Consider the following 144,179-nt stretch of genomic DNA (forward strand, 5'->3'; position numbering starts at 1 on the left):
AAGATTAAGGCCCACACGTGTGCAGGGTTGCATGATGTTGTTTGTGTCATTATACATGTCACTGATCTGTATGCCATACACAGCACTAAGTAACTCAGGTCATGGTGTAATGCATAACCACATGGATAGTTACCTAAGATTAGCAGGACAGTGGTCCACAAACCAGACTTGATATACCAACTTCTAGACTACCATTATGTTGTGCTGCCCATTATGAGTCATAGTTTGTAACATTTCCTACATATGTCATCCTCACATATCTTGCCATGTATGTTTGGCCACTGTGATGTCCATACTACATTGACATAAAGCATGCATAATCCACAGCATCATCTACTCGTGGTGATCCAGATAGTGTCCATGAGGTCATGTTAAAAAAATGAACACAATGTCAGCGTTCTTCAAAGATCAATGTGCAGATGAGGTATAGGTCATGCATGCACACACATCAGGGGCTGTGTGTCCTTCTTGTGACCAGAAATGGTGTCCGGATGGCACCCAGGATCTGCTGGAGAGTGTCAGAATTGAAGCTTTGCAGCTGGTCCTCACCATCATCAGTGAAGTTCAGGGCAGGCAGCTGGTAGTGAGGTACAGCATCATCCTCCTTAAGGAGAGAGTGAGATATGTCAATGTTGAACTTTGTTAGCTGTTCCCATTGGTCATTAGGTTGTTAATCATGGTGCATCACTTACATGACACAAAGCCACTCATCAGGAACCTCATTTATGGGCTCCTACCAGCATATTGTGCCACTAGTCTGTCTTTTTTTAACACACAGTTGGCACATTATGCCAATCCACATTTCCAAGTCCAGTCTAAGCCATCTTATGTACTTTTTTTATCAATTGCATGTAGACCAATTTCCTGCATTACACTGCATTGCATTTGTGTGGCATGGCTGTTGCTTGGGGTGCTCCAATGCAACACCCATTGAAAGGTACAGATTCTGTTGCTTTGCCAGATCTATACGTTTTGGAATGTATCACATTCTTGTGCCACCCCAGGTGTATTGTAAGAGTGAAGTAATGGGGAGAACTGTCCCAAAACATTCTCCTTTTCACCTCTTATCATGTGTGCCATATCCCAAACCACCCATAGCAAGATGCACCCCCCTGTAACGATATCTGTATTTAAACACAATTCCATCTTGACCACTGACTCCATTTTGTGCTTAGCTTAGCTTTAAATGCCATTACATCGATGGCGCAGGTATTATTCCACGCAAAGCTTGTTCTCTACATTGAATGTGTTTTCACTTTTCTCACCAGGGAAGGGAACATAGCATGAGTGTAAAAGGATGAGAATATTTATAGCAGAGAGCAGTACGGCTCTGTCTTGGAATTGCACATTTGGATAGTCTATCATTTTGTGTGTTCTGAACACTGACCAAGTACAGTCAGTGCTTGAATTTCATAACTTACTCAAAGGGAGGGGCGAGGTTACCAGAACCATTCTCTTGAGTTTGTTTAAGGTATATAAGGTGGGGAAGCTTGGTGCTGAGACAAAAGGAACTCATTTCTGAGGGTGGACGCATTGCTCGGAAAATCAGAGTCCCATTAGGGAACATTTCTCTTATCTCAGCTGTCCAGGGTTCCACAGCTTGACATTTTCAAGGACAAGGATGATGTTGGATTCGATCCACATGGTGATGCATTTTTCATTCTTAACTTTCTAGCTTTGCTGTGTGCATGCATAAATATATATATATATATATTCCCCACATACATATTCATTGTTGATATACCACACTTTTTCTTATTATTATTATTATTCTACTGCTGTGATTATTTTAGTAGCGGCACTTGTTTTGCTGCATTCAAGTTAAATGCTCACGTTAATATTTTTGTATACTTGCATTTGAGACCTGGGAAGTGCTTTAATAAACTCATTCCTCAGATTAAGAGTGTTGCATTCTTTGCATTCTTTAGCCTCATCCCCTCTGAGTTTGAAGCTGAGCAGAACAATTTGGCATGGTCATTTGCAGGATACACAGTGAAAGATTTAAAAGTGAAAAATGTTTGGAAAAAAGCCAAAGTTGGTTTGCCATGGTTGGAAAAAGCACCCTATGAGCTTGCAAATGAATGGTCGTGTGGAGCAGGATTATGTGAGAATTGGGACGGATGTCTTAGTGATGCTGAGCCAAAAATAGTTTTACTCTGTTTACAGAAAGTGCCAGTAGAATGGGGATGTGATTTATCTATTTTAGGCAGGTGGGGTTGTATCCTGTTATCTGCTTATAGAAAAATGCATGAAAGGTATGTGCAGTTGGAACAAGAAAAACAGCAATTAGAGAGGCAGCTAGTTGAAACTAAAAATATCATAACCATGCTGTCTTGTCAGAATAAGTTATTGCAAGATAAGATGGATACTTATCAATCTGTCAACAAGAAGGCAGTTGTCCGCATTTCCCAATAGAGGTATTGGAAATGTAGGGGTAGAGTCAATCAAAAGAAAGTTCATTTAGCTATTGCTAAAACAGGGTTAAATTGGGACCAGAAATCTGGGGCGCTAATATCTGGGACTCAACAGATTTTTCAGATTCAAGTGAGGAGTCTGTTAAAAAAGGTGGGGATCCAGCTTGAGCCAGAATAACAGAAAGTAGTTTATTTACAGCCTGTATTTAGATGGAAAATCCAGGGCCCCCACAAAACTGGGGGGCGGGGGTGTTCAGCTGAACTCCTTAGAAGATTGTACACAACAGGAAGTCAATGATATCATAGAAAGATTCAAGCAGAGTTCTGGGAAAACACTACTTACATGGATGGTGCAATTATTTGATACCAGAACCTCTGGAGTAATGTTAGTTATAGGAGACACTCCTAAATGTTGTACTCTTAACACTGACCCCATAATACAGGAGTAATTTGGGGGTTGTCAGGGCACCTAGCAGTCATGGGGTGTAACCATAAGTATCCTACCGAATCAGACTGGCTACAAAATGACAAGCCCTTGTAAACCTTAAGCGATGAAATGCAGAGAATTAAGGAGAAGGGAATGAAAACTGCTATTTTCCTGGATGATGCTCTACTTCTGTTAGACAGACCGCTCTCTGTCAGTGCAAAATAAAATTATTCACCTTGCTCCTCCAGCTTACTAACAAGTAATAATGACTGTCCTAGTTAATCAGACAGTGCAGGCATTAAAAGATGTTCTGGAGACATTTGCAGGTTAGAAGAGCTTGGAGACTGGACAAAACCTGAGAGAGCCTTGAGGTCTGAGGGCTGCAGAGATAAAAACAGACTATCTAGGAGAGACATGTTTATGGCATTACTGAAGGATGGCGTCAACAAGGAGCAGATTGATGGGATGGATACCAAATGTTTGTGGGAGATGTACCGTAAGGGAGGACTGGATATAAAGAAGGTCAGCAGGATAGGGAACAACCAAGATAATAAATTAGTAAATCAAGGTCAGCCACAGATGCAGGCGGAAGGAAAAGAGAGGAAGAAAAATCTTTCTTCAAGAGAGAAAGAGAAGGAAGATTTGGAGAGTGATTGGTTAACTGCTGAGAACAGGGAAGGAGAGGAATCTCTTCGAAGATCTGAGAATATACATCCAGATGTGACTGGGGAAAAAGTTGACAGGTTTAAATCAGATTAGGAAATAGGCCAAGCTCCAGTACATGGATGGGGTCGTACGATATAAGACCCCATGTTGATTTAGAAATTCAGTGGAAGCACAAAAAAGTTCAAAGGGTCCAGGCCTTAGTCGACTAGGAAGCAGAGGCCTCTTTGGTTTAAGGAAATCCAAAAAAGTTTACAGGTCACTACTACACTATCACAGGGTTGGGAGGAAAACAAACCCCTGCAGTGCAGACTACTGTTCAAATGGAAATAGGTAGAACACAAAAGAGAGAATATACTGTTTAGATTGTGCCCATCCTTGAGAATATGCTGGGAATTGACATTCTGAAGGGTATGACTTTATACTTGAATGATGGTTGTTATCAGTTTGGATCAAAGAGATATATTTCAGTGGTAGCAGCGAGGGTCGATCATCTGAAGATACCCCCAGTGAAGGTGTCCCAAGTCACCAAGGTGGTTTGTTTGAAACAATACTGAATTCCAAGAGGGCATGAGGAAATAAGTGAGATTATACAGGAGTTAATGGAGGCAGGTATAGTGGCTCCAGTCACCACTGAGTGGAACAATCCTCTGTGGCCTGTGCGCCAACAGGATGGACGCTATAGAATGACTATTGATTACCGTCAATTGAACAAATATACACCCCCCTTGATTGCTGCAGTCCCTGATACCGTCACTTTGTTTGAGAGAATACAAAAACATAAAGGGACCTGGTATGCAACCCTTGATATTGCCAAGGCCCTCTTTTCTATATCATTGGCCCCGAGAGTCAGGAGCAATTGAGTTTCTCATGGAATGGCAGACAATTCCGTCTTCTAAAACTCCCCTAAGGGTATTGCTATAGCCCCACCAACTATCACCAGCTGGTGTCAGAACACCTGGATGAAGTATCTGTCATTCCAGGGGTGCAATTGTTTCATTATATTGATGATGTGATGATTCAGGGAGAGACACAAGAAAAGACTCAGTTGGACAGGGTTGTGGAACTCTTGCAGAGCAAAGGGTAGATGATTAATCCAGATAAGACACTCGAACCATCGCAAAATGTATGGTTTCTAGGAATTCAGTGGAATCAGGGACATAGAGAGGTGTTGCCGCAGGCAAAGCAAAAGATCTTAGAATTTGCCACTCCCTGTACTAAGCAGGAGACTCAGCGATTCATTGGATTTTATGTTTTTAGTCAGATTTTGGCCCATTTGTACAAAGTGCCAAGAAAGAAACATGAGTTTGAACGGGGAGAGTAGCAGCAGTGTATGTTTGAATGGCTCAGGATGCGATTCATCTGGCTTTACACTTATGGTTTCATTCTTAGTATATGGTTTATGCTCCCACTAGGCCCATTTCCAACTATTGTGATTTTCACAAATTGCACTGTTTTCTAACTGTTTTTATGCCTATTTCTGCATTCTAGTGTATATAATTTGTATATTACTTACCTCCTAAGGGAGTATAGTCTCTATGGTATTTTTGGTATTTGTGTCACCAAAATAAAGTACCTTTATTTTTGTAACACTGAGTATTTTCATTCATTTGTGTGAGTATTGTGTGACCACAGTGGTATTGCATGAGCTTTGCATGTTTCCTAGATAACCTTGGCTGATCACCCACAGCTATCTCTATAGATCCTGGCTTCTAGACACTGCCTACATTACACTAATAAGAGATAAAGGGACCTGGTATAAGGTGTAAGTACCAGAGCTACTCACCACACACCAGGCCAGCCTCCTACATTGGTGGAAGCAGTGGGATAAGTACTTGCAATTGCCCTTTCACTATCACCTGGTGCTTTCCACAGGAAAGACTACTCCATACATAGAGACAATATATAGTACCTAGATTCTAGTTTCTAAACTTCTTTCTGAGAGACTAGAAGTTAGGTACACCCTACCCCTCCCTAACACACACACCATGTCTGCAGCTGGACCTAGTTCTGAGGTCATGGACTCTCCTTACGAGGGCATGACCTTCAAGGAATTGAAGGGGCTGTGTTCAGAGAGGAAGCTAGACGTGGTGAAGAATCCTATTAAGAGTTTACTTATGAGCCTCCTTCTTCAGGATGACCAAGATCATGCTGGTAGCCAGGAGGAGGGCGACTCTAAGCCCATTGAGCTAGAGGATGAACATTTGGGTTCAGGGGAGGGTTCTCCAAAGGAGAATTGTTTCTAACAGACCAACTAGTGGAGCTAGTAGTGGGAGAGGAAGTCACTCAGGTAGGGCACCCTTTACACCCAGAGGACAGGTAGTTAGGGTCACTAAGTCTAGGGAAAGATCCACTTCTGCCTATTCTCATGTCACTCCAGTGTCTGAGGGATCACACTACACAATGCCAGGGGATGACTACTTACATGGATGGTGCAATTATTTGACACCAGAGCCTCTGGAGTAATGTTAGTTATAGGAGACACTCCTAAGATTTGTACTCTGAACACTGACCCCATAATACAGAAGCAATTTGGGGGTTATCAGGGCACCTAGCAGTCATGAGGTGTAACCATAAGTATCCTACAGAATCAGACTGGACACAAAATTACAAGCCCTGGTAAACCTCAAGCGATGAAATGCAGAGAATTAAGGAGAAGGGAATGAAAACTGCTATTTTCCTGGGTGATGCTCTCCTTCTATTAGACGGACCACTCTCTGTCAGTGCAAAATACAATTATTCACCTTGCTCCTCCAGCTTACTAACAAATAATAATGACTGTCCTAGTTAATCAGACAGTGCAGGCATTGAAAGATGTACTTGAGACAGTTTGCAGGTTAGGAGAGCTTGGACACTGGACAAAACCTGAGAGAGCCTTGTGGTCTGAGGGTTGCAGAGATAAAAACAGAGTATCTAGGAGAGACATGTTTATGGCACTACTGAAGGATGATGTCAACAAGGAGCAGATTGATGGGATGGATACCAAATGTTTGTAGGAGATGTACCATAAGGGAGGACTGGACAGGAAGGAGGGCAGCAGGATAGGGAACAAGCAAGATAATAAATGAGTGAATCAAGGTCAGCCACAGATACAGGCGGAAGGAAAAGAGAGGGAGAAAAATCTTTCTTCAAGAGAGAAAGAGAAGGAAGATTTGGACTGTGATTGGTTAACTGCTGAGAACAGGGAAGGAGAGGAATCTCTTCAAAGATCTGAGAATATACATCCAGACGTGACTTGGGAAAAAGTTGACAGGTTTAAATCAGATTAGGAAACAGGGCAAGCTCCAGTACAGGGATGGGGTCGTACGATACAAGACCCCATGTTGATTTAGAAATTCACTGGAAGCACAAAAAAGTTCAAAGGGTCTGGGCCTTAGTCGCCTAGGGAGCAGAGGCCTCTTTGGTTTAAGGAAATCCAAAAAAGTTTACAGGTCACTACTACACTATCACAGGGTTGGGAGGAAAACAAACCCCTGCAGTGCAGACTACTGTTCAAATGGAAATAGGTTGAACACAAAAGAGAGAATATACTGTTTAGATTGTGCCCATCCTTGAGAATATGCTGGGAATTGACATTCTGAAGGGTATGACTTTATACTTGAATGATGGTTGTTATCAGTTTGGATCAAAGAGATATATTTCAGTGGTAGCAGCGAGGGTCGATCATCTGAAGATACCCCCAGTGAAGGTGTCCCCAGTCACCAAGGTGGTTTGTTTGAAACAATACTGAATTCCAAGAGGGCATGAGGAAATAAGTGAGATTATACAGGAGTTAATGGAGGCAGGTGTAGTGGCTCCAGTCACCACTGAGTGGAACAATCCTCTGTGGCCTGTGCGCCAACAGGATGGACGCTATAGAATGACTATTGATTACCGTCAATTGAACAAATATACACCCCCCTTGATTGCTGCAGTCCCTGATACCGTAACTTTGTTTGAGAGAATACAAAAACATAAAGGGACCTGGTATGCAACCCTTGCTATTGCCAAGGCCCTCTTTTCTATATCATTGGCTCCGAGAGTCAGGAGCAATTCAGTTTCTCATGGAATGGCAGACAATTCCGTCTTCTAAAACTCCCCTAAGGGTATTGCTATAGCCCCACCAACTCTTACCAGCTGGTGTCAGAACACCTGGATGAAGTATCTGTCATTCCAGGGGTGCAATTGTTTCATTATATTGATGATGTGATGATTCAGGGAGAGACACAAGAAAAGACTCAGTTGGACAGGGTTGTGGAACTCTTGCAGAGCGAATGGTAGATGATTAATCCAGATAAGACACTCGAACCATCGCAAAATGTATGTTTCCAGGAATTCAGTGGAATCAGGGACATAGAGAGGTGTTGCCGCAGGCAAAACAAAAGATCTTAGAATTTGCCACTTCCTGTACTAAGCAGGAGACTCAGCGATTCATTGGATTTGATGTTTTTAGTCAGATTTTGGCCCATTTGTACAAAGTGCCAAGAAAGAAACATGAGATTGAATGGGGAGAGGAGCAACAGTGTATGTTTGAATGGCTGACGATGCGATTCAACAAGCTTTACACTTATGGTTTCATTCTTAGTATATGGTTTATGCTCCCACTAGGCCCATTTCCAACTATTGTGATTTTCACTAATTGCACTGTTTTCTAACTGTTTTTATGCCTATTTCTGCATTCTAGTGTATATAATTTGTATATTACTTACCTCCTAAGGGAGTATAGTCTCTATGGTATTTTTGGTATATGTGTCACCAAAATAAAGTACCTTTATTTTTGTAACACTGAGTATTTTCATTCATTTGTGTGAGTATTGTTTGACCACAGTGGTATTGCATGAGCTTTGCATGTTTCCTAGATAACCTTGGCTGATCACCCACAGCTATCTCTATAGATCCTGGCTTCTAGACACTGCCTACATTACACTAATAAGAGATAAAGGGACCTGGTATAAGGTGTAAGTACCAGAGCTACTCACCACACACCAGGCCAGCCTCCTACATTGGTGGAAGCAGTGGGATAAGTACTTGCAATTGCCCTTTCACTATCACCTGGTGCTTTCCACAGGAAAGACTACTCCATACATAGAGACAATATATAGTACCTAGATTCTAGTTTCTAAACTTCTTTCTGAGAGACTAGAAGATAGGTACACCCTACCCCTCCCTAACACACACACCATGTCTGCAGCTGGACCTAGTTCTGAGGTCATGGACTCTCCTTACGAGGGCATGACCTTCAAGGAATTGAAGGGGCTGTGTTCAGAGAGGAAGCTAGACGTGGTGAAGAATCCTATTAAGAGTTTACTTATGAGCCTCCTTCTTCAGGATGACCAAGATCATGCTGGTAGCCAGGAGGAGGGTGAATCTAAGCCCATTGAGCTAGAGGATGAACATCTGGGTTCAGGGGAGGGTTCTCCAAAGGATCTTGTTTCTAACAGACCAACTAGTGCAGCTAGTAGTGGGAGAGGAAGTCACTCATGTAGGGCACCCTTTACACCCAGAGGACAGGTAGTTAGGTTCACTAAGTCTAGGGAAAGATCCACTTCTGCCTATTCTCATGTCACTCCAGTGTCTGAGGGATCACACTACACAATGCCAGGGGATGACTACTTACATGGATGGTGCAATTATTTGACACCAGAGCCTCTGGAGTAATGTTAGTTATAGGAGACACTCCTAGGATTTGTACTCTGAACACGGACCCCATAAAACAGAAGCAATTTGGGGGTTATCAGGGCACCTAGCAGTCATGAGGTGTAACCATAAGTATCCTACAGAATCAGACTGGACACAAAATTACAAGCCCTGGTAAACCTCAAGCGATGAAATGCTGCGAATTAAGGAGAAGGGAATGAAAACTGCTATTTTCCTGGGTGATGCTCTCCTTCTATTAGATGGACCACTCTCTGTCAGTGCAAAATAAAATTATTCACCTTGCTCCTCCAGCTTACTAACAAATAATAATGACTGTCCTAGTTAATCAGACAGTGCAGGCATTGAAAGATGTACTGGAGACAGTTTGCAGGTTAGGAGAGCTTGGAGACTGGACAAAACCTGAGAGAGCCTTGAGGTCTGAGGGTTGCAGAGATAAAAACAGAGTATCTAGGAGAGACACATTTATGGCACTACTGAAGGATGATGTCAACAAGGAGCAGATTGAAGGGATGGATTCCAAATGTTTGTAGGAGATGTACCATAAGGGAGGACTGGACAGAAAGGAGGGCAGCAGGATAGGGAGCAAGCAAGATAATAAATGAGTGAATCAAGGCCAGCCACAGATACAGGCGGAAGGAAAAGAGAGGGAGAAAAATCTTTCTTCAAGAGAGAAAGAGAAGGAAGATTTGGACAGTGATTGGTTAACTGCTGAGAACAGGGAAGGAGAGGAATCTCTTCGAAGATCTGAGAATATACATCCAGACGTGACTTGGCAAAAAGTTGACAGGTTTAAATCAGATTAGGAAACAGGCCAAGCTCCAGTACAGGGATGGGGTCGTACGATATAAGACCCCATGTTGATTTAGAAATTCACTGGAAGCACAAAAAAGTTCAAAGGGGCCGGGCCTTAGTCGCCTAGGGAGCAGAGGCCTCTTTGGTTTAAGGAAATCCAAAAAAGTTTACAGGTCAGTACTACACTATCACAGGGTTGGGAGGAAAACAAACCCCTGCAGTGCAGACTACTGTTCAAATGGAAAAAGGTAGAACACAAAAGAGAGAATATACTGTTTAGATTGTGCCCATCCTTGAGAATATGCTGGGAATTGACATTCTGAAGGGGATGACTTTATACTTGAATGATGGTTGTTATCAGTTTGGATCAAAGAGATATATTTCTGTGGTAGCAGCGAGGGTCGGTCATCTGAAGATACCCCCAGTGAAGGTGTCCCCAGTCACCAATGTGGTTTGTTTGAAACAATACTGAATTCCAAGAGGGCATGAGGAAATAAGTGAGATTATACAGGAGTTAATGGAGGCAGGTGTAGTGGCTCCAGTCACCACTGAGTGGAACAGTCATCTGTGGCCTGTGCGACAACAGGATGGAAGCTATAGAATGACTATTGATTACCGTCAATTGAACAAATATTCACCCCCCTTGATTGCTGCAGTCCCTGATACCGTCACTTTGTTTGAGAGAATACGAAAACATAAAGGGACCTGGTATGCAACCCTTGATATTGCAAAGGCCCTCTTTTCGATATCATTGGCCCCGAGAGTCAGGAGCAATTCAGTTTCTCATGGAATGGCAGACAATTCCGTCTTCTAAAACTCCCCTAAGGGTATTGCTATAGTCCCACCAACTATCACCAGCTGGTGGCAGAACACCTGGATGAAGTATCTGTCATTCCAGGGGTGCAATTGTTTCATTATATTGATGATGTGATGATTCAGGGAGAGACACAAGAAAAGACTCAGTTGGACAGGGTTGTTGAACTCTTGCAGAGCAAAGAGTAGATGATTAATCCAGATAAGACACTCGAACCATCGCAAAATGTATGGTTTCTAGGAATTCAGTGGAATCAGGGACATAGAGAGGTGTTGCCGCAGGCAAAACAAAAGATCTTAGAATTTGCCACTCCCTGTACTAAGCAGGAGACTCAGCGATTCATTGGATTTGATGTTTTTAGTCAGATTTTGGCCCATTTGTACAAAGTGCCAAGAAAGAAACATGAGATTGAATGGGGAGAGGAGCAGCAGTGTATGTTTGAATGGCTGAGGATGCGATTCAACAAGCTTTACACTTATGGTTTCATTCTTAGTATATGGTTTATGCTCCCACTAGGCCAATTTCCAACTATTGTGATTTTCACTAATTGCACTGTTTTCTAACTGTTTTTATGCCTATTTCTGCATTCTAGTGTATATAATTTGTATATTACTTACCTCCTAAGGGAGTATAGTCTCTATGGTATTTTTGGTATTTGTGTCACCAAAATAAAGTACCTTTATTTTTGTAACACTGAGTATTTTCATTCATTTGTGTGAGTATTGTGTGACCACAGTGGTATTGCATGAGCTTTGCATGTTTCCTAGATAACCTTGGCTGATCACCCACAGCTATCTCTATAGATCCTGGCTTCTAGACACTGCCTACATTACACTAATAAGGGATAAAGGGACCTGGTACAAGGTGTAAGTACCAGAGCTACTCACCACACACCAGGCCAGCCTCCTACATTGGTGGAAGCAGTGGGATAAGTACTTGCAATTGCCCTTTCACTATCACCTGGTGCTTTCCACAGGAAAGACTACTCCATACATAGAGACAATATATAGTACTAAGATTCTAGTTTCTAAACTTCTTTCTGAGAGACTAGAAGTTAGGTACACCCTACCCCTCCCTAACACACACACCATGTCTGCAGCTGGACCTAGTTCTGAGGTCATAGACTCTCCTTATGAGGGCATGACCTTCAAGGAATTGAAGGGGCTGTGTTCAGAGAGGAAGCTAGACGTGGTGAAGAATCCTATTAAGAGTTTACTTATGAGCCTCCTTCTTCAGGATGACCAAGATCATGCTGGTAGCCAGGAGGAGGGTGACTCTAAGCCCATTGAGCTGGAGGATGAACATCTGGGTTCAGGGGAGGGTTCTCCAAAGGATCTTGTTTCTAACAGACCAACTAGTGGAGCTAGTAGTGGGAGAGGAAGTCACTCAGGTAGGGCACCCTTTACACCCAGAGGACAGGTAGTTAGGGTCACCAAGTCTAGGGAAAGATCCACTTCTGCCTATTCTCATGTCACTCCAGTGTCTGAGGGATCACACTACACAATGCCAGGGGATGACTACTTACATGGATGGTGCAATTATTTGACACCAGAGCCTCTGGAGTAATGTTAGTTATAGGAGACACTCCTAAGATTTGTACTCTGAACACTGACCCCATAATACAGAAGCAATTTGGGGGTTATCAGGGCACCTAGCAGTCATGAGGTGTAACCATAAGTATCCTAAGGAATCATACTGGACACAAAATTACAAGCCCTGGTAAACCTCAAGCAATGAAATGCAGAGAATTAAGGAGAAGGGTATGAAAACTGCTATTTTCCTGGGTGATGCTCTCCTTCTATTAGACGGACCACTCTCTGTCAGAGCAAAATAACATTATTCACCTTGCTCCTCCAGCTTACTAACAAATAATAATGACTGTCCTAGTTAATCAGACAGTGCAGGCATTGAAAGATGTACTGGAGACAGTTTGCAGGTTAGGAGAGCTTGGAGACTGGACACAACCTGAGAGAGCATTGAGGTCTGAGGGTTGCAGAGATAAAAACAGAGTATCTAGGAGAGACATGTTTATGGCACTACTGAAGGATGGTGTCAACAAGGAGCAGATTGATGGGATGGATACCAAATGTTTGTAGGAGATGTACCATAAGGGAGGACTGGACAGAAAGGAGGGCAGCAGGATAGGGAACAAGCAAGATAATAAATGAGTGAATCAAGGTCAGCCGCAGATACAGGTGGAAGGAAAAGAGAGGGAGAAAAATCTTTCTTCAAGAGAGAAAGAGAAGGAAGATTTGGACAGTGATTGGTTAACTGCTGAGAACAGGGAAGGAGAGGAATCTCTTCAAAGATCTGGGAATATACATCCAAACGTGACTTGGGAAAAAGTTGACAGGTTTAAATCAGATTAGGAAACAGGCCAAGCTCCAGTACAGGGATGGGGTCGTACGATATAAGACCCCATGTTGATTTAAAAATTCACTGGAAGCACAAAAAAGTTCAAAGGGTCCGGGCCTTAGTCGCCTAGGGAGCAGAGGCCTCTTTGGTTTAAGGAAATCCAAAAAAGTTTACAGGTCAGTACTACACTATCACAGGGTTGGGAGGAAAAAAAAACCCTGCAGTGCAGACTACTGTTCATATGGAAATAGGTAGATCACAAAAGAGAGAATATACTGTTTAGATTGTGCCCATCCTTGAGAATATGCTGGGAATTGACATTCTGAAGGGGATGACTTTATACTTGAATGATGGTTGTTATCAGTTTGGATCAAAGAGATATATTTCTGTGGTAGCAGCGAGGGTCGGTCATCTGAAGATACCCCCAGTGAAGGTGTCCCCAGTTACCAAGGTGGTTTGTTTGAAACATTACTGAATTCCAAAAGGGCATGAGGAAATAAGTGAGATTATACAGGAGTTTATGGAGGCAGGTGTAGTGGCTCCAGTCACCACCGAGTGGAACAATCCTCTGTGGCCTGTGCGCCAACGGGATGGACACTATAGAATGACTATTGATTACCGTAAATTGAACAAATATACACCCCCCTTGAATGCTGCAGTCCCTGATACCGTCACTTTGTTTGAGAGAATACAAAAACATAAAGCGACCTGGTATTCAACCCTTGATATTGCCAATGCTCTCTTTTCTATATCATCGGCCCGAGAGTCAGGAGCAATTCAGTTTCTCATGGAATGGCAGACAATTCCGTCTGCTATAGTCCCTCCAACTGTCACCAGCTGGTGGCAGAACACCTGGATGAAGTATCTGTCATTCCAGGGGTGCAATTGTTTCATTATATTGATGATGTGATGATTCAGGGAGAGACACAAGAAAAGACTCAGTTGGACAGGGTTGTTGAACTCTTGCAGAGCAAAAAGTAGATGATTAATCCAGATAAGACACTCGAACCATCGCAAAATGTATGGTTTCTAGGAATTCAGTGGAATCAGGGACATAGAGAGGTGTTGCCGCAGGCAAAACAAAAGATCTTAGAATTTGCCACTCCCTGTACTAAGCAGGAGACTCAGCGATTCATTGGATTTGATGTTTTTAGTCAGATTTTGGCCCATTTGTACAAAGTGCCAAGAAAGAAACATGAGATTGAACGGGGAGAGGAGCAGCAGTGTATGTTTGAATGGCTGAGGATGCGATTCAACAAGCTTTACACTTATGGTTTCATTCTTAGTATATGGTTTATGCTCCCACTAGGCCCATTTCCAACTATTGTGATTTTCACTAATTGCACTGTTTTCTAACTTTTTTTATGCCTATTTCTGCATTCTAGTGTATATAATTTGTATATTACTTACCTCCTAAGGGAGTATAGTCTCTATGGTATTTTTGGTATTTGTGTCACCAAAATAAAGTACCTTTATTTTTGTAACACTGAGTATTTTCATTCATTTGTGTGAGTATTGTGTGACCACAGTGGTATTGCATGAGCTTTGCATGTTTCCTAGATAACCTTGGCTGATCACCCACAGCTATCTCTATAGATCCTGGCTTCTAGACACTGCCTACATTACACTAATAAGGGATAAAGGGACCTGGTACAAGGTGTAAGTACCAGAGCTACTCACCACACACCAGGCCAGCCTCCTACATTGGTGGAAGCAGTGGGATAAGTACTTGCAATTGCCCTTTCACTATCACCTGGTGCTTTCCACAGGAAAGACTACTCCATACATAGAGACAATATATAGTACCTAGATTCTAGTTTCTAAACTTCTTTCTGAGAGACTAGAAGTTAGGTACACCCTACCCCTCCCTAACACACACACCATGTCTGCAGCTGGACCTAGTTCTGAGGTCATGGACTCTCCTTATGAGGGCATGACCTTCAAGGAATTGAAGGGGCTGTGTTCAGAGAGGAAGCTAGACGTGGTGAAGAATCCTATTAAGAGTTTACTTATGAGCCTCCTTCTTCAGGATGACCAAGATCATGCTGGTAGCCAGGAGGAGGGTGACTCTAAGCCCATTGAGCTAGAGGATGAACATCTGTGTTCAGGGGAGGGTTCTCCAAAGGATCTTGTTTCTAACAGACCAACTAGTGCAGCTAGTAGTGGGAGAGGAAGTCACTCAGGTAGGGCACCCTTTACACCCAGAGGACAGGTAGTTAGGTTCACTAAGTCTAGGGAAAGATCCACTTCTGCCTATTCTCATGTCACTCCAGTGTCTGAGGGATCACACTACACAATGCCAGGGGATGACTACTTACATGGATGGTGCAATTATTTGACACCAGAGCCTCTGGAGTAATGTTAGTTATAGGAGACACTCCTAGGATTTGTACTCTGAACACGGACCCCATAAAACAGAAGCAATTTGGGGGTTATCAGGGCACCTAGCAGTCATGAGGTGTAACCATAAGTATCCTACAGAATCAGACTGGACACAAAATTACAAGCCCTGGTAAACCTCAAGCGATGAAATGCTGCGAATTAAGGAGAAGGGAATGAAAACTGCTATTTTCCTGGGTGATGCTCTCCTTCTATTAGATGGACCACTCTCTGTCAGTGCAAAATAAAATTATTCACCTTGCTCCTCCAGCTTACTAACAAATAATAATGACTGTCCTAGTTAATCAGACAGTGCAGGCATTGAAAGATGTACTGGAGACAGTTTGCAGGTTAGGAGAGCTTGGAGACTGGACAAAACCTGAGAGAGCCTTGAGGTCTGAGGGTTGCAGAGATAAAAACAGAGTATCTAGGAGAGACACATTTATGGCACTACTGAAGGATGATGTCAACAAGGAGCAGATTGAAGGGATGGATTCCAAATGTTTGTAGGAGATGTACCATAAGGGAGGACTGGACAGAAAGGAGGGCAGCAGGATAGGGAGCAAGCAAGATAATAAATGAGTGAATCAAGGCCAGCCACAGATACAGGCGGAAGGAAAAGAGAGGGAGAAAAATCTTTCTTCAAGAGAGAAAGAGAAGGAAGATTTGGACAGTGATTGGTTAACTGCTGAGAACAGGGAAGGAGAGGAATCTCTTCGAAGATCTGAGAATATACATCCAGACGTGACTTGGGAAAAAGTTGACAGGTTTAAATCAGATTAGGAAACAGGCCAAGCTCCAGTACAGGGATGGGGTCGTACGATATAAGACCCCATGTTGATTTAGAAATTCACTGGAAGCACAAAAAAGTTCAAAGGGGCCGGGCCTTAGTCGCCTAGGGAGCAGAGGCCTCTTTGGTTTAAGGAAATCCAAAAAAGTTTACAGGTCAGTACTACACTATCACAGGGTTGGGAGGAAAACAAACCCCTGCAGTGCAGACTACTGTTCAAATGGAAAAAGGTAGAACACAAAAGAGAGAATATACTGTTTAGATTGTGCCCATCCTTGAGAATATGCTGGGAATTGACATTCTGAAGGGGATGACTTTATACTTGAATGATGGTTGTTATCAGTTTGGATCTAAGAGATATATTTCTGTGGTAGCAGCGAGGGTCGGTCATCTGAAGATACCCCCAGTGAAGGTGTCCCCAGTCACCAATGTGGTTTGTTTGAAACAATACTGAATTCCAAGAGGGCATGAGGAAATAAGTGAGATTATACAGGAGTTAATGGAGGCAGGTGTAGTGGCTCCAGTCACCACTGAGTGGAACAATCATCTGTGGCCTGTGCGCCAACAGGATGGAAGCTATAGAATGACTATTGATTACCGTCAATTGAACAAATATACACCCCCCTTGATTGCTGCAGTCCCTGATACCGTCACTTTGTTTGAGAGAATACGAAAACATAAAGGGACCTGGTATGCAACCCTTGATATTGCAAAGGCCCTCTTTTCGATATCATTGGCCCCGAGAGTCAGGAGCAATTCAGTTTCTCATGGAATGGCAGACAATTCCGTCTTCTAAAACTCCCCTAAGGGTATTGCTATAGTCCCACCAACTATCACCAGCTGGTGGCAGAACACCTGGATGAAGTATCTGTCATTCCAGGGGTGCAATTGTTTCATTATATTGATGATGTGATGATTCAGGGAGAGACACAAGAAAAGACTCAGTTGGACAGGGTTGTTGAACTCTTGCAGAGCAAAGAGTAGATGATTAATCCAGATAAGACACTCGAACCATCGCAAAATGTATGGTTTCTAGGAATTCAGTGGAATCAGGGACATAGAGAGGTGTTGCCGCAGGCAAAACAAAAGATCTTAGAATTTGCCACTCCCTGTACTAAGCAGGAGACTCAGCGATTCATTGGATTTGATGTTTTTAGTCAGATTTTGGCCCATTTGTACAAAGTGCCAAGAAAGAAACATGAGATTGAACCGGGGGGAGAGGAGCAGCAGTGTATGTTTGAATGGCTGAGGATGCGATTCAACAAGCTTTACACTTATGGTTTCATTCTTAGTATATGGTTTATGCTCCCACTAGGCCCATTTCCAACTATTGTGATTTTCACTAATTGCACTGTTTTCTAACTGTTTTTATGCCTATTTCTGCATTCTAGTGTATATAATTTGTATATTACTTACCTCCTAAGGGAGTATAGTCTCTATGGTATTTTTGGTATTTGTGTCACCAAAATAAAGTACCTTTATTTTTGTAACACTGAGTATTTTCATTCATTTGTGTGAGTATTGTGTGACCACAGTGGTATTGCATGAGCTTTGCATGTTTCCTAGATAACCTTGGCTGATCACCCACAGCTATCTCTATAGATCCTGGCTTCTAGACACTGCCTACATTACACTAATAAGGGATAAAGGGACCTGGTACAAGGTGTAAGTACCAGAGCTACTCACCACACACCAGGCCAGCCTCCTACATTGGTGGAAGCAGTGGGATAAGTACTTGCAATTGCCCTTTCACTATCACCTGGTGCTTTCCACAGGAAAGACTACTCCATACATAGAGACAATATATAGTACCTAGATTCTAGTTTCTAAACTTCTTTCTGAGAGACTAGAAGTTAGGTACACCCTACCCCTCCCTAACACACACACCATGTCTGCAGCTGGACCTAGTTCTGAGGTCATGGACTCTCCTTATGAGGGCATGACCTTCAAGGAATTGAAGGGGCTGTGTTCAGAGAGGAAGCTAGACGTGGTGAAGAATCCTATTAAGAGTTTACTTATGAGCCTCCTTCTTCAGGATGACCAAGATCATGCTGGTAGCCAGGAGGAGGGTGACTCTAAGCCCATTGAGCTAGAGGATGAACATCTGTGTTCAGGGGAGGGTTCTCCAAAGGATCTTGTTTCTAACAGACCAACTAGCGGAGCTAGTAGTGGGAGAGGAAGTCACTCAGGTAGTGCACCCTTTACACCCAGAGGACAGGTAGTTAGGGTCACTAAGTCTAGGGAAAGATCCACTTCTGCCTATTCTCATGTCACTCCAGTGTCTGAGGGATCACACTACACAATGCCAGGGGATGACTACTTACATGGATGGTGCAATTATTTGACACCAGAGCCTCTGGAGTAATGTTAGTTATAGGAGACACTCCTAAGATTTGTACTCTGAACACTGACCCCATAATACAGAAGCAATTTGGGGGTTATCAGGGCACCTAGCAGTCATGAGGTGTAACCATAAGTATCCTACGGAATCAGACTGGACACAAAATTACAAGCCCTGGTAAACCTCAAGCAATGAAATGCAGAGAATTAAGGAGAAGGGAATGAAAACTGCTATTTTCCTGGGTGATGCTCTCCTTCTATTAGACGGACCACTCTCTGTCAGTGCAAAATAACATTATTCACCTTGCTCCTCCAGCTTACTAACAAATAATAATGACTGTCCTAGTTAATCAGAGAGTGCAGGCATTGAAAGATGTACTGGAGACAGTTTGCAGGTTAGGAGAGCTTGGAGACTGGACACAACCTGAGAGAGCCTTGAGGTCTGAGGGTTGCAGAGATAAAAACAGAGTATCTAGGAGAGACATGTTTATGGCACTACTGAAGGATGGTGTCAACAAGGAGCAGATTGATGGGATGGATACCAAATGTTTGTAGGAGATGTACCATAAGGGAGGACTGGACAGAAAGGAGGGCAGCAGGATAGGGAACAAGCAAGATAATAAATGAGTGAATCAAGGTCAGCCGCAGATACAGGTGGAAGGAAAAGAGAGGGAGAAAAATCTTTCTTCAAGAGAGAAAGAGAAGGAAGATTTGGACAGTGATTGGTTAACTGCTGAGAACAGGGAAGGAGAGGAATCTCTTCAAAGATCTGGGAATATACATCCAAACGTGACTTGGGAAAAAGTTGACAGGTTTAAATCAGATTAGGAAACAGGCCAAGCTCCAGTACAGGGATGGGGTCGTACGATATAAGACCCCATGTTGATTTAAAAATTCACTGGAAGCACAAAAAAGTTCAAAGGGTCCGGGCCTTAGTCGCCTAGGGAGCAGAGGCCTCTTTGGTTTAAGGAAATCCAAAAAAGTTTACAGGTCAGTACTACACTATCACAGGGTTGGGAGGAAAACAAACCCCTGCAGTGCAGACTACTGTTCATATGGAAATACAGGGAGTGCAGAATTATTAGGCAAATGAGTATTTTGACCACATCATCCTCTTTATGCATGTTGTCTTACTCCAAGCTGTATAGGCTCGAAAGCCTACTACCAATTAAGCATATTAGGTGATGTGCATCTCTGTAATGAGAAGGGGTGTGGTCTAATGACATCAACACCCTATATCAGGTGTGCATAATTATTAGGCAACTTCCTTTCCTTTGGCAAAATGGGTCAAAAGAAGGACTTGACAGGCTCAGAAAAGTCAAAAATAGTGAGATATCTTGCAGAGGAATGCAGCACTCTTAAAATTGCAAAGCTTCTGAAGCGTGATCATCGAACAATCAAGCGTTGCATTCAAAATAGTCAACAGGGTTGCAAGAAGCGTGTGGAAAAACCAAGGCGCAAAATAACTGCCCATGAACTGAGAAAAGTCAAGCGTGCAGCTGCCACGATGCCACTTGCCACCAGTTTGGCCATATTTCAGAGCTGCAACATCACTGGAGTGCCCAAAAGCACAAGGTGTGCAATACTCAGAGACATGGCCAAGGTAAGAAAGGCTGAAAGACGACCACCACTGAACAAGACACACAAGCTGAAACATCAAGACTGGGCCAAGAAATATCTCAAGACTGATTTTTCTAAGGTTTTATGGACTGATGAAATGAGAGTGAGTCTTGATGGGCCAGATGGATGGGCCCGTGGCTGGATTGGTAAAGGGCAGAGAGCTCCAGTCCGACTCAGACGCCAGCAAGGTGGAGGTGGAGTACTGGTTGGGCTGGTATCATCAAAGATGAGCTTGTGGGGCCTTTTCAGGTTGAGGATGGAGTCAAGCTCAACTCCCAGTCCTACTGCCAGTTCCTGGAAGACACCTTCTTCAAGCAGTGGTACAGGAAGAAGTCTGCATCCTTCAAGAAAAACATGATTTTCATGCAGGGCAATGCTCCATCACACGCGTCCAAGTACTCCACAGCGTGGCTGGCAAGAAAGGGTATAAAAGAAGGAAATCTAATGACATGGCCTCCTTGTTCACCTGATCTGAACCCCATTGAGAACCTGTGGTCCATCATCAAATGTGAGATTTACAAGGAGGGAAAACAGTACACCTCTCTGAACAGTGTCTGGGAGGCTGTGGTTGCTGCTGCACGCAATGTTGATGGTGAACAGATCCAAACACTGACAGAATCCATGGATGGCAGGCTTTTGAGTGTCCTTGCAAAGAAAGGTGGCTATATTGGTCACTGATTTGTTTTTGTTTTGTTTTTGAATGTCAGAAATGTATATTTGTGAATGTTGAGATGTTATATTGGTTTCACTGGTAATAATAAATAATTGAAATGGGTATATATTTGTTTTTTGTTAAGTTGCCTAATAATTATGCACAGTAATAGTCACCTGCACACACAGATATCCCCCTAACATAGCTAAAACTAAAAACAAACTAAAAACTACTTCCAAAAATATTCAGCTTTGATATTAATGAGTTTTTTGGGTTCATTGAGAACATGGTTGTTGTTCAATAATAAAATTAATCCTCAAAAATACAACTTGCCTAATAATTCTGCACTCCCTGTAGGTAGATCACAAAAGAGAGAATATACTGTTTAGATTGTGCCCATCCTTGAGAATATGCTGGGAATTGACATTCTGAAGGGGATGACTTTATACTTGAATGATGGTTGTTATCAGTTTGGATCAAAGAGATATATTTCTGTGGTAGCAGCGAGGGTCGGTCATCTGAAGATACCCCCAGTGAAGGTGTCCCCAGTTACCAAGGTGGTTTGTTTGAAACATTACTGAATTCCAAAAGGGCATGAGGAAATAAGTGAGATTATACAGGAGTTAATGGAGGCAGGTGTAGTGGCTCCAGTCACCACCGAGTGGAACAATCCTCTGTGGCCTGTGCGCCAACAGGATGGACACTATAGAATGACTATTGATTACCGTAAATTGAACAAATATGCACCCCCCTTGAATGCTGCAGTCCCTGATACCGTCACTTTGTTTGAGAGAATACAAAAACATAAAGCGACCTGGTATTCAACCCTTGATATTGCCAATGCTCTCTTTTCTATATCATTGGCCCGAGAGTCAGGAGCAATTCAGTTTCTCATGGAATGGCAGACAATTCTGTCTGCTATAGTCCCTCCAACTGTCACCAGCTGGTGGCAGAACACCTGGATGAAGTATCTGTCATTCCAGGGGTGCAATTGTTTCATTATATTGATGATGTGATGATTCAGGGAGAGACACAAAAAAAGACTCAGTTGGACAGGGTTGTGGAACTCTTGCAGAGCAAAGGATACATGATTAATCCAGGTAAGACACAAGAACCCTCGCATAATGTAAGGTTTCTAGGAATTCAGTGGAATCAGGGACATAGAGAGGTGTTGCCGCAGGCAAAACAAAAGATATTAGAATTTGCAACTCCCTGTACTAAGCAGGAGACTCAGCGATTCATTGGACTGGATGTTTTTAGAGACAGCATATCCCTCACTTGAGTTAGATTTTGGCCCCTTTGTACAAAGTGCCAAGAAAGAAACATGAGTTTGAATGGGGAGAGCAGCAGCAGTGTATGTTTGAATTGGCAAAGGAGGCGATTCAACAGGCTTTACACTTATGGTTTCATTCTTAGTATATGGTTTATGCTCCCCCTAGGCCCATTTCTAACTATTGTGATTTTCACTAACTATACTGTTTTCTAACTGTTTTTATGGCTATTTCTGCATTATAAAGTATATAATTTCTATATTGCTTACCTCCTAAGGGAGTATAGTCTCTATGGTATTTTTGGTATTTGTGTCAACAAAATAAAGTATCTTTAATTTTGTAATACTGAGTATTTTCATTAATTTGTGTGAGTACTGTGTGACCACAGTGCTATTGCATGAGCTTTGCATGTTTCCTAGATAACCTTGGCTGATCACCCACAGCTATCTCTTGAGATCCTGGCTTCTAGACACTGCCTATACCACACTAAAAAGGGATAAAAGGGATAAAGGGACCTGGTATAAGGTGTAAGTACCATAGCTACTCACCACACACCAGGCCAGCCTCCTACATTGGTGGCAGCGGTGGGATAAGTACTTACAATTGCCCTTTCACTATCACCTGGTGCTTTCCACAGGAAAGACTACTCCATACCTAGAGACAATATATAGTACCTTCTACAGGAGTCTAGTTTCTAAACTTCTTTCTGAGAGACTAGAAGTTAGGTACACCCTACACCTCCCTAACACACACACCATGTCTGCAGCTGGACCTAGTTCTGAGGTCATGGACTCTCCTTATGAGGGCATGACCTTCAAGGGATTGAAGGGGCTGTGTTCAGAGAGGAAGCTAGACGTGGGGAAGAATCCTATTAAGAGCTTACCTATGAGACTCATTCTTCAGGATGACCAAGATCATGCTGGTAGCCAGGAGAAGGACAACTCTAAGCCCATTGAGCTAGAGGATGATCTTCTGGGTTCGGGGGAGGGTTCTCCAAAGGATCGTGTTTCTAGCAGACCAACTAGTGGAGCTGGTAGTGGGAGAGGAAGTCACTCAGGTAGGGCACCCTTTACACCCAGAGGACAGGTAGTTAGGGTCACTAAGTCTAGGGAAAGATCCACTTCTGCCTATTCTCATGTCACTCCAGTGTCTGAGGGATCACACTACACAATGCCAGGGGATGACTACTTACATGGATGGTGCAATTATTTGACACCAGAGCCTCTGGAGTAATGTTAGTTATAGGAGACACTCCTAAGATTTGTACTCTGAACACTGACCCCATAATACAGAAGCAATTTGGGGGTTATCAGGGCACCTAGCAGTCATGAGGTGTAACCATAAGTATCCTACAGAATCAGACTGGACACAAAATTACAAGCCCTGGTAAACCTCAAGCGATGAAATGCGGCGAATTAAGGAGAAGGGAATGAAAACTGCTATTTTCCTGGGTGATGCTGTCCTTCTATTAGACGGACCACTCTCTGTCAGTGCAAAATACAATTATTCACCTTGCTCCTCCAGCTTACTAACAAATAATAATGACTGTCCTAGTTAATCAGACAGTGCAGGCATTGAAAGATGTACTGGAGACAGTTTGCAGGTTAGGAGAGCTTGGAGACTGGACACAACCTGAGAGAGCCTTGAGGTCTGAGGGTTGCAGAGATAAAAACAGAGTGTCTAGGAGAGACATGTTTATGGCACTACTGAAGGATGGTATCAACAAGGAGCAGATTGATGGGATGGATACCAAATGTTTGTAGGAGATGTACCATAAGGGAGGACTGGACAGAAAGGAGGTCAGCAGGATAGGGAACAAGCAAGATAATAAATGAGTGAATCAAGGTCAGCCACAGATACAGGCGGAAGGAAAAGAGAGGGAGAAAAATCTTTCTTCAAGAGAGAAAGAGAAGGAAGATTTGGACTGTGATTGGTTAACTGCTGAGAACAGGGAAGGAGAGGAATCTCTTCGAAGATCTGGGAATATACATCCAGACGTGACTTGGGAAAAAGTTGACAGGTTTAAATCAGATTAGGAAACAGGCCAAGCTCCAGTACAGGGATGGGGTCGTACGATATAAGACCCCATGTTGATTTAGAAATTCACTGGAAGCACAAAAAAGTTCAAAGGGGCCGGGCCTTAGTCGCCTAGGGAGCAGAGGCCTCTTTGGTTTAAGGAAATCCAAAAATGTTTACAGGTCAGTACTACACTATCACAGGGTTGGGAGGAAAACAAACCCCTGCAGTGCAGACTACTGTTCAAATGGAAATAGGTAGAACACAAAAGAGAGAATATACTGTTTAGATTGTTCCCATCCTTGAGAATATGCTGGGAATTGACATTCTGAAGGGGATGACTTTATACTTGAATGATGGTTGTTATCAGTTTGGATCAAAGAGATATATTTCAGTGGTAGCAGCGAGGGTCGGTCATCTGAAGATACCCCCAATGAAGGTGTCCCTAGTCACCAAGGTGGTTTGTTTGAAACAATACTGAATTCCAAGAGGGCATGAGGAAATAAATGAGATTATACAGGAGTTAATGGAGGCAGGTGTAGTGGCTCCAGTCACCACTGAGTGGAACAATCCTCTGTGGCCTGTGCGCCAACAGGATGGACGCTATAGAATGACTATTGATTACCGTCAATTGAACAAATATACACCCCTCTTGATTGCTGCAGTCCCTGATACCGTCACTTTGTTTGAGAAAATACAAAAACATAAAGGGACCTGGTATGCAACCCTTGATATTGCCAATGCCCTCTTTTCTATATTATTGGCCCCGAGAGTCAGGAGCAATTCAGTTTCTCATGGAATGGCAGACAAGTCCGTCTTCTAAAACTCCCCTAAGGGTATTGCTATAGCCCCACCAACTATCACCAGCTGGTGGCAGAACACCTGGATGAAGTATCTGTCATTCCAGGGGTGCAATTGTTTCATTATATTGATGATGTGATGATTCAGGGAGAGACACAAGAAAAGGCTCAGTTGGACAGGGTTGAGGAACTCTTGCAGAGCAAAGGGTAGATGATTAATCCAGAAAAGACACTCGAACCATCGCAAAATGTATGGTTTCTAGGAATTCAGTGGAATCAGGGACATAGAGAGGTGTTGCCGCAGGCAAAACAAAAGATCTTAGAATTTGCCACTCCCTGTACTAAGCAGAAGACTCAGCGATTCATTGGATTTGATGTTTTTAGTCAGATTTTGGCCCATTTGTACAAAGTGCCAAGAAAGAAACATGATTTTGAACGGGGAGAGTAGCAGCAGTGTATGTTTGAATGGCTGAGGATGCGATTCAACAGGCTTTACACTTATGGTTTCATTCTTAGTATATGGTTTATGCTCCCACTAGGCCCATTTCCAACTATTGTGATTTTCACTAATTGCACTGTTTTCTAACTGTTTTTATGCCTATTTCTGCATTCTAGTGTATATCATTTGTATATTACTTACCTCCTAAGGGAGTATAGTCTCTATGGTATTTTTGGTATTTGTGTCACCAAAATAAAGTACCTTTATTTTTGTAACACTGAGTATTTTCATTAATTTGTGTGAGTATTGTGTGACCACAGTGGTATTGCATGAGCTTTGCGTGTTTCCTAGATAACCTTGGCTGATCACCCACAGCTATCTCTAGAGATCCTGGCTTCTAGACACTGCCTACATTACACTAATAAGGGATAAAGGGACCTGGTATAAGGTGTAAGTACCAGAGCTACTCACCACACACCAGGCCAGCCTCCTACATTGGTGGAAGCAGTGGGATAAGTACTTGCAATTGCCCTTTCACTACCACTTGGTGCTTTCCACAGGAAAGACTACTCCATACATAGAGACAATATATAGTACCTAGATTCTAGTTTCTAAACTTCTTTCTGAGAGACTAGAAGTTAGGTACACCCTACCCCTCCCTAACACACACACCATGTCTGCAGCTGGACCTAGTTCTGAGGTCATGGACTCTCCTTATGAGGGCATGACCTTCAAGGAATTGAAGGGGCTGTGTTCAGAGAGGAAGCTAGACGTGGTGAAGAATCCTATTAAGAGTTTACTTATGAGCCTCCTTCTTCAGGATGACCAAGATCATGCTGGTAGCCAGGAGGAGGGCGACTCTATGCCCATTGAGCTAGAGGATGAACATCTGGGTTCAGGGGAGGGTTCTCCAAAGGATCTTGTTTCTAACAGACCAACTAGTGGAGCTAGTAGTGGGAGAGGAAGTCACTCAGGTAGGGCATCCTTTACACCCAATGGACAGGTAGTTAGGGTCACTAAGTCTAGGGAAAGATCCACTTCTGCCTATTCTCATGTCACTCCAGTGTCTGATGAATCACACTACACAATGCCAGGGGATGACTACTTACATGGATGGTGCAATTATTTGACACCAGAGCCTCTGGAGTAATGTTAGTTATAGGAGACACTCCTAAGATTTGTACTCTGAACACTGACCCCATAATACAGAAGCAATTTGGGGGTTATCAGGGCACCTAGCAGTCATGAGGTGTAACCATAAGTATCCTACGGAATCAGACTAGACACAAAATTACAAGCCCTGGTAAACCTCAAGCGATGAATTGCAGAGAATTAAGGAGAAGGGAATGAAAACTGCTATTTTCCTGGGTGATGCTCTCCTTCTATTAGACGGACCACTCTCTGTCAGTGCAAAATAAAATTATTCACCTTGCTCCTCCAGCTTACTAACAAATAATAATGACTGTCCTAGTTAATCAGACAGTGCAGGCATTGAAAGATGTACTGGAGACAGTTTGCAGGTTAGGAGAGCTTGGAGACTGGACACAACCTGAGAGAGCCTTGAGGTCTGAGGGTTGCAGAGATAAAAACAGAGTATCTAGGAGAGACATGTTTATGGCACTACTGAAGGATGGTGTCAACAAGGAGCAGATTGATGGGATGGATACCAAATGTTTGTAGGAGATGTACCATAAGGGAGGACTGGACAGAAAGGAGGGCAGCAGGATAGGGAACAAGCAAGATAATAAATGAGGAATCAAGGTCAGCCGCAGATACAGGCGGAAGGAAAAGAGAGGGAGAAAAATCTTTCTTCAAGAGAGAAAGAGAAGGAAGATTTGGACAGTGATTGGTTAACTGCTGAGAACAGGGAAGGAGAGGAATCTCTTCGAAGATCTGGGAATATACATCCAAACGTGACTTGGGAAAAAGTTGACAGGTTTAAATCAGATTAGGAAACAGGCCAAGCTCCAGTACAGGGATGGGGTCGTACGATATAAGACCCCATGTTGATTTAAAAATTCACTGGAGGCACAAAAAAGTTCAAAGGGTCCGGGCCTTAGTCGCCTAGGGAGCAGAGGCCTCTTTGGTTTAAGGAAATCCAAAAAAGTTTACAGGTCAGTACTACACTATCACAGGGTTGGGAGGAAAACAAACCCCTGCAGTGCAGACTACTGTTCAAATGGAAATAGGTAGAACACAAAAGAGAGAATATACTGTTTAGATTGTGCCCATCCTTGAGAATATGCTGGGAATTGAAATTCTGAAGGGGATGACTTTATACTTGAATGATGGTTGTTATCAGTTTGGATCAAAGAGATATATTTCAGTGGTAGCAGCGAGGGTCGGTCATCTGAAGATACCCCCAGTGAAGGTGTCCCCAGTTACCAAGGTGGTTTGTTTGAAACATTACTGAATTCCAAAAGGGCATGAGGAAATAAGTGAGATTATACAGGAGTTAATGGAGGCAAGTGTAGTGGCTCCAGTCACCACTGAGTGGAACAATCCTCTGTGGCCTGTGCGCCAACAGGATGGACACTATAGAATGACTATTGATTACCGTAAATTGAACAAATATACACCCCCCTTGATTGCTGCAGTCCGTGATACCGGTACTTTGTTTGAGAGAATACAAAAACATAAAGCGACCTGGTATTCAACCCGTGATATTGCCAGTGCTCTCTTTTCTATATCATTGGCCCCGAGAGTCAGGAGCAATTCAGTTTCTCATGGAATGGCAGACAATTCCGTCTGCTATAGTCCCTCCAACTGTCACCAGCTGGTGGCAGAACACCTGGATGAAGTATCTGTCATTCCAGGGGTGCAATTGTTTCATTATATTGATGATGTGATGATTCAGGGAGAGACACAAGAAAAGACTCAGTTGGACAGGATTGTGGAATTCTTGCAGAGCAAAGGATCCATGATTAATCCAGGTAAGACACAAGAACCCTCGCATAATGTAAGGTTTCTAGGAATTCAGTGGAATCAGGGACATAGAGAGGTGTTGCCGCAGGCAAAACAAAAGATATTAGAATTTGACACTCCCTGTACTAAGCAGGAGACTCAGCGATTCATTGGATTGGATGTTTTTAGAGACAGCATATCCCTCACTTGAGTTAGATTTTGGCCCCTTGGTACAAAGTGCCAAGAAAGAAACATGAGTTTGAATGGGGAGAGCAGCAGCAGTGTATGCTTGAATTGGCAAAGGAGGCGATTCAATAGGCTTTACACTTATGGTTTCATTCTTAGTATATGGTTTATGCTCCCCCTAGGCCCATTTCTAACTATTGTGATTTTCACTAATTATACTGTTTTCTAACTGTTTTTATGGCTATTTCTGCATTATAAAGTATATAATTTCTATATTGCTTACCTCCTAAGGGAGTATAATCTCTATGGTATTTTTGGTATTTGTGTCAACAAAATAAAGTATCTTTATTTTTGTAATACTGAGTATTTTCATTAATTTGTGTGAGTACTGTGTGACCACAGTGCTATTGCATGAGCTTTGCATGTTTCCTAGATAACCTTGGCTGATCACCCACAGCTATCTCTAGAGATCCTGGCTTCTAGACACTGCCTACACCACACTAATAAGGGATAAAGGGACCTGGTATAAGGTGTAAGTACCAGAGCTACTCACCACACACCAGGCCAGCCTCCTACATTGGTGGCAGCGGTGGGATAAGTACTTGCAATTGCCCTTTCACTATCACCTGGTGCTTTCCACAGGAAAGACTACTCCATACCTAGAGACAATATATAGTACCTACTGCAGGAGTCTAGTTTCTAAACTTCTTTCTGAGAGACTAGAAGTTAGGTACACCCTACACCTCCCTAACACACACACCATGTCTGCAGCTGGACCTAGTTCTGAGGTCATGGACTCTCCTTATGAGGGCATGACCTTCAAGGTATTGAAGGGGCTGTGTTCAGAGAGGAAGCTAGACGTGGGGATAACACTACACAATTCCAGGGGATTACTACTTACATGGATGGTGCAATTATTTGACACCAGAGCCTCTGGAGTAATGTTAGTTATAGGAGACACTCCTAAGTTTTGTACTCTTAACACTGACCTCATAATACAGGAGCAATTTGGGGGTTTGCAGGGCACCTAGCAGTCATGGGGTGTAACCATAAGTATCCTACAGAATCAGACTGGTCACAAAATGACAAGCTCTGGTAAACCTCAAGCGATGAAATGCAGAGAATTAAGGAGAAGGGAATGAAAACTGCTATTTTCCTGGGTGATGCTCTCCTTCTGTTAGACGGACTGCTCCCTGTCAGTGCAAAATAAAATTTGTCACCTTGCTCCTCCAGCTTACTAACAAGTAATAATGACAGTCCTAGTTAGTCAGACAGTGCAGGCATTGAAAGATATACTGGAGACAGTTTGCAGGTTAGGAGATCTTGAGACTGGACAAAACCTGAGAGAGCCTTGAGGTCTGAGGGTTGCAGAGACATAAGACCCCATGTTGATTTAGAAATTCACTGGAAGCACAAAAAGTTCAAAGGGTCTGGGCCTTAGTCGACTTGGGAGCAGAGTCCTCTTTAGTTTATGGAAATCCAAAAAAGTTTACAGGTCATTACTACACCATCACAGGGTTGGGTGGAAAGCAAACCCCCGCAGTGCAGACTGCTGTTCAAATGGAAATAGGTAGAACACCAAAGAGAGAATATACTGTTTAGATTGTGCCCATCCTTGAAAGAGATATATTTCAGTGGCAGTAGCGAGGGTCGGTCATCTGAAGATACCCCCAGTGAAGGTGTCCTCAGTCACCAAGGTGGTTTGTTTGAAACAATACCGAATTCCAAAAGGGCATGAGGAAATAAGTGAGATTATACAGGAGATAATGGAAGCAGATGTAGTGGCTCCAGTCACCACTGAGTGGAACAATCCTCTGTGGCATGTGAGCCAACACAATGGACGCTATTGAATGACTATTGATTACCGTAAATTGAACAAAAATACACCCCCCCTTGATTGCTGCAGTCCCTGATACCGTCACTTTGTTTGAGAGAATACAAAAACATAAAGGGACCTGCTATTCAACCCTTGATATTGCCAATGCTCTCTTTTCTATATCATTGGCCCCGAGAGTCAGGAGCAATTCAGTTTCTCATGGAATGGCAGACAATTCCATCTGCTAAAACTCCCCTAAGGGTATTGCTATAGTCCCACCAACTGTCACCAGCTGGTGGCAGAACACCTGGATGAAGTATCTGTCATTCCAGGGGTGCAATTGTTTCAATATATTGATGATGTGATGATTCAGGGAGAGTCACAAGAAAAGACTAAGTTGGACAGGGTTGTGGAACTCTTGCAGAGCAAAAGGTAGATGATTAATCCAGATAAGACACAAGAACCCTCACAAAATGTAAGGTTTCGGGTAATTCAGTGGAATCAGGGACATAGAGAGGTGTTGCTGCAGGCAAAACAAAAGATATTAGAATTTGCCACTCCCTGTACTAAGCAGGAGACTCAGCGATTCATTGGATTGGATGTTTTTAGAGACAGCATATCCCTCACTTGAGTCAGATTTTGGCCCCTTTGTACAAAGTGCCAAGAAAGAAACATGAGTTTGAATGGGGAGAGCAGAAGCAGTGTAAGTTTGAATTGGCAAAGGAGGCGATTCAACAGGCTTTACACTTATGGTTTCATTCTTAGTATATGGTTTATGCTCCCCCTAGGCCCATTTCTAACTATTGTGATTTTCACTAATTGTACTGTTTTCTAACTGTTTGGCTATTTCTGCATTCTAGTGTATATAATTTGTATATTACTTATCTCCTAAGGGAGTATAGTCTCTATGGTGTTTTTGGTATTGGTGTCACCAAAATAAAGCACCTTTATTTTTGTAACACTGAGTATTTTCATTCATTTGTGTGAGTACTGTGTGACCACAGTGTTATTGCAGGAACATTGCATGTTTCCTAGATAAGCCTTGGCTGATCACCCACAGCTATCTCTAGAGATCCTGGCTTCTAGACACTGCCTACACTACACTAATAAAGGATAAAGGGACCTGGTATAAGGTTTAAGTACATAGCTACTCACCACACACCAGGCCAGCCTCCTACATTGGTGGCAGCGGTGGGATAAGTACTTGCAATTGCCCTATCACTATCACCTGGTGCTTTCCACAGGAAAGACTACTCCATACCTAGGGACAATATATAGTACCTACTGCAGGAATCTAGTTTCTAAACTTCTTTCTGAGAGACTAGAAGTTAGGTACACCCTACACCTCCCTAACACACATACCATGTATACAGTTGGACCTAGTTCTGAGGTCATGGACTCTCCTTATGAGGGCATGACCTTCAAGGAATTGAAGGGGCTGTGTTCAGAGAGGAAGCTGGACGTGGGAAAGAATCCTTTGAAGAGTTTACTTATGAGCCTCCTTCTTCAGGATGATCAAGATCATGCTGGTAGCCAGGAGGAGGGCGTCTCTAAACCCATTGAGCTAGAGTATGATCATCTGGGTTCAGGGGCGGGTCCTCCAAAGGATCTTGTTGCTAACAGACCAACTAGTGGAGCTGGTAGTGGAAGAGGACGTCACTCAGGTAGGGCTCCCTTTACACCCATAGGACAGGTAGTTAGGGTCACTAAGTCTAGGGAAAGATACACTTCTGCCTATTCTCATGTGACTCCAGTGTCTGAGGTATTACACAACACAATACCAGTGGATGACTATATAAATAGAGAGCTCAGAAAGCTGAGATTGGAGGAAGCTAGGTTGAGGCTGCAGCAGCAACAGCTATCCCTAGATAGGGATGCCTTGGCAGTGGAGAGGGAGAGGCAGGGGTTGGGGTTAGCACCCCATGGTGGCAGCAGCAACAGTTTGGGGGATTAAAGAGTCAGGGAGGACTCCATAGATTCCAAAGACCTGTACAAAATTGTTCCCTCATTCAAGGTGGAGGATGACATATACAAGTGGTTTGCTGCACTTGAGAGGGCCTGTAAAGTTCAGAGGGTCCCTCAAAGGCAGTGGGCTTCTCTGACAAGGGGAGAGATAGACTTCTCACTGTCAGAGAAGAAGATGCAGATAACTAAACTATTTTAAAAACAGCACTCTTAGAAGGTTTTGGTCTCACCACTGAACAATATAGGATCAAGTTCAGGGAAAGCAGAAAAGAGGCCTCACATGATTGGGTTGACTTTGTGGACTGTTCTGTTAGAGCTTTAGAAGGTTGATTGCATGGCAGCAAAGTGCCCAACCTTGAGGGTTTGTGTAATCTATTACTGAGAAAGCATATTTTGACTAAGTCTGTCTGACTTGTTGCACTAATACTTGGTAGACTCAGATGTGATCTCTCCCAGAGAATTGGGAAAGAAGGCAGACAAATGGGTCAAAACAAGGGTGATCATAAAGGTTCATAAAGGGGTTGACAAGAACAAGAAGAAGGATGGCAAGTCCAGTGACAAAGGAGGGGACAATGATAAAGACAAAGGGGGTCATTCTGACCTCGGCGGTAAAAGGCGCTTACCGCCGGTCAGAAGACCGCCACAACACCGCCGCGGTCGCGGTAAACCGCGACGGTCATTCAGACCCGCAACAGGCAAACCACCAAAATCCCGACATCCACAAAAGTCCGCCACATCAAAGGGCAGCGAAAAACTGGCGATGACCAAACCTCCACCGTCACGCCAACAGAGAAACGCCTATGCCATTCCGACCCACGAATCCACGCGGCGGTCTTTCAACCGCGGTATTCCATTGGCGGTACACACCGCTGCGCTCAAAATACACACACACTTACAAAACACAGCCACATTGGACAATTTGAAATACACATACCTGATACACATACACATACCACTCCCACACACCCAACACAATATAAAACACACACCCACATCACCCACAAACCCCTACGACCACAATTATTGACGAAGGCCAGAGAGACTGCACAGAATACAGAACACCATCACACAGAGGCACAATACACCCTCACCCACACAACATCCACGCACAAAACACCACACACCACCACACTCACCACACTCATCAACACATACTCCACCCCACACCTCATCCACACCACTCCATGGCACCCCAAAGACACCCCAGGTTCTCAGACGCAGAACTCAGGGTCATGGTGGAGGAAATAGTTCGGGTAGAGCCCCAGCTCTTCGGGACACAGGTGCAACACACCAGCATTGCCAGGAAGATGGCGCTATGGCAAAGAATAGTCGACAGGGTCAACGCTGTGGGACAGCATCCACGAAATCGGGACGACATCAGGAAGCGGTGGAACGACCTACGGGGGAAGGTGCGTTCCATGGTATCCAGACACAACATCGCAGTGCAGAAGACTGGCGGCGGACCCCCACCTCAACCCCCAGAATTTACAGCATGGGAGGAGCAAGTCTTGAACATCCTGCATCCTGAGGGCCTCGCAGGAGTAGCTGGAGGAATGGACTCTGGTAAGTGAAATCTTCACTACTTCATCCCCCCCACCCCATCCAGCATGCCAACTCATACCCTTACCCTCACCCCCCACCCCCATCACACATCCTCCTTGCTAATGTCTCACCATCACAACCCACCCATCCCAACACCAAACCCTGCATGCCACCACAAACCATGGACACCCATCACCTAAGCATGCCCACTGCACATACCCATCTCCCCCACAATCCACCGTCACTACAGCCCCCACAAGGAAATGCCAGCACTGGGGTACATGGGCACCCACCCATTGCACGATATGGCACACACAGAAGCAATAACCATAATATTATACCCCTGCAGGACCCGAACACCACTACACCGCCCAGGAGGGTCCAGAAATGTCCATACCACCCCCAGAAGAGGCCCCCAGTGATGACAGCAGCTCTGTCTCCCTGGTCCCAGATGACCAGCCCGGCCCATCGGGAACCTCAGGACAGTCAGTTCCCCTCACACAGCCTCAGGCCACAGCAGACCTACCCCCCTCTGGGAACACCAGCACAGCTCCCACCCAGCGGGCCCATGTCTCTGTCTACAGGACACGTCAATCAGCGGTGTGTCCACCACTACAGGGCACCCAGGCTAACCCACCACCCCAACAACAACAGGGACCTGGGGGCAGTGGTAGTGGGCACACGGTCCAGGGGACAGAGGCCCAGGGAAACAGGGGAACTGGGAGGGCTGCTGTGCGACAGAGGGGGGACAGGCCCAGGGAACCTACTCTCCACGAGGCCCTCACCTCCATCATGGGAGCCTACCACCACTCCCAGGAGACGATGGCGACGGTACTGGCCAGGTTCCAGGAGATCCAGGTCCTGCAGGAGGAACAGTTTATGGGGTTCAGGGAAGAACTGAGAAACATTACTTCCGCAATGGGCACCATCGTCGTGGCTCTCAACCAGATTGTCACCACATTGCGGGAGACTGTGGCACCACTAAGGGCTCCTGTCACTAGCATGGACCAAGAACAGGCTACCACCTCCGCCGGCGCTAGTGGACAGGAGGCCCCCACACAAGAACAACAGGCCACCAGAACCCCACCCCCTGCAAAAGGAGAACCACCCCGCAAGCGGGCCTGAGATCTAGGAAGCAGACAGAGTAGGATGCCAAGACCCCCGCCATGAAAGGATACCCCCTGATGTCATCCCACTGTCCCACATTGTCACCCTGTCCAACCTTAAACTGCCCCTGCTCCACCTTCCACAGGCATATGGACAATGCAGCTGTGAGACTGAAAAGCTGGACTCTGCCATGGACATTCCTCCACCATCACCCATCACCGATTTTTCTACCATGTCCCTAAATTCAGCACTTTAATAAAAACACTTATTGCACAAAAATAATCTGGAGTCTGCCTGTATTTTGAACAAATGTATTAGACTTAACCGTTGCAAAATGTCAAGTTACATTCTGATGACAACATACCACTGTCACACAGCTGTAGTCAATGGTCAAACAAAGCAGAGGTCACGCAGTGGGGCCCACATCTCTGAAAATGGAAGGGAAAGTCACAACTCAGTTAACATACACTGGGGTAATAGGACAGACAGTAGAGAGGCAGGAGACTGTAAGTAAATGTAAAATGCCGGTGTTGATTCTTACCTGTGTGTTATTGAAAATACTGCTCTATTACTGTGTCCCTGTTGTCTGTGTCGTCCTCTTCGTCTTCCTCCTCTTCACTCTCCACAGGCTCCACAGTTGCTACTACACCACCATCTGGAGCATCCTCCTGCAGGAAAGGCACCTGGCGTCGCAAAGCCAAGTTGTGAAGCATACAGCAGGCCACGATGATATGACACACCTTCTTCGGTGAGTACATTAGGGATCCACCTGTCATATGCAGGCACCTAAACCTGGCCTTCAGGAGGCCGAAGGTCCGCTCGATCACCCTCCTAGTCCGCCCATGGGCCTCATTGTACCGTTCCTCTGCCCTGGTCCTGGGATTCCTCACTGGGGTCAGTAGCCACGACAGGTTGGGGTAACCAGAGTCACCAATTAGCCACACACGGTGTCTCTGTAGTTGTTGCATCACATAAGGGATGCTGCTATTACGCATGATGTGCGCGTCATGCACTGACCCAGGGAACTTGGCATTTACATGGGAGATGTACTGGTCAGCCAAACAGACCACCTGGACATTCATGGAATGATAACTTTTTCTGTTCCTGTACACCTGTTCACTCCTGCTGGGGGGGACCAAAGCCACATGTGTCCCATCAATGGCACCAATGATGTTGGGAATATGTCCAGGGGCATAGAAATCACCCTTCACTGTAGCCAAATCGCCCACCTCAGGGAAAACAATGTAGCTCCGTATGTATTTCATCAGGGCAGACAACACTCTGGACAACACCTTTGAAAACATAGGCTGAGACATCCCTGATGAAATGGCCACTGTTGATTGAAATGACCCACTTGCCAAAAAATGGAGTACTGACAGAACCTGCACTAGAGGGGGAACCCCTGTGGGTTGGCGGATGGGTGACATCAGGTCTGGCTCCAGCTGGGCACACAGTTCCTGTATAGTGGCCCGGTCAAACCTGTATGTCAATATGACATGTCTTTCTTCCATTGTCGACAGGTCCACCAGCGGTCTGTACACGGGAACATTCCTCCATCTCCTCGCAAGTCCCAGCGGACGGTGCCTAGGAAGGACAACATGGAGCACAGAGTCAAGCAACCCACAGGTACGTTCCCACAGCATGCACAGTACACGATTCTCTATGCAGTGAATGGCTTGTATGAGTGTCGATGCAAGGCCTAGGCATGTGTGACGCAGTAGGAATTAAGCCATGTTGGCCCTTGAAATGGCAGCTGCCTGACCTGTGAAGTGCGACAATGGGATGTGAGGTCAATGCGCTAGCGTGGCACACCGTGGCGGTAGGCGGTCGAAGACCGCGGTGCAAAGCCGCATCGGTTAACATTGAACCCTATGGGTTTCAGGAGCCAATGACAAAGTGCGCCGGCGGTAGTGGTACGCACCGCCGCGGTACGCACCGCCGCGGGCGTGAACGCCATTTTCTATCTGCTTAATCACTCGAGACCTGATCATCCACAGGAGAGGACCTATACTGCAAGTGCTGCTGTGACCTCGGTCTGGAAGAGACAATGGCTGCTGCGACTGGGGAAAGGGCCCCTGCCTTCACTTCTGAAGAATTGGAGAAATTCGTGGATGGGGTCCTCCCCCAGTATGCGCTACTCTACGGTCCTCCAGACCAACAGGTAAGTACACTGGGACCATGCTTTGTGGCCAATGCCTGGGTTGAGTGGGGTGAATGAACGATGGTGGGGAGGGGAGCGAATGTGGCATGCATCAAACGACAGATGAGACCATGTGCCATATGGCAAGGGTGGGGAGGGGGGGCCACTCACATAGAGCATGCAGAAAATGATGATATTTTATTTTCTCTCCCTGTACATGTCACATAGGTCAGCGCCCATCAGAAAATCGACATTTGGCGTGCCATCGCCAAGGACGTCCGGACCCTGGGGGTCCACAACAGATGGGGCACCCACTGCCGCAAGAGGTGGGAGGACATCCGCCGCGGGAGCAGGAAGACCGCAGAGGCTCTGCTGGGGATGGCCTCCCAACGTAGGAGGGGTGCCACTCGTCAATTGACCCCCCTGATGTCCCGGATCCTGGCGGTGGCCTACCCAGATTTGGATGGGCGCGTGAGGACATCACAGCAGACACAAGGGGGTGAGTACCAGCACATTCTGCTATCTTAGCGCGCAGTGGAGGTGTCTGGGTGGGAGAGGAGGGCTGTGGGTGTCCCTAGGCCAGGGCGATTTCTGTAGGCTAGTCCCCTCCGTAAGGCATGGCCCTGTGCCCCCGCCCCCCACCTCTGTAGGGTGCCAAGTACAGCTATCCATGGCCCTGTGTCACCTATGTGTGCAATTGTCGTCCATAGGCTTGTAGGCCAAGTCCCAAAGATTGAGTAGTGTACCCCAAGTGCGCGCGTAGTGCAGGGGGCTTCTGTGTCTGTCCTCTCCGCCAACTGTGTTGCCAATGCATGCACTCAACCTGTCTTTATTTCCCCCCCCCTTTTTTTGCTGCTCTTCCTGTACATGTGTGCATTAGCATCATCAGGCGGAGGAGAAGTGGTATCGGAGCACGAGGGAGCTGCATCTCACATGGCCCCGGAGGGCCATGCAACCGACTCTGAGTTCACCAGTGAGACGGAGGGCGAGGGGAGCTCCACAACGGGGACACGTGGAGACATCAGCGACACAGACACGTCCTCGGAAGGGAGCTCCCTTGTGGTGGCGGCAACATCCGTGCCCACCACAACAACAGGTACAGCCGCCACCCAGCGCACCAGCTCCGCCCTCCAAGCAGCCCCTCAGCATTCGCCCCGTGCCTGCTCGCACACGAAGGCGGGCATCTCCTTCACCCCAGGCACCTCAGGCCCTGCCCCAGTTACCCCTGCTGCCCTCAGTGAGGAGGTCATTGACCTCCTCAGGACGCTCATTGTTGGGCAGTCTACCCTTTTGAATGCCATCCAGGGTGTAGAAAGGGAGGTGCACCGGAGCAATGCATACCTGGAGGGCATTCATTCGGGTCAGGCTGCCCATCAGCGATCGTTCAACGCTCTGGCCTCAGCACTGACGGCAGCCATTGTCCCTGTCTCCTACCTCCCTCCTCCAACTTCCTCAACCCAGTCCCACTCCCCTGTTCCTCTGCCTATCCCAGACACACCATCAGACCAGCCTGCACACACCTCAACACCCAAGGGCAGCTCATCCAGACATAAGCACCACACATCCCACAAGCATTCACACAAGCAGCATCCACATGCAGACATGCCAACACCCACTGCCTCCACTGTGTCCCCCTCCTCCTCGTCTCCCTCCTCCCTCCCTGTGACGTCTCCACTCACACTTGCATGCACAACATCATCAGCCACTACGTCCATCACCAGCACACCCACCAGAACACTCCGCACACGTGCAGTCACCACCCCCACTGCCATTTACACGTCCCCTGTGTCCTCTCCCACTGTGTCTGTCACCCCCTCTGCCATACCACACAAACGCAGGCAGCCACCCACCCAACAGCCATCCACCTCACGACAGCCTCCAGCACAAGCACCTGCACCCAAAGACACCACACTTGACTCTCCTACAACCACATCCTCTTCCTCCACTCCCATACCCACTGCATCTACCCTTCCCACTGCTCCTAAAAAGTTTTTCCTGTCCAAAATGAACCTCTTTCGATCACCTGAGCCACCCCCTCCATCTCGTAAGAGTCCAATCAGCACCTCAGCCACCACAACCCCTGGACCTACAAGGACCATAGTCCAGGGATATTGGAGTCCACCACCTTCAAGGGCAGCTACATCTGCCAGCAGTAAAGGGACAGCCAGCCCACCCCCTGGGAAGAAATCCAAAAAAGGCAAGGCCTGGCGTGAGAGGCCAGAGACGGCAGCCTCCAAAGGCAGTACCCTGGCACCGTCAGGAAGTGGGGTGCCACCTGGCCCATCGACAAAGGGAGGCAAGGGCCACAGAGGATCAGGGAAGGATGGCAAGGGCGGCACGGCCGACAAGTCCGGCAGCAAGCAAGCTGCCCAGGAGGGCCCCACCAGCCCCATTCCGGGTGTGAAGGAGGACACCCACGGGCCCAGGACTCCAGCACAGGAGGGCCCCGCAAGCGAGAAGTCGGATGGCGAGTGAACTCCAAACATTGGCCGGATCTGGTGCCCTGGTGACACATGTGAAGAACCGCTGAACAGGGCCCTTCAAGACAAGCCCCGCTGAACAGGGCCCTTCAAGACAAGCACCGCTGAACAGGGCCCTTCAAGACAAGCACCGCTGAACAGGGCCCTTCAAGACAAGCACCACTGAACAGGGCCCTTCAAGACAAGCACCACTGAACAGGGCCCTTCAAGACAAGCACCGCTGAACAGGGCCCTTCAAGACAAGAACCGCTGAACAGGGCCCTTCAAGACAAGCACCGCTGAACAGGGCCCTTCAAGACAAGCACCGCTGAACAGGGCCCTTCAAGACATGCACCGCTGAACAGGGCCCTTCAAGACAAGAACCGCTGAACAGGGCCCTTCAAGACAAGAACCGCTGAACAGGGCCCTTCAAGACAAGCACCGCTGAACAGGGCCCTTCAAGACAAGAACCGCTGAACAGGGTCCTTCAAGACAAGAACCGCTGAACAGGGCCCTTCAAGACAAGCACCGCTGAACAGGGCCCTTCAAGACAAGAACCGCTGAACAGGGCCCTTCAAGACAAGAACCGCTGAACAGGGCCCTTCAAGACAAGCACCGCTGAACAGGGCCCTTCAAGACAAGCACCGCTGAACAGGGCCCTTCATCTCAAGCACCGCTCCGCAGGGCCTTTCATCTCATGCACCGCTCTGCTGGGCCCTTCATCTCAAGCACCGCTCCTCTGGGCACCGCTCCGCTGGGCCCTTCCTCTCAAGCACTGCTCCGCTGGGCCCTTCATCTCAAGCACCGCTCCGCTGGGCCCTTCATCTCAAGCACCGCTCCGCTGGGCCCTTCATCTCAAGCACCGCTCCGCTGGGCCCTTCCTCTCAAGCACCGCTCCGCTGGGCCCTTCATCTCAAGCACCGCTCCGCTGGGCACCGCCATCTCAGCACTGCTCCGCTGGGCCCTTCCTCTCAAGCACCGCTCCGCTGGGCCCTTCATCTCAAGCACCGCTCCGCTGGGCACCGCCATCTCAGCACCGCTCCGCTGGGCCCTTCCTCTCAAGCACCGCTCCGCTGGGCCCTTCATCTCAAGCACCGCTCCGCTGGGCCCCGCCATCTCAGCACCGCTCCTCTGGGCCCTTCCTCTCAAGCACCGCTCCGCTGGGCCCTTCATCTCAAGCACCGCTCCGCTGGGCACCGCCATCTCAGCACCGCTCCGCTGGGCCCTTCCTCTCAAGCACCGCTCCGCTGGGCCCTTCATCTCAAGCACCGCTCCGCTGGGCACCGCCATCTCAGCACCGCTCCGCTGGGCCCTTCCTCTCAAGCACCGCTCCGCTGGGCCCTTCATCTCAAGCACCGCTCCGCTGGGCCCCACCATCTCAGCACCGCTCCGCTGGGCCCTTCCTCTCAAGCACCGCTCCGCTAGGCCCTTCATCTCAATCACCGCTCCGCTGGGCACTTCATTTCAAGCACCGCTCCGCTGGGCCCTTCCTCTCAAGCACCGTTCCGCTGGGCCCTTCATCTCAAGCACCGCTCCGCTGGGCCCTTTATCTCAAGCACCGCTCCGCTGGGCCCTTCAAGTCAGCCACCGCTGGCCCATTGGATTTGTGTCGGGTAGGGCTGCACGATGCACTCTGGGCACCATGCCTCCTCCAGTACCAGTGGAATCTGTAATCCACTTGAGAGACTGTGGCTTTGCACTCCCCAGGATGGCACAGTGGGCAAACCACCCACTGTATAGACTTGAGAGACTGTGGGTTTGCACTCCCCAGGATGGCACAGTGGGCAAACCACCCACTGTATAGACTTGAGAGACTGTGGGTTTGCACTCCCCAGGATGGCACAGTGGGCAAACCACCCACTGTATAGACTTGAGAGACTGTGGCTTTGCACTCCCCAGGATGGGACAGTGGCCATGGAGGCCCATCGTGGATCTGGCGTTGTGGACTCATGTGGCTGAGGTGCCCCCCCTTCCCTTCCCCCTGAGGTGCCTGCAGTTTTTCTATCTGATGCCCCTGCAGTGTTCTCTCCAATGGATTCGGGTCTCCTGTGTGGGCTTTGCCCATGTGTTCTGGCCCATTGGTCCACGTACATTGACTGAAAACCAATTCGGACTGGACACTTAACATATGTGTATATAGTTATGGATGTTCGTAAAAATATTTTAACTTAGCCGTATAATATATATTTCAATTTCATGATCAATTTATTTTGTCTTTGCATTCTTCCGGAGGGTGTGGGGGGTGTCACTCTGAGTTGTTGCTCTGCATTGATGTGTGTGTTGTAGTGGGTGAGGGTGAGGGTGGGTGTGTCACGTATGTGTGTCCCCGTAATTTTTTCCATCCCCCCTCCCCTGTGTCGTAGGTGCAGTACTCACCGTTGTCTTCTGCGCCGGCATTCGTGCTCCTGGTAGAGGAGCAGGAAGACAATAGCTGGTAGGATGTGCAGTTCGGGCTCCATGCTGTCCAGATTCCTTGTGGAGTGTGTAGAGGTGAGCGTTTTCCCGTTCGTAGTCTGTTTCAGCCGTATTTTTATCGGCGGGGCTCCCACCCCGGAAAAGGTGGCGGATTGGTGAGTTGTGATAGGGTGGGTGGTACATTGTCTGCCGCCTGTCTGTTGGCGGTGACCGCCGCGCTGTTTGTTTGTTCCGCCGTGGCAGTCGGAGTGTTAAGGTGGCGGTCTCTGTTGGCGGTTCCCGCCAGGGTCAGAATTCCATTTTTTTGACCGCCTGCCTGTTGGCGGGTTGGCCGCCGCTTTAACACCGACCGCCAGGGTTGGAATGACCCCCAAAGACTCTTAATCAGGCCCACAAAACTCTCCTGCGGTTGGTCCAAATTCTCTTCTCATCACAGTCAGAACAAAAAGCCTTGGTGCTATATTTATAAAAACAAAGGCCATCCATCGAACAGGAGACATCTCTTGCCCTAAGAAAAGCACCAAACTTCCCACCACCACTACCCCCGCTGCTACAACTAGTGCCCTTAGCGACAGCAGTGGTGCTGGGAAACTAATACTACTAAGCCCAAGGGTGTGGCAGGGCTCACTCTGGGAAATATAGTGGGGTTGGTTTCGTTAGGTAAACCACTGAGGATGTTTTAGTCGCTGGTGGTGGCATTGACCCTGCCACCATTGTTGCTTGTCCCCTTAATATGGATAAGTACAAGCAACAACCCCTGATAGATGGTGTTCAGGTTACGACCTAGAGGGAAACAGGTGACATTGTCACCATGGTGACTGAAAAACAGGTGGCCCCTGAGCAACACCTACTTGATCATCAGTGACTGATGCCGACAACAATACTCTAAGCCACACCATGGCAGTTGTTGATCTCAACTGGAGGGTTACTGTTCCTAAAAAAGTTGCAGTGTCCACAAACCTACCTGTAGAGTTTCTACTAGGGAATGACTTGGAGACTTCAGCTTGGACTGAAGTAGAGTTGGAGGCCAAAGCAGACATGCTGGGCATTCCTGGGCATATCTTTGCTTTAACCAGGGCTCAGGACAGTTTTTCACTTTTCTCACCAGGGAAGGGAACATAACATGGGGAATGCAATGATGATAAGATTGTACAAGGACGAGAATGTTGGAAGCTTGAAGTTGGCAAGGACATGGATGATGTTGGATATATATTTATATATTCCCTGCATACATATTCATTGTTGATATATTGTACTTTTTCTTATTATTATTGTTATTCAACTGCTGTGATTATTTTAGGAGCAACACATGTTTTGCTGCATTTAAGTTAAATGCTCATGTTAATATTTTTGTATACTTTTGTTTGAGACCTGGGAAGTGTCTTAATAAATTCATTACTCATGCTAAGTGTGCTGCATTCTTTGCATTCTTTAGCCTCATTCCCTCTTAGTTAGAAGCTAGGCAGAACACTACCACTCATGTATAGGATTGTATTGGAAGGTGTCCCTTCCTACCCAATAACACTCATCCCTGCAACATTGGCCTCCATGCAGGATGGGTGCAAAGGTTCCTGTGTTTTAGGGCTGAGTGTTGTTATGCATGAAGGAACACCTACCTGTACATTTCCATACATAGAAGATGGTTGCATTTTACTATGGGTGGTTCAGGATTCAGCACACATGATAAAAGGTGACAGGGAGAATGATTTTGGGCAGTTCGCCCCTCCACCACTCTTACCACACACTTAGGTTGGCATAAGGAGCTGGCACATTGCCAAATATGTTGATGTGTGAATGTATCAAGTTGCTACACTACCTCGGGTATGGCATTGTGGTAGTGATATGTGCAACTGTCATTTCTGTGGGCCCATTTTTTGCATCTTTCAATGTGTGTTGTAATTAGCAACAGGCATTAAAAGTGGCAGACAGTGTTCTTGCTTGTTGGTGTTGCATGATGTGTCCCTTCCTGCCAATGTGCAATCCGTCCTGAAACACAGGCACCCCTACACCATGATCAGTGCGTGCCAGTGTTGGTGTTAGACAGCAGTTAGTGCCCCATCACCAAGGGTAGTACAGAAATGCCTTGCATGTGAGTGACAACTACACATTCCGTCATTTTCAATTTGATGCAGCACAGCAGGCAGGGCTGCTGAACTGCACTGCAAAATTTCATCATACATGGTTAACAATGGGCCACATTTCCCAGACACTGACTGCACACTGCCCTACCAGAGCGTACTTTTCATGTTACATTCCAGTGGGGCAGAGTGGCAGGCCATATTTCCTAGATCAAGGAAGGCACCTTGTGTGCCTTTTAATGATCTAGTATTATTTGTCCCTTTCAGTCCTCACACTGCATATAGGTATCATTCCATGTGTGTTGCAAGGTGCATTCCCACAGGACACATATGTAACCCATCCAACTTCTGAGACCTCCTCAAATATTCCAGTCTGGGAATGCTGTAGTTTCATAAACCACCTCGGATTTGCATAGAAGTGACATGAGGGTAAGTGGCATCTTTGTTTGTCCCAGTATTTTCATGTTACTCTAGGTGGTGCATTGTGCATCACACATAAAAAGATGGAAACATCACTTGTGCCTGACGTTGTAATGGAAGATATCCCGGCATGCACAACAGCTAGCATCCCCAAAACATATGCACCCTTGCAGCATGGTGCAGGTGTACCTGGGGAAGCACATGGCATCAAATTGTGCACCAGCACAGAGGTTAATGCAAGAAATGTTCTGTATGTTATGTGCATGTTACATTTATGCCCTTTTCCAATGGTACAGGAAGGCATGTCCCTCTCCTTGCTGACCCACCCTGCACAGCAGGCCTGGTACATGGTGGCCAGTGAGAGTCATGGTCAGATGGTGCAATTGATACAGTGAAGGGAGTAGTGTGAGTGTTGTGAGTGGTCTTTACATATAGTCGTGGTGTGAGTGCACATTACATGTGTTTGGTGTTTAGCCATTATTGTGCCCCCATACAACCCTTTCACATACATAGAGTTCCTCTGATGTGCCTCTCCCTTCTGCCATTAGTTATTTACAACATTGCCCCACTGCAAATTACCCTGTTTTTATTGTTGCTCATCATATGCCACAGTGTCCAGTCCTCCAGTCACCAACTCCTCCGAGATGACTGATGACTCCACCTCCTCCAGCTCATCCACTCATCCAACTCTTCCTGGGGTGCAGGACTTCCACCACCAGTCTGCAGTGCTGCCTTTGGTTAGAAACGAGTTTCTGTTTTGTTCTGCACTTGCAATCATGCCAGTGCTTCTTACAATCCATCACAGTCCTCTTCACCTCTACCACACTGTTGACTTTATCACCTATGAACTGCCATATGGCCTCCTTCCTACTTACCGGCAGTTTAGAGGTGATGAATAGCTGGTATTGGTGCTCCATCACTTCTGTGATCAGGATCTGATTCTCGTCCTCACTGAACTAACTTTTCCTCTTCCTTTCCCGATTCTCCGGGGGGTCTGTCTGGACATCCTGGCTTGTACTGTGCTGATTGGGGTCTTCCTAGGGTCTCTACTGTCCTGATTCCTCCATTTTTCTACCCCTTGGCTTCTGTTTGGCATTTTCACAGTTTTTTTTTTATGCTTTGAAGGCCAAAAATGATGCTTGCACAATTAGTGTCAAATAGCGTGCCGCAAATTAAGCTAGTGTCACTTTTGTGGCTTTAGCATAATTGTTTTGTGACATGTCGCAAAGGTTAGTGTCTTTTTTTTATGCTAGCCTTTACTTACGGCCATGCTGTGCTGTTTTGTAAATATGGCACAAGCATGGCGGTAAGATTTGACATTTACTCCCGTTAATATGCCCCTAGGTCCTAACTATAACTACCTAGTGGCGACAGCCACTAGGTAATATATATAGAGTGAGCATAGCTAGGGATTTTTCTGATTTTTGTTTCTTTATTGCTTTGCACTCATTGACAAATGTGCCTGAAGCTTTGCTGACCTGCTGCCCCGATTTCATTTTAGAAGGATTAAAACTTTTGTGGCATTTGGTCAAGGGGGTGCAAAGAAAAAAGTGACTTCAAATCCAATGCATTTTCCATAGACTTTTGTATTTCACAAACTGCAAAATAGTGTAAGATTACATGTTACAGGGTGCAGACGATTCTGTGAGCTTACTGCAGGTAAGTAGAGTAAGCAAATGTTGTTATAAGGTTTTTCTTCTCAGTGACATATTTTGTAGCACATTACTATTACATATATCAAGGAAACCTAAAAAATAAACTAGACTGCATATGGAAAGCTTCAAAATTACTACATGAACTACTAAAAGACACTTTTATGGTCACATATTTATGTAAACCAATACACAAATACATATTAAATACAACAGATAAAAGAAAGAAATCACTTCAAATCTTATTGCCACCCTGTACCCTAGCTAGTATGTCCAAAGATAGTAATTCCTGGAATATTAATCCCTTAATTACGTTCCTCCATTTGACGAATCACTATAAAACTTTCCAGACCTACAGCATTTTCTATATTTTGATATGATGTACATTTTTGTGGTGAATCGTTAAGGAGGGGTGCAAAGATAAAAGAGGGTCCCAAAACAAATTTTTTTCCAACATTGCATTTTCCATAGACTATTTTGTTTGACGCAGCGCAAAAATGGCTGAACAAATTTACATGAAATTCATCAGGGTTGTACATTATGGTACAGTGATGATGCTTTTTGAGTACTGAAGTTAAGTAGGGTAAGTATTTTTTAAGTTACAAGGCTTTTGAATGTAGTGACATATGTCGCTGTGGTTCTTTCGCAGAATTTTGCAAAATGTTGTGAAATTACAACTATACATGGCTGTAAACCTATTTAAAAATATATAAAATATCTAAATCAATTGCCTGCGTTGATTGACAAATCTGGAGAAATGCAAGGCTGCTCAGCTGATGTTTTGCGTTACTCTGCACACCATAATCTACATTGCTGCTAAATTTCACATACATCCATATGCCATCTCACCGTAGCCACTCCAATATATGCTATTCCATTCTATGCCATTCCACCTTAGGCTTCTACATTGTACAAGACTCCACTCTATGCCAGCCTACTCTAAGCTATTACACTGTACGCAACAAAATTGTATGTCACTTCAGTCTACATCACTGCACTGTATGCCACTCCACTGGATGCTACTCCACTCCAAGCTATTCCACACTATGCCACTCTACTGTATGCTGGATATATATATATATATATATGTGTATATATATATATATATATATATATATATATATATATATATATATATATATATATGTATATTTATGCAAAAAAGGAAGAGAGGACTCTGGGTAGTTCCCAAGTTTAGGTGGAGAGCAGCTCCAGTAAGGAGCACTCTGCAACACCAGCGATACTCTAGATTTGCTCAGCTCAAATGTCTGTTTATCTAGCAAGGTTTTGAAGCATAGGATCAGCACAGTGCTATCCACGCCGATCTAGTAAAGACAAAGTTTTTGCCATTTGTACAGAAAAATCTTTAATCATAGGATAGGCAGTGCTATCCTCTCCGAGCTGCAAAATTACAAACGTCATTCACCGCCCCAGGCACAGTAATACAGCTTTGGACTGGTAAAATACCATCCAAGCCAACTTTGAATGAGAAAAAGCAACCCCTGTCATATTTCGCTATCATTATAACTCTTCAGAGGGGTTTAGATTTGTCCAGACACAAAGGAGCCCACAGCATGAGTACAAACAAAGCCCCTTAAGGGTTAAAAGTGCAGAAAGAAATGGAGCAAGGAAATCTCTCAGATTTCATTGCTCTATTTTTTGCCCCCCCAACAGGGGAGTGACCTGCTTGCATACATTATGCCTGGTGCAAGCATAATGTGGCACATGGCACAAGGGTTTACAAACTGCCACAATTCATGCATTGCACCACTTTGTAAATATAGAGTGGGAAAATGACATTTTAGCGCTGCCTTAGCGTAAAACAAAAAATGACTCAATGGCGGCGTTAAAGTGGCACTAGTAGCTCTTAAATACTTTCCTTAGTTTTATACTGGCACATTCCCAGCATTCCCCCAACAATACAATTTTGCATAAACCATGATAAACGTATGCTATGATGGTGGGTATGTGCCAAGGTGAAGTAATACTGTAGGCCTGGTTTAGATCTTGGCGGAGGGAGTACTCAGTCACAAACATGACAGATCCTGTCCACGGTATTACAACCCCCATAGGATATAATAGGATCGTAATGCGGCAGATGGGATATCAGCCCATGTTTGTGACAGAGTATTTCACTCCTCCGAGATCTTTTTTCAGTGCCTTTAGAGAACCTATGTGCCTTTAGAGAACCTGCAGATAAGTTTTTGTTTATTTACAGTTGCACACATCTCACAGATGCACACACCCACCGACTGATATAGAACAATACTTCTGCTTTTTAAGTAGGACAGAATTTTAGAAGGAAGGTTTTGCCAGTAGACAGAGATGGCGTTTCGGTGGATGACTGCTGACCAAGACATAACATGGGTTATGGAGGACAGCTCTGAGGCAGGATCAAAGACTGAGTAGGCATCTGAGGCAGAGAAAGGTTGAGTAGAATCTGCAAGTCGTTTTTCAGTTGACAGAGTTCCATGACACACCTCATCTTCCAGCGATTCAGAGGGTCATGATTATGGCAGATGTGCTGTCTCTTCAAAAGCAGAGTGACCGTAAGAGATTAGATCAACTCAGAGTGCAGGCACATGTGGTGGCAAGCACAGACTGAGTCCTCGCTAGGCAGCCCCTCAATTTAGTTCATACCTAAATTCCACCTTTCACTGAAGGCACTGGAAAAAATGTTGATGCAGCCAACTTTTTGCCAATTGACTATGTCCATCTATTTTTGGATGTTGACTTCCATGAGCAAATTGCACAGCAAATGAAATAGTGCACTGAACAATATCTGTGTAGGAAAGTACCCTCTTTTTGCCATGGTTAAACCAATTTTCTGCCTGATGTCAGTGTGCTTGACTGTGTTCACTGGGATCCTGCTAACCAGGACCCCAGTGATTATGATCTCTCTCCTTTAAATATGGTTGTTGCATACTGATAACCCAGTATTTCACCCACAAATGGCATACTGGTGCCCCCTTATAAGTCCCTAGTATAAGGGACCTAGGTACCCAGGGCACTGAGATTCCAGGGGATCCCTATGGGCTGCAGCATATCTATTGCCACCCATAGGGAGCCCATGCAAAGGCTTCTGCAGGACTGCCATTGCAGCCTGCTTGAAAGGGTGCATGCACCCTTTCACTGCCATTTATACTGCACCAGTTCACTTATAAGTCACCTCTAGAGCAGGCCCTCCAGCCCTAAGGGAAGGGTGCAAAGTACCTTTGTATGAGGGCACCGCTGCAATAGCAGAGGTACCCCCACTACCCCCAGAACAATTTTCCTGGACTCATGAGTGTGGGGATGCCATTTTAAACTTGTACTGGACATAGGTTGCTACCTATGTCCAGCTACATAATGGTAACTCCAAACATAGGCATGTTTGGTATCAAACATGAGGGAATCATACCCCCATGCTTTTGCAAGCATTGGTTGTATGATACAATACACTCTAGGGACTCCTTAGAGTACCTCCAGTACTGCCATTACAGCCTTCTTAGGTTTTTCAGACAGCCCCAGGTGCTGCCACCTCACAGACAGGTTTCTGCCCTCCTATTGCTTAAAAAGCTCAAACCAGGATTGCAGAAAAAAGGATGTTCTCTGGGAGAGGGGTGTTACACCCTTTCCCTTGGAAATAGGTGTCACAGCAGGCTTGGGAGGAGTAGCCTCCCCAAGCCACTGGAAATGTTTTGAAGGGCACATTTGGTGCCCTCCTTGCATAATCCAGTCTACACTGTTCAGGGACCAGCCAGTCCCTGCTCTGGCCTGAAACTGGACAAAGGAAAGGGGAATACCACTCCCTTGTCCATCACCACCCCAGGGGTGGTGCTCAGAGTTCCTCAAGAGGGTCCCTGGGTTTTGCCATCTTGGATTCCAAGTTGGCAGGGACCTCTGGGAGTATCTGAGTGGCCAGTGCTAGCAGGTGATCTCAGAGCCCTCCCCTGATAGGTGTTTACCTAGTTAGGTGACCAATCCTTCTTTCAGGGCCATTTAGGGTCTCTCCTTTGGGTAGTTCTTCACATTCAGATTGCAAGACTCCAGCAGGAATCCTCTGAATTCTCCACTTCAAAGAACTCTAAAAGATGCAACAAAGAAGCAAGATGCCTTCTACAACATTGTATCTTCAGCTCCTGCCAGCAACTGCAACTGTTTCCCGGTCATTCATCCTCTGAGGAAAGCCCGTCTTCAGCCTGCACCAGAAGAGTGAAGGATCTCCCTTGGGGTGAAGGAGTCACTCCCCTGCTTCAGCAGGCACCCACTGCAACGACGACCAGCTGCGTGGATCTCCTCACCTGCTGAGCTGCGTGGATCCTCAATCATGGGTGGTAGACTGATGTGGCCCTGATGGTCCTGACGTCCTACTGTCCAACTTTGGTGGAGGTAAGAGCTTGCCTCCCCAAGCAAGACAGTACCCCCGTGCACTGCATGTTTTGCAGTTGCTAAGGCTTGTTGGCATCCTTCCACAAAGTTCTTTGTGCATCGTGTAGTTCCCGCCCCCAACACTCCTTCCTGCGGTGCACAGCTTCCTGAGTGGTTCTCTGGAGGCGTGGTAGCCTTCGTCGTAATGCTACATGGGCCTCCTAATGCACCTTCTTTGTCTGTATGCTGTGGGACTCCTAGGCACACTGCCTGATCTTCTGTGGGCTTTCTGAGTTGCTGACAGCCCTCTTTGACTCCCCCTCCTGGGTAGAGTCAACCTGGTCCTTTCTGGTCCCTGGCAGTGCCATTTTCTGCTAGCCACAAGCTTTGCGTTTACCAAGGCCTGTTGGTGGACTCCAGCAACACACACCAGACTGTGCGGGACTTAGACCGGGACAGGGTTGATCAAACAATGACACTCTCTCTGCCCCTAGACCAACTGAATATATTCACCAACTAATACGTGTTCCAAACAAAGGACCTACTCTGATTATGTTCATTAGCCTTGAAAAAGCCCCAGGTAGACACACCATAGGGAGCGAAACACGCGTCTTTGCCTAATAATGGACATCAATAAATAACTTTGGGCTCGCTGGATCTCTGTCCAAATGTCTATGAACTTTATTTGAAATGAGCATCAATAAACTAACTTGGATTCACCATCCTGACCCAATGAATTAATTCTACATTACAAAGTAGTATAAATCTCGAACCCGGAATCTCATACGCAAATACAAAGTGGGTTCCCAATCTCTTACAAGTGTAATCCAGACTGCAATCCTCCATCCGGTGTGGGACATCACTTGCAGCAACCGGGAACCCGACTCTGTCTTCTTGAGTGCAGTACTTACTGTTCTTCTTAACCTGTGGTTCCTCTTTTGCACCTTCATCTGGGTTAGCAGGGGCTCCTGTTCTCCCTGGACTCTTCTGAGCTTCTTGGACTTGCCCACCTTCTTACACAGGTCTTCAGGTCCAGGAATCCACTGTTGGTGCTTTGCAGTCTCTTTTGGTTCATGCATAATCTTACTCCTGCTTTCCTGATCACTGGGGTGGGTTCTGGTACTTACCTTTGGGACTTCTAAGTACAACCAGTCCCCTTCTACACATTACACTTGCCTAGGTGGGAGACCAACTTTCTCATTACACTTTCTTAGTATATGGTTTGTGCTCCTCATAGGCGCATTTCCAACTATGGTGATTTTCACTAATTGCACTGTGTTCTAACTCTTTTTACACCTGTTTCTGCATACTAGTGTATATATTTTGTGTATTACTTACCTCCTTAGGGAGTATAGTATCTATGGTATTTTTGGTATTTGTGTCACCAAAATAAAGTACCTTTATTTTTGTAACACTGAGTATTTTCTTACATGTGTGTGTGTCAGAAGATTACCCATTAAATCAAACTTCCACAGGAGCAGATGCCTTTTACCCAACTCCCTCCAACAGATGTGTGCTCAGACTTTAACTGATTATTTGAACAATGCATCAGCTAGTGGTAAAGGGGAATAGGAATTGAAAAAGAGAGACCGCCTCCAGATACAGTCTCAGCCTGTGTTTCCCACTTGAAAAGAGGAAATTCAGTGTGTGTCACTGAAAACCTGCACCTTTCTTCTCATTGGGATTTCTTTAAAGGAAGGACCTGCAGTCGGTGATAAGAGTATAGATAAGTACATTCCTACTGTGTATTCAACCGTTCAGCCATTCACATTCACCCAATTCTATTGTTCTCCTAACCTGGATCTTTTGAGCGACTAGCCTCACTCTAAGAGAACAAGGTTAACTTAATATCTTCTTTTCTCCAGGAGTCAAAGGTTTCCAAGGTTCTCTGGAGAACAGTTCAAAAGTTCACAAATATACAAACTACTAATGTATTTTACAGGAAACGAAAACTTATTTCTCAAGGAAAGCAAAAAAGTAGCTGGTGTGCACACCGTAACATGAAAAATAATTAATTACTCAAAACTGGAAGAATTCTCTATGAAACTAAGTGCCTCAGGAACACTGCTCATTCTTCTCAGGATGACAGTTGAAGTGCAGGGCTTTCAGAAAGAAATAGCTGGAGGGAAGCTTCAGCACGAGACTAAGCTAGAAACACTAAAGCGCTGACCTCACAAGGATTTGGGGCCACTATCTTGAGTGGCAGTTAGGCCTGAAGAAGCTACTTCTAAGAACAGCCTCCGCAAGAGCCACCCGTAGTGAGGATGCTGCTGCAACCAATGTGGGTACAAGGAAAAGGGAAATCATTTTTGCTGAGGGAAGAACTTAACAACACTGGCAATAGTTTTCCTCACAGTGTGTGAGTACTGTGTGACTACAGTGGTATTGCATGAGCTTTGCATGTCTCCTAGATGAGCCTTCGCTGCTCATCCACAGCTACTTCTGGAGAGCCTGGCTTCTAGACGCTGCCTACATTTCACTAGTAAGAAATAGCTCGACCCGGTATAAGGTGTAAGTACCATAGGTACCCACTGCAAACCAGGCCAGCCTCCTACAACTATGTCCATCTATTTTTGGATGTTGACTTCCTGGAGCAAATTGTGCAGCAAAAGAAGGAGCATTGAGGAAATCTGGGACCTCATTCTAGGTAACTCCAGTGGACTCCAACTTCACTAGAGCAATTAAAGATATATTTCACCCTTTTGCTCAAAATTTGGTTAGTGCACAGACCAACCTTGTGGTCCTACTGGTCTCGCCAGGTGTTACAAACCTCCATGTTTGCACCATACATGTGCAGAGTTTGTTTTTTGCTATTGTAGCATATGCTGCATTTCACTGATGACTCTACATTGCCCTGGGACTTTCCAGACCATACCAGTTTGTTCACAATTCCGCCTGTTGTATAACATTTGCCTGCCAGGTTTCCTGAGATACATAATCTTGTAAAAAAGATAGCCATCAATGAGATATTTTCATAAACTAGAAACCAAGGTTGACTACATAAGTGTGTCTTGCATGGATCCCACAAGGTTTTCTTACAAAGAAACCCATGCAGGCCTCAAACAGGCCTCAAATATATGATAAAAGCACAGATTTCCCTTATATTTCTGAAACTCAAAGTACTGGAATCAGTGGGGAGCTGCACATTTTCTGTCACTGAGAGTTCCCACATGTCTCTTGATAAAAATGGCACTTCACCAGGGTGGGTAGACCTAGCACCCACAAAAGGACAGGTTCCAAGTCGCAATGTGGCAACGTCAGCAAAAGGGGTTGCTATGGGTTTTAGGCAGCCACTCAGGGAAACCTACAAACCCTAGGCATTTATGTAAACTAGACTCCCAGGGGTGCACAACATTTATTTAGCCACAATGCCCTACAAACCTCACAATTTGCCTAAAATTCCACTTTTTCTGTCCATTTATTTCATGTATTTTTTCAGAATGAGAGGGAATCCAGAAAATTCCTACCATCCAGCACTCCCCCAACTTGTTTCAACAAAAATGTTGCCCCATTTTTGTGGCTGGGCCTATTGCCCATGACAGGAATGTCTCAAACTAAGGTAAATAGGAGTCCTTGCAAAGAGCCACTCATTCACCTTGGTTTGATCTGTTTGTGTCACAAGAACTAGGTTCAGTCACAGAAGAGAGGTGCTATTTTGATTGAGAGCCTTGAAGGAATGGTAGGTGGTAGGAAATGTGTTGCTCCCTGCAGATGCTAGAACTTTCCATCACTGACATATGCGGGAAATGTGTTTTTTGACAAAATTTGAGGTTTGGAAGGAATCTGAGTGAAAACCCTGGTGAGAGCCACAGAAGTCACCTCACCCTGGATACCCCTACATGTCTGCTAGGTTCCCTTAGGCTCCTGCTGAGCTAAGGTCCAATATCTACAGCTACCCACATTGGAACTAAAGGTAAGTTTTCAGTGCAAAAATGTGATGCACCCATGTTGCGTTTTGTGGCTCTTCCTGTCATGGGCACTAGGTCTACCACACAAGAGAGGCATCCTCTTTATCTGGTGACCTGGAGGAATGAAGTTTGTGGCACCATGCAGTTTCCAGAACCTTCCATCACAGAAATGTGAGGAACATGTGTTTTTATTCAAAATTTGAGGTTTGCAAGAAATTCTTCGTAAAAACAACCTAGTGAGAGCCATGCAAGTCACCCCACCCTGGATACCGCAAGGTATCTAGTTTAAAAATAAATGCTCAGGATTCCCTAGATGCCGTTTGAGCAGTGGTCCAAAATCTACAGCTGCCCACTTTGGGAAAAAAGTGTCAGTTTTCAGAGGAAAAAACGTAATGCCTCCATGTTGTTTATTGACCCATTTCTTGTTGCAGGCACTGCGCCTATCCACACAAGTGAGATTACATTTTCATCAGAAGACTTGTGAGAGCATAGGATAGTTGAACATTTGTTATCACCTATTGGATTTTGCTGCATTTGTGCCTTTCCAATGTAAGCCAGTGCAAAAGAAAGAAGACATTTCAAAACATACCCTCTAAATCAAATGCTAGTACAGGTACCTGCAAATCCAGAGATGTACAAAAAACCACTGCTCCTAAACTCTATATCTTGTGCCCATTTCAGAAAAACATAGATTTCCTTGATACCCAGTTTTCACACTACAGATTTCACAATACAAATTGGTTTATACTCACTACTCAATAAGTATACCATTGTATGCTGCAGCTCAGTTGTTGGCTCTGGTTAACTTAGGTTCTTGGAAACCTACAATTCCAAAATACCACTGCAACCAGAAGGGAGTAGATGACATGATAGTATATTGCTTTTGTAAATTGACCATAGTGACAGAATGTTACAGATAAAAATGTTGTCACAAATGGCTGTTTTGTCCTACTCAGTTTCAGTATTTCTTTATAACAACAGTTTTTTTACCTTAGGAAAACCTTGGGGGAGCTACACAAATGACCTCTTGCTGTATTAAGAAATTTGTACACCTTTCAGAAAGCTATACCTTTCCTGGATCATCCGTTGGGTTCACATTGGTTTCTACCACAAACAGGAAGTAGGATGAGAATACAAAAAAATAGGAAAAATGGGCTACCTCTTTGAAAAATGCCAACACTGTAGGACAAAATTAGGTTTTTTGATCTAGCTCAGCATGTTCCTGAAAACCTGGGAAGATTGTACAGCAAACTGTACATTGATGACATGTTTAGGGACAAAAGAGACATTTTTATCTAAAGCACTTGTTTGTATTTAAAAAAAACAACTAAATTCTGCTACTTTTTGCCTATTTTCGCAGTCCCTCCAATGGATTCCACAAACCCAGGGTACCTTTAGAATCCCCAAGATATTGGAAAAACAGGTTGCCAATTTGGCATGGATACCTTATGTGGCAAAATGTTATGGAGTCCTAAGCAAACACTACCCCAAATAGCTAAAAAAGGATTTAGCACTGGGATGGACCAGCAGCTAAAGGGTTAAAAATGGGCCAGTAGATTTGTTCATAAGACAGACGAATATGAGATAGAGGGGAATAGTCATACTAAACCATCCCAGAAAAGGGTCCGGTGAGAAATTGGGTTGTTGGTTTACTGGGGTGTGTGTCATGGTCAGGCAACAGTCACAGTCCCTTGCAGAATGAACCACAAAAGGTCACTAAATGAATCTGTGCTTTACCCTGACATGAAAAGCAGTCAGTTTTAACTTAGAGGTGTCAGTCAGTAAAATCAGAATTACACATTTTCAAAGATTTTAGAAAAAAGTAGTGCCTAAAAGATCAAAGCGCCAACCGTGCATATCTAGTCGTGTGAGACCAGATCAAAGAAAAAAAAATATGGCAGAGTACAACAGAGCATGGTTTGAATAACAAAAGTGGATTGGGCCCCATGAGCTCTTACCTTTGAACTTAGAAGAAATTCTGAGAAAAAGTGCCTGAGAAGGTGAAGTTCAACAGGCCAAACTTGTAGGAGGTGACCGAGAAGAGAGCCTTGTCGTTGGAGAGCCTTGGGTTGAAGCCACAATTTTCATGTTCTGACTTAGGGCCTCATTACGAGTTTGAAAGTCTTAAGACTGCCAAACTCACAGTGGCGGTCAGACTGCTTCACTCCTGGTGGTCTGTCTTCTAGGTTACAGCCCTGGCAGTTGGACCGCCGCCAACGGCAGGATCATGAATCTCATCTGGTTGGCAGCAGTCGGAGTCATGGTCAGCCACAGTGGTGCTCATGTCTGCACCACAGTGTTGACCACAAGCCCACTTTCTGCCAGCCTTTCCATGGTGGTTCCACCAACAAGGAAAGGCAGGTGGAAAGCCAATGCTGAGGGTTGCAGGGGGGCCCCTGCTTGGTCCATGCCAATGGCATGGGCACTGCAGGGTCCCCCTACCAGCACCCTCAGAATGCACACTGTCAGCTCTGTACTGTTTCTACCAGGCTGACTAGCGACAATGTCATAATACGATGTTTCCTCATGGCAGCCCAGTGGAAACATCATAATACGATGGGTAGTGAGGGTACTGATATGACAGCAGCCTAACCTCTGCGGTTTTGTCGGTTCGGCGGTTGGACCGCCAAACTAGTAATGAGCCCCTTAGTCTCGGAAATGGAAGTCAAAAATCTTTATTAGGAGGTAGCAAAGGGCTGTAGCCAAAGTCAGTTCTACAGGGCTAGTTACCCCTTTGACAAAGGACTGCTGAAAAGAATTTGCTGCTGCAGAGAATTACGCAGTGGGAGCTGCAGTAAAGTCATTGCTGGTTGGGCATATAGACGAGCAGGTTGGTGCCCGTTTCCTCCAGGTTCTCAGAGTAATTTTTGGACAAATTTTTTCAAAGTCCCAAGTTTTGCATTCAGCCATCTGGGCACTGTTAGCACCACAGTCAAGGGTCCTGACTGATGGGACACCTCCTGGGAATTCAGGACTCACCCAGTCTGGGTCCAGGTGTGGGTTCAAAATGGTGGGAACCTTTTGGGTCGCTGTGGCTCTGAACTGGAGGTCAGGAAGCTAGCCCTCTGGTATTCATGGGTGCAGGGGAAGTTGCAGAGCTTAACAGCATGGCTGGCCTCTGATGATCCAAGGCAGGCTCCAGGCAGCAAAGCAGTCCTTCCAGGTTCAGCAGCAGTCTAGCAGAGTGCACAGCAGGTCGTAACAGTAGGCAGTCCACTTTAAAAGTTTTTTCAGGCCTAGTAGTGAACTGAAGAGTGGGTCTGAAAGTCCTATATTCATACCTTGGGATCCTTATACTGGAAGATGGGAAAGGTTTCTGGAAAGGTTCTTTGAATTGTATGGAATTTCCTGACTCCGCTGATCAGACACCTGGTGGGACTTGAAAAACCAGAACGTTATTGGTTGGCAAAGGGTCAGTTCTGTGCAGGTTTTATATAATGAAATTGTGATGGTATGGAGAATAAAGTGGCTAGGTAAATCTAAGAAAACTACACTGGTAGTCTGTATTGTTGTTTATTTCCGCTCCCCCCTGCTTTGTTAATTATTTGCATTAAATGCTGCCTTTCCTTCAATACCACAATAATTGCCTGGATGAAAAGATAGAAGCTGTTCCCTTTGATTTATTTTACAAACCTGAATACCTAGCCGATAAACAAGAGAAAGGTCCTTCCAAAGTCAAAGTAGATTACTTGATTGCTTAGGCTATAGATTATGCCTCTGTAAAACGATTTTATGTAAATACCTTAAAAGCAAATTGATTCCCACCTATTGAAACCAGTACAAGATAATATCGGAAGCTCTAAACAGTGGTTTGATAAGTTTTGAACAGTAGCTCATAGGAATCACAAAAACTGAAATCAATGTAAAACAAAGGGATGAAGATACATTTCAAAACCTAAGATCAAAATATAAGCACGAGCTATGAGATAGGAAAAACAATTACAAGAAGAAGCTTGTTCTAAATCAGTGCAAGCAGCCAAACCTAACAATAGAACCTTGTCCTGGAAAGCAGTAAATGGGCCTTTAAGAGATAAGCGCTCTCTGTATTAGATTATCTAATGTCTTCACAAAAGTGGGTTAATCACTTCACTAAGGGCCAGATGTAGCAAAGACTTTGCGGCTAGCAAACGGCGAAAATCGCCGTTTGCGAGTCGCAAATGCCACTTTGCTATGTTGAAATGCATTTTGCGAGTCGGATCCGACTCGCAAAATGCATTTCCGAATCGCAAATAGGAAGGGGTGTTCCCTTCCTATTTGCGATTCGCAATGGTATGCAATTCCATTTGTGACCGCGTATGCGGTCGCAAATGGAGTCGCCGTTACCATCCACTTGAAGTGGATGGTAACCCATTCGCAAACGGGAAGGGGTCCCCATGGGACCCCTTCCCCTTTGTGAATGGACCCCAAAACATTTTTTCAGGGCAGGGAGTGGTCCAAGGGACCACTCCCTGCCCTGAAAAAACCGAAACAAAAGGTTTCTGATTTTTTGAAATGCAGCTCGTTTTCCCTTAGGGAAAACGGGCTACATTTAAAAAAAAAAAAAAACTGCTTTATTTAAAAGCAGGTCGCTAACATGGAGGCCTGCTGACTACAGCAGGCCTCCATGTTTGCGAGTGCCTATACTCGCAATGGGGTCGCAAACTGCGACCCACCTCATGAATATTGATGAGGTGGGTCATTGCGACCCCATAGCGAGTCGCAGTCGGTGTCTGAGACACCGTACTGCATTGCAAATTGCGACTTGCAATTTGCGAGTCGGATGGACTCGCAAATTGCAAGTCGCAATTTGCAATATTGCTACATCTGGCCCTAAGTTCTTTAATTCTGTAAAAGAAATGCCCATTTTACGTAAAAATCAATTGTTATACCTAGAGACTAGGGTTACCTTCATAATAAAGGATGTCATCTCAGCCTTAAATAAAAGTAGTAAACAAAAGGCCACTGGTCCACAATGTTTCTTAGAGGACGTATATAAAAACGTCTCTGTGCTCCAATTCCTACCATGATCATAAATGCTGCAGGTACTGTTTTCTTCAACTAAGACGTTTATAGCTAGCTATTGTTCTGATCTGTAAGAAGATTAACAAAGGATACCAGTAGTGCTATCACCCAATATCCCTTCTTGATGCCGTAGCAAAATTAATGGGTAGGGTCATCCTCATGAGACTTGAGCACTGGACAGAAGAACAGTCTATTTAAAAAAAGCCCAGTTTGGATTCAAGAGGGGCTTGGAAACTGTAGAACAAGCAGTAAATCTTAGGGGCATATTTAAGAAGATCTAGTGCCTCTTTGCGCCAAATTAGTGTCATTTTGTTTACGCTAATGCGACCCTTGCACCACTTTGTAACACTTTGCACTACATCACGCCTGTGCCAGGCATATTGTATGCAAAGCGAGCATTCCCCCGTTAGGCGGACCAAAGAAATGGTGCAAAGAAATCTAAGAGATTTATTTGCATCTTTTTCTTTGGCGCTCTTAATGCAGGCGTTAAAAGGCTAAACCTGCCAAGCTCTGGACTAGCGTCTAAAATTCTGATGCTGGTCCCCTAACTGCTGCCATGGTTCACCATATATTAAATACAACACACCATGGTGGCATAAGGAGGATGCATGGGGGCGCAAGAAAAGTGTTGCTGCACTGTGTGTTGTGCCACTTTTCATAAATATGCCCCTTAATTTGTTAGTAGGGAAATACAGGAGGGCAAAAGGTGGATCTCTGCATTGGTGTTTTTAATGGATCTGAGCAATGCTTTTGACTTGGTCAATCATAATAAGCTCTGGAACACACTGAGAACATTAGGAGCCTCTGAGGACTTTGCTATTGAACTTGCTTGGATGCATGCAAACATAACTGCAAAGGTGAGATATGGCCCCAAAGGGGAGTGCATGCCACCTTTTGGAATAAAGAGTGATGTAAGGTAGGGCTGTGTATTGGCACCCTTTGTCTTTTCCTTGTATATTAATGGGGTAGATGCAGAACTCCAGGCACTTAGTACTGACTCTACGAAAGCTCTTACCACATAAAAGAAGTGCATATATCGAGAATCCTGACATTTTCAAATTTGTGCTTCCAGTTGTCAGACACATGGAGCAAATACAGAGAACATAATAATATAAATGTAGTGTTATCAATTGAAGGAATTTTTAGATTTGCAACCAAGTTGAGATCCAAACTGATTACAGGAATGCTGGCCAAATATGAAAGCAAATACCTAGCTCGTGCCCTATACAGAGCTTGTCTCTGAGGTTTAATTATGAACATGACAATTTAAAGGGAAACAAAAAATTCTTAGACGGTTATTAGCTCTTCAACATTCAGCCACTGCATCCATTATTCATAAGAAGCTGAGTATTCCTCCTATAGAAGATATCATATATATATATAAACCAGCTCATCTTTGGAGGGTGGTGTGGTCTAAACCAGAAACATTGTTTACCAGAGATATAGTAAAAGATTGTCTTACCCAGGACCATGCCTCTAAGATTCCTTGCTGCACAATATTATGGTTGTCTTAAATAAACTAGACTGTCTGGATTTTTTACAACCCCAACAGACTTAGGGGGTCATTCTGACCTCGGCGGTAAAAGGCGCTTCCCGCCGGTCAGAAGACCGCCATAACACCGCCGCTGGCGCGGGAAACCGCCACGGTCATTCTGACCCGCAACAGGCAAACCGCCAAAAACCCGACATCCACAAAAGTCCGCCACACCAACGGCCAGCGAAAAACTGGCGATGACCAAACCTCCACCGTCACGCCAACAGAAATACGCCCATTCCATTCCAACCCACGAATCCACACGGCGGTCTTTCAACCGCAGTATTCCATTGGCGGTACACACCGCCGCGCTCAAAATACACACACAGCTCCAAAACACTGCCACATTGGACAATTCGAAATACACACACCTGATACACATACAAACACCACTCCCACACACCCAACACAATATAAAACACACACCCACATCACCCACAAACCCCTATGACCACAATTAATGAGAGAAGTCCAGAGAGAGACACCACCATCAACAATACTAGCATCCACAGGCACACAACACCATCACTCACACAACATCCACGCACAAAACACCGCACACCACCACACTCACCACACTCATTACCACAAACACCACCCCACACCTCATCCACACCACCCCATGGCACCCCAAAGACACCCCAGGTTTTCAGACGCTGAACTCAGGGTCATGGTGGAGGAAATAGTTTGGGTAGAACCCCAGCTCTTCGGGACACAGGTGCAGAACACCACCATTGCCAGGAAGATGGAGCTATGGCAAAGAATAGTGGACAGGGTCAACGCTGTGGGTCAGCATCCACGAAATCGGTGACGACATCAGGAAGCGGTGGAACGACCTACGGGGGAAGGTGCGTTCCATGGTATCCAAACACAACATCGCGGTGCAGAAGACTTGTGGCGGACCCCCACCTCAACCCCCAGAATTTACAACATGGGAGGAACAGGTCTTGGCGATCCTGGATCCTGAGGGCCTCGCAGGAGTAGGCGGAGGAATGGACTCTGGTAAGTCTAATCTCAACTACTTCATCCCCCCCCACCCACCAGCATGCCAAATCATACCCCCGCCCTCCCCCCCACCCCATCACACATCCTCCTTGCTAATGTCTCACCATCACAACCCACCCATCCCAACACCAAGCCCTGCCAGCGACCACAAACCATGGACACCCATCACCTAAGCATGCCCACTGCACATACCCATCCCCCCCCAAACCACCATCACAACAGCCCCCACAAGGGAATGCCAGCACTGGGGTACACGGGCACCCACCCATTGCACGCTATGGCACACACAGAAGCAATAACCATACTCTTATACCCCTGCAGGACCCGAACGCCACGACACCGCCCAGGAGGGTACAGAAATGTCCATTCCACCCCCAGAAGAGGCCCACAGTGATGACAGCAGCTCTGTCTCCCTGGACCCAGATGACCAGCCCGGCCCATCGGGGACCTCGGGACAGTTGGTTCCCCACAGACAGCCACAGGCCACAGCAGACCTACCCCCCTCTGGGAACACCAGCACAGCACCCACCCAGCGGGCCCATGCCTCTGTCTCCAGTACACGTCAAGCAGCGGTGTGTCCACCACTACAGGGAACCCAGGTTAACCCACCACCCCGACAACAACAGGGACCAGGGGGCAGTGGTAGTGGGCACACGGTCCAGGGGACAGAGGCACAGGGAAACAGGGGAACTGGGAGGGCTACTGTGCGACAGGGGGGGGACAGGCCCAGGTAATCCACTCTCCACGAGGCTCTATCCTCCATCATGGGAGCATACCACCACTCCCAGGAGACAATGGTAACGGTACTGGCCAGGTTCCAGGAGATCCAGGTACTGCAGGAGGAACAGTTTATGGGGTTCAGGGAAGAACTCAGAAACATCAGTTCCGCAATGGGCACCATCGTTGTGGCACTCAATCAGATTGTCAGCACATTGCGGGACCATGTGGCACCACAAAGGGCCTCTGTCACTAGCATGGACCAAGAACAGGCTACCACCTCCGCCGGCGCTAGTGGACAGGAGGCCCGACACAAGAACAACAGGCCACCAGAACCCCACCCCCTGCAGAAGGAGAACCACCCCGCAAGCGGGGCCTGAAATCTAGGAAGAAGACAGAGTAAGATGCCAAGACCCCCGCCAGGAAAGGATACCCCCTGATTGTCATCCCACTGTCCCACATTGTCACCCTGTCCAACCTTAAACTGCCCCTGCTCCACCTTCCACAGGCATATGGACAATGCACCTGTGAGACTGAAAATCTGGCCTCTGCCATGGACATTCCTCCACCATCACCCATCACCGATTTGCAAACATTACCCAGAAAAGAGCACTTTAATAAACACACTTATTGCAAAAAAATAATCTGGAGTCTGCCTGTATATTTGAACAAATGTATTACACAGAACCGTGCCAAAATGTCCAGTTACATTGTGATGACAACATACCACTGTCACACAGCTGTAGTCCATGGGGAAACAAAGCAGAGGTCACGGAATGGGGCCCACATCTCTGAAATTGGAAGGGAAAGTCACAACTCAGTTAACATACACTGGGGGGAAACTCAGACAGCAGAGAGGCAGGAGACTTTAAGTAAATGTAAAATGCCGGTGTTGATTCTTACCTGTATGTCATTGAAAATACTGCTGTATTACTGTGTCCCTGTTGTCTGTGTCGTCCTCTTCATCTTCCTCCTCTTCACTCTCCGCAGGCTCCATAGCTGCCACAACACCACCATCTGGACCATCCTCCTGCAGGAAAGGCACCTGGCGTCGCAAAGCCAGGTTGTGAAGCATACAGCAGGCCACGATGATCTGGCACACCTTCTTTGGTGAGTACATTAGGGATCCACCTGTCATATGGAGGCACCTAAACCTGGCCTTCAGGAGGCCGAAGGTCCGCTCGATCACCCTCCTAGTACGCCCATGGGCCTCATTGTACAGTTCCTCTGCCCTTGTCCTGGGATTCCTCACTGGGGTCAGTAGCCAGGAAAGGTTGGGGTAACCAGAGTCACCAATTAGCCACACACGGTGTCTCTGAAGTAGTTCCATCACGTAAGGGATGCTGCTATTCCGCAGGATGTAGGCGTCATGCACTGACCCAAGGAACTTGGCATTTACATGGGAGATGTACTGGTCAGCCAAACAGACCACCTGGACATTCATGGAATGATAACGTTTTCTGTTCCTGTACACCTGTTCACTCGTGCTGGGGGGGACCAAAGCAGCATGTGTCCCATCAATTGCACCAATGATGTTGGGAATATGTCCAAGCGCATAGAAATCACCCTTCACTGTAGCCAAATCGCCCACCTCAGGGAAAACAATGTAGCTCCGCATGTATTTCAGCAGGGCAGACAAGACTCTGGACAACACTTTGGAAAACATAGGCTGTGACATCCCAGATGAAATGGCCACTGTTGTTTGGAATGACCCACTTGCCAAAAAATGGAGTATTGACAGAACCTGCACTAGAGGGGGGATCCCTGTGGGTTGGCGGATGGGTGACATCAGGTCTGGCTCCAGCTGGGCACACAGTTCCTGTATAGTGGCTCTGTCAAGCCTGTATGTCAGTATGACATGTCTTTCTTCCATTGTCGACAGGTCCACCAGCGGTCTGTACACGGGAAGATTTCTCCATCTCCTCGCAAATCCCAGCGGACGGTGCCTAGGAAGGACAACTCACAGGTACGTTCCCACAGCTTGCACAGTACACGATTCTCAATGCATTGAATGGCTTGTATGAGTGTTGATGCAAGGCCTAGGTATGTGTGACGCAGTAGAATTTTAGTCATGTGGGCCCTTGAAATGGCAGCTGCCTGACCTGTGAAGTGCGACAGTGGGATGTGAGGTCAATGCGCTGGCGTGGCACACCGTGGCGGTAGGCGGTCGAAGACCGCGGTGCAAATCCACATTGGTTAGCATTGAAACCTATGGGTTTCAGGAGCCAATGACGATGTGCGCCGGCGGTCGCGGTACGCACCGCCGCGGGCGTGACCGCCATTTTCTATCTGCTTAATCACTCGATACCTGATCATCCACAGGAGAGGACCTATACTGCAAGTGCTGCTGTGACATCGGTCTGGAAGAGACTATGGCTGCTGCGACTGGGGAAAGGGCCCCTGCCTTCACTTCTGAAGAATTGGAGAAACTCGTGGATGGGGTCCTCCCCCAGTGTGCGCTACTCTACGGTCCTCCAGACCAACAGGTGAGTACACTGGGACCATGCTTTGTGGGCAATGCCTGGGTTGAGTGGGGTGAATGAAAGATGGTGGGGAGGGGAGCGAATGAGGCATGCATCAAACGACAGATGAGAGCATGTGCCACATGGCAAGGGTGGGGAGGGGGGGCCACTCACATCGAGCATGCAGAAGGTGATGATATTTTAATTTCTCCCCCTGTACATGTCACATAGGTCAGCGCCCATCAGAAAATCGACATTTGGCGTGCCATCGCCAAGGACGTCTGGACCCAGGGGGTCCACAACAGACGGGGCACCCACTGCCGGAAGAGATGGGAGGACATCTGCCGCGGGAGCAGGAAGACCGCGGAGGCTCTGCTGGGGATGGCCTCCCAACGTAGGAGGGGTGCCAGTCGTCAATTGACCCCCCTGATGTCCCGGATCCTGGCGGTGGCCTACCCTGATTTGGATGGGCGCGTGAGGACATCACAGCAGACACAAGGGGGTGAGTGTGAGTACAAGCACATTCTGCTGGTTTTGCGCGCATTGGAGGTGTCTGGGTGGGGGAGGAGGGCTGTGGGTCTCCCTAGGCCAGGGCAATTTCTGTAGGCTAGCCCGCTCCGTTAGGCATGGCCCTGTGCCCCCGCCCCCCACCTCTGTAGGTTGCCTAGTACAGCTAATCATGGGCCTGTGTCACCTATGTGTGGAGTTGTCATCCATAGGCTTGTAGGCCATGTCCCACGGATTGAGTAGTGTACCCCAAGTGCGTGGCGTAGTGCAGGGGGCTTCTGTCCTCTCCGCCAACGGTGTCGCCAATGCATGCACTCAACATGTCTTTATTTTCTCCACCCCCCCTTTTTTGTTGGTCTTCCTGTTCATGTGTGCATTAGCATCATCAGGCAGAGGAGAAGAGGCATCGGAGCACGAGGGAGCTGCATCTCACATGGCCATGGAGGGCCATGCAACCGACTCGGAGTTCACCAGTGAGACGGAGGGCGAGGGGAGCTCCACAGCGGGGACACGTGGTGACACCAGCGACACAGGCACGTCCTCGGAAGGGAGCTCCCTTGTGGTGGCGGCAACATCCGTGCCCACCGCAACAACAGGTACAGCCGCCACCCAGCGCACCAGCCCCGCCCTCCCAGCAGCCCCTCAGCGTTTGCCCCGTGCCCGCTCACCCAGGAAGGTGGGCATCTCCTTCGCCCCAGGCACCTCAGGCCCTGCCCCAGTTACCCCTGCTGCCCTCAGTGAGGAGGTCATTGACCTCCTGAGGACGCTCATTGTTGGGCAGTCTACCCTTTTGAATGCTATCCAGGGTGTAGAAAGGGAGGTGCACCGGAGTAGTGCATACCTGGAGGGCATTCATTCAGGTCAGGCTGCCCATCAGCGATCGTTCAACGTTCTGGCCTCAGCACTGACGGCAGCCATTGTCCCTGTCTCCTGCCTCCCTCCTCCAACTTCCTCAACCCAGTCCCACTCCCCTGTACCTCTGCCTATCCCAGACACACCTACAGACCAGCCTGCACACACCTCAACACCCAAGGGAAGCTCATCCAGACATAAGCACCACACATCACACAAGCATTCACACAAACAACATCCACAAGCAGACATACCAACAGCCAGTGCCTCCTCTGTGTCCCCCTCCTCCTCGTCTCCCTCCTCCATCCCTGTGACGTCTCCACTCACACTTGCATGCACAACATCTTCAGCCACTACGTCCATCACCAGCACACCCACCAGAACACTCCACACATGTGCAGTCACCACCCCCACTACCATTTACACGTCCCCTGTGTCCTCTCCCACTGTGTCTGTCACCCCCTCTTCCAAACCACACAAACGCAGGCAGCCACCCACCCAACAGCCATCCACCTCACGACAGCCTCCAGCACCTGCACCCAAAGACACCAGACTTGACTCTCCTACAACCACATCCTCTTCCTCCACTCCCATACCCACTACAACTACCCGTCCCTGTCTTTCTAAATTGATTTTCCTTTCCAACCTTGACCTCTTCCCAACAACCGACCCACCCCCTCCATCTCATAAGACTCCAATCAGCACCTCAGTCACCACAAACCCTGGACCTACAAGGACAGTAGTCCAAGGATTTTGGAGTCCACCACCTTCAAGGCCAGCTACTTCGGCTAGCAGTAAAGAGACGGCCAGCCCACCCCCTGAAAAAAAAAACAAGAAAGCCAGTGCCCCGCACGAGAGGCCAAAGACTGCAGGCTTCAAAAGCACTACCCTGGCACCGTCAGGGAGTGGGGTGCCACCTGGCACACCGCAAAAGGGAGGAAAGGGCCACAGAGGAGAAGGGAAGGGTGGCAAGGGCAGCACGCCCGACAAGTCCGGCAGCAGGCGAGTTGCCCAGGAGGGCCCCACCAGCCCCATTCCAGGTGTGCAGGAGGACACCCACGGGCCCGGGACGGCAGCACAGGAGGGCCCCGCAAGCGAGAAGACAGATGTGCACGAAGGGCCCGGCAGCCACATGTCAGGTGGCAAATGAAATCCATTTCATGGCCGGATCTGGTGACCTGGACACACATGTCAAGAACCGCTGAACAGGGCCCGTCGAGTCAAGACCGCTGAACAGGGCACCGCCATCTCAAGAACCGCTGAACAGGGCACCGCCGTCTCAAGAACCGCTGAACAGGGCCCTTCATGTCAAGAACCGCTGAACAGGGCCCTTCGAGTCAAGAACCGCTGAACAGGGCCCTTCATGTCAAGAACCGCTGAACAGGGCACCGCCGTCTCAAGAACCGCTGAACAGGGCACCGCCATCTCAAGAACCGCTGAACAGGGCCCTTCATGTCAAGAACCGCTGAACAGGGCCCTTCGAGTCAAGAACCGCTGAACAGGGCCCTTCATGTCAAGAACCGCTGAACAGGGCACCGCCGTCTCAAGAACCGCTGAACAGGGCACCGCTGTCTCAAGAACCGCTGAACAGGGCCCTTCATGTCAAGAACCGCTGAACAGGGCCCTTCGAGTCAAGAACCGCTGAACAGGGCCCTTCATGTCAAGAACCGCTGAACAGGGCACCGCCGTCTCAAGAACCGCTGAACAGGGCACCGCCGTCTCAAGAACCGCTGAACAGGGCCCTTGATGTCAAGAACCGCTGAACAGGGCCCTTCGAGTCAAGAACCGCTGAACAGGGCCCTTCATTTCAAGAACCGCTGAACAGGGCACCGCCGTCTCAAGAACCGCTGAACAGGGCCCTTCGAGTAAAGAACCGCTGAACAGGGCACCGCCGTCTCAAGAACCGCTGAACAGGGCACCGCCGTCTCAAGAACCGCTGAACAGGGCCCTCCATGTCAAGAACCGCTGAACAGGGCCCTTCATGTCAAGAACCGCTGAACAGGGCACCGCCGTCTCAAGAACCGCTGAACAGGGCACCGCCGTCTCAAGAACCGCTGAACAGGGCACCGCCGTCTCAAGAACCGCTGAACAGGGCCCTTCAAGTCAAGAACCGCTGAACAGGCCACCGCCGTCTCAAGCACCGCTCCTCTGGGCCCTTCATCTCAAGCACTGCTCCGCTGGGCCCTTCATCTCAAGCACCGCTCCGCTGGGCCCTTCATCTCAAGCACCGCTCTGCTGGGCCCTTCATCTCAAGCACCGCTCCGCTGGGCACCGCCGTCTCTGCACCGCTCCGCTGGGCCCTTCAAATCAAGCACCGCTCCGCTGGGCCCTTCAAATAAAGCACCGCTCCGCTGGGCCCTTCATCTCAAGCACCGCTCCGTTGGGCCCTTCATCTCAAGCACCGCTCCGCTGGGCACCGCCGTCTCTGCACCGCTCCGCTGGGCCCTTCAAATCAAGCACGGCTCTGCTGGGCCCTTCATCTCAAACACCGCTCCGCTGGGCCCTTCATCTCAAGCACCGCTCCGCTGGGCACCGCCGTCTTAAGCACTGCTGACCCATTGGCAGAAGGGGCAGGCCCACATCTGTGTCAGGCAGGGCTGCACGAAGCACTCTGGGCACCATGCCTCCTCCAGAACCAGTGGAGTCTGTAATCCACTTGTGAGACTGTGGCTTTGCACTCCCCAGGATGGCACAGTGGGCAACCTACCCACTGTAGAGACTTGCGAGACTGTGGCTTTGCACTCCCCAGGATGGCACAGTGGGCAATCCACCCACTGTAGAGACTTGTGAGACTGTGGCTTTGCACTCCCCAGGATGGCACAGTGGGCAATCCACCCACTGGAGAGACTTGTGAGACTGTGGCTTTGCACTCCCCAGGATGGCACAGTGGCCATGGAGGCCCCTCGTGGATCTGGCGTCGTGGACTCATCTGGCTGAGATGCCCCCCTTCCCTTTCCCCTGAGGTGCCTGTAGTTTTGCTATCTGATGCCCCTGCAGTGTTCTCTCCATTGGAGTCGGGTATCCTGTGTGGGCTTTGCCCATGTGTTTAGGCCCATTGACCCACGAACAATGGCTGATACCCAATTGGGACCGGACAATTTACATATGTATATATAGTTATAGATGTTTGATATATTTTTTTACTTAGCCGTACAATATACTTCAATTTTCATGATCATTTTATTTTGTCTTTGCATTCTTCAGGGGGGTTTGGGGGTGTCACTCTGAGTTGTTACTCTGCATTGTTGTGTATGTAGTTGTGGGTGAGGGTGAGGGTGGGTGTGTCGCGTATGTGTGTCCCCGTAATTTTTTGCCTCCCCCCTCCCCTGTGTCATAGGTGCAGTACTCACCGTAGTCTTCTGCGCCGGCGTTCGTGCTCCTGGTAGAGGAGCAGGAAGACAATAGCTGGTAGGATGTGTAGTTCGGGTTCCATGCTGTCCAGATTCCTGGTGGAGTGTGTAGAGGTGAGCGTTTTCCGTTTGTAATGTCTGTTCCCGCCGTGTTTTTATCGGCGGGGCTACCGCCCCGGAAAAGGTGGCGGATTGGTGGGTTGTGATAGGGTGGGCGGTACATTGTCTCCCGCCTGTCTGTTGGCGGTGACCGCCGCGCTGTTTGTTTGTCCCGCCGTGGTGGTCAGAGTGTTAAAGTGGCGGTCTCTGTTGGCGGTCTCCACCAGGGTCAGAATTCCATTTTTTTTACCGCCTGCCTGTTGGCGGGTTAGCCGCCGCTTTAACACCGACCGCCAGGGTTGGAATGACCCCCTTAATCCTTTAGTCAAAAAAAGAACTTAAGATGTTGTTCATTGACAGGAGAGACCGGGAGAGAGTATGGTTGGCGTATAATAAAGCAGTGCTTAAATAATTTCCATCTCTTGACCATTCAGATGGAATTGAATCTTACTTGCTTAATTGTCCGAATGTAAACCACAGATTTATTCTAACATGGCTCTGACTATTGTGAGCGCATACATTTTGTACTAATATTTTCCTCATACGTAATCATACTTATATTCCAATTTATAAATCATTATATGCTACATTTTATGTATCTCGCAAAATGGGCTTGTTAAATTGGCCACCATCAAACGTGAGGCCTACACGAAAACTGTGAAGAGTTAGCGTAATGTTAGGAGTTAAATGGTCTTCTACAGAATTTATTTTCTGAAATATTACAAGTATTTCTTGTTCTCTGCTGGGCCTGAAACTGAGCGAGGCCACAGTGCAATGTTATCTGTATTAAATGTTTCTAGTGTATTCTTTTCTTATAACTCCATGTCCGCCATTAGACTAGCGCTATTCATTTTTGTAAAAACATGTTTCTAACTCTTGTTTTCTTTCAAGGATTCACATTACATCCTGTTCCTACTGTTATTAAATGTTTGTAACATAACCAAAATGTCCAACAAAAGGAACCATTCAAACCAAACAGGAGAAACCTACTAGGAAACTTTTGCATAAATCTGGGAATACGTGCATGGAGGTGCAACCAACCAGAGTCCTGTGAATGTCTAAAAGAGAAACTTAGAATGTAATCTTGATATCTAATGGCTTTGTAATTGGATGTTCTTTCTTCACCTGACTTTATTGTCCAATAAAAAGTTTATTGTTTTTTATAATATAACGAGACTTTACTAAGAATCAGGGTTTAGTCATTCTGCTGCAATTATTGAGCCATACTTTGAAATATTCTTTAGCCATATAGTCTACTGACTTTTGGTATTTTATTATTTTCTGAGTTTAACTTACCTGGTATATGATGAACTAATAGTCTGATGGTTTAGGTACATGATAGTCCACACTACTAAACCATCTTCCCCTTTCCTTGTCCCTGTTCCGCTCCTGATGTTGCTTTCCACTTGATGAAACCGAGCCGTTTGCTGTTCTATCAGGATAGGTAATTATGTAATATAATGTCTTGTTCTTTGTATTTTGCTTTGCAAGTACCAATCTGCTGCTTATATTTATAGTGCCATAGTTAAGTGTTTTCCAAATTTGTGTTATTAAAACTTTTGCATGAAGCCTAACATGCTAATGCTTATCAGTGGTTAGTGAGGTATTACTCTTATACTTATGAACGGTCAATGACATTGTTTTGTTGATTCAATGTATTCAATTTCTCTTGCTCCAATACTATTGCTATTAATTTGTGCATTCTCTATTGAAATAATAATTCTCATTGTGTTGATTAAGCTTAGATTAATTTGCTGACTCAATCAGTCTACATTGTTTCTTTTCATGTATCAATTGATTTTGAGATTAATATTCGTGGCCTTATCTTTGTTAATATAGGGAAATAAACATTTTAAGTTCTTAATAAACTGGTGTGGGTATTCATGGTCTCATTGATCATGGCATGTTCTTTATTGACTTTATATTGATGTATATTGCAGTGTTTAGTAGTTGACTTTATGGCTTTGACATTTTCTTTGAAGCAGCACAAAAGGTTCATCGACCTAAAGCGTGAAATACGCTATCTATTTTGTTATAACTAAAATATAGCCAAGATTTCTGCTTTGCCAGTTTTGGTAGCAGAATTTGATGGTTAGTGTCTCTTTAAATGACTTTAGAGACTGTGTAAGTCTATTGATTGTTTTGATTATTGTTTTTTAATTGTCATCAAATGTGGAGAAGATGTGTCCCTAAATGCCCAAAGTGATTTTCCCTGGTCCTTTGAGTTTGCCTATGCTGATGGGGAGTGTTCACAGCGTTCTATTGTCAGAAAGAATGGAGTAGGTTATGCAATTTGTTGGTGATTGAGTTGATTGCAAGATTTTAGGGGAGTTGGCGTACTCCAAATGTTGTTGAAGAAGGGGTCTGTGTACTCAAAATTATGTTATAGAAGGAGTCTGCATATTGTGAAGTGTGATAGTAGGGAAGTCGGCTAACTTCACATGTGTATGGTGATTGGTGCTCAAAAATTGTCCATGTGGTTGTTGGTATACGGACATTACAGGTTGGTCTAAGACTCCGGAGTATATTAAATGTGTATTGGGACACTTGGTTTATGTTGCAACTTCTCTAATTAGTAGGCTAATCGGGCGTGGTTGGCAAGTCAAGCTTGTGAGTTAAATTCAGTGTTAGGTCTTTTCAACTGAGATTTGACAAGTCCTATGTGCACCAGGACAGATCTATTAATCAGTTGAGAGTAAATTTGCTGGTCGAATTTGCTTGCGATTCTGGGGAACTGAGAAAGAAAGAAATAGCTGCAAAAGCATAAAGCCGTCAGTGAAAATTTCCACTAGGTTCCTGAAGTGATTGGGGTTACCCTACCTGTAGTGAATAGACAAATTTGCATTTTGTTTTATTGAAGTGCTGGCAAACAACTTTGCATTAGTTTTGAGTGGTTTTGAGTTCTGGAGGACAAGCCGAAAGACTTTGTCAGCCAGTGTGAAATGTGATGTCATATTGTGCCATGCTGGCATAGGTTGGTTAGTTAGAAGGGTTGCGCACGGATTGGTGGACAACCGTGAAGCGCAATTGGTTGACAAAGGAGACGAAAGAGGATTGTGGGATTAAAAGTCACTTCCTGATTCTTAATTTTTTAAATAAAATTGTGAAAATGAAGTTTTTCAAGGCTTTAAAAAGTGATCTTAGAGACAATGAGTATATTCGGGCTAGGCGAGGAGACATTTGTCCATCTGAAGGTAATCCAACATACATTATTATTGAAGAGAAAGGTACCGGAGCAAGTCCTTGGCTAAAACATTGGATTAAGATTACAGCGAAAGAAGGGTGTTTGGCGTTTCCTGAAAATGGAACACTTAATTTGAGAATTTTGGAGAATCTGAGACAGGTGATGTATGGTCTAAGACCTCCACTAAGACCAGCTCTGTTTGAAACATTAGCGATCTGGGAACTAGTAGTTAGACAACAACAGGCATTGAAATTTGGGAGGAATATGAGAAAAGCAGAGAAGTCACTGGCAGAAACTAGGTGGGACAATGACCAAGGATAGTGGAGATTAGATACCTTACAAGGTATTAGATTATTTCCTGCTATTTCTAAAGACAGTGAAAAGGATGTGAAGAAAGCTTCAAAGAAATCTAAAAAGAGTTTCTCTTCATCAGATGAAGAACAGAGATCAAAAGAGTCTGAAAAGTATTTGACTAATAATGAGGAATCGGATGATGAAGAGTTTATTTTACAGATATTGAGAAATCGTCCGCCACCTGATGTGGCTCAAGGAGGACCAAGCACACGTGATACAAACCCTACTGCACCAATACCAGTTACAGTGACACAGAGTCCAATACAGAACTCAGTACTTATACAAAATATTATGACTGAGAGTTCCATTCAGGTTAATCCTAACATGAACCAGAGCTCAGTACAGACTAGTCCTTTTGCACAAATACCAATGCAGAGCAGCTTCAATCTGCAGAGTGTGTCATCAGTGCAGTGTCAGCTTCCACAACCTAATGTTCCTGGGATTTACCCAGATATATAGATTGTGAATACAGCTACTAATCTAGTAGGATCCAAAGGACAGACCGTACAGAAGCCGATGTTGATCCAGACAGAACCAACTCCATTATTGCTGCCACAAATGTAGCCACAGAAAATTCAGAAGTTTACTCCTTTAGCAAGCATGCAGAATGACATGTCTGTATTAAGGGGTAAGAACACTGGTGTTGCACAAACACAAAATGTAGGGACAAGATTAAATTGAGATGCAGTGTTGATACCTATTACAATTGGTCCACCTGTACCTTTATTTGCTCAAGGCAATAACAATACAGATAACTAAACAGTTCAAAACCAGAATGGAAACAGTAGGTTGGTTTCACAGACTTTAAATAAATCAATGTCATTATTACGTTAAACCCATATTAGAAATTCAGATTTGGTAGGATTACTAATTAGTTCTGAGCCGAAAATGTTGACTCCTCAAATTGCTAGTTCAACTAAATAGCAGTTGCCAAGTATGTATGAAAAATTTAATTTCAGGGTTTGACTTCACAGCAATTAACAGTGTGGTTAGAAGAATTAAGTGCCTCAGATAATCGATCCAAAGAAAGTGAATTTTAAAATCGGACAAGATTGTCTATGGAAGCATGTGAGCTTCTTGAAGGGACAATGGGAGCAAATAGGCTAGAGTCTTACACTGAAGCAGAGTTGAGATACTTGTGTCCAATAATTAAAGAGGGAGCAGCTGAAGTACATTATCAACTACAAGAAGTAGCAGATATACATCAAATAACTCTTACAAAAACAAAACACCTGAAAATAAGTTATTGATTACATTTTAAAGCTGAGGATTTTAACATGTGAGGTCTGCAGGAATGAAAACACACCTTAAAGAGCTACTTGAGAGAATACAAATTTAGGGAGCTCTAGAAAAATGGGAAGCTAGATGGGTCAAGAAAAAAGATTGCTGAAGAAAGGTTCAGATACTACTCCTGTAGATATATCACAAAATAAAGAGCCAGTAAAAGTCTTACCAACAAGAGAAATTCCTGGAGGGAATTTTGTACATGTCCCTTGGAGTAGAAGTGACATCCTGTCATTTACAAATGACTACCACAGACTGAGGGAGAAACCAGTAGAATGGTATCAACAGACAGACAGGTTTGTGAAACTTGTAAAATGTCTGTGGGGAGATTTAAGCACTCTTTCAGAGATAGTTGTTCCAGCAGGCTTATGGATTGAGTGTAAGAGGAGTGTAGATTGGCCAACAAGTGTGCTGCCGTGAGATCCAGCAATAGGTGCACCATCTCCTGAAGTAATGAAATATTACTTTAAAGTCACTGAGTTTCTGAAAACGAGAATTTCACCTAAAAACATTGATGGGTAGTGCATAGATAGGACAGCTCGGGATGCGAAAGAATCAATTCATGCATATTATGAGAGGTTGTTAACGGCATTCAAACATTACAGTGGAACAGAAACAATTGAGCCGAAAGACATGATTCGTTTTGTGTTCAGGTTTGTTGAAGGACTCAGACCAGAGATTAGTCAGATGATTAAGAGTCATTTGATTTGTTGGCAAGCAAAGCCGAATGATGAGGTGCTGCAGTATGCAAAATACTGTAGTGATGAGATTGATTTGAAACAGAAAAAGTTGAAGGAAAAGGTAATGGTAATGCAGATTAAAACAGCACAATCAGGAATTCAGGGAAGATTTCCAATTCAACATGGCAGTGGTATGTTTCTGAATCAGGCAGAGGTAGAGGATGTGGAGGAATTTCAATGGGAAATGTTAATCACAGTATTGATTTGAAGTATCTAATGATACAGGGAGAGCCTCAGGGAAATAAATTATTTCCGTGTCTCATTTGCTGCAGCGTCAGACATTGGAAAAGGCAGTGTCCAATGATAAATCAGGGTGGTGTTGTTCAACAGATGAATGGTGTCAATGCTTTTCATAATAAGAGAGGACCAAGAATGAGAGGTCAAATTTCAAATTTCCAGAATAATATGAATCCGATGCAGGGTTTCCAACCCTTAGAACCCATGCAGCCTATGCAAACTGTACAACCGAAAGTACAAGAAGTACAATTACCCCAATTGCAACAGATGCAGCCACAAGTGCAGATGGTGCCTGCATAACAAATTCCAATACCTAGACAATTACAAGTATCACAACCCCCTATAGATCCGCAACAGGTGATGCTTTCTCAAGTGCTCACAGGTCCCAAAATTAATCAGAGTAATAATGCAGTTCACAACTTTCCTTTACACAGTGATAATGGAATAAATTATGTTTGGATGTTGGATAGCTCAGATGAGGAACAATGTGTGGTGGCTGCAGCTTTAGAAGTGGATCAGAAAGGTCTTTATGTTAAAGGAAAAGTGAACAGTCACAAAGTCTCTTTCCTGGTTGACGCTGGAGCTACACATTCGACAGTGCGATCTGCAGATTTATCTGTACCAGGGAAGACAGTTCAGATTGTGGGAGTTGCTAATCAATATCTGACAAACCCAATCGCAGAACCTGTTTTTGTTAAAGTTGGAACTTTTAAGGGTTTGCACAAGTTTGTGGTTTGTGATTCAAGTCCCATGTCCTTACTGGGAGGGGATCTGTTTTGTAAGATGAGATGTTCAATCACTTGTTCAGACTAAGGTATTGAAATTCAGAAAAACAGTGATTATAAGGAGAACCTGATAACTACTGTTGATAAAGAGCCAGAGTTGACAGAATAGTTTCCTTGGATTAGTTTCGATGAGACTGGAAACAATGAGACAGCAGTCGAAGAATATCCTTTGAAGTGTCTTTCGACTTTTTGAAGTGAAAGAACTTCCTGTGGATTTGCAAAAGAATGTTAAGTCTAAAGTTTGGGATCTTTCAGGGAAGGACATTGGGTCAATAAAAGGAGTAGAACCAATTAAAGTTGCAGGTAAGTCTAATGCTGTTTTCCCTCAGACGCCACAATATCCAATATCAGTTGATGTAATGACGGTGTGAAACCATTAATAGAGCAGTTTGTGGAGAATGGAATTTTAAAGGAAGTGTTGAGCAGTCCATGTAACTCACCAATAATAGGTCTGCAAAAGCCATGTGGGAAAATTCAACTTGTCCAGGATTTGAGAAAAATAAATGAAATAGTGGTCAAATGTTGTGCCAAATCCAGCTGTCATTATGTTTCAGATCCCATGCAATGCTGAATGGTTTACTGTGAGAGACCTAGGTCAAGCATTCTTTTCTGTGCCTCTTCACAAGGCAGCAAATATCTCTTTTGTTTTAAATTTCTGAACAAGGTCTTCTGTTGGTGTAGAATTCCATAAGGATTTTCTGAGTCACCATTTATTTTCAACCAGATCTTTAAAAATAATTTAGAATCATTAGTGATGCCTTATCAGTCAACATTGGTGCAATACATTGATGATTTGTTAATTGCAGCCAAGACAAAAGAAGGGTGTAAATATAATAAGATTGCTTTGTTGAATTTCCTGGGAGACAATGGACATAAAGGGGGTCATTATGACCTTGGCAGAAGGCGGAGAAGTGGCGGTACGACCGCCAACAGGCTGGCGGTCTTTATTTTTGTATTATGACCATGGCGGGCTGGAGAGGACCGCCGGACTGGAGACGTGGGTCTCCAGTCCAGCGGCCATCACAATACCGCCGGCGGTATTTTGACCCGGCTTACCGCAGTGGATTTCCTGCGGTTTGAACCGCCATGAAATCCATGGCGGTAAGCACTATCAGTGCCAGGGAATTCCTTCCCTGGCACTGTTAGGGGTCTGTCCCACCCCCCACCCCCACCCCGACTCCCTCCCATACACCCCCACCACCCCTGCCACCCCCCAAAGGTGGCAGGGCCCCCTCCCCACCCCGACCCCGAACATCACATCACCCATAACCACACGACACACACGCAGGCACCACCTACACACTTACACGTACACACGCCGACATACATGCCTACATCCACACACACAGTCAGACACGCACACCCACATACAAACATACACGCACACATCCATACAGACATACCCACAGACATACACGCACTCATTCCCAAAACACGCAACACCCCCTCAAGCATACACGCACTCACACCCCCCCTCTACATACACAGACGCACACCCCCATGCACCCACACAACACACAACACCCCCCCACCCCCTCCCCTAACAGACGATCGACTTACCTGTTCCGTCGATCCTCCGGGAGGGGAAGGGAGCCATGGGGGCAGCTCCGCCGACACCACAACGCCAACAGAACACTGCCACGGCAAATCACATGATGTGATTCTCTGGGTGGTGTTCTGTTGGCGTGGCAGTGGAAGGTGGAGCTACCTCCACTTCCCTGCCTCCCGCCAGTATGGCTGATGGCGGCTCTCCGTCCGTAAAAGGACGGAGAGCTGCCAACGTTGATAATAGGCTGAGCGGCAAACCGCCACCTCTGGCGGTCTTCCGCACGGCGGTCCCTCGGCGGTCCCTCGGCGGTCTTGGAAAAAGACCGCCGAGGTTGTAATGACCACCAAAGTGTCCCCTGCTAAACTGCAGTACTGTGAGAAAGATCTGAAATTCTTGGGACATCTGATTGAAAAAGAAACTAGGAAAATTTCTAGGGAGCAAGTAGCAACAATTTTCCCAATGCAAATACCAAGTACACAAAAAGATGTGAGGATGTTTCTAGGAATGGTTGGCTACTGCCGCCAGTGGATTCCGAATTTTTTGGTTCTTTCAAAACCCTGACATAAGCTGACTCACAAAGGTGTTTCTGATCATGTATCGATGGATGCAGCTTGTATGAAAGCATTTAATGATCTGAAAGAAAATTTGTGTCAAGCTTCAGCTTTAGGTATGCCTGACTACACTAAACCCTTTCTGCTGTTTTGTCATGAATGTGATGCATGTTCTTTGTCTGTCATGACTCAATCTCATGGTGGTGTATTTCACAGTGGCATATTTTTCAGCCACTTTGGATCCGGTCGCAGCAGCCTTACAAGGATGTTTGAGCTCTGTTGCAGCAGTTGAGCAGAGCCTCACACAGAGCAAGAGGGCAGATATGGTCCCACATTCAATTGAGATTTTGCAGACTAGATATGAGACCGCAATCTTGGGATCTCCTAATGTTACAATTAAAAGATGTACAGTGCTTAACCCAGTAACCTTACTCCTGACTGAAAATATTTTCTCTGATAAATTGGATGATACAGAACACGATTGTCTGGAAATTACAGAATTGTGCACGAAACTCAGAGCTGACATTAGTGATACTTGTCTGAATGACCACTTATTTTTGTTGATGGAGAGATAATGTGGGCACATTGAGAGCAGGATATGCAGTATGTACTATTACTGGCATATTGTAAGCTTCATGGCTTCAAGGAGTGTTTTCTGCATAAATGGCAGAATTGGTAACTCTTACTAGAGCCTGCCACATTTCAAATCAAATGAAAGTGACAATATATTCAGAGCGTCAATATGGATTCAGCATTGTGCATGACTTTGGTCAAATAAGACCTCTTCTGGTTCACCAATAAGGAATGGTGAGAGAATTCATGAGTTGTTACAAGCCATTCAAATACCCGAAAAATTGATTTTGAGATTAATATTCATGACCTCAGCTTTGTTAATATAGGGAAATAAACATTTTAAGTTCTTAATAAACTGGTGTGGTTATTCATGGTCTCATGGATCATGGTGTGTTCTTTATTGGTTTTCTAATGGTATATATTGCATTGTTTAGTAATTGACTTTATGTCTATGACGTTTTCTTTGAAATAGCACAAAAGGTTCTTCGGCCATGTGTTTGTGTGTCACACTCTTTTCCCTCCTCCCCTCCCCTGTGTGCTAGGTGCAGTACTCACCTTCATCACCGCCGCCGCCTTCTTTCTACTTCCTGGTGTATGAGAAGATACACCAACATGGGGAGGATCTGCAATGCGGCGGTGGCTGTGGCGGAGATGCTGCTGGTGCTGGCAGTGGTGCAGGTGTCTGTTGTGCTGGTGGGAGACCCTATACCATCTCCGGCAGCCTCTGATGGCTGATCCTTGGGGAGGATGCTGTAGACTGCTGTTGTGGCAGTGGCGTTGCAAGTGGTGGTGCAGGTGGCGGTGCAGGTGGCGGTCGGTGACTGTGGTACAGGTCGCTGGCATCCCTGAGGAAATGGTGGTCACCAGCCCCTCACCAGGACGCATCGTGCCCTGAGGTGACTTGCCCTTTGTCTTGTGTCCCATCCCCACCTTGGCAGTCGCTACTGGGACCTTGGCACTGTCCTCTTTGTGTTTGGGTAAGGCCTTGCTCGGTGGGTGGTGCGACTTTCCCCTGCTGGAAGCCAGCCCCTTCTTGACCTTGGCAGGTGGCTGAATCACTTGGTCCTTCACATCTGTAGGTGGCACACTGGCATCTCTGACGGGTGCCCCCTTTGATCCACCCGGACTTACACGGATCACAGCAGATGCAGATGTGGTAGCTGAGGTGCTGGGCTGGGATCTAGGCATCCTGGCCCTAGAGGACGGACAGGGGGGAGGTGTAGGGAAGAGGTTAATCTTAGCTAGGAAAAGTTTTTTAGACACACTGTGAAGGGAAAATGGAGGGGGTGTGGGAGTACAGGAAGAGGTAGTGGTTGTAGGAGGTGTATGTTTGCTGAGTTTGGGTGAAGGTGCATGGGAGGTGAGGTGGATGGCTGTTGAGTGGGTGTGTGCTTGCATTTGTGTACTTTGGGAAGAGGGCTCACAGACACACTGGGAGAGGACACAGGGGATGTGTGTATGGAGGTTGTGATTGCACGTGAGTGGTGTGTTGTGATGGGCGTGCTAGTGATGGAGGCAGTGGCTGATGATGTAGTGCATGCATGTGTGAGTGGACATGAGACTGAGAGGGAGGTGGAGGTTGTGGAGGAAAGGGGACACAGTGGAGGAAGTGGATGTTGGTATGTGTGCGTGGGTATGGTGCTTGTGTGAGTGCCTGTGTGATGTGTGGTGCTTATGTTTTACTGAGCCACTTTTGTGTGTTGATGTGTGTGCATGCTAGTCTGAAGGTGTGCTTGGGATAGGCTGAGGTAGAGGGGATTGGGTCGGGGTAGTGGAAGTTGGAGGGGGGAGGCTGGACACAGGGACAATGGCCCCCATCAGTGCTGAGGCCCGAGCCTGAAATGCTCTCTGTTGGGCGGCCACGCCATAATGAATGCCCTCCAGTTATGCATTTGTTAGCCTCAATGCCTCTCAATACCCTGGATGGCATTCAGAATTGTTGACTGCACAACAGTGAGGGGTCACAGGAGGTCAATAGCCTCCTCACTAAGGGCAGCAGTGTCGTAGTTTGGACCCTTGCTGTAGGCAAGACTGCTGGTTAAAGGATGACAGTACTTTTGCTTGTAGGCGACTATGCCTATCCTACTACAAATTGCAACTGTTGTCCCAACTTTACCGGCTCACTAGCAGCACCTCACCGGAAACACAATAGTAAAAGGTGATTTGTGGCAGCCTTTATGCATGGACTCGAGAGTAAGATATCTCAGGGAGTGTTGTGGTTAAACAGAGATTACCCCTTTCTCACAAATGCGTCATCTCTCATACAAACACAGGCAATGACAAAGATGCAGTAAAGTTTCAATAGTTTTTATTTAATATAACTGCAATTTGCGAGAAGTTGCATGGTCTGCAATGATTAGGATAATGAATAATGCAAGGAACAGAATAGTGAAGATGAGAGTCATTATTACAAAGACCCCCACCATCTTGCAATGCATGAAAAAGACATACAAGATGTAATATGCCCTAATACCCTAATGTGAAAGGCCTAACCTCCTACCTAAAGGAGAGCTGGGTTTGCTAATCTGCCAATGCCATGTCCATGAGAGGAGCCCCCAACCCTCATTACCTTGGAATGAGGTCTCTATCTCAGACTTCGCAGGGACACGAAGACTGGGTCAGCATCAAGACGACTGCAGCATCGATATCAGCGATGGTGGCGATGACCTCTGGTCGGAATCCATCTGATTACCTGTCTAAAGTGCGATGTATTTATACAGATTTACAAGGACTCCTGACGTAGGTGTGTTCCCAAACAATAGATAACAGACATGCTTGGGATGGCAATTAATATAAACAATCCCACGAAAGTATAGAGAGGTAAAATCCCTAAGTGTGAACACCTACTGTTTGTTTGTCTTTGTTGCTTGATCTTGACACCTCAGCACGGTGACACTGATAATGTAACTCATAACAAGTGGCCTAACTATAAACAAGGCAGCCATCTTAGAAGAATTAAATAATTAAATGGGCTAAGACAGAGCAAGCTAAGTAGGTTAAAAGTCACTAGGTGACGGGGCACGAGTCTGCAAGCCAAATGCTAAGCTAACTCCTGCTATCCCATTAAAAATGAACTAGGATTCATTACAGCAGGGCTGACTGGGGCAGGACCTGAGGTGCCTGGGGCGAAGGAGATGCTCACCCTCCTGGGTGAGCTGGCACAGGAAACACGCTGAGGGGCTGCTGGGAGGGCGGTGCTGGTAGGGGGGTGGCAGCTGTACCTGTAGATGGGGTGGGCACAGAGGTGTCCGCCACCACCAGGGAGCTTCCATCAGAGGAGGAGTCGCTGTCGCTGGTATCCCCTCCTGTCCCTGTCGTGGATCTCCCCTCGCCCTCCGTCCCACTGGTGCCTTCACCCTCCGTGGATTCATCCAAATGGGCCATGTGGGATGCAGCTCCCTCTATCGCCGGTGCCTCTGCTCCTCCGCCAGATGATGCTAATGCACACAAGGACAGGGTGACAAAACAAGAAGAGGGGAGAAGACAGAGGACACACATGGTCAATGCCAGCAACTACCGTTGGCGGACACAACACACACTGAGCTGCCCTATGCAATAGGCCTTGCCCAACCAGTCACTATGGTAGTCACCATCCCATGGGGTACAATGCCTAATGCCAGCAAATGCACACCTGACACCCACAGGACCCTGCACACTAGTAGCTGCCCAATTGTACCATTGTGGTAGGGGTGCTTCTGAGCCTGCAAACAAGGGACCTACCCTGGCATGACCACCATGGCCTAGGGGCACCCACAGCCCACACCCCCCACCCAGATACTTCATAAACCGCGCAGAGTCAGCTTTATGACACTGTACTCACCCCCTTGTGGCTGCTGTGATGCCCTCAAGAGCCCATCGAACTCCGGATAGGCCACCGCCCGGATGTGGAACATCAGTTGGGTCATGGTGTGACAAGGACCCCTTCCACGTTAGGAGGCCAGCCCCAGCTGGGCCTCCGCCGTCTTCTTGCTCCAGCGGCGCAGCCCTCCGATCTATTGCGGCAGTGAGTGCTCCATCTGTGATAGACCCCAGGGTCTGAACTTCCTTGGCGATGGCACACCAAATACCCTTCTTATGGTGGGCGCTGACCTAGAGGGAAAGGACAGGAGGAAAGGAAATTGCTCACCCGTCCGGACCATCATACTCATTGCCTACCAGTTCCCATCCATGCCCTGACGCACATACACTGACCATCCTCATATGCAGCACTCAGTCAACCCCCTAACATGTGCCTTACATCCACACCACTCCAAACAGGCATTGCCCACGTATCATGCTCACAGTGTACTCACCTGTTTGTCTGGAAGACCGTAGAGTAGCGTGTACTGGGGGAGGATCCCCACCCACCAGTTTGTCCAACTCCACCGCAGTGAAGGCAGGGTCCCTTTCCCCAGACACTGTAGCCATTGTCGATCCAGACTAAAGTCACAGCAGCACTTGCAGTGTAGATCCTCTCCTGTTGATGGTCAGGTATCAAGTGAGTGAACAGATAGAAAATGGCGGTCATCTCCGCGGCGGTGCGTACTGTCACCGCCGGCGTACATCGCCATTGGCTCCTGGAACCCATAGGCCCAATGATAACCAATGCGGAGTTGCGCGGCGGTCTTCGACCGCCTACCATAACGTTGCACAACGCCAGCGCAGTTGCATACCCTTGTCCCTCCTCACAAGTCAGACAGCTGCCATTTCAGGGGTGCACATTGCATGGCATCCAGCTGCATCACAGCACACATTGGCATGTAGACGGACTCACAATTTCACACACGGATTCTGTAACATTACTTCAGACACAGTTGTGCTACCTATGTGGTAAATGACCCTCTGCTCACTGTTCTCCTCCATAGGCTACAACCGCTGAGGCAGATGATGAGATGGTGGCATCCTCCAGTGTACAGACCCCTGGTGGACCTGTCGACAATGGAAGACAGACAGATCATAATCACATACAGACTTGATCATTCCACAATCCAAGAACTGTGTGCCCAATTGGAGCCAGACCTGATGTCAGCTATCCGCCAGCCCACAGGTATACCCCCTCTAGTGCAGGTCCTGTCTGTGCTCCATTTCCTGGCAAGTGGCTCCTTCCAGCCTACAGTGGCCATGGCATCTAGGATGTCTCCGCCAATGTTTTCTAACATGTTGAGCAGGGTGTTGACCGCCCTGCTGAAACACATGCGCAGCTACATCGTGTTCCCCCAGGTGGATGATTTGGCCACAGTGAAAGCTGTCTTCTATGCCCTGGGACATATCCCCAACATCATTGGTGCCATTGATGGTACACATGTGGCATTTGTCCCTCCCTGCAGAAATGTGTACAGAAATAGAAAAAGCTACCATTTGATGAATGTGCAAATGGTGTGTTTGGCGGACCAGTACATCTCCCATGTGAATGCCAAGTATCCTGGCTCTGTGCATGACACCTATATCTTGAGGAATAGCAGTATCCCTGATGTGATGGCCTAACTCCAGAGGCACCAGGTGTGGCTAATAGGTGAGCCCAAGGTCCCCACACAGTATGAGTAGGGTGTCTGGGTATGGGGTAGTCCCTAAGGGTTAGTGTGTGTCTAACAGGTATCCCTCGAAATTTGCAGGTGACTCTGGTTAACTCAACCTCTCATGGCTACTTACCCCAGTGAGGAATGCCAGGACAAGGGCAGAGGAATGCTACAATGAGACACATGGGCGAACTAGGAGGATTATTGAGAGGATGTTCGGCCTCCTGAAGGCCAGATTCCGGTGCCTCCATCTTACAGGTGGCTCCCTGTACTACTCACCGAAGAAGGTGTGCCAGATAATCGTGGCATGCTGTATGTTGCACAACCGGGCATTGAGAAGCCAGGTGCCTTTTCTGCTGGAGGATGAGCCTGGTGATGGTCTTGTGGCAGCGGTGGAGCCTGTGGACTGTGAGGAAGAGGAGGCAGGGGAAGAAGATGTTGACAACAGAACAAAAATCATCATGCAGTACTTCCAGTGACACACAGGTGAGAGACTGTAACTCCTCTTCACATTTCAGTGTACCTTAGGACATTGTACATGGCAGCTTCTTAACCTCTGTCTATTGACACTGACTGTTCCCATTGGATTTCCATTTTTGCAGATTTATGTACCCCATTCTGCCTTCTGCTATGTGTACTGCCGCCCAACAACAACAATTTTTATGAGTAAATGAACATTGACATTGCAATTTGTTGCTAATGTTGTAGTAATCCATTTGTGAATGATCAGACTGACTCCAGATTGTTTTTTGATTAAAGGATGTTTATTTAGGTGCTAATGGATATAGGGGTATGTGCAAGGGGTTGGGTGATGGTGGAGGAAGGTCCATGGCAGAGTCCAGTCTCTTGGTATCACAGGTGCATTGTCCAATGGGACATAGGAAAGGGAGCAATGGCAGTTCAAGGTGGACAGGGTTACATAGTGTGACAGAAGGGTGACAATCAGAAGGGTCCTATTTCAGGGCGGGGGTCTTGGCAATGTTCTCTATCTTCTGCCTGGATCGCAGGGACTGTTTGCGGGGTGGTTCTCCTTCTGCAGGGGGGGTGCTGGTGGCCTGTTGATCCTGTGGCGGGGCCTCCTGTCCACTAGCGCCGGCGGAAGTGGAATGCTGTTCCTCGGTTTGGCTAGTGTCAGGGGCCCTTTGTTGAGCCACTGCCTCCCTCATGGTCTTGCCCATATCAACCAGCACCCCTGCTATGGTGACCAGGATGGTGTATATTTTGGTGAGGTCATACCTGATCCCCATGTACTGTCCCTCCTGCAGCCGCTGGGTCTCCTGAAACTTGGCCAGTACCGTGCCCATGGTCTTCTGGGAATGGTAGTATGCTCCCATGATGTTGGAGAGTGCCTTGTGGAGAGTGGGTTCCCTGGGCCTGTCCTCCCCCTGTTGCACAGCAGTCCTCCCAGCTTCCCTGTTGTGCTGTGCCTCCGTCCCCTGAACCGTGTGCCCACTGCCACTGACCCCAGGTCCCTGATCGTCCTGGGTTACTGGGGTTGCCTGGGGTCCCTGTAGTGGTGGACACACTGCTGATTGACATTTCCTGGGGACAGTGGCATGGGCCCGCTGGGTGGGTGCTGTGCTGGTGTTTCAAGAGGTGGGAGGTTCTGTGGTGGTTTGGGACTGTGGCAGGGGAACCAACTGTCCAGAGGTCCCAGATGGGCCAGGCTGGTCATCCTGATCCAGGAGTGCAGAGCTGCTGTCATCACTGTGGGCCTCTTCTGCGGGGGGGACTGGATATAGCTGGCACCTCCTGTCGGGATGCAAATGCATTGTTATTGTCTCTGTGTGTGCCATCTTGTTGCAATGGGTATGTTTCCTTGTATAAATGTGCTTTCACAGTTGCCTTGGCCTTGCGTGAGAGGTGATTATGTGGGCTGGGTGAGTCTATCTAGTGTGCATGCTGTGGTGATGGGTGTCCATGCAGGTCTGTGATGGGTGTCCATGCATTGGTGTGGCATGCAGGGCTTGGCATTGGGATGTGTGGGTTGTGATAGTGGGGTATATGTGAGGTGTTCGAGTGATGGGGTGAGGGGGGGTAGGAGTTTGTGATGGCATTCAGGTAGGGTGGGGGATATAGTAGTAAAGATTTGACTTACTAGAGTCCAGTCTTCCTGCTACTCCTGCGAGGCTCTCAGGATGCATGATCGCCAAGACTTGCTCCTCCCATGTTGTTAGTTGTTGGGGAGAAGCTGGGGGTCCACCACCAGCCCTCTTTACAGCAATCTGGTGTCTTGATACCACGGAACACACCTTCCCCCGTAGGTCATTCTACCTCTTCCTGATGTCATTCCTGGTTCTTGGATGCTGTCCCACGGTGTTGACCTTGTCGCTGATTCTCCGCCATAGCTCCATCTTCCTTGCAATGGAGGTCTGCTGCAAAGGAAAGGGAGCAATGGCAGTTCAAGGTGGACAGGGTTACATAGTGGGACAGAAGGGTGACAATCAGGAGGATCCTATCTCCTGGCGGGGTCTAGGCAATGTTCTCTGTCTTCTGCCTGGATCACAGGGACCATTTGCAGGGTGTTTCTCCTTCTGCAGGGGGTGGGGTGCTGGTGGCCTGTTGGTCCTGTGGCGGGCCTCCTGTCCACTAGCGCCGGCGGAGGTGGAAGGCTGTTCCTCAGTTTGGCTAGTGTCAGGGGCCCTTTGTTGAGCCACTGCCTCCCTCATGGTCTTGCCCATATCAGTCAACACCCCTGCTATGGTGACAAGGATGGTGTATATTTTGGTGAGGTCATCCCTGATCCCCATGTACTGTCCCTCCTGCAGCTGCTGGGTCTCCTGAAACTTGGCCAGTACCGTGCCCATGGTCTCCTGGGAAAGGTGGTATGCTCCCATGATGTTGGAGAGTGCCTTGTGGAGAGTGGGTTCCCTAGGCCTGTCCTCCCCCTGTCGCACAGCAGTACTCCCAGCTTGCCTGTTGTCCTGTGCCTCTGTCCCCTGAACCGTGTGCCCACTTCCACTGACCCCAGGTCCCTGATCGTCCTGGGTTACTGAGGTTGCCTGGGGTCCCTGTATTGGTGGACACACTGCTGATTGAGGTTTTCTGGGGACAGTGGCATGGGCCCGCTGGGTGGGTGCTGTGCTGGTGTTTCTCGAGGGGGGAGGTTCTGTGGTGGTTTGGGACTGTGGCAGGGGAACCGACTGTCCAGAGGTCCCAGATTGGCCAGGCTGGTCATCCTGATCCAGGGGTGCAGAGCTGCTGTCATCACTGTGGGCCTCTTCTGTGGGGGGGACTGGATATAGCTGGCACCTCCTGTCTGGTGATGTTGGTGTAGGGGTCGTGTAGGGATGCAAATGCATTGTTATTGTATCTGTATGTGCCATCTTGGGCAATGGGTGTGTTGCCCTGTATAAATGTGCTTTCACAGTTGCCTTGGCCTTGTGTGAGTGGTGATTATGTGGGCGGGCGAGTCTATCTAGTGTGCATGCTGTGGTGATGGGTGTCCATGCATGTCTGTGATGGGTTTCCATGCATTGTTGTGGCATGCAGGGTTTGGTATTGGGATGTGTGGGTTGTGATAGGGGGGTATATGTGAGGTGTTGGAGTGATGGGGTGAGGGTGGGGGTAGGAGTTTGTGATGGCATGCAGGTAGGGTGGGGGTAATAGTAGTAAAGATTTGACTTACTAGAGTCCAGTCTTCCTGCTACTCCTGCGAGGCTCTCAGGATGCATGATCGCCAAGACTTGCTCCTCCCATGTTGTTAGTTGTTGGGGAGGAGGTGGGGGTCCACCGCCAGTCTTCTGTACAGCAATCTGGTGTCTTGATACCACGGAACGCACCTTCCCCCGTAGGTCATTCCACCTCTTCCTGATGTCATCCCTGGTTCTTGGATGCTGTCCCACAGTGTTGACCTTGTCGAGGATTCTCCGCCATAGCTCCATCTTCCTTGCAATGGAGGTCTGCTGCACCTGTGATCCAAATAGCTGTGGCTCTACGTGGATGATTTTCTCCACCATGACCCTTAGCCCATCCTCAGGAAACCTGGGGTGTCTTTGAGGTGCCATGATGTAGTGTGAGTGATATGTGTGAGGTGATGTGTGGGGTGCTGTGTTGTGATGTATTATGTGATGTGCGTGGATGGTGTATGAGTGATGGTGTTCTGTGCCTCTGGGTGAAGGTGTGGTCTTTGATTTTCTCTCTCTGCTTTTTCTAATTTTTTCATTGAAAGGGTTGTGGGTAATGTGGGTGTGTGTTTTATAGTGGTGAGGGTGTGTGTATGTGTGTCAGGTGTGAGTCAAATGTGGTTGTGTTTTGTGTATGTATGTGTATTTTGAGCGTGGCGGTGGGTACCGCCAGTGGTTTACTGCGGTTGTAAGACCGCCAAGGTGATTCGTGGGTCATGATACTGAGGGTTTGTTCCTGTTGGCGTGACAGTGTGGGTTTTGGTCCCGCCAGTTCATCACTGACCTTTGGTGTGGCGGACTTGTGTGGGTGTCTGTATTGTGGCGGTATTCTCAGTGTGGGTCATAATACCTGTAGCGGAATACGGTCACGGTATGTTGGCGGCTGTCGGCACGACAGTAAGCAGGATTTACCTCCCGGGTTGTAATGAGGGCCATAGTTTGGTAGATATGGAGCTGTATTTATGAACTGGGAATTTTTTTTTGCATTTCACAATGACAGTGCATTTTACTTACTTACAAGTGGGGTACAGTTCTTACTTATTTACAATTGTTGGCACATGAATGTTAAGTATTTGACCTGGAAACACATTCTCAGATGGTGAGGACAGGTGGGTAGTGACTGAAGTGGTTAAACGGAAATTGACTATGGCTGTACAAAATGTTTAGGCAAATCTAAAAATTGGCAAAATTTGAGGGTTTTTTCCGCCTGTAGAACAAACTCAGGATTGCTCTGCATGTGAAAAAGCCCAAAGCCCAAATCAGTGGCTTTTAGGAGCCTTTCAGGAGGCATTGGCCAACAAACAATCAAAGACCCCTCTAACGGGGATCTTCCTTAGTAAAGCACTGCCGGGAACCAAGCATTACCATAGTTATATTGCATGCCTTGTGTGACAGTGTTTGTCCACTTATGTAGAAGAAGAGCTCTGCAAGGCATTTTGCATGCAGTCTGCTTTCTTTTTAATACTGTGTCTGCTGGCTTCAAAACCTGCAAACACAGGTGAAATTTTCTTAGTTTACACACTCGATCATGGTGCAATAAAAATGTGTCTATCCCTAATAATGACTAAGTTGGTGCCAAGGGTGCATATGATAGTGTGCGAATGGGGCAGAGGTTTGGCTTGAATTGTGGCAATAGAGGGGTGGTCATACTATTCTAGATTGTTAACATGGTGGGTGTGTATGTGCAATGAAATGGGTAGGGGATGAGGAGCAGGTTAATGAGTAGTGTTCAAGTTGGGGAAAAGATGAGTACCAACTAAGGTGCAGGCAGTGAAATAGGAGCAAGACTGATAGTGAATGAGTTTGGAGTAGAGGTGTAGGTTGAGCAGAAGGGAACTGCAGAGAGAAAGTGGTGTTATGACAGCTAGGTAACCAGTAAGGTGAGGCAACAAAGACAGAGGTCAGTGAATTAGGTTGGAGCAGAGGTGTAGGATGAACGTATAATGATAGGGCTGAAGTATTGGACATTAGAGGGTGTCCAGCCCTTACTGAATCTTTACCAGTTATTCCACCCACCAGAGAAAGCACTTGGATTTCCTTTTTACCAGACAGGATGGGAGATTCATAAATTATAGAAATCATTCATGGCTCAAGGCAAAGTCATTGTATGCCATGCTGCTCCTTTCCCTGTCTCTTTAATAGTCCATAGATTCATCCCAAATACTGTCACCCTTTCCTCACTTGACACAGCCATGTCTGTATATTCTCCTTGTCCTTCATTTAACCTTATCCATTCACGTCACCCCTCTAATCCCTGTTTTCCTTCATATCCCTGCTGCACACCCCATCACTATATCACGTTTACTGTCCCAATCCCTGACACGCTTCAATCCCTGCTACATTTCTGGTAATCATCTAGTCCCTGACACCCTGCCAGGCCCTAACAAACTCAGTCCCTATTAGCCTCCCCATTTAGGTCACCTTTTCCACCACTGTCTCCCTCCGAATCCTACAACCATCCTACAACCTAGTCCCTATCACCTTTTCTATGATATAGCCAGTTCCCATCCCTGTTATTCTCACACTCCCAATCCCCACCACCAGTGGCAGTTTTTGTTTAAGCGCGGCCCGTCCTTTAGGGTGGAGGAGCCACGCCCCCCAACCTTTTGCCCCTCATGAAGAGTGTCTGTCAGGCTGAACAAAGGTCACCCTGAAGACACTCTTCATGTTCAGGTCAGGCAGCCAGCAGCAGAAATGTGCGATTTGCTGCCTGAGCTATGCTGAACTTTGCTGGGCTGAGGAGGTCACAGCTCCTATGGGCGTGACCTCCTCGGCTCAGCAAAAGTGTCACCCATTGACTTCGACCTGGGCGCTTCAGGTTTAAGCCCTGAAGCGCCCAGGGCGCATGTCAATCAGTGACACTTCGTCAGAGTGGGGTGGGGTCAGCAGTCTCACTGACCCCATCCCATTCTGTGACAAGGATGGGACTGCTGCCTTCCCTCAGCCAATGATGGTGGGCAGCAGTGCCAACCCTCCTGGGAACTCCGAGGCTGAAGGTAAGTGTGTGTGTGTGTGATCTTTTAAAATGAATGTTTGGTGCGTGCATGCATGTTTGAAGATTATGAGTGTTGGTAATGGATGTGCATGTGTGAGTGTGTGTGTGTGAATTTTTAAAATGAATGTTTGGTGCGTGAGTACATGTTTGAATGTTATGAGTGTTGTTAATGGATGTGCATGCATGCGTGTGTGAAAGAATGAGTGTGTGTGCTTCCTGCCCACCCCCCTCTCTCCTAAAGCTGCTGGCAACCACTGTTTTTGTTTAAGGTCTCTGGGGTTGCACCCCTCTAAAAGTCCTAAATCTTTTCTGCAAAATTATTGAAGTCATTGATTTACTTAGAAATATGATCTCACATTGTATCTCTAAATAATCAATGGCTTTAGGTGTCACTTTGAACAACAACCTGGAAGTCAGGCAGTAAATCAACTTTTCAACGTGACTCTTGACGCAAGGCTTATCTTTTTAATCCCCTTCAGTGCTATGTGAGTCTTTGGTGGTATCCACTGTTGGCCAGTGGAACTATTGCTGTTACAGACTCAGGCATTGCAGGCTTGATTCCTGCATGAGGCCAGACGCCAGTTAATACAGGCATAGATCCCACTCTTTCCCATTCATCAGATGGTAGGACTGGATGCAAGCATGCTACGTGAGATTTGGAGCCTTATATTGAGTAATGATAAGTGCTAATGCTAAACTTGAATTAGGTATATTGTACTGAGATGCCTGGTCACACTGATCTCCTCCACTGTAACACTCCAGGTCATGGCTGCAGGTCACAGCCCCTTTTAGAAGTGGAGCTGCTATATTTGTTCACCAAAGAAGTTGGTCCAATGCAGGGCTTTTGTCCCTGGTGAAGCTTATCCAGATATCCTCAGCTTTTCGGGAAATCAAGTGCAAAGATATTAATGTCTGCAGATAGTGTCCTAATTTTTGGAAAAATAATTAAAATGTCAAGCACCATTTATAGCTATGAGTATGCATGCCTAGAATACGACACACATAGTTGGTGCTTATAAAGTTCCTGATTTATTTAGATTGGTTGACACAATGGTTCTAGAATGTTTCATCTGCACTCTGGGCATGTTACATGTTCATGGTTGTGTTAATGTGGGGATTTGGATCTGTAATATTTCATTAAAACATATATCAAAATGGGTCCCTGCCTTGCCCTACATTCATGGCTTTGACAATAATGCCAAAAACACTGATTTATTTCAGAACAATAAATGTTCAAAATACTAAAGTAAAGCTGGTCAGCGATTTACTTCCTGTTTATGTTTCACGTTTTACTTAATCCTGCATTCCCTGAGAGTGTTAGCTATTTCCACCGAATTGTGTTTTTGCCTTTTTTGTGTCTTATTACTCTTGGATAGTGCCTACTGTTAGAAATGGGGTCTCTGGTTGGCAGTCAGTTTGCACTCTGTCCAATCAGGGACCGTCACTCTAGTCAGGGCAATGGAGAAACACACTTGGGTAACCCCTGTTTTCCCCCTTGGTAGCTTTGCACAACCCCACCTCAACAGTTTTGGATTTTTACCCCTCATCTGCATTAACCATCTGAGGGGCCTGTGGTCGGTCTGAACCCAGAAGTGAGTCACAAATAAGTAGGGTCTTAGCTTCTTCAGTGCCCAGACCACAGCAAAAGCTTCATGTTCAATTGCACTCTACTTACGTTCCGAGGGAAGTAACCTCCTGCTAATGAAGGATACAGGCTGGTCTAGGCCCACTTCAAATAGCTGTGATAACTCTGCTCCTACACCATGCTCTGAAGCATCAGTTTGCACAACAAATTATTTGGAGAAATCAGGTGCCTTCAGCCCAGGCGTAATGCACATGGCTGCCTTCAGGGCTTCAAAAGCTGTCTGGCAAGACTCAATGCAGATCACCTTTCTGGGCTGCTTCTTGGAGGTTAACTCAGTCAAGTGAGCAACAATAGTGCCATACCACTTGACAAACTTCCTGTAGTATCCGGTGAGACCTAAAAAGGCTCTCATCTCAGTCTGGGTCTTGGGAGGCTCCCAAGCCAGAATGGTGTCAATTTTTGGCTGTAGCGGGGCCACCTGGCCACTCCCCACCTGATGTCCCAAGTACAAAACAGAACCCTGCCCTATTTGGCACTTGCCAGCCTTTATAGTGAGACCTGCCTCCTGCAGGGTCTCCAACACTTTGCAGAGGTGCTGCAAGTGTCCCTCCCAAGTGGAGCACAACACAGCAAGGTCATCCAGGTAGGCTGCACTGAAATCATCAAGTCCAGCCAACACCTGGTTGATCAACCTCTGAAAAGTGGCAGGGGCATTCTTCACCCCAAATAGCATCACCCTAAGTTAGTAGTACCCATCTGGGGTGGAGAATGCAGACCTCTCCGTAGCCCCTCAGCCAGAGCAATCTGCCAAAATCCAGAGATTAAGTCAAAAGTATTTAGATCTTTGGCAGCCCATAACCGATCCATGAGCTCATCAGCTCGGGGATGGGGTGTGTGTCAGTCTTAGTGACCGCATCGAGTCCCCAATAATCCACTGCGTGGCACCAGGAGCAGCAGCTTTTGGGACCAAAGCCACAGGGCTGGCCTACAGGCTTCTGGAAAACTCAATACCCCCTAATGCTAACATTCTGGATACCTGATTCTTGATGTTAGCCCTAACCTTGTCAGTCACTCTGTAAACCTTTTGTTTAACAGGAGGACTGTCCCAGTGTCCACATCAAGTGTACACAGATGAGTGACCCCTGGGATGAAGGAAAATAGAGGGGCAAACTGTCCCACACTTGGCGACAGGCCCTCTGTTGTTCTGGGGTCACTGAGGGGGAGAGGTTCACACCCTGCACAGACCCATCCTTCTCCTTAGCAGAGAGGAGGTCAGGAAGAGGCTCACTCTCTTCCTCCACCCCATCATCTGTTGCTAGGAGCATTGTCACCTCTCTCCTCTCAAAATGAGGCTTGAGGAGATTGACATGTAGGACCCTCAAAGGGTTCCTGGGAGTCTGCAAGCTCACCAGATAGGTGGCATCACTCTTGCGATCCACTATCTCAAATGGCCCAGACCACTTATCTTGGAGAGCCCAAGGTTCCACTGGGGCCATCACCCAAACCTTTTGGCCAGGCTAGAACTCAACCAGAGTGGCATTCTGGTCGTACCAGTGCTTCATATCTTCCTGGCTTGGTTCCAGGTTATCTTGGGCGAGCTTGCTGAAGCAAGCTGTCTGGTTTCTAAAAGTCAGCATGTAACTGAATACATCCTGGGGGGCATGCAGGAGGCCTTCTCCAAGCCTTCCCTAACCAGACTCTAAGGTCCTCTGACACAGTGGCCATACAGTAACTCAAAAGGGCTAAATCCAAGATCCTTCTGAGGCACCTCCCTGTAGGCGAACAGAACGCATGGCAAGAGGACATCCCAGTTACAACTCAAGGGCTCTGACAGGTCCATAATCATGCTTTTCAAGGTGCAGTTGAATCTCTAAACCAGACTGTTACTTTGGGGGTGGTAAGGAGTTGTAAACTTATATGGCACCCCACACTCCTTCCTCAGATATTTCATATAAGTTGATGTGAAGTTGGTACCCTTATCAGATACCACCAACTTTGGGGACTCCATGCGGGTAAAAACCCACATCAAAGCATGTCCCACTACAGGGGAAGTGATTTACCTCAAAGGAATAGCTTCTAGGTACCGGGTGGCATGGTCCACCAAGACCAGAATGATCCTATTGCCTATGGCTGTTTTGGGATCCAGAGGCCCCACAATGTCAATACCAATTCTTTCAAAGGGGGTGCTGACCACAGGAAAAGGTTGGAGGGGAGCCTAATATTTATACTAGACTGGCTTCTCTGATCTAGTTCCCTCAAACTAAGCTCATGAGCCGGAAGCATCTTCTTTTTTTCAATGGCCATCCGCCTCTCCTCCATTTCCCTCTCCATTTTCATCCTAAGCTTCTCTAACTCCAACTTGTGAACCCTCTCTGCCTGTCTGTCCTACAATTCTTCAGGGGTCAGACCCTTGGATGACACACTGCTCCCTGCCTTGGAGACCCTCCCCCAGCATAACAGGTACATCCACTACACCATTGTGAACATTCTGCAGCTCCTCCTCCACCTCCTCCTTCTCCTCTTCCTCTCTGTGCCCCCCCCCAGCCTCCTTTGCTGTCACACAGGCCCTCAGTGCCTTTTGCAGCTCCACCTTCCTGATGGAATTCTTAATGGGACAGGCAAGCTCTTCACAGAACGGTTTCAGTTGTGCAACTGTGTAACTTCCCAGTTTCCCTAGCTCAAAAACAGCTCCAGCTGGTGCATCTCCAGATTGAGACATGATGGCAAGTCAAAAGTGCAAAGTTCCAAGGCAGAAAAAGAGTTCCCAATGAGAAGTTCAACAATCAACAAAAAGATCAGCAAAAGTATGGCAGCAGGAAAAAAGTCAAAAAAGCAAAAAAGCTAAAATAAGTAGTATGTGGTCACGTAATGGCCTAAACTGAAAACAGTAGTGTACACTTAAATACTGTATGTCAAGTACAAATACAAGTCCAATCCTCACCGCTGATCGCTAGTGTTAGAAATGGGGTCTCTGGTTGGCAGTCAGTTTGCACTCTGTTCAAGCACGGACCCTCACTCTAGAGAGGACAATGGGAAAATACACTTAGATAACCCCTGATTAACTCCTTGGTAGCTTGGCACAAGCAGTCAGGCTTATCTCGGAAGCAATGTGTAAAGTATTTGTTCCAACACACACAGTAATACAGTGAAAACACTACAAAATGGACACCACAGCTGTAATATTTATCTAAATCAAACAAGGCCAAAATGACAAAAACCCAACATACACATGCCAAGATATGAATTTTCAAAAGAATGAGGGTCTTACTCCATAGGATACAATGGAAAAGTTGGTTTCACACACAGTACCTGGTCTGCTTAAAAAAAAAGGCGCACAGGCAAGCGTGTGTCAAGAAAGTCAGCGATTTCTCACTTGCAAGTGAAGCCGTGCATCATTTCTTCTCGGGTTGGGGAGGCATTGCATCGTCTTTCTCCCTCGCAAGAAGATGCGTCTGTTTCCTGATGGGGCACCTCGGATCCCCACAGTTTCACAATGACTTTGACGCCCGGGGACAAAGCCTGAGAAATCCGGTCGCACGGTGTTAGAAAAACAGGTTGCATGGGATTTGCATCGTTATCAGGAGCCCCAACTGGCTGTTGCGTCATTTCCCCAGCCGCGATACATCGATCTCCCAGCCGCAATTTCAGCAACAAAGCAGGTGGCACGTGATTTATCAGCTGTGTTGCACATGGTGCATCAAAAAATTCCCCACACTGCGTTCTGTGCGTGGACTTCAGCCCTTGTTCTGCCAGCTTCACCATTCAAGCAACAAGGGAACTGGATAGGGTACCACTTGGCAGGGAAGGAGTCTCAGCAGAGAGTTCAGGGGCTGGCAGAGGAAGTCTTTGATGGCCCTGAGACTTCAAAACAGGAGGCAAGCTCAGTACAAGCCCTTGAGGAATCCTCTTCAAGCAGGACTGCACAACAAAGTCCAGTCTTTGGCCCCTTTCACAGGCAGAAGCAGCAATTGCAGGATAGCCCAACAAAGCACAGTCACAGGAAGTGGCAGCCCATCTCCTCAGCTCTTCAGCTCTTCTCCTTGACAGAGGTTCTTCTTGGTTCCAGAAGTAAACTAAAGTCTGAGGGTTTGGGTCCACTTCTTATACCCCTTGCTGTCTTTGAAGTAGGAAAACTTTAAAGGAAAGTCTCTGTTGTTCACAAGATCCTGCCTTTCCCAGGTAATGCCCCAAACATACACCCGGGGGTTGTAGACTGCATTGTGCGAGAGCAGGCACAGCCCATTTAGGTGTAAGTAACCACTCCTCCCTGCACTCTGGCTCAGATAGCTAAACAGGATATGCAGGCTAAAACCCAGCTTCCTTCATGTCACTGTAAAGAGGAGATTCACAATCAGTCCAACTTTCAGACAGGGAATCCACAAACAGGCAGAGTCACAGAATGGTTAAAGCAAGAACATGCCTACTTTCTAAAAGTGGCATTTTCAAACTAACAATATGAAACACAACTTCACTAAAATAAGTATTTTTATATTGTGAGTTCAGAGACACTAAATTCCACATTTATATCTTCTCTCAAAGGGAATCTATACTTTAAGACTATTTAAAGGCAGCCCCCATGATAACCTATAAGAGAGTTAGGCCTTGCATCAGTGAAAACCGAATTTGGCAGTATTTCACTGTTAGTACATGTAAAACACATCAGTACATGTCCCACCTTTAACATACACTGCACCCTGCCCCTGAAGCTACGTAGGGCCTACCTTAGGGGTGCCTAACCTGTATAAAAAGGGAAGGTTTAGGCCTGGCAACTGGGTACACTTGCCAAGTCAAATGGGCAGTTTAACACTGCACACAATTATTCTGCAGTGGCAGGTCTGAGCCATGTTTACAGGGCTACTAATATGAGTGCCACAACCAAGGCTGCAGGCTCACTAGTAGGATTTGATTTATAGGCCATGGGCACCTCTAGTGCACTTTACTAGGGACTTACTAATAAATCACATATGCCAATCAGGGAAAGGCCAATTACCCATACACTTTAGACAGGAACACTTGCACTTTAGCACTAGTCAGCAGTGGTAAAGTGCCTAGAGCACACAAAACAGCAAAAACAGAGTCCACCACACAGTCAAAACATGGGAAGAAACGGCAAAAAAGACAAGGGCCAAGGATGCCAGGTCTAACACCTACTTTGAATTGGGTTATGCCAGGTGCTTATGATGAGCTGCAGTTGAGATCTTCGGCACTGAAACTGAAGGTAGTACGAGTTTCTCAAAGTGGCTGCCAGTGATTTGGCCTCGCTGCAGAGCACATAGAGCAATGGCCACACATTCCAGTTGCAAATGAAATTCTGTGTAAATGCACCTGAAGGGGGCACACAGTTATCGCAATATTGACAAGGAGAAAGTAAAAGAAAATAAAGTGCCCTCATGCGAAAGAGTGCAGTGTTTTATCGATGGGAGATGAAGTGAAGGAGATGCAAGGAAGTGCAGAATAGAGTGAAAAGAAGGTGCTGAAAAGGAAAGAGATGATTCATAGGATATGCAAATGAACAAGACTTGGAAAGAACAAGCGTGGGCAGAGCCCAGCAGTTTCGCCTATGGAATATCTATTGACTTTGTCAATTGCTTTTTAGACATGTTACACAGCTGAGTGAGCTGCTGTGCAACAAAGCTTAGAATGAAGGGAAAATGTGCTATAATGTGGCCAGCCCCAACTCTGTCTTAGTGCTTTTTTTTCTTGCCAAGTTGCACAGCAACTTGTGCCGCTGCTCAATATGTTAAAAAAGAAGCGCGACAGGGAAGCAATAAGTGGGGAGATAAAACAATAATGGATGGTCAGAGGAGCGAGGTACGGGGAAAGGAGAAAGAAGGAGGTATGAGGCAGGAGAGACGGAGCACCAGACAAGTGCAGAGGACGTGGGAGGGGAGAAGAAGAAATAGTACTTGAATCCCAACGTTAGCAGCAGCAGACGGGCCCTAATTAAGTTGAATCACAAAACTCAGCTCAGACTATATTTCAATAGATTAATTAGCACAGTGTATGTGTTCACATTAGCTCTATTCTCCACTTTACTTGAATCTTCCTGAAAAATGTGAGCAACAGCCAAGAGCAGGCTAAGATCAAAGTAGACATCAATATTTTTTCACTTTCCACAAGCGAACGGGTTCAGGCCCTGCTTTTGTGCTTTTTACACGCACCACAGAAAAGAACGTAAGTGACCACAGGCCTGCGCAGGTCAATTAGGAGGCAGCACAGAAGAGAGACACCGGAGTGAATAAATGGTAAGCAATGGGTGTGCTCCAAGGCCTTTATTGTACCCAAAAGTCTCATTAACAAGAGCACACTTTTTTCACCCCACTTAAAGACATGTCAGCACATATTTCTATATGGCTGATTTCAGAAGTAATCTTATTTTGCTTCCCCAATCCTGGTTGGGGCATATAGCTCCAAAGTCAATGCTGCACACAGTGCAAAACACGTTAAAGGGTCTGAAGTTGTCACACTGTTATGGTAACTGTCTAACATAATAATATAGTAAGATATGGGCATTTTTTTTATGTGTTTAAATATTTCAAGATCACACCTCACAATTGCTTTATGAACTTTCTTGCTTTCTCACTAAATACATCCTTTGTTACAATTTTCTTTAAATTGCACCATTCACCAATCTTTTTACAATTTTTTCATGGGGGGAACCATGAAACCCCGCATTTGTCCGTTGGGCTTGCTTGCTTCACTCACTACAAAAGTCATACCCAACGTTTACATCCATCCATGTCATCTTTCCCATACTTGCCACTCTCCCAGCCCCTGCACTCCCATCCCTGTCAGATTCCTAGTCCTTCACAATCCCAGAGCCTGCTGCACCCTTAGACACATTCCGAGATCCTGTCATCGTCTCCTTCATTGTCTATCTCACGTGCTCTAGCGCGTGCCCCATCTCTGTCACTTTGTCCCACCCCAATAACTGCCCCCTACTCATTTGCAAGATCAGTGAAGAAGCGTTCTCAAAATCAAAAAATGAGCATCAAATGAAAAGTGATTGCAGGGCTTTTGTTGGGGCAGTAGAGTAAGGCTATAACAGCACTCTGAATGCGAGTTGTTAAAGCTTGATTTCCAATTGTGGGATGGGTATGAAGATACAGAGTTAGGGGGCAGAGATGGAAATATGAGGGGGGAAGGTAGAACAAATAGTAACAAATAATACTGGAAACCTTTCTGATGATATATAACTGTATTTCTCAATCTCTTATGCCTCACCAGGCTGATTATGATTTAGAAGCGTCATGCATGTCTGCTCCTAATATTTGTGGCGTGTATTATAGCTGCATTACTTTTGTGCAGGAGAGAGTGGGTGCAGACGCATTCTGCAATTCAGTACAGGTCCAGGATGTATATGGTGTTACAAACCCATGCGCCTACACTGGTGTACTACATTCACAGTTCAATCATTGAATAATGGACATCCAGAAACAGCATGTTTTCTGACTACAGGGCGTGATAATCCAGCACATTTGTGATTACGATATAGCAGCCTTGTCACTTTTAGACCCGAGACAATCTACTCCTTTTTAATGCATCCTCACTTCCAAATTACTGTACTTTGTGTAGCAGTCCATTCTAGAAGGAATGTCAAATCACTGTGTTATTCTATTCTCAACTGCAATACATAGGGCTTGGTTCTTTTAGGAAAAGCCTCAACCACTTCCTGTGCACCAATACTCAATTTCAGATACCTGAGCAATTTATTTTTTAAAGCTACCAGACTAATAGACCTTATTCAAATTAGAGGTGAAATCAATTTCTATGTCCAGTGGCTACTATATGAAAATTGGAGTCTCATACAACATCAAGATTTAAAATAGCATCTACAGTGTCTCATGTTCCTTAACATTTTTTTGCAAAGAGTTTTGTGCTAAAATGTTACTTTCAAGTTAGTGGAACACAAATAGAGTTCGGTGAGAAATATCATATGCAAAACATTTGATATGTTGCTGTGAGTTTTTGGATATTCTCCAAAACCAGGTACTTGCAAACCATTCAATTTACTTGAAACTATTTGTTTGATTACATATTTGGAGTCTGTAATGGAGCTTTAGATAAACTTAGATTGTTTCATCATGACCTAAAGAGTTTAAATTCCAGATTTCAACTCACCCTGAACCCCAGTCCACCTAATTAACATTCTTTTAAAATACTCATGTAAATTGAAATGGTAAAGGATTTGTGAGAATTGTTATTGTGAAAAACTGTGGATAGGAATTCTATCCTTCATCCAATGATCTTCTGTTTGTTAAACTGATCCAGGGTATGCAAACCATGAAGTTAGAGAGGGCTATTTCTAGTCAGAAACATTTTGAAATGCAACAAAACTGTTTGCAGCAACTTAAAGAAGGAGACTACTCAGAAAACATTTTGAAAGAGACTAAGAGCCTGGTTACAAGGCTGGTGGTCCAAGGACACCAGCCTCACAGTGATGGTCAGACTGCCGCAACTGCGGGGGTCCACCCACCACATTACAACCCTGGCAGGCAGATTCACCTAAAGACCACCGTCCCCTCCAGGAACATGGTTCCTGACATGATGACGGCAGTCTGAGTTGAAATCAGCAAGGGCTGAGCTGAACTCTGCAGACAGTGCTCATTCCGAGAGTGCGGGCACGGAGGGCCCTGCACTGCCCACGACATGATCGTGGGCAGTGAAGGAGTCCTCTGTAGCCCCCAGCACTGGCTTTCCAGCAGCCTGTTCATGGCGGGGACACTGCCATGAAAAGGCTGGCGGAAAGTGAAGTTGTGATCAGCAAGGAAGTGCCGAACTCGGCACTGTTATGGCTGACCGCGATTTCGACCGTCGTCAACCCGTTGGGGTCCCTGATCCTGGCAGTGGTCTCCCGGCAGTCAGATTGCCAAAATCATAATCTGGTGGTTAGGCCAACAAGAGTGCGTGGTCCGACTGCCACCACCAGTTTGTGGTCTGTGTCATTTTTTAATCATTTGAATGTGTTTTATGTGATATATTAATTTTACTATTGTTCATATAAAGGTTATTTTTTTACATTTAGCTTGTGAATTTAAGTGATTTCAAATTCATTTGATTTTTTATAGCAATTTATAATGTTGTAGTGGGTTGTTGGGTTAATAGGGAATAGGGTGAGAAGTTAAATGGTTAATCATTATGAATTATTCATTAATTGGTATTTATTATACAGTTGACATTTATTATGTAAACCATATTGTAGAAAAAGGGAAGGTTTATGCCTGGTAAGTGGGTACACTCGCCAAGTCGAATTTACAGTTAAAACTGCACACAGACACTGCAATGGAAGGTCTGAAACATGATTACAGAGCTACTTATGTGGGTGGCAGAACCAGTGCTGCAGGCCCACTAGTAGCATTTGATTTACAGGCTCTGGCACCTCCAGTGCACTTTACTAGGGACTTACTAGTAAACCAAATATGCCAATCATATATAAACCAATCAACAATACAATTTACACTGAGAGCATATGCACTTTAGCACTGATTAGCAGTGGTAAAGTGCTCAGAGTTCAAAAGCCAACAGCAACAGGTCAGAAAAAAATAGGAGGCCGGAGGCAAAAAGATTTAGGATGACCCTGCATAAGCAAAAAAGTCCAACACTAACCCCTACCAGCCTAAAGCCAGGGGAGAACAATCAATACCTTGATGTCCTTCCCTGATTCGGGCAATAGAACAAGGACCCAGGCCCACAACAGCAGGGGCATGTTCCCGTTCTACGCCTTCCTGACTCCATTTGGATCCCTCTGTCCATACTCTCAGGGCCCACTAAGCTAACCGATGTGGAACCCTTCTCCACATCTGCAGTACCATCTGTGCAGCACCTAACTTTACTTTGCTCACAGATGTATCCCAATGGGCAGATAGCACCACCAGGGCCAACACAGTGGTGTTGCCCACTCCACCCCTGGGGTGTGACTCTCGTACCCCCCCCCCCCAGGGCAACTCTGTCTACCAGGACAGCAAGCCACAGTGACCCCTGACAACTGCCAGGGATGAGAGCCTGACCTCAGGCCTCTCTAACCACTGTGACTGTGGAGAGTGGGGGGTGGTAGCCCCAGGTGCCTGACACCCTTTGGCCACTCTCCCTTCCACCAGGTCAGGGATGACAACCTGACCATTGTCGTCCCCTCTGGGACTCTGTACCCTCCCTGCAGGAGCGGCACCCCCAGAGTCCAAAATTGTCAGGGTGCTTGTAGAAGCAGTCCTGCACAATTCTCCCACCAGTGCAGGGATGTTAACCTGCAACTGGTCCTCCAACCTGGCGTCTGTACCTTCAGGTTGGATTAGGGCCAGGGCTGAGGCTTCCCTCCCCTCCCTTCTGGGGTCCTGCACCCCCCAACTAGGGCTACCCAGAAGACAACATGGTAGGGGCACTGTTTTTAGTTTGAAATGTCCTCCCAAAGATTCAGGGCCTCAAACTGTCTGTGGGTCTAGGCTGGGATCTCAAATCATGCATCCTCCTTCTTAAATTTTCTGTTCCTGATATGTGGAAAGTATCACTCAGTGGGAACCATTATTCCCTGTCATTTTCTATATCCTTGCCATTGGTTAGCCCATGTTGTTGGAAATGGCCCTCTCTGCAGAAACAACCTTAAATGTTTTGCCGTTTCCCCTCCACTTTTTGCTGAATTCATTTTTGTTTACCCTAGGTCTCTGTGACCTTCACCACTGCTAACCAGTGCTAATGTGCTTGACTCTCTCTGTAAAACGTGGTCAAATTGGTTTATACCTTATTGGAATATTGGATTTACTTGTAACTCTCTTGTAAAGTGGTATACCATAAACACAGGGCCTGTAAATTAAATGGTTCCAGTGGGCATGCAGTATTTATTGTGCCCCCTACCCAAGTAGCACCTTAAAACATGCCCTAGACCTGCCATGCAGCCTGAATGCAGTATCTCACTGCCATGTTGACTTGGCATTTCAACGCCCTTGACAAGCCCTAAACTCCTCTTCAATTACATATGTCACCCCTGGCCTGGCCCTAGGTAGCCCATATGGCTGGGTGCTGTGTGAATGAAAGTTTGAACATGTACTTTTAAGTTTTATGTCCTAGTAGTGAAAACCTTGAAATGTGTTTTTTGCTACTGTGAGGCCTACCCCTCCAATAGGATAACATTAGGGATTCCCTATTACGCTTAATAGACTCTAATTCCTAAATGAGAGGAGGTAGATATATCATGTTTTATACCTAGAAAATTTGAATAATAAACCTTCTTTATTGGTAAAGCCAGATTTGTCATCACAAATTTGAAAATGTAACTTTTGAAAGTTGATATTTTCTTGGCCTTAGCGCTTTGTGTCTGCAGCCTGTCTTAAACCACATGACTTTGGCCCTCATTACGATACTGGTGGTCATGAGACCACCAGCCTTGCTGGGGTGGTCCTACCACTGAGGAGCCGGTGGTATGGACCGCCACATTACGAGTTGTGGGGCTTGGCAGACGCCAAGCCTCCACAACCCCGCCAGGCCTGCCAGTACGGTCGCACCGCTGCAGCCGGCGGGGAGCACCTCCAACCCGGCAGCAGGCCTCAGCCTGCCTTCCGGATTAAAAGGTTGCACACTGCTAGACTTTCCATGGCAGTCACCCCACCACAAAAACCCTGGTGGTCATGCACCCTGCAACAGGAATTTTCATTCCTGTCACCGGCAAACACACACACATGCCCCTACACATGCACACAAACCCGCCCCCACCAATCCACACACTCACAGGCACCCCCACCTCTTCACACATGCATGTATTTATATACACACCCATTCAGCATACACACACATGCACTCAGACACCCCCACTCACTCACATTCATGAACAAAGACACCCCCACTCACTGGCATTCATCCATACAGACACCCTCATACCCGCGCACATGCACACACACACATACACTCACAGACACGCACGCATTCAGCACCCCCTCCATAAACATCGAGGAAGACATCCTGGAGTGGATGGGTATTAGCAGTCTTCCCTCGCCGCTATCACCCCGCCAGCAGAACTCCGCCAAGCCATATTACAGCTCGTAATACAGCGGGCAAAATCCTGCTGGCATAGTGGTGGCGGCGAACGAACGACCTCTGCACCGCAGACCGCCAGCACGACTTCTGGCTACTTTCTGCCTCATTAATGGCCGAAAGCAGCCAGCACTTTAATATGGCGGTCTGCTGGCTGCAGCGGCTTCAGCGGTCTGTCAAAAAGACCACCAAAGTTGTAATGAGGGCCTGAGTGTAGGTGACAGTTAGACTTTGTAAATTCTGCCCAGACAGTCATACAATAGTGTGATTAGGTGTGCCTAAATGGGGCATTAACTGATGGGGGGATGGAGCTGAGCATAACCCCAATTGCACCTAAATACGCTGTGCCCCGTCTCCTTTTAACAAGCCTAATAACCCTGTATTGTCACTGCAGTCAGCTTGGAGTCATGGCAGGGGAGAAAGGAAATGCCAATAACTTTAAATAACCTTTGCAGAACTGACTCCCACTTTCTAGAAGAAGCGCACTAGGGTATAAAAACAGTCCTTCTTTCAGACCTACTCTTCAGTTCACTACTGGATCTTTGGAAGGACTCTTAAATTACTGCCTGCTGCTGTGACCTGCTGTGCACTCTGCCAGACTGCTGTTGTACCAAAAAAGGACTGCTTTACTGCCTGGAGCCTGCCTTGAACCCTCAGACGCCAGCCCTGCTGTTGAGCCCTACTTTGACACCCACATCCAGGCCTACCAGATGTGACTCCATGGGCTAATTTGCTGGCATCCTGTTCAGAGCCATATGAACATAACAGGTTCCCACCATCTGGAACCCACACCTGAACCCAGCCTGAGAGAGTCCTGACCTCTCAAGACGTCTCCATACATTCCTGGATCCTTGGTTGTGATGCTAAATGTGAACAGATGTCTGTGGTTTGCGCTTTAATCTTTTAGGAGATGTTTTTAACCCTAAACTTTATGAATTCATAACTCTGGTTCTACTGATTGGTTTTTAGTCATTTAGATCTCCAATAATTTATTAAAGTCCACTCCATTCTATTTTTCTAAACTGGTTTGGTATTTTTCTTGTGCTGTGTTTTTACTCGGTTTCTGCTTGTGTGCTGCATAAATACTTTACACATTGCCTCAAAGTTAAGTCTTACTGTTTTTTGTGCTAAGTTACCAGGGTTAAGCACATGTTAATTTAGTGACTTTCTGCGCTTTAACTTGAAAGCGGTTGTGGCTGTTGCTTGACCAGAGCTGACACCCCAGTCAACCAACAACCCAACTTCTCTCATTGGTGTTCAGTGGTGAAGATCAGGATTTATGTTTCTGCAGTACCATACAGTGATGTGTGTAACACAAAAATCTCAGATAAATATTTTATGTGACCCCTTCTTAAAATCTTCCTTAGTTTTTCAACTTGATTTAAGTTCCCAACCTTCCTTTTTTGCACCATGGATGCCTGCAACTTAGATACTCTTAGCGGGGCTGGTCTGCTGTTGAAACTATGCAAACAGAAGGAATTGAAAGAAGACAAAAGGGCTACTAAGCTGGGTCTCCAGGTAGTCCACAAGACCTTTGAGGAGGAGCAGAGGAGGTGAGCCACCTCAGAAGAGGATGAGGTGGATGACAATAAGGAGGAGGAAGGAGCACACACAAAGGGTGAGGAGGTAGAGCATCCAACCAAGGGCCTTGAGCTGCCCCACTCAGCCCCAACTTTTGACCAGGATCCCCCTGATAACCAGGATGGAGCAGGGAGCAGGGTGCCTGCCAGAGGTCTGACACCAGAGGAGCTGGGAGACAGGGGGGAGGAGACTCAAGCTGGAGTTAGCCAAGCTAATGATGGAGGAGAAAAAGATGGCAAGTGAACTCAAACTAAATGAGTTAGACATTAATGTCAAGTAGGTAGAGTCCAGAATTAATGGTAGCAGTGAATCAGCAGTAGCTACTGGAGAGGTGAGAGTCCGTGTGCACAATGACCTGGTGCCCAGACATGTGGTTGGAGACAATATAGATAAATGCTTCTCAGCTTATGAGTTAGCTCTGAGGGTACAGAGGGCCCCAGAAAAGCATGGGGGGTAACTTATGGATGTACATGCCCATGGGGAAAGGGACACACTACTGACACTGGAGATAGAGGACAGACTAAGTATGCCCCCATGAAGGCCATTCTTCTTAGCAAATTTTGGTTGATTGCTAAGAATCACAGTCAAACGTTCAGTGCCTGCCACAAACTCCCAAACCAGTTTTGGGTGGACTTCTTAGATTATGGCAGCGAGGCACTGAAAGGCAGGGTGAGGGGCAGCAAGGTAGATGATTTCAATTGGCTGTACAACCTGATTTTGAGGGAGCACATGCTCATGGCTTGTTTTACAGAGCTGTGCCAACATCTGGTAGGTAGCAAGATTGATGACCCCACGAAACGTGCTGAGGAGGGGACCTCTGGATCAGCACTAAAGTGTTCTAAAAAGTACCTTGAAGTGACTCCAAGAAGGGTGGTTCAGGGTCCCTTCCGCAGACTGAGGGGGAGGTCAAGAGATACCCAGACAAATCACAGGATAAAAGGGAAGGAAAGTGCTCCCATGTCCCTTTGGAGAAGAAAGAGGGGTGTTCTGGTGGGTGGTGGGTGAGGGCACCTCATTTCAAGCTTGTTGCTTTAATTATTCTCAACTAGGACACAAGCAGGGGGACTCTGTCTGTCCAAAGTAACCTCCCACTTCTGGGAACTCTACATGAGTGGCCCATGTGGCCTTATGTGGACATAGCCCCCAGGGGCAGGAGGTAAAACATGCCCTAGTCTCCAGTAGTTGGGAAGGGAACTCAAAGAGTAGACTTGTGATCCCCAAGGGTTGGAGTTGGCACTTCCTCCGGGTCAAGGTGATTAGGGTCCCCCTCACACTTGTCTGAGGGATACTGGGGCCTGCCAGACCATGCGAGTGAAAGGCTGGTTTCTCCAGAACAGTACACTGGTCAGGTGTGTAGGGTGACTCAGGCCCAGGAGCAGGTCTTTGTTTGCCCCATATCTCTGGTACCCATGGGGGGGGTGAGGTGAGGATGTGACCCAAAGAAAGGTCAGAGATAGTCCTCAGATGCCCATTGACTGTATTCTGGGGAATGATTTGCCACCATTGATTGTAGAGCTATGAGGGGCGGCTGTCCAGGACACACTTAAAGCTCAGACATCTGTGCTTACCACTATCACATGGAGGGTATAGAAGTTCAGATGGAGGGGCAGGGTAAGAAATGGTCCAACCCCGACTCCTGTTCAGCCTCAGGGTACAGATCTTGGGCAGAGTGGCCAGTGTCTGGACACCACCCCTGAACTGGTGGCAGGAAGAGTTGAAAAAGGATGCCTAATACCTGGGGTTGTTGCCCTCTACTCTGAGAAACCTCAGAGGTCAGTGGCCTCTGTTGGCTGTTGTCCTTATGGATAGAGTTTTCCTTGGGTTGGGGACAGAAGTCTGACTCAAGGGGCAGAGTGGGCCACATCACTAGATTGGCCATGGCGGTACTGTCTGCCTACTGGACTGCATCTGTGAGCAAGTTAAGGTTAGGTGCTGCACAGGTGGAGCCTACAGGTGTCAGTTCAGTGTCTCAGGAGAGTATTGCCAGAGGGGCCCAACTGAATTCAGAAGGGTGTAGCACTGACAAGTGTCCCTACAGTAGAGGGTCATTGTCTTCATTCTATCTCCTAAGCAGGGAAGTGTATCACGGTTTTGATTAGTCTAGCCTGGCTTTAGACTGGAAGGGGGTTGTATTGGAAATGGCCCTCTTTGCAGGGTCAATTCCACACGTTTTGCCCTTTGCCTTCCAATGTTTGCTGAATGTGTTTTTGTAAGCCTTAGGATTAAAGTGCTTGTGCTCTCTCCCTAAAACATGGTTACATTGGTGTATACCTGATTGGCATATTACATTTATCTGTAAGTCTATTGTAGAATGGTATACCATATGCTAATTCCTTTAAATTAAATTCTACCAGTGAGCCTGAAGCACTTATTGTGCCACTTTAAAACAAGCCCTAGGCCTGTCATTGCAGCCTGAATGCTATATTACGCTGCCATGTTGACTTGGCATTTAAGCCCCCTTACCTAGTCTTATGCTCCCCTGTTTTTACATATAGGTCATGCTTAAGGTAAGCCCCTAGGTAGCCAATAGAGCAGGGTGCCGTCTAAATGAAATGTTGGCCATGTACTTTTTAATTTTTCTATGGCGTGGTGGTGAAAACTGTTAGGGCTACCCCTCCCCTAGGATAACATTGGTATTCTTTATTACATAAGCTGTAATTCCTACATGAGAGGAGGTAGATGTTTGTAATGATAAAACCAGATTTTTTACCACAATTTTGAAAATGCTGCATTTGGAAAGTTGCCATTTTTCTTCCTCAGTCCTTTGCGCCTGCAGCCTGTCTTGGGTCACATGACTGGGTGTAGCTGACAATTAGACTTTGTGAATTCTTCCCAGACAATCACTCAATAGTGGCATTTGGTGTGCCTCAATCTGCCATTAACTGGCTTGATGGGGCGGGCGGAGCTGAGCACGGCCCCACTTGCACCTCAGTAGGCTGTGCCCTGTCTCCTCACAGTAGGCCTAACAACCATATCATTGTCACCTCACCCAGCTTGGAGCCAGGGCATGGGAGTCAGGAAATTGCAAGAACTTCAAAGAATCTTTCCAGACACTTCTCCCACCTTCTAGGAGAAGGACACCAGGATATAAAAACAGGCCTTCCAGAACCACTCTTCAGTTCACTACTGGACCTGTGGATGGACGCTTGGAGGGCTGCCTGATGCTGTGACCTGCTGTGCACTATGCCAGACTGCTGATTTACCTGGAAGGACTGTTTTGCTGCCTGGGGCCGCCTTGAACACTCAGAGGCTAGCCCTGCTGTAGAGCCCTACTGCTACATCTACACCCAGGACTACTAGACGTGACTCCATGGGCTAGCTTAATGGGCTCCTGATCAGAGCCACAAGGACAAAACAGGGTCTCTGCACCTGGAGCAATCCTGAGTGAGTCCTGAACCCTCCAAGAGGTCTTCATCCACTCCTGGTCCCATGGTTGCTGTGCTAAGGGTGCCCAGATGGCCATTTGCCAAAACCGACGACTTAAACAACATTTGGCCAAAAAGTGCATCGAACACCAGGAGGAGACCTGGATCAACCTGCTCATCCATCCGCCTGATGTGCATCCCCGCTCAGGTTGACTTCCGGGCTTCACCTGCTACATTATTCTCTGTAGCAGCAAAACTGTTTCAGCAGTCCTTCGCCAAAGAGGAATCTGACCTCGATGGACTGTCTTCAGCTGTAGCCTTCTGCTTCGTCCCACAGGAGATTTTCCACTTCCATTTCGAGGGCTAAGCCGATGGTAAAAATCTTCACCGTGGCTTCCCTCCACAGCCATCTGACCTTGATGCTCCTTCATCAGACACTCCTGCAGCCTTGCCCCATTGAACTTCTACCTTCTCAGACATTTTCTCTTCAAAATTGTTCTAAGTCCAAAGGTAGGCACTAACCAGGTCCAATACACTTCATGTATCTGAACTGCACTCCATTGTGGTCAGCCTTAACTTTTGAATTTTACCTGGCCTTCTCCTGAGACCTGATATCCATGATTGGTGCTTTTATCTTGTAGATTCTATTTTGTACCTTAAACTTTAAAAATTAATTCCTCTGGTTTAATTGATTGGAATTTTGTAGTTTTGGTGTCAAATAATCTATTAAACATTTACTCTTTCTTACTAAATTGGTTTGGGATTTTTCTTGTGTTGTGTTTTCACTTTGTTACTGTGTCTGTGCTGCATAAATGCTTCACACATTGCCTGTAAGATAAGCATATTCGCTTTTTGTGCCAAGCTACCCAGGGTTAACTTCAGGTTAATTTAGTGACTTTTTGTGGCTAACCATGCAAAGGATTGCGGCTCTTGCTTGAAAAGGATTCACACCCCTGTCAACCAACAAGCCAGTTTCTCACACTCAGCATTCAAACTCCTTTCAATTATGAATAATCATCAATATACCTCAGGTGGAAGTACACCAATCTGGAGTTTGTTCTCATTAGTAGATATTCAGTCAACCAAAGATCCAAAAAAGGCTCTTTGAGAGGGATTGGGATAATTCTTCTCTCCCACCACAACTGTTCACTGTCTCTAGTCTTCTATGTGGACTCTTGTTGTAGGAAAGTACCATCTTGCCTGGCATGTTACCCCTCATTTTACTTGTGTGTCAGTTTGTTTTTGCCTGTGTCACTGGGATCCTGCTAGCCAGGACCCCAGTGCTCATAGTTTGTGGCCTATAGGTGTTCCCTGTGTGGTGCCTAACTGTGTCACTGAGGCTCTGCTAACCAGAACCTCAGTGCTTATGCTTTCTCTGCTTTTAAAATTGTCACCACAGGCTAGTGACCATTTTCGCCAATTCTGATTGGCACACTGGAACACCATTATAATTCCCTAGTATATGGTACCTAGGTACCCAGGGTACTGGGGTTCCAGGAGATCCCTATGGGTTGCAGCATTTCTTTTGCCACCCACAGGGAGCTCAGACCAATATTACACAGGACTGCCACTGCAGCCTGAGTGAAATAACGTCCACGTTATTTCAAACCCATTTTACACTGCACTTAAGTAACTTATAAGTCACCTATATGTCTAACCCTCACCTAGTGAAGGTTAGGTGCAAAGTTACTAAGTGTGAGGGCAACCTGACACTAGCCAAGGTGCCCCCACATTGTTCAGGGAAATTTCAACGGACTTTGTGAGTGTGGGGACACCATTACACGTGTGCACTACATATAGGTCAATACCTATATGTAGCTTCACAATGGTAACTCTGAATATGGCCATGTAACATGTCTAGGATCATGGAATTGTCCCCCCATGCCAAATATGCTATTGGGGTGCCAATCCCATGCATCCCCAGGGCTTCAGCATGGACCCCGGGTACTGCCAAACTAGCTCTCTGGGGTTTTCACTGCAGCTACTGCTGCTGCCAACCCACAGACAAGCTTCTGCCCTCCTGGGGTCTGGGCAGCCCTGTTACACCCTCTCCCTTTGGAAATAGGTGTTAAGAGCTGGGAAGGAGTAGCCTCCCCCAGCCTCTGGAAATGCTTTGAAGGGCACAGATGGTGCCCTCCTTGCATAAGCCAGTTGTTGCAAAATCTTCAGCTTCTTCCACCCGGCGGCAGCCCTTTTGCACCTTCATCCGGGGTTTAATGGGCTCCTGCCCCGCCTGGACACTTGCCTGACTCTTGGATTAGGTACCCTTCTTTTACAGGTCCTCAAGTCAAGGAATCCGTCTTCAGTGCTTTGCAGTCAGTTGTTGCCTTTGCAGAATCTCCTGTCACGTCTTTAGTGTGTTTCTGGGGAAGTAGGGTAACTTTACTCCTACTTTTCAGGGTCTTGGGGTGGGGTATTTTGGACACCCTTACTGTTTTCTCACAGTCCCAGCAACCCTCCACAACCTACCATAGGCCTGGGGTAAGTAATATACACAAATTATATGTACACAAACCAAAATCAGGTAAGTAACAGTAAGAAAAGTAGTGCAAACAATGTAGAATCACAGTAGGATGCATTAGGTAGAAATAGGCCTATGGGCAACACAAACCATATACTCCAAAAGTGGAATGCGAATCACAAATGAACCCCAGGCCTATGGTAGGTTGTAGACCCAGAGGACCCAGAGGACAGGTGATGCAGAAGTTTGGTGCCTGTGTTGGCAGGGGGAAGATTCTGTCGACCCACTGGAGATTTCTTCTTGGCTTCCAGTGCAGCGTGAAGGCAGACAGCCCTCAGAGCATGCACCACCAGGAAACAGTCGAGAAAGCCGGCAGGATGAGGCACTACAATGTGGTTGGTAGTCATCTTGCTACTTTATTGCAGTTTTGCAGACGTCCTGGAGCAGTCAGCGGTCGATCCTTGGCAGAAGTCGAAGAGGGACGTGCAGAGGAACTCTGGTGAGGTCTTGCATTCGTTATCTGAGGAATAGCACGGAGGAAAGACCCTAAATAGCCCAAAAAGGAGGTTTGGCTACTGAGAAAGGAGGCTTGGCTACTAAGAGAGGTAAGCACCTATCAGGAGGGGTCTCTGACATCACCTGCTGGCACTGGCCACTCAGAGCTGTCCATTGTGCCCCAGCACCTTTGAATCCAAGATGGCTGAGGTCTGGGACACACTGGAGGAGCTCTGGGCACCTCCTCTGGGAGGTGCTGGTCAGGGGAGTGGCAACTCCCCTTTCCTTTGTTCAGTTTCGCACCAGAGCAGGGCTGAGGGATCCCTGAACCAGTGTAGACTGGCTTATGTAGAAATGGGCACCATCTGTGCCCATCAAAGCATTTCCAGAGGATGGGGGAGGCTACTCCTCCCCAGCCCTTCACACCTATTTCCAAAGGGAGAGGGTGTAACACCCTCTCTCAGAGGAAATCCTTTGTTCTGCCTTCCTGGGACCAGGCTGCCCAGGACCCAGGGGGGCAGAAACCTGTCTGAGGGGTTGGCAGCAGCGGCACCTGCAGTGGAGACCCCGGAAAGGCAGTTTGGCAGTACCTGGGTTCTGTGCTAGAGACCTGGGGATGCAAGGAATTGTCCCCCCAATACCAGAATGGTATTGGGGTGACAATTCCATGATCCTAGACATGTTACATGGCCATGTTCGGAGTTGCCATTGTGACGCTACATATAGGTAGTGACCTATATGTAGTGCACGCGTGTAATGGTGTCCCCGCACTCACAAAGTCCGGGGAATTTGCCCTGAACAATGTGGGAGCACCTTGGCTAGTGCCAGGGTGCCCACACACTAAGTAACTTGGCGCCTAACCTTCACCAAGTGAGGGCTAGACATATAGGTGACTTATAAGTTACTTATGTGCAGTGAAAATAGCTGTGAAATAACATGGACGTTATTTCATTCAGGCTGCAGTGGCAGTCCTGTGTAAGAATTGTCTGAGCTGCCTATGGGTGGCTAAGGAAATGCAGCAGCCCATAGGGATCTCCTGGAACCCTAATACCCTGGGTACCTAGGTACCATATACAAGGGAATTATAAGGGTGTTCCAGTGAGCCAATGAGAATTGGTAAAATTAGTCACTAGCCTGCAGTGACAATTTTAAAGCAAAGAGAGAGCATAAACACTGTGGTTCTGGTTAGCAGAGCCTCAGTGATACAGTTAGGCACCACCCAGGGAACACATACAGGTCATACAGTATGAGCACTGGGGTCCAGCCTGGCAGGATCCCAGTGACACATAGGCAAAAACAAACAAACATACAGTAAAAATGGGGATAACATGCCAGGCAAGATGGTACTATCCTACAGGTATCTTTGACACCCTTAGTTTTTTTTCTTACACACCCAGTGACTCTCTACACACTACACTAGGCCTGGGGTCCATTTGTGGTTCGCATTCCTCTTTTAGAGTATATTGTTTGTGTTGCCCCTAGGCCTATTGCATCCTATTGTATTCTACTGTGTTTGCACTACTTTTCTAACTGTTTACTTACCTGATTTTGGTTTGTGTGTATATTTTGTGTATTTTACTTACCTCCTAAGGGAGTATGTCCTCTGAGATATTTCTAACACATTGTCACTAAAATAAAGTACCTTTATTTTTAGTAACACTGAGTATTATGATTCTTATGATATAGTGCTCTATGATATAAGTGGTATAGTAGGAGCTTTGCATGTCTCCTGGTTCAGCCTAAGCTGCTCTGCTATAGCTACCTCTATCAGCCTAAGCTGCTAAAACACCTCTAATCTACGGGATAACTGGACCTGGCACAAGGTGTAAGTACCATCAGGTACCCACTATAAGCCAGGCCAGCCTCCTACACTTGTGTATCAGTCATGGAACATCTCAGTAAACATCTCAAATGAAAAGTACTAAGCAAAGCAATCAACAAGATCATGAGCACAGCTACTCAGCTGTCCCATTTCTTTGACTCCCTCTTGGGAGCACAACAAAGGCAACACCAAAGACAGCATTCCATTTAGCTGTCTCTTTGATCTGATCTTGGCCCTGAAAGAGTACCACCAAATATATTCTTCTCCATGAAGACTTACTCATTGCTCCTCCCAGGTCAAATCCATTTCAAGGTCTTCTGTGTCATTTCCAAGGAATTCAAGAAGGACGGGCTAACATATCTACACTGAAAAGTCCCTGGAAAAGGTCAAATCTAAAACATGTGTTGTAACCTGTGATTGCTGACATGCATCTTCTCTGCAGTTCCCAGTTCCCTGCTGCTCAACCAGTGTGTGTGAGGTCACAGAATGTTGAGTTGTGTCTCATTGGTAAATGTTAGTTGGTGATATTGGGCTGAGCAGCAAGGATGCTACTCCTGGTGGCTTTATGTTAACCCTGTAATCTGTAACTAACTAACTAAGCCTATATCTTATTACCTCCAAAGGATACATCTTTATTTTGTAACACTTGTGTGTCCTTCCTAAAGGGTTAAGGATGTAAGGGCATGTTGTAAAATACCCCATTGTTGATTGTCCTTCCTAAGGGGTTAATTGAGAAAGTAGCCTCTATCTAGCATGGTTACCCCCATTTATGGCCTGCTTGTCAGTGTTTGTCAGTGTGTTTCTACTGTCACACTGGGATCCAGCTAGCCAGGACCCCAGTGCTCATAGTTTGCGTCCTACATGTCAGTTTGTTTTACTGTTTTGTCAGTATGCTCGACTGTGTCACTGGAGTCCTGCTAACCAGGACTCCAGTGCGTATGCTCTCTCTGATTCCAGATTTGTACTTACATACTGGTAACCCAGTATTCCACTCCAAACTGGCATACTGGACCCCCCCTTAGAAGTCCCTAGTATATTCTACCTAGGTACCCAGGGCATTGGGGTTCCAGGAGATCCTTATAGGCTGCAGCATTTCTTTTGCCACCCATAAGGAGACCATACAAAGGCTTCTTCAGGACTGCAATTGCAGTGAATGCACTATTTCACAGCCATTTTCACTGCACTAAGTCACTTATGAGTCACCTTTATATCAAACCTTCAGAACCTGAAGGCTGGGTGCAAAGTACCTGTGTGTGAGGGCACCCCTGCACTAGCAGAGGTGCCCCCACGTTGTCCATGGCAATTTTCCCAGACTTTGTGAGTCCAGGGATGCCATTTTAAGTGTGCACTGTACATAGGTCAACACCTATGTACAACTTCACAATGGTAACTCTGAATATGACCATGTAAGGTGTTAACAAATGGGAATTGTACCCCAATACTGATTCCAGTATTGGTTGCACAATTCCATGCACCCTGGGGGCTCCACCATGGACCCCAGTATTGCCATACCAGTCTTCTGAGGTTTTCTCTGCAGCCCCAGCTGCTGCCACCTCACGGACAGGCATCTGCCCTCCTGGGGCTTGAGCAGCTCAATCCCAGGAAGGTAGAACAATGCATTTCCTTTAGAAAAGGGGTGTTACACCCTCGCTCTTTGGAAATGGGTGTTACATGGATGGGAGGGGTATCCTACCAGATCCTCTGGAAATGTTTTGAAGGGCACAGATGGCGCCCTCTTTGCATAATCCAGTCTACACCGGTTCAGTGACCCCCAGTCCTTGCTCTGGCATGAAACTGGACAAAGGAAAGGGGAGTGACCACTCCCCTGTCCATTACCACCCCTGGGGTTGTGCCCAGAGCTCCTCCAGAGTGTCCCTGGGTTTTGCCATCTTGGATTCCAAGGTGGTGGGGCACTCTGGGAGCATCTGAGTGGCCAGTGCCTGCAGGTGATGTCAGAGAACCCTCCTGATAAGTGCTTACCTGGTTAGGGGACCAATCCCCGTCTCAGGGCTTTTTAGGGTTTCTCCTCTGGGTGTTTCTTCAGATTCAGATTGCAAGACTCCAGCAGGAATCCTCTGCATCCTCCACCTCTACTTCATCTTCTACTGATGGATCAACCACTGACTGGTCCAGGAACTCTACAAAACTGCAATAACGAATCTAAGATGACTTCTGCAACATTGTATCTTCAGCTCCTGCCAGCAACTGCAACAGTTTCCAGGTTGTGCATCCTCCGAGGACTGCCAGTATTCATCCTGCATGAGAAGAACTGAAGGAATCTACCATAGAGTGACAGAGTCACTTCCCAGCTTCAGCAGGCACCTCTCTGCAGTGATGAAAAGTGGCTTGGACCCCTCTTCAGACGACAGGTGTGGATCCAGCAACACAAGGGGGTGAACTAAAGGGACTCTGGCAGTCCCAACGTCCAGCTGTCCAACTTTGGTGGAAGTGAGGGCTTGCCTTCCCACGCAAAACAGTACCCCTGTGCACCATGTGACTTGTAGGTGCCAGTGCCAAGGCTTGTGTGCGACCTTCCAACAAGTTCTTCATGCACAGCACAGCTTAGGCCCCCAGCATTCCATCCTGAGACACACAGCTTCCTGAGTGGTTCTCCAGCGGCATGGGAATCCTTTGTCGTGCTGCGTGGGCTTTCATTTACACCTCCCTTGTCCCCGTGCTGTGGGACTCCTGTGCATGCTGCCTGTGTAGGAAAGTACCCTCTTCCTTGGCATGTTACCCTCATTTTTACCTGTATGTCAGTATGTTTTTACCTGTCAGGACCCCAGTGCTCATAATTTATGGCCTAATATGTGTGTCAGTATAGTGCTTGACTGTGCCACTGAGGCTCTTCTAACCAGAACCTCAGTGCATATGCTCTCTCTGCTTTTAAATTTGTCACTGTAGGCTGGTGACTTCATTTACCAATTTCAATTGGCACACTGGACCCCCCCTTATAAGTCCCTAGTATATGGTACCTAGGTACCAAGGGCATTGGGGTTCCAGGAGATCCATATGGGCTGCAGCATTTCTTTTGCCACCCATAGGGAGCTCAGACAAACCCTTGCACAAGCCTGCCATTGCAGCCTGCATGAAATAACGCACACATTATTTCATAGCCATTTTCACTGCTGTTAAGTAATTTATAAGTCACCTATATGTCTAACCTTCACTTGCTGAAGGTTAGGTGCAAAGTTACTAAGTGTGAGGGCACCCTTTCGCTAGCAAAGGTGCCCCCACATAGTTCAGGGCCATTTTCCGGGACTTTGTGAGTGCGGGGACGCCATTACACACGTGCACTACATATACATATATCTATATGTAGCTTCACAATGGTAACTCCGAATATGGCCATGGGACATATCTAGGATCATGGAATTGTCCCACCATTCCAAATCTGGTATTGAGGAGCCAATTCCATGCATCCTGGGGGCTCCATCATGGACCCCCAGCACTGGCAAACCAGCTCTCTGAGGCTTGCACTGCAGATACAGCTGCTGCCACCTCACAGACAGGGTTCTGCCCTCCTGAGGTCTTGGCAGCCCAGTCAGTGGAAGGCAGAACAAAGCATTTCCTCTGAGAGCAGGGTATTACACCCTCTCTCTTTGGGAGTAGGTGTTACAGGCTGGGGAGGGGTAGCCTCCCAGAGCCTCTGGAAATGCTTTGAAGGGTGCCCTCCTTGCATAAACCAGTCTACACCGGTTCAGGGACCCCTTGTCCCCTTCTCTGGTTCAAAACTGGACAAAGGAAAGGGGGGATGACCACTTCCCTGTCCATCACCGCCCTAGGGGTGGTGCCCAGAGCTCCTACATGGTGTCCCAGACTTCAGCCATCTTGCTTTGCAAGGTGAGGGGGCACTCTGGAGGGCTCTGAGTGGCCACGGCCAGCAGGTGACGTTAGAGACCCCTCCTGAAAGGTAGCCAATCCCCCTCTCAAGGCTATTTAGGGTCTCTCCTGTGGGTTCCCTTCAGATTCTGCTTGCAAGTTTCATTCAGGAATCCTCTGCAACTTCTACTTCATCCTCTGACCTCGGATCAACCGCAGCCTGATCCAGGAACTGCTGTAACAGAAACGAAGTATCCACAAGAGATACTTTTTCTCTGCAACTTCAGCTCCAGCCAGCAACTACAACCGTTTCCTTGGTGTGCGCGCTCTGTGGACTCCCTATCTTCATCCTGCACCAGAAGGACTGAAGAAATCTCCTGTGGGGTGACGGAGTCACTCCCCTGCTCCAGCTGGCACTTTCTAAGACAACGACCGGTACCCTTGGCCTCCTCTCACAGCAACGAGCCTGCTCCTAAGGACACAGAGGTTGGACTCCATTGACATAGACTGTCCTGAGGTCCTGCTGATGCAATTTGGAGGAGGTAAGACATTGCCTTCGCTGTTGTGACAGGACCCCTTTGTACTGTGTCTTCTTCACCTCCTGAGGCCTCTGTGCACTATTTGCAAAATTCCTTCGTACATACCTTGGCCCAGGTCCCCAGCACTCCATCCTGTGACGCTCAACTCGCTGAGATGTTCTCCGGCAGTGTGGGACCTTCCTTTGTAGGGCTGCACCAACTGCGTATTGCACCTCCTTTGTCCCTGTGTCCTGGGACACCCGTGGGTGCTGTTGGGCATTCTGAGGGCTGACTGAAGAGCTGAAGGCCCCCTCTTCCTCCTCACACAGAGTTGAGGCTCCCAGGTCCCCCCTAGGTCCAGCCAGTACCATTTTGAAGCAAAACGTAGGCTTGTTGGTGACTTCCAACACAAAATCATGTCTGCATCCATCTTCCCGTTGTGTGACATCCTTTGCATCATGCAGGAACCTGCTGGCCTCCTCCTAGGGTGCATTCCTGCAGTCTTCGACTAACAGGGGACTCTTTACCAAGGAGCACTGATTACTGGCCTTTACTATATTCAATACGCATGGAGTGGCGATACTAAGGAATTACTGGTGTGCACCTGGAACCGGAAAAGCGTGCACTAGTGCGCCAGAAGCAGCAGGAGCAGCAGGGGAGCCTAGCGTCGTGTTTGAGGACGGGGGCGGAACCTACTGCCGCGGGTTCTTAGAAGAGTGACTGGCGAATTCCTCCCGCCCTCCGCCGGAGCTCCGGGGGACGTCAGCAGCAGCCCCCGTGTACCCCTGCAGAATTGGCCCAACCAGGTGCGGCTTTCAGAGGTGGGGGGCCCAGCCCCTCTTTCCATCACCATCAGCTACCAGCCTCCCCTTCGCGCTGCTGCCCTCGCTGCTGACACTGACGCTGAAAGGAGGACGCAAGGAGGTCCAGAGCTCAGCTCAGTTCTTCAGCAGCACACTGGTAGACTGTGCTCCTTGCTCCCCCTACTCCGGTCCTTGGGGGTACCTCGGATACAGAGCTCAGCTCTTCAGCACTGCGCAGCACAGCCCAGCACAGCCCAGCACAGCCCAGCCTACAGTGAGGTTGGGAGCAGGCTGCTGGAGGGGGTAGGAGGGAAGTGCCCGTGGTGTCACTGGCACCACTGCTGCTGGAAAAGTGCCAGAAGTGCTAGGGGTAGTGCATGGGGTGGCCAGGGTAGCACTTCAGCCCTCCCCCACAGCCCTCCCCAACTACCTACTCGCCTCATTGCCTCATCGACTCATCACCTTATCTCAAGGCAGCGTGCTCGTGCCCCTCTGCGGTCTCCATCACTCACCAAGTGCGAGTCTGGTGCCTGGCGACGGCTGCACATCATGGGCGTGGAGGAGAGGCGGCGCTCAGCAATGTAAACCAGTTCGACAGCAGAGGGACAGCGACAGGGAGTCAGTAGATTTCAAGGTGAGGAGTGGGTCCCCAAGACCGCACTGCACATCAACCTCCACAGCGGCCTGCAACCCTTGAGGGCAATGCCCAATGGAAATATAATACCCGTTGACAAGGAATGGGGGATTGCTTGACCCTACTACCAAAACGCACGGGAGGGCGCGTCACTCACCTGATGGCAGACAGGGTGCCAGAAGATGAGCAGCCGCTCCCGGACCAGGTGGACCAGGCGGCAGCACAGGCACAGGCCCAACAGGTCCGACTTGAAGGAAGGGACTCTATAGTCTGATTCCTTCTCAGAACGGCAACAGGGAGTCCAGAGTGGGGAAGAGAGCATGCAAAGCTGCATACCACAGAGGAGGAAGCCAACAGCCAGACTAGCATAGAGTAACAAACCCCTGCACAATGCATGAACTTGCCAGATACATCTACAGATACAGACAGTCCTACAGAAGGGACCAGAGCCCACAGATCCCTCTCATGCCCAGCTACAGCAACTGCCACCACGATTCGGCAGTCTTTAACACCTTCCTGTCACAAACCGGCACTGCACTACTGCCACCCTTGACCAGAGTTTTTTCCACCACAGTAGACAGCGCCATTGAGTATTACAATTCCGAGGCAGACTGCTCCCCTCCAGGGGTCACACCGCAAACATCGTTTTACAAAGACCTGTTTGTCACAGCAGACACGGCCAATCAGTATGCCAACAAGCCTGTGGGATACAAATCCGCAATGAACAATGTCACTACAATTGCACAAGTAGTTGGTGAACTCGAGTGGTCCCCGGTGCAAGCGGAGCCGACGGAGACAGCCAACCCCCCGGAGTTTTCATCGGCACCTTGTGGTATACCAAAAATGTTGCCAATTACCAATGGCAGGTCTAGCCTCACAGATCAGGAGCTAGGGGTACTATCCGAACAGTTCCTCAACAATCTAGAGGAGCAGCTTAATAGAACACTCTCTCTTGCTACAACAGTAACAGCAACAACAACAACAAAACACTCTGAAAGGGATGAGGCTGGAGGTGGCCCATCAGTTAGTACAACTCCTGAATGTCCCACAAATGCACAAGAGTTGGCGGCCATTAGAGCCTCCCAGGATATTATGGCCAGGGCCCTTCTATGTCAGTCAAACATGATGGAGCTCCAACTGGACTTATTTCAGTCTCTGGTTATATATCTGCTTGAAATTAGAACAAAGGTAACAAATATGGAGAATCTCCTTGCCACTACAATGATGGGAGCTCAATGTCCGTGCTCTCCGATCTTTGAAAAGTTATATGACCTACCGAACATTCTGTGTGAACTAGTTGAAGCAGTCAAGATGACACCAAGCACAGAGAAAGTTATAACATCCACCTTCCCTCACCAAAGGGGACACCTTGCCCAAATAGCCCACATTCAAGGCCAATTTACCACCATAGCAAGAGAGAATGCAAGCAGGTCACTGTGTTAAGATCGGAGGGCGGACGGCCTCCTCTTGGTCACCATTCCTAGCCCAGGCAGAGACAAAATGTCCAGCGCAGGTGAAAAATTGGTGACCACTGCCGAAGGCGTGATTACAACTCTCGGTGAAACCATGATATCACGCACCTTCCCCATCAAGCCCACCCAAGAGCCATCCACAGCCCTTACAAAGAAAGCAAGAAAGGAAATAAAAAAACAAGCCAGGAAACACAGGACCCAAGTCAGATCAGTCAAAGAGCATAAAACAAATAAAGTCTCAGAAGCAACAGAAGTCAGGGGCACTGTGAAGTACTTCCCAATGTTTCAGGCACGCACCTTACCAATAGCCCAGCAACACGAACACAAGGCGGATCTGATGAGGGCTCCGCGATGTGGGGAGGGGAAAGTCCCACTTGCCTCTCTGCGGTCATCGCCCCTGGCTCAATTACAAGAGCAAACAGTAGCGCCAATAACGCTGACCCCCACGGACCATGATGCAGGAGAAACCATCGGGTCGGACGGGACCTCAGCTAGTAGGAATAGCGTCCCACACGCTTTACCTACCGGCCCAGGGGCCCAGTACCCCTCCTAGGACGTATGACTCAACATGCAAGGCCCTTCCCACAAACATTATCGGCAAGACCCATAACAGATTGGACCCGCACAGAAGGGGCAAGGGAGTACACCACACCTCATAGCACACAGATCAATTACCAAAAGCGGCAAATGGCCACAAGGAGGGCACAACCATTCCAGCCCACAGAATCAGCTCAAATCATTGCCACAGTGGATAACAGAGAGCATGCTCTGCACCCAGCGACATACGCAATTCATCACTTCTCTGCCAGCAGAGATCCCACTCACTGGGTTAGATCGGAAGCACTGCAGAGGGTCAAACTACATCAGACCCTGTGGAGCAGGATTCTCTGGACCTTATGTTTATCCCACATTATACCTCAAAAGGACTCAGATATTCTAAATAGAGGAAACTTATTGTGTATATTTACTCAAATTCATTCTCTTGGGCACAACACCTCGGAAGACATGGAATGGGTAAGGTTTGAGCCCACAGCACTGAATGCAAAAAACAAGATCCCAAAAACATCTTGGAAAACGGTAGCACAGAGGACAGCAGTCTGGGAGGCAAGGGAGTAGCTCGCAGACTGGGGCATCGAACTATACACCCCCCACTCAACAAATATCCGTACATCCTCTTAAACACTGCTCCCTCACAAGAGCAGAAATTGGTTCTAAGAGGCTCAGGAGGGGGGCAGAATCACGGGATCAATACAACTGTGGCATCGCAGACCATAACCATAGACTGCACACAAAACTGAAGAGAGGTTCATACGGTCACACAAACACGCCCTCAAAGCAAGTGGAGGGATCAGGAAAAGCCAAGGTATCGTCCCTAGCACCATGGGGACCATAGAGCACCACCCTTCACAAGCACAGAAAACTCCGTCAATGTTGTCACAAAATGTGGCAGGCCTCAGGAGTATTAGCAGATCTGGCATGGCCACGTCCTACTTAAACTCCAACAACATTATCTCCATGCAAGAAACCTAGGAATGTGCGCCTTCTCTACTGCCACACTATTATGAAATCTTCCAGTCTGCAACGTATCGCAGCATATTTGGTCGATTGTCTGGTGGATTATCCATCTTCATTAAATACGCGGTTCATCTGGTAACCACTGAGCTCACTATCAACAGTAAAATGGCCCAAGTAGTAACAATTAGCGGTGTGAGCATTGACCAGCAAAACGTGGATCTTATTTTAATCAACTGCTACATAAATGCCCAAGGAAATCCAAAGCAGTATTAATCCTCAAACTCCTGAAAAGCTTGGAAATGGTCATTTGCAGCCACTCTGGCTACGAAATAATTATGATGGGTGATTTCAACATACATGGGCTTGATAGAAGTACAAAGGACCTCCCTTTGGACAGAGGCTGTCAACTTCTTCACAACTTTTAGTTTATCGTGAGCCCGACAGGAACAAAGGGACAATCGGATTGGGAGCCTCTTTCCACCATCATTTAAGGGTGGCTCTACCATTGATTACATCTACCTATCGGAAAAGTTCAAGTAGAGCGTCAGCCACTTTGATAACACCGAGAGGCTGGAGGGTGACCACAATCCACTGAAATGTATAATTGAACTCCAAGCTCAAGCAGCCGAACAGCAAGTAGTGGAAGGGGTTTCAACAGGCACAGAGCAAGTACATCTGGTGAGAAGAATCAAATTGAGACCCGAAGATGCTTCTAAAATAACCCTATGGCTAAGAGCCCTGCCCCGGGGACTAACTGCATCCCTAGAATGGTGGACGAAGTCAGTGGGGGATCTACATAAGCTGTTGCTGGGTAACTCTCGGCGCACTCAAGTTACCTACCTGGCCCAAAGAGGCACAACAATACATATTGCTCGAAAACATAAGCAGACATAACCAAAAGCCCACACCAGAAACAGCAGTGCAGGTATCAAACAGCAGAAGTTCCCTGGAGAAACTGGTATGGGAGCACAATGGGGGAAAAGACAATAAGGAATGGGGTATCTTATTCCAGTTCCTTAAAGATCCAAATCACGCCCGCTTCTGGGACTATGCACACGAGCTAAGAAATGACCATAAATCAAGAGAGAACTGGGTATCAGAGTCTGCATGGGTCTTGCATGTAATAACTCTATACACAAACACCGACCCAGCATCAAGTTTCGCCAGCAACAGCCGGGACAGTGTTCAGTGCCCTCTGACCCCTCAAAGCGACAATCTCTCTCCTACGACTTTGACTACCTTTTCCATGAGCATGACAGAGAACGTCATAAAAAGGACTAGGAAGGATGGGGCGCCAGGACCCAATGGTCTACCTGCTACAATGTTTAAATGTGCCCCATCGGACTGAGCAGAGAAGCTGACAGACCTTCTTAATAACGCATATTACCTGACTACAGTTCTGGAGTCCTGGAGAGGTTCTATACTGTGTCCAATTTATAAAAAGGGGGACAGCTCGTTAGCAACAAACCATCAATTAATTGCCATTCTGGACGTGGAGGCTAAAATGTACGACCGACTGCCGTTAGGTCAGCTGGAAGACAGGGTAGAAGAGCGCCACATCCAGCCATTCTTTCAATCTGGCTTCAGAGCGCTGGCCTCAACAGTAGATAACATCGTGGTACTTGCATACTTACAGCATCAGGCAGTCAACTTTGGTCGTCAGCTATTATTTTGCTGTTTTGTTGACTACAGCGTGGCCTTCGACAGGGTCGACCGTAATACCCTGTGGAAGAAGTTGTCACTATGGGGCATTCCTACACACCTCCTAAAAGCTATCATTTCACTCTACTCCAGCACCTGGGTCTAGGTCCGCACTAGGCCCGGGTCACTATCACGGAAAATAGAAAAAAACAGAGACCTAAAGTAGGGGTGTGTTTTGACCCGCTAGTGTTTAAGTGCAGATTTGGAGAAATACTTGAAAGTTAGCAGTTTGGTCTTACCGAATTTGGGCCCCACAAATCAAATCCAGTCCAGTATGTGGACGAAATTGTGATAATGGACTACACGAAAACTGGCCTACAGCGAACTTTAAATTCCCTAAATATTTTGAACAAGGACAGCCAGTTGCAGGCCAATCATGAAAAGGCCAAAGTCCTAATATTTGGAAGGTACAAGAACAAAAAACTCAACCTGGCAACTGGGAAGTCAGATCATCCGTACAGCCAGGAGATATAACTACTTGGGGGGCTGCTGCCATCGCATACAAGCTTGCCAAATTGAATATTCAACTCAGAAGAGCCTTGGCTGCACCAGTACTGAGAGTAACAAAGGCAACATTACTACCCGCTCTGCAATATGGTTACCTGGCATTTCCGGGGTCCTTGGAATCCACTATAGAACAGGCCCACTGCAGGGCATATTTAAAAATTTTACCACACCCAAAGTAAACACGTCGCACCAGACTCAGATTGGAAATGGGCCTAGAGTCACAACAGATAGACTGCCAAATATTACATCAGTCTCAGGAAGGCCAACTCGCTTACATTAAAACAACACTTGAGAACGATATTCGAGACCTCTGGCAATCCATGGCACACGCAATTAAGTAAGGCGCAGAAGATTTTCGAAATGGGCGATTCCATCCAGCTATCAGACTCATTGACTTATGCTGCTTGTAAAACATTAATCAACAAAAGAGCAAAGGAACTCTCCCAAGAGTCCGATTTATCATTAACTAAATCACCCAGAAATGTGCCTGCGCTAAATGATTCTTATTTGGTTGGAGCCCCTCAACCAGACCTCCTAACACCAATAAACGCAGGCATCCAGCATCAAATTCTTTACATGCAAACATTAGTCCTCCCAGTTAAGGACTTCAATCCTTCTTGGTCGGTACACAGGCAAAAAAACGCCTGTAGGCTCTGCTCTTGCCCCCGAGAAACCTGGCTACACCTGCTGTGCTGCTGTCCTAGTTTAGCAGCCGAAAGAACACAACTAATAATACCACTGGCGTTGGCTCAGGGAGCACGGTCCTGTATGGAGGTATTGAATCTTTGCTTTTCACACTCTGCTCCCTTGGTGCTGGCTAGATGTGTAAAATGTGTGAAAGCACTTAGGAGGCTGCTAGCCCAGGTAGCCAAATAGATAGCAGAGCACGCAAGGGCTCTAACCGCGTGTAACCATTCCCTTGTTGCAAACGAGTCCTTTATTTTTCTCTCTCTTTTTTTACTCCTTTTACTTCTTTCACTGCTTTAAGCTTAATTTGTTTTAAAATGAACTTACATCACATGAGTTTTATTACTTGCATTTGTAATGGTTTTAATTAACGGATCAATAAATTGACAATGACAATGACTCTTCTTTTGCACCCTCGTCTGGGCTGGCAGGGGCTCCTGTCCTTCCTGGAACTTCTTTCGACTCCTGGACTTGGTCCCCTTCTTTCGCAGGTCTTCAGGTCCAGGATTCTAGCAGTTGTTGTTTGCAAACTTGGTTGGTTACTGCAATATCCTAATCACGAGATGTACTGTGTCCTAAGAAAACTTGCAGTACTTTACTCCTGCTTTTCGGGGCTCTGGGGTGGAGTAATTTACTTACCTTTACTGTATTCTTACTCTCCCAGTGATTCTGCACACACTACACTTGACTAGGGGGAAATTCATGATTCACATTGTGTTGCCCCTAGACCTATTTTCTCCCATTGCATTCTATAGTATTTCCTATTGTTAGCACTATCCTATAACTAATTTCTTGTCTAATTTTGGTGTCTAGTGTATATATTGTGCATAATACTTACCTCCAGAAGGAGTATTGTTTCTAAGATATTTTTGGTACTGTGTTACCCAAATAAATACCTTTATTTTCGGTAACACTGAGTATTGTCTTTACTTGTGTAACTATAAGTGGTAGTGCATGGGTTTTGCATGTCTCCTAGTTCAACCTAAGCTGCTCTGCTATAGCTACTTCTATCAGCCTAAGCTGCTAGAACACTACTACTTCTCTAATAAGGGATAATTGGACCTGGTATAAGGTGTAAGTACCCAAGGTTCACACTACAAACCAGGCTAGGCTCCTACAGCCTGGGCTTCTGAGGGCTCTTTGAGTTGCTGAGAGCCCCCTCTGTTTCCCCCTCCTGGGTAGAGGCCACCAGGTCGCTCCTGGTCCCAGGTAGTGCCATTTTCCGCTCACCACGAGCTTTGCGTGTGCTATGGCTTGTTGGCGGAATCCAGCGACGCAAACCAGACTGCATTCATCCATTAGGCGTGGGACATCTGCACCGACAAGGAATCCGCATCTGCCTTCTTTGGTGTAATACTGACTTTGTCTTCTCACCGGTGGTTCTCCTTTTGCACCTTCATCCTAGGTTAGCAGGGGCTCCTGTTCTCCCTGGACTCTTCAGTGCTTCTTGGACTTGGTCCCCTTTTTCCAAAGGTCTTCAGATCCAGTAATCCATTGTTAGTGTCTTGCAATGTCTTCTGGTTCCTGCATTATCTTCTATTACGACTTCTAGTGTGTTTTAGGAAACTTGCTGTGTTGTGCTCCTTCTTTCCTGGGCTCTGGGGTTGGGAATTTTACTTACCTTTGGTGTTTTCTTACACTCCCAGCACCCCTCTACACACTACACTTGCCTAGGTGGTAAACCAACTTTCGCATTCCACTATTTTAGTATATAGTTTGTGTTGGCCCTAGGCCCATTACAACCTATTGTGATTTTCACTGTTTGCACTATTTTCTGACTATTTACTTACCTGTTTTTGGTTACTAGTGTATACTTTGTGTAATTTACTTACCTCCTAAGGTAGTATATTCTCCAAAGTATTTTTGGCATTGTGTCACTATGGCGCAGGTCCTCCCATCTCTTGAGGCAGTGGGTGCTCCGTCTATGATAGACCCCCAGGGTCCGCACTTCCTTGGCGATGGCACGCCAAATACCCTTCTTCTGTTGGGCGCTGACCTAGTGGAAAGGTACAGGATGAAAGGAAATTACTCTCCCATCCGGGCGTCATACTCATTGCCCACCAGTTCCCACCCACCATCCTCACATGCAGGCCTCAGCCCCCCCACATGTATCTTCCATCCACACCACTCTAACCAGGCATTGGCCACGCATCATGCTCACATTGTACTCACCTGTTTGTCTGGAGGACCGTAGAGTAGCGTGTACTGGGGGAGGACAATTCCACCAGGTTGTCCATCTCCTCTGCGGTGAAGGCAGTGACCCTTTCCCCAGACACATGAGCCATTGTCGCTTCCAGACTGAGGTCACAACAGCACTTGCAGTGTAGGTCCTCTGCTGTTTAAGGTCAGGTATCAAGTGAGTGAACAGATAGAAAATGATGGTCACATCCACAGCAGTGCGTACCATCACTGCCGGCGTACATTTGGCTCCTGAAATCCATAGGGCCCAATGATAACCAATGCTAAATTGTGCGCCAGTCTTCGACCACCTACTGCGACGCTGCACAATGCCAGCGCAGTTACCTCATTTCCCTTTGTCCCTTCTTACAGGTCAGGCAGCCGCCATTTCAGGGCGGCACATGGTATGGCACCTAACTGCGTCACAGCACATTTTGGCAGATATACGGACAAACAACGCCACACACGGATTTCCTCACATTACTGAAAACACACTTGTGCAAACTATGTAGTACATGACCCTCTGCTCACCATTCTCCTCCATAGGGCACATCGCTGGGGCAGATGATGAGATGGCGTCATCCTCCGGTGTACATACCCCTGGTTGACCTGTAGTGAATCCTAGTTTGTTTTAATGGGATGACAGGAGTTAGCTTAGCCTCTGGCTTGCAGACTTGTGCTCCCGTCGCCTAGTGAATTTTAACCTACTTAGCTTGCTCTGTCTTAGCCCATTTAATTATTTAATTCTTCTAAGATGGCTGCCTTGTTTATAGTTAGACCACTTGTTATGATTTACATTATCAGTGTCACCACGCTAAGGCGTCAAGATCAAGCCACAAAGACAAACAAACAGTAGGTGTTCACACTTAGGGATTTTCCCTCTCTATACTTTTGAGGGATTGTTTATATTAATTGCCATCCCAAGCATGTCTGTTATCTATTTTTTGGGAACATACCTACATCAGGGGTCCTTGTAGATCTGTATAAATACATTGCACTTTAGACAGATAAGCAGAGGGATTCCAACCAGAGGGCATCACCACCATCGCTGATATCGATGCTGCACGTCGTCTTGACGCTTACCCAGTCTTTGTGTCCCTGCGGAGTCTGAGATAGAGACCTCATTCCAAGGTAACAAGGGTTGGGGGCTCCTCTCATGGACATGGCATTGGCAGATTAGGTTTAGCAAACCCAACTCTCCTTTAGGTAGGAGGTTAGGCCTATCACATTAGGGCATTAGAGCATATTACATCTCGTATGTCTTTCTTATGCATTGCAAGATGGTGGGGGTCTTTGTAATAATGACTCTCGTCTTCACAAGTCTGGTCCTTGCATTATTCATTATCCTAATCATTGCAGCCCATGCAATCTATCGCAAATTGCAGTTATGTTAAATAAAAACTATTGAAACTTTACTGCATCTTTGTCATTGCCTGTTTTTGTATGAGATATGATATATCAGTGAAAAAGGGGTAATCTCCATTTAACCACGACACTCCCTGAGATGTCTTATTTCGAGTCCATGCGTAAAGGCTGCCACAAATCACCTTTTACTATTGTGTTTCTGGTGAGGTGCTGCTAGTGAGCCGGTAAGGTTGGAACAACAGTTGCGATTTGTTGTAGGATAGACATAGTCGCCTACAAACAAAAGTACTGTCATCCTTTAACCAGTAGTCTTGCCCAGAGCAAGAGTCCAAACTACGACATGGCACCACCAACGATGATGTTTAGGCACTAATTTACGGATACCCTGACTATCACTGTCTCACAGACAACAGGTACCCTAAATACCAATATACGGAGACGTCCGTGTTCTTTGGGAAAATCCTCCTCAGCTGAAAAGGTAACACCTGAATAAGCTGTAGGTTGTTCGAGCTTGAACTCATAAAAGGGCTTATACTCCCCATTTTTGGTGTTCCATTTCTCTAAACAAAAATGGCTGCTGCACTAACACAACATATATTAACGCATGGCCTTACAGATGAGGGCGGGGATGTTACTCTTATAATAGAAGCTAATGAAGCATATCAAACAGAAACATTTTACTGTTGGGTCACCTTTCCTGAGGTAGACCAAAGAACACATACATTCCACACATATTAAAATTGCAAATGTACCTTTACGGTACCAAGCATACCAGTATCATGAAATATCGCTCACATACTAAGAGCATCAGAACTGGTTTGAAGGCGCCCTACCACATGTACTACAAAGAGTGAGGTTAGGTCCCTTAAGTAATGACGGACCTACATGGCCTATGTTTGCCACATACACACCTCACCCAGGCATACAGAATATGCAAATAGCAGATCTATGAGATTTACATAATGAATTGGTGACATTATATAGACGATTAGTTCAGTTCGTAATGCGAACATTGAACACAACACCAGCGCATCCAGCATCGCCAGCACCTGGTGGTTATCAATTGGCTACTCGGATTAATCCACAAACAGTGCACACTATAATGGGTAAAGTGCCTGCAGAACAGGAAAAAATACCGTTCTGGATTGCCCAGAAAACGAATCAGCTGGAAGCTGTGTTTCCCCATGCGGGACCACAGGAAAAACATAGACTGCTCACTATGTGCTTGCCTTTGGGAATGGTTCCCTTGGTGGATGGGGTACAGGCTTCGCTGCCATATATACTACCACACATGGTACCCCGACACTTGCCAATTTACCGGGGGAGTTTAAACAAATACAAAATGAGCATGGGGCTGCACCAGCCCTGAATTTGGGGATGAAATGACTGCATAACTTTGACGCAGTATCCTCAATAATAGTCAGTAACATTAAAGGGGAAGCGGTAGCACTGGCAATACGCCAGCGTCTCCGGGAAACTCCACACCAGGAACAAGAGAGACAGCTAACGAAAATTATTTCCGATACCTATACTATTATAGGGCGGGATAGTTTGGGAGCCAAACCAAAGAAATTGGAGTTACAAGGTACAGCCCATATGGAGGGTACAAAGCAGGTACAAGATGGCTCTAAGAATCACTGGGACAAATGAAAAGATTTCACAGAAAAAAGAAATAAGAGAGCTGATTCTCCACACCAAGAGAACTCGCAAAGGAGATATAATCTCAGAAAGAAGGAGAACATTAAAACTCCAGACAGATATACTAATTCACGTCCCTCTCGTTCCTTTCAGGACGCACCGGATAGACGTACCAAGAGAGGGGGCAGTCAAGATCGTCGTCCTGAAAACGTGAAAGAAAAGAAAGACTTGCAGTAGATTACCATTAAAAAAAGAAGAAGAGACTCCTCAGCAAAAGCCACAGTTTAAAAAGAAGAAGGTGGCAGCACAGACAGCTAAAAATGTCAGTATACTTGAGAACGCTGTTGAGGAACAAGACGTGGGCAGTGACTCTGTTAGACAGCGTGGCAGAGGTCACGATATGTCGCCAGAGTCTGAAAGATCATCTGGATGCGACAGCAACTAGCGATTTCATCGCAGTTGAAACAGTGGATGGTCGCGTTCTCCCCCGATAGGGTTTATGATTTAAAAATTCAGATAGAGAGAGACGTGGAACGCACTATTAGTGTGATATTCTGGGATGAACCTACTAGTGATATCCTATTGGCAGAAAGAGACTGGCCACCTGAACACGTCCACAAGCTCCCGCATGGGGAAGATGTCATTTTGCCTTCTTTCTCTGATCTTATTCCAGAAGCAGAAAAAGAAGCCTATGCTGCTGAATGGGCTCTAGCGCAGGCACCTGCTTTATATCGCAATCATGTAGGTTGGGACAAGGGGTTGGGATATGTTACTCCCGTTAGGTCTACACCCCAACCTCAGACACAATATCCTGTTAAACATGAAGCAAATGCTCCGGTGAGGGAGATCCTCACCCAGCTTGAGTACCAAGGAGTGATTGAGCCCTGTACAGCTGCAATGATCAATCCGTTATTTCCCGTTGCAAAGCCAGACCCCTCATACAGAATAGTCATTGATTATAGACATTTAAATAGTCATACAGGCACATATGCTATACAAAATTCACACAGCACAGCACTAATAAACAATATAGGTGGTCATTACAACCCTGGCGGACGGTGTTAAAGCTGCGGTAATACCGCAAACAGGCCGGTGGTCAAAAAAAGGGAATTATGACCCTAGCGGAAACCGCCAACATAGACAGCCACTTTAACACACCACCCGCCACAGCGGTACAAACAAGCAGCGCGCCGGTCACCGCCAACAGACAGGCGGGAGACAATGTACCACCCACAATATTACAACAGGCCAATCCGCCACCTTTTCCGGGGCGGATTCACCGTGGATAAAAACACAGCGGAAACAGCTTTTGCTATGGGAAAACGCTCACCTGAACACATCCCACGAGGAATGAGGACACCATGGAGCCGGAATTACAAATACTCCCTGCCCTTGTCTATCTGCTCCTCTACGACCAACAGCTACGTAGGCGCCAAAGACACCGGTGAGTACTGCACCTACGACACGGGGGAGGGGGGAGACAAAAGTTAGGGGGACACCCACCAAACACCCCCACCCCCACCCTCGCATATCACAACATACACACCAATGCATTCACAAAAATCACAGAAACAATCCACAATCCCCCCGGAAGAATGCAAAGACAAAGCGAAATTCAGTCAAACATTGTAATGTGCCAATATACATGTCATACAAAAATATACTGATATATATTTGAAAATCATTCATAATTATATATACAATACGAGAAGTAGTGCAGATATGTACACAACAATGTCCGTGCACCAACAGTCCAAAAATGCATGGGCGAGGCTGACAAACGATACCTGACCACAATCGGAGAGAACACTGCCGGGGCATCAGATAGAAATATGACAGGCACCTCAGGGGGAAGGGAAGGGGGTCACCTCAGCCGGATGAATGCAAAGCCAGATCCACGACGGGGCACCATGCCCATTGATGTATCCTGGGGAGTGCAAAGCCACAGTCTCTCAAGTCTATACAGTGGGTGGCTTTCCCACTGTGCCATCCTGGGGAGTGCAAAGCCACAGTCTCTCACGTCTCTACAGTGGGTAGGTTGCCCACTGTGCCATCCTGGGGAGTGCAAAGCCACAGTCTCTCAAGTCTCTACAGTGTGTGGGTTGCCCACTGTGCCATCCTGGGGAGTGCCAAGCCACAGTCTCTCAAGTAGAAGCAGCTCTCTACTGGTACTGGGGGGGGGCTGGTGCCCAGACTAGATGAGTCTCCCCGTGAAAGTTCCAGTCCTGTCACTGTCCCAGCTGCACATGGGATAAGGATGCCTGATGTGGCGGTCTATTCATTCCTACCCGGTGCTTGCCCTGTTCAGCGGTCTTCACCATGGCGGTCTTGGTCCTGTTCAGCGGTGCTTTGACATGGCAGTCTTTGCCCTGTTCAGCGGTCTTCATCATGGCGGTCTTGGCCCTGTTCAGTGGTGCTTTGACATGGCAGTCTTTGCCCTGTTCAGCAGTCTTCACCATGGCGGTCTTGGCCCTGTTCAGCGGTCTTCACCATGGCGGTCTTGGCCCTGTTCAGCTGTGCTTTGCCATGGCGGTCTTGGCCCTGTTCAGCGGTGCATGGCCATGGCGGTCTTGGCCCTGTTCAGCGGTGCATGGCCATGGCGGTCTTGGCCCTGTTCAGCGGTGCTTTGACATGGCAGTCTTTGCCCTGTTCAGCGGTCTTCACCATGGCGGTCTTGGCCCTGTTCAGCGGTCTTCACCATGGCGGTCTTGGCCCTGTTCAGCGGTGCTTTGCCATGGCAGTTCTCGACTGTTCAGCGGTGCTTTGACATGGCGGTTCTGATACGGACATTAGTGTGTCGCATGACGTTCTCTACACTGGGCATTGGTGTGTGGCATGACGTTCTCTACACTGGGCATTGGTGTGTGGCATGACGTTCCATCATTGCCCAGGGGGGCTGTGGCAGCCGGGGCCCTCCTGGGCTGTGACTCTGGCGGTGGTCTCTGGACCAGTGACGATACTTGTGTCCTCCTGGGCTGTGACTCCGGCAGTGGTCTCTGGACCAGTGACGATACTTGTGCCCTCCTGGGCTGTGACTCCGGCGGTGGTCTCTGGACCAGTGACGATACTTGTGCCCTCCTGGGCTGTGACTCCGGCGGTGGTCTCTGGACCAGTGACGATACTTGGCGGTTGTGTCTCGACCGCCGGAAATGATGGCGCACTTCTCCGCCGTGACACTCACAACAGGCTGGGCAGACTTCCTCTGGCCCTTCCCCACCTTTGGTGGAGTCACAGCTGACTCTCCAATCCCCCTTGGAACCCATGTCAGTTGTTGTCACACCAGGAGTCTTAACACGGTCCCGTTGTCCACTCTCCAATTTTAGAGCCTTTACAGGGGGTGGGCTGCCAGTGCCTTGGCTCCGGGTCCTACTGCCTGCCCTAGTGGCCGGTGCACTCCACAAGCCTTGAACACGCACCACTGGTATTGGAGGCTTTTTGGCTGAGGCGCTACGACGGGACTGATGAATTGGAGGGGGGGGCAAAACGGTCAATTTTACAGAGGGGCAGTTTCTGAAGAACACTGGGATGGGTAGCTGGAGGGGGTCTGGGAGTGGAGGACGAGGAGGTGGTTGTAGGAGGTGTCACTTTAGCTGTTTTGGGCGCAGGTGCAGGTACTGGAGGCTGTCGTGAGGTGGATGGATGTTGGCTGAGTGAGTGATTACTGGCGTTTGTGTACTTTGGGAGGGGGCGTCACAGACACACTGGGAGAGGACACAGGGGACGTGTAAATGGCAGTGGAGGTGGTGAGTGCAGGTGAGCGGCTTGTGGTGCTGGGTGTCCTGGTGCGATTCCTGGTGGCTGTAGATGTGGTGCATGCAGGTGTATGTGTAGATGAGACTGGGAGGGAGAAGAGGAGGAGGGGGACACAGTGGAGACAGTGGATGTTGCTGTGTCTGTATGGGTGTGATGCTTGTGTGAGTGCCTGTGGGATGTGTGGTGCCTATGTTTGCTTGAGCTACTTTTGGGTGTTGACTTGTGTGCATGCTGGTCTGTAGATGTGCTTGGGATGGGCTGGGGTACAGGGGATTGGGTCTGGATGAAGGAAGTTGGAGGGGGGAGGCTAGAGACAGGGACAAAGGCTGCCATCAGTGCTGAGGCCAGAGATTGCAGGGTTCGCTGAAGGACAGCCTGACCAGAATGAATGCCCTCCAGGAATGCATTACCGTGTTGCAACTCTCGTTCTACACCCTGGATGGCATTCACAATGGTAGACTGCCCAACAGTGAGTGACCTGAGGAGGTCAATGGCCTCCTCACTGAGGGCAGCAGGGGTGACTGGGGGAGGGCCTGAGGTGCCTGGGGCGAAGGTGATGCCCACCCTCCTGGGTGAGCGGGCACGGGGCGAACGCTGAGGGGCTGCTGGGAGGGAGGTGCTGGTAGGGGAGGTGGCGGCTGTACCTGTAGAGGTGGGGGGAACTGATGGTGCCGCCACCACTAGGGAGCCCCCATCGGCGAACGAGTCTGTGTTGCTGTTGGTGATCCGGTGGCCGACGTGAAGCTCCCCTCGCCCTCCGTCCCACTGGTGCATTCAGAGTCCTTGGTGTGGCCCTCCATGGCCATATGGGATGCAGCTCCCTTGTGCTCCGGTGCCACTGTACCTCCGCCTGTTGATGCTGATGTACAAAAGGACAGGGAGAGCAGGAAAAGGGTGGGGGCGACAGAAGAAAGAGCGTTTTAGTGCATGGCATTCCGCTACCGTTGGCGGACAAGACAGACGCAGCAGCCCCCTGCACTACACCGTGCTCCTGCACTCTCCACACGCAATTTCTGGGATATGGCCTACATGGCAATGGTGGACATCTGCGCACATGGATGCCACAGGGGTTACTATATCTCGACTTGCCACTCTGCAGAGGTGGGGTAGAGTTCCACATTGCCTACATTACGGAGGGGCCTTGCCTACCTAACTCGCCCTGGCCTAGGGACACCCACAGCCCACCTCCCCACCCAGACCCCTCCACTGCACGCAAAGTCCGCAGAATGAGGTTGTACTCACCCCCTTGTGTCTGCTGTGATGTCCTCAAGCGCCCATCCAACCCCGGGTAGGCCACCGGCAGGATCCGGAACATCAGGGGGGTCATGGTGCGACGGGCACCCCTCCCACGTTGGGAGGCCATCCCCAGCTGATCCTCTGCCGTCTTCTTGCTGCAGCAGTGAATGTCCTCCCATCTCTTCCGGCAGTGGGTGCCCCGTCTCTGGTGGGCCCCCAGGGTCCAGACCTCCTTGGCGATGGCACGCCAGATGTCCCTCTTCTGGTGAGCGCTGACCTACATGACATGCACAAGGGAAGAGGAACAGTCATTAACAACTGCACCGTCAATGTGAGTGGCCCCCTCCCTACTCTGGCCATGTGGCCCATTCATTCCCATGCATTAATGTTCTATCAACTCTGCCCCCTTCCCTCTTCCACCCAGCCCTCTCCACCCGGGCCTAGCCCATACAACGTGCTCCCTGTATACTAACCTGTTGGTCTGGAGGACCGTAGAGTAGCGTGTACTGGGGGAGGACCCCATCCACAAGTTTCTCCAACTCCTGTGTAGTGAAGGCAGGGGCCCTTTCCCCAGACGCAGCAGCCATCGTCGCTTCCAGACCGAGGTCACAGCAGCACTTGCAGTGTAGGTCCTCTCCTGTCGAAGGTCAGGTATCTAGTGATTGAACAGATAGAAAATGTCAGTGTCGTCCGCGGCGGTGACGTTCGCGGCGGTGCGCATCATCACCGCCAGCGCACCTGTTCATTGGCTCCTGGGACCCATAGGGTCCAATGTTAACCAATGCAGCATTGTGCCTCGGTCTACGACCGCCTACCGCAACGGTGTACAACGCCAGCGCAGTTACCCCACAATCCCATTGTCCCAGTTTAGAGGTCAGGCAGCCGCCATTTCAGGGGCCCACATGGCTTCATTTACTACTGCGTCACACATAGCTAGGCCTACACTCAACACACATACAGGAAGGGTTTTGTGTCTGGTGTAGTCTTGTGTGTAACAGTGGGTACATACCTGGAGGAATAATGACTGGTTCTTGGCTGTTGTCCTTCGTAGGCACCGTCAGCTGGGACAATTGAGAAGATGGCGGAATCCTCTGGTGTACCGACCACTGGTGGACCTGTTGACAATGGAAGAGAGACATGTCATCGTCACCTACCGGTTTGACCGTGCCACTATCCAGGAACTATATACCCAGTTGGAGCCAGACCTGATGTCACCGATCCGCCATCCGACTGGAATCCCCCCTGACGTGCAGGTGCTGTCAGTGCTCCATTTCCTTGCAAGTGGCTCTTTTCAGACTACTGTGGCCATGGCATCAGGGATGTCCCAGCCTGTGTTTTCCAACGTGTTGTCCAGAGTGTTGTCTGCCCTGCTGAAACACGTAAGGAGATACATCATTTTCCCTCAGGTGAAGGATTTGCCTACAGTTAAAGGTGACTTCTATGCCCTTGGACATAACCCCAACGTCATAGGTGCCATTGATGGGACCCATGTAGCTCTGGTCCCCCCCCACAGGAGTGAACAGGTGTACAGGAACAGGAAGAATTATCATTCGATGAATGTACAGATGGTCTGTTTGGCAGACCAGTACATCTCTCAGGTTAATGCTATGTTCCCTGGCTCAGTGCATGACGCCTACATCCTGCGGATTAGCAGCATCCCTGATATGATGGGTCAACTCCAGAGGCACCGTGTATGGCTTTTGGGGGACTCTGGTTACCCCAACCTTTCCTGGCTATTGACCCCAGTGAGGAATCCCAGGACCAGGGCAGAGGAACGGTACAATGAGGCCCATGGGCAGACTAGGATGGGGATCGAACGCACCTTCGGCCTCCTGAAGGCCAGGTTCAGGTGCCTCCATATGACAGGTGGATCCCTATTCTACTCACCGAAGAAGGTGTGCGACATCATCATCGCCTGCTCCATGCTCCATAATTTGGCTTTGCGACGCCAGGTGCCTTTTCTGCAGGAGTATGATCCAGATGACGGTGTTGTAGCAGCTGTGGAGTCTGTGGAGCCTGTGGACAGTGATGAGGATGACGCTGATGAAGAAGACAACGACAACAGGGAGTCAGTCATACAGCAATATTTCCAGTGAGACACAGGTGAGAACATTTTCTGGTTTAACATTACATTAACTTTCACACGTCTACCTCTATCCTGTTCCTCGATTTAAATCACTATTTGTTAACTGAGTTGTACCCTTCCATTACGGTTTCACAGGTGTGGTTACCTACATGTCAACTGCTTGCATCCTTCAAGGGCTTGTGATGTGTGACATAGGTATGTTAGCCTTACAATGGTAAAGCCATTATGACACTGTCATTGATAATAAAAATTACCAAATCATAGACTGACTCCAGACTGTTTTGTGTTTCAAGGGTGTTTATTTAAGTGCTAAAAAATGGAGGGGGGTTGTAAAATGGTGATGGGTGATGGTGGAGGAATGTCCATGGCAGAGTCCAGTCTATTAGTCTCACAGGTGCACTGCCTATCTGGGCATAGGAAGTGGAGCTGGGGCAGTTCGAATATGGACAGGGTAACAAAGTGGGACAGTGGGAGGACAATCAGGGTGGTCTCATTTCCTGGTGGGGGTCTTGCCATCTTGCTCTGTCCTGTTCCTGGATCTCAGGGACCGCTTGCGTGGTGGTTGTCCGTCTGCAGGGGGTGGGGTGCTGGTGTGGTGGTCCTGTGGCGGGGCGTCCTGTCCACTAGCGCCGGCGGAGGTGGTGGGCAGTTCATCATCCTGGCTAGTGTCAGGGGCCCCTTGGAGTGCCACAGTGTCCCTCAAGGTCTGCTGTATGTCCTTCAGCACCCCTACGATGGTGCCCAGGGCGGAGCCGATGGTCCTGAGCTCCTCCCTGAACCCCAAATACTGCTCCTCCTGCAGGCGCAGGGTCTCCTGCAACTTGTCCAGGACCGTAGCCATTGTCTCCTGGGAGGGGTGGTATGCTCCCATGATGGAGGATAGGGCCTCGTGGAGAGTGGGTTCCCTTGGCCTGTCCGCCCCCTGTCGCACAGCAGCCCTCCCAGTTCCCCTGTGTTCCTGTGCCTCCGTCCCCTGGACCGTGTGTCCACTACCACTTCCCCCAGGTCCCTGTTGTTGTTGGGGTGGTGGATTACCCTGGGTGCCCTGTAGTGGTGGACACACCGCTGATTGACCTGTCCTGGGTAGGGAGGTTTGGGCCCGCTGGGTGGGTGCAGGGCTGGTGTTACCAGAGGGTGGAAGGTCGGTGTTGGGCTGTGCCTGTGCAAGGGGAACCGAGTGTCCTGAGGTCCACGATGGTCCGGGCTGGTCATCAAGATCCAGTGGGGCAGAGCTGCTCTCATCACTGTGGGCCTCTTCTGGGGGTGGAGTGGTGTTGTCTGGACCCTCTGGTGTGGTGACGGTCCTTTGGGTTCCTGCAGGGGCATAAGAGCATGATTATTGCATGTGTGTGTGTAATGGTGTGCAATGGGTGGGTGTATGTGTACCCCAGTGCAAGCATTCCTGTGTGTGGGTTTGTGTGATGATGGTTGGGGGGGTGTTCTGGGTATGTGCAGTGGGCATGCTTTAGTGAGGGGTGTCCATGCTCAGTTGTGTCATGCAGGGCTTGGTGTTGGGATGGGTGGTTAGTGTCATGGGTACATTAGTGAGGAGTTGTACTGATAGGGGAGGGGGTGTGTGATAGCATGCAGGATAGGGTGGGGGATATGTTAGTTAAGATTTGACTTACCAGTGTCCCATCCTCCACCGACTCCTCCGAGGCCCTCAGGATGCAAGATGGTCAAGACTTGCTCCTCCCATGTTGTTAGTTGTGGGGGAGGAGGTGGGGGTCTGCCGCCAGTCCGCTGTACCGCGATGTTGTGCCTGGAGACCGTTGAACGCACCTTCCCCCGTAGGTCGTTCCACCTCTTCCTGATGTCCTCCCTATTTCTTGGGTGCTGTCCCACGGCGTTGACCCTGTCCACTATTCTGCGCCATTACTCCATCTTCCTGGCTATTGATGTGTGCTGTACCTGTCAGCCAAATAGCTGTGGCCCTACCCGTACGATTTCCTCCACCATGACCCTGAGCTCCTCCTCGGAGAACGGGGGTGTCTTTGGTGTGCCATGGGGTGGTGTGGGTGAGGTGTGGGGTGGTGTATGTGGTGATGATTGTGGTGAGTGTAGTGGTGTGTGGTGTTTTGTGTGTGGATGTGGTGTGGGTGCTAGTGTTGTGTGCCTCTGTGTGATGGGGTTGTCAATTGCTGTGCTCTCTTTCTGGCCTTCTTTCGGGATTTTGGTCGTAGGGGTTTGTGGGTGATGTGGGTGTGTGTTTTATATTGTATTGGGTGTGTGGGAGTGGTGTGTGTATGTGTATCAGGTGTGTGTATTTGGAACTGCCCAATGTGGCGGTGTTTTGGAGATGTGTGTGTATTGTGAGCGCGGCGGTGTGTACCGCCAATGGTACACTGCGGTTGAATGACCGCCGCGTGGATTCATGGGTCGTAATAGCATGGGCGTGTTTCTGTTGGCGTGGAGGTGGAGGATTTGTTTCCGTCAGTTTATCACTGACCTTTGGTGTGGCGGTGTCGTGTGGGTGTCTGAATTTCGGTGGATTCCGAGATGTGTGTCATAATAGCTGTGGCGGTATACCGCGGCAGCGGCGGTGTATTGGCGGTCTTCTGCACGGCGGTAAGCGCCTTTTACCACCAATGTTGTAATGACCCCCATAGTGCGCAAAAAATATAAAACAACATTAGACATATCTAATGGCTTCTTCTGCCAGAATTTAGCACATGAAAGTCGGGACCTGAGTGCATTCTCATTTGGCTCTCAGAAACGCTTTTGTCGTTTACATCAAGGCTATAAAAATAGCCCAGGGATTTTTTCAGCCCGTGTAACATCAATATTACATGATATTGATTCTGAGGTGTCATCCTACGTAGATGACATATATCTCACAGACGACATCTTTGACATTCTTCTTCCAAGGGTCGATCAGATCATCTGGGATTTGCAGACCTCGGTTACAAATTTAATTTTAAGAAAAGCAAGATCGCCTTTCTCATTGTATTATTCCTGGGATATGAGCTTCTCAGACGAGATTGGATAATGAAATATTGACTGCCGTTAAAGCCTCGGCTGCAGGCAAGCCCCTTCCGAAAGGGTATACTACAAACTATACTTACCATATCAGTGTGCAGAATGTTGCTTACACAACAATTCCTGGGGTTGAAGATCGAGTGATCCCCAATGAAGACCAGAGATTAGATCTAATTAAAGCAGTGCATGAGGGTTTCGCTTCTGCACATGCTGGTATTTCGGCCACAATAACACTCTTACAGAAACGCTTCTGGTGGCCTGGTCTATGCAGACAAACAAAAAAATATGTCCTTTGTTGTGATATTTGCCAGCAGATAAAGGGCTCTAATATCAAATGACCAGCGCAGACATCCCTCTTAGAGTCCAACAGGCCACTACGGTGTGTGTACCTGGACCATTGTGTGTCCCTTACAGCCTGATGGTGCATACAAATACATTCTCGTCGCTGTAGATTCTTGTTCTAGATTCCTGTGGGTATGGCCACAGCGGTCGGCTGAGGCCCGGACTTTTATAAAAGACTTGCTGATCTTTATCAGTATATATGCGGTTGCAGCATTCCATTCGGACCAGGGCCCTGCATTTTCCTCTAAGGCATTCAGGGATACCATGGGGACGATGCATGTTGAACTCCATTACTCCTCACCATACCATCCCGAGGGAAATTCGGTTGTGGAGAGGTGGAATCGTGATCTAATCATTCCTTAACAGCTTGAGTATTAGGTTCAGGCCACAGTTGGTTACATCACCTATATGGGGTCCAGAGAGCACTGAATAATCTGCCAAGACGGTCCTTGGGGGGACGCACTCCATATGAGGTTCTCTTTGGGATACCTATGTATGTCCCAGATCTTGATGCCCCTGGTATGGTGGCAGCAGAAACACCATTTGACATAAATGAACGTCTCACTGTCTTACAGGAGCTTCAGCAATTTTGTGATGATAAATCATCTGCAAGTGCTGCCACCTTAGAAATAAGGGATTTAGTGAAACCTTCAACTGGCTGGATTCCTAAAGTTGGCGATCTGGTTTGTGAGAAGATCGCAGTGAAGAAGGAGGATTCAGTTCAGTTCACACAAGCTTTATTGGGTCTAATTTAACCATCAAAGCAATAACTTACTTCAATAAAACCACGACCTGTGCATACTAAATAAATATAATATCAAAGATTTAAATAAAAATTTAAAAAACGGCAATTGTACAATAAAATATTGATATAGGTCTCACATGTATCTCCCCTCCTATATGTAAGGAAGAATCATCGAGCTTAGCTTCCTCATTACTGATTAGGTAAAAAAAAACTCATCAGACTTGAAACTATTATACGAAACAATAGTTAAATTGAATAAATTAAGATCGATGTTCAATTAAAAACAAATCACTGTGATTTTTTTAAAAGCCGTGTGCGTATGAGCCATGCGGACGCAAGAAACTTGCTGACCGCACAAGTTAAAAAGGAGGAACACTCTCTCATCATCAACCTTAGGGCATCTTTACATGTTCTCAACCCCATATTCCTCCAGGCGCGGGCGGAGCCATTTCCACCGAGCAAACCCATAAGCGGGTCAAATGAACATAAAGTGCACTACAGTTTCTGCAGGGCCGTTACAACTTGGGCATTGATCGGTTAGCGAAGTAGAACACCATGGGCTAGTAAGAGACTTCAGAGGTAGGCATCCATACCTGAACCGAACATACAAACTTTTGCTTAGTTGATCAGAAATTAAATCTAGAAAGGGTTCAAAGTGAGGGTGCCATTTGAAATCAAGAAATTGAGATGTCAACCTGCCATATGAAGTACATAACAGATAATTGTTCCTAACATGGGACCAGTAAACTGATTTCAAATGTTCCTTGTGAGCCCTCCTTAAATTGTGGGGCTGGCTCCAAAAGTCACTAAGTCGCAAAGTATGGAACCAATCCGAAATATACTTGAGCCAAGGGAAAGAAAGTACATTCGGTCTATCCAGTAGATCTTGTAGAGACTCCTTGTATACAACTAATTCGGGGGTGGTCCAGATACGAACCCAAAAAGTTAAAGGCCTTAAAGCTATTACGTCGGATATGTGGGAGAACCCTATGTCCAGAAACATTGGAACCAGGGGAGTACTACGGGGACATGCCAAAAGAGATCTTACAAAGTTATTTTCCCCCACAGATAATTTGCTAGTTTTAGTACACCCCCAAACCTCTGCGCCATAGACCGCTGCACTCTGAGCCTTTGCTAAGTAAATTTTAACGGGTGGGGAAACAACTTTCACAGTAGTGGACTTTTGGAAGCGCAGAATTGCCCCTGATCTATGTGCTAAAATAGCTGAGCTCTTTTCCACCTGAGCCTGCCAATTCATGTTATTACTAATTCTCACCCCTAGGTAATCAATGGAGCTTGCCTTACTCAGAGGGACCTCATTAGGCAAAATGGTGCACGTTTGGCGCAACCACAGCCAAAAATCATAAGTTTAGTTTTGCTTGAGTTAAGCTCCAATCCATGATCTGCACAAAACACACTGAACCTATTCAGGAGAACCTGAAGGCCCATAGGTGTCTTGGAGATCAAAAGAGAGTCATCAGCAAATAAAAGGATTGGAACTTTTGAATTGTTCAGGGAAGGGGCATCATTTTGGCAGTCGGTTACAAATTGCACCACCTCGTTAATGAACAAAAAAAAAGAGTGAGTGCAAGGACACAGCCCTGGCGTACCCTCCGCCTG

The sequence above is a fragment of the Pleurodeles waltl genome, chromosome 7 (genome assembly GCF_031143425.1).
Source record: "Pleurodeles waltl isolate 20211129_DDA chromosome 7, aPleWal1.hap1.20221129, whole genome shotgun sequence".
Lineage (NCBI taxonomy): Eukaryota > Metazoa > Chordata > Amphibia > Caudata > Salamandridae > Pleurodeles > Pleurodeles waltl.